Here is a 144,179-nt window from a genome sequence, read left to right on the forward strand (position 1 = left end):
GGAACTCCTGCAGGATTTTAGATCAGTTCAGTTCAGTTTCTCAGTCGTGTCCAACTCTTTGCGATCCCATGAATCGCAGCACGCCAGGCCTCCCTGTCCATCACCAACTCCCGGAGTTCACTCAGACTCACGTCCATCGAGTCAGTGATGCCATCCAGCCATCTCATCTTCTTTCATCCCCTTCTCCTCCTGCCCTCAATCCCTCCCAGCATCAGAGTCTTTTCCAATGAGTCAACTCTTCGCATCAGGTGGCCAAAGTATTGGAGTTTCAGCTTTAGCATCATTTCTGCCAAAGAAATCCCAGGGCTGATCTCCTTCAGAATGGACTGGTTGGATCTCCTTGCAGTCCAAAAGACGCTCAAGAGTCTTCTCCAACACCACAGTTCAAAAGCATCAATTCTTCGGCACTCAGCCTCCTTCACAGTCCAACTCTCACATCCATACATGACCACAGGAAAAACCATGGCCTTGACTAGACGGACCTTTCTTGGCAAAGTAATGTCTCTGCTTTTGAATATGCTATCTAGATTGGTCATAACTTTCCTTCCAAGGAGTAAGCTTTAATTTCATGGCTGCAGTCACCATTTGCAGTGATTTTGGAGCCCCAAAAAATAAAGTTTGACACTGTTTCCACTGTTTCTCCATCTATTTACCATGAAGTGATGGGACTGGATGCCATGATCTTTGTTTTCTGAATGTTGAGCTTTAAGCCAACTTTTTCACTCTCCACTTTCACTTTCATCAAGAGGCTTTTGAGTTCCTCTTCACTTTCTGCCATAAGGGTGGTGTCATCTGCATATCTGAGGTTATTGATATTTCTTCAGGCAATCTTGATTCCAGCTTGTGCTTCTTCCAGCCCAGCGTTTCTCATGATGTACTCTGCATATAAGTTAAATAAGCAGGGTGATAATATACAGCCTTGACGTACTCCTTTTCCTATTTGGAATCAGTCTGTTGTTCCATGTCCAGTTCTAACTGTTGCTTCCTGACTTGCATACAGATTTCTCAAGAGCCAGGTCAAGTGATCTGGTATTCCCATCTCTTTCAGAATTTTCCACAGTTTATTGTGATCCACACAGTCAAAGGCTTTGGCATAGTCAATAAAGTAGAAATAGATGTTTTTCTGGAACTCTCTTGCTTTTTCCATCATCCAGCAGATGTTGACAATTTGATCTCTGGTTCCTCTGCCTTTTCTAAAACCAGCTTGAATCAGGAAGTTCACGGTTCACGTATTGCTGAAGCCTGGCTTGCAGAATTTTGAGCATTACTTTACTAGCGTGTGAGATGAGTGCAATTGTGCGGTAGTTTGAGCATTCTTTGGCATTGCCTTTCTTTGGGATTGGAATGAAAACTGACCTTTTCCAGTCCTGTGGCCACTGCTGAGTTTTCCAAATTTGCTGACATATTGAGTGCAGCACTTTCACAGCATCATCTTTCAGGATTTGAAAGAGCTCAACTGGAATTCCATCACCTCCACTAGCTTTGTTCGTAGTGATGCTTTCTAATAGGGCCCACTTGACTTTTAGATACGTTTGTGTTTTAGATAGTTCACTCTGGAGGCTGAGTGGAGGATGAATTTGTCTGAAGAGATTGTTAGGAGGCTACTGTAATAGTTCAGGTTGGAAAGGATGACTGGAATGTTTGCCAGTGGAAATGGAGGTAGAGATTTGAGGCTTATTAAGGAGGTGAAATAGAAATGACTAGATGATTGGATAAGACAAGGGGCTGAATCAATAATGACTCACACTTGGACTTTTCTAATGGTTCAGTGGGTAAGACTTTGCCTTCCACTGCAGGGGGAAGAAGCAGGATGGGTGGGCAGGTTCCATCCCTGGTCAGGCCACATGCCCTGCTGCAAGGCCAAAATAAAATAAAAACACTCACATTCATTCTCAACTTTCTAATTCTGATGGCTGTGGATGCTGGTGCCAACAGCTGAGGGAAGGGCTGCTTTGAAGGCAGAGGGCAAGTTTAGTTTTGGACAAGCTGAGTTTGAGGCACCCCTATGATATCTAGAGCTTCCTGGCAGGCAGTTGGATATTTGGGTCTAACTCTTGTGGAAGAGGTCTGGGCTGCAACTGCTGATTGGGTAATTGCAACGTGAGGTTGGAGGTGATCTCCTAAAAGTAGAATGAGAAGAACTGTGGGTTTGGAGTCTTGCATATAAGGTGGAGACTCACGATTAGTGGCACTTAAGGATGCCACCCAAGGAGGCAGAGGCCTTATTTACTGAGATGTGAGAACTGGAAGAGTATACTCTTCCGCAAACCAAGAGAATGTTGAGATTCCAGAAGGTGGGGGTCATCTGAATTGTCAAATGTAACAGAGAGACCCAGAAAGAGAATGCCTGCAGAATGCCTACTAAGATTTGGGAGAATGAAACTCAGGGGTTATCTTACCCAAGCAGGATGAGGAAGGGTGTGTGTTGGGGAGAAGAGGGGAAGCTGGAATGCCCAGTGAGGAGAAATGAGGAAGTGGAGACAGCAGAGAGACCACTGTTTAAGAGGTCATGAGAGGGAGTGGAGCCCTTGGAAGCTAACTGGAGAGGGTACTTGGAGCGGAGGTTGGGCGCCATAGTTTTGTTTTTAGGAGCTAAGCTTGTTTAATGGCCGAGGGAAAACAGCGAGGATCCAAGTAGCAGTGAGAGGTGAGGAAGGAAGCTTTATGGGCTCAACCCCACCAAGACAGCTTCTTATAGTTTGCCCAACAACGACCACGCTCCTTATCTCATTTACTCATTTGAGGGAGGAAACAGACAGTGAGACTGATCCCATGGGCTAGAGAGAGGGCTACAGATCCATCTGGGTACAGTGTGCGCCACACGACGCGGTACGAGGAAGTGCGCGTAAACTGTCCCGCTCCAGGTGACATAGAGGCCCAGGAGCGTGTTCCTGGCTCCTGGTGAGGCGACATCGATGTCATGGGTGTGTGCTGTCTCAGATGAGGTGTCACCACGTGTCGTGGATCAAGGGTAGCAACCCCCAACTTGTAGGATCATGTGCCAGGAACCAGAGCCTGACAGCTCCCAAGGGCGGTGCACCAGAGGTCCGGAGCCTCTTCCGTACTTCCGCCCCTGCAGATGGGAGTTCTGTTGGCCGCGAGGTGAATGACACTAACAGTGATGGCGGGGCCTAAAGGGCACGGGCGAGAGTCTTAGGGCGAAAAGATGGCCGGAGCCCGAGGCAGCAGGTGGCTGAGTGCGCTCCTTGTGCGGGTCGCCCAAGGGACGCCGCGAAAATCGAGCCCGAGGCAACAGGTGGCTGAGTGCGCTCCTTGTGCGGGTCGCCCAAGGGACGCCGCGAAAATCGAATTTGCGATTTGCTCACGCGGCCGGAAGATTTGTTCATCTCTGTACCCCGAGATAAATCTTCTGCTAGGGGAAGTATTTAATTTGCATCCAGCGCTGTCGGAAGAAAATCCCTATCACTGGAGGAGGTGTAGTGGGCGCGTGGGAGCTTTCTCTTGGGTACGCCTTCCAGTCCTCCTCGCAAGGCTGGGCACCGCTGAGTCGGTTGTTAAATGCGATCTATAGTTTTTGGTTTCTGCAAGGGGGAGTGTAATGTTAAGGAACCGCGAGCCGAGCCAGGATCTGACCTCCTCTCCATCATTCTTGTACAAGCTACCTCTGTGACCTTGACTCTGGGCAAGTCAGGCTAGGCCCCTCACTACAACTCGGTTTCCCTGTTCATAAAATGAGGATTTGGACTGTAAACTGGTCTTTGCACGGCGGCCAAGATGGCAAATATCACCTCCTCCCGCCAAAAAAAAAAAAAATGCCGTCCTGCGTTAGTAACCTACCCAACACACAGCTCCTCAGCAGCGTTCTTACTCCCTCTTTCTCTTCTGCTCTGGCCTGGGGAAAGGGGACTGAAGGGGAAGATGTGGGCGGGGCCTGGCCATCGCCCCCGCCCACTCCGGCCCCGCCCCTCCCGGCGTACCCTCTGCGCCCCTCCGCCCTCCGCGCTGGATGAGGCAAGCACGTGACCTCACATCCGGCGCGGGAGTCCCGAGCTAGCAGCGCGCGCTCTCCTGTCCGCTCGCTGGCTCTCCCCGCAGCTTGATCCGGGCGCCACCGCTGAGGGGAGGGGGGTTCGCGTCGTCGCTGGCTGCGAGAGGCAGTTTCGGAGTGCAGAACGCCCCCCTCCCCTGCCTATCTCCCCCTGTCGCCCGCCCTTGTTCTCGCCCTGTTGCGGCTGCACGCAGCCGCCGCGGGCGCAGAGGAGGAGAGCGCGGACGCCCCAGCGCCCGGCTTGGCCCGGGCCCCGCCGCGGCGCCTCCCTCCCCTCACCCGGAGCCGCAGCGCGCGGCGGCGGCGGCTCCTCGAGCTCGAGCGACCCGCGGCCGCCGGCGCCGGCCGAGGGCGATGGGGCTGGGCTGAGGTGAAGCGGCGGCGGCTACAGCGGCGAACCCGGCCCCGGCCCCACACGGCTCTTTGGCAGCTCCGGACGGCAGGCCGCCCGGGAGACGGCGCCGGGGCGCCAGGTGAGTGGCTCCAGCTTCCCCGTCACGGCGGAGGGCAGGGTGAACGGGGCGTGGAGCGGGTGGTGGTGGTGATGTGGGAGGTTGGAAGAGGTCAGTGGTATTGTTGGGGGTGGCGGGCACCAGGTCGGCCTTCTCGGGCCGGAATTGGGCATCATTTTTCGGGGAAGGTGTGTGTAGGGTGAGGAGGGGAGCGCTAAGACTGTTGATTGTCTGGGACAGGTGCGGCGAGAAGAAGGGCTTCACGTTGTGGGTGTGAAGGCCTGGATAGGAAACGCCGCTAGTTGGGGAGGCAAGTGTGTTGGGATTTGAGAGTGAGATGGTGAGGTGGTCCAGCGCTTTTAGAAAGTCATGGAGATGGTGAGATCGAAGGTAGCAGTATTGGCAGGGAGCCTGATGGGTTTGCTTGGGTGCTTACTGAGGAATCACGGAGTAATAGCCTTGCCAGTCACCGCATTAAGCCGAGTGAGGCCCAGAGGGGAAAAGTGACTTAACTTGCCAAAGGCCTCTCACTTCGACTCTAGAAACACCTAGGGCCCTTTCCTCCAGTAGTTACGTGACCGCTCTCTTTATAGCTTTTCCTTCTCCCCACGTCTTCCGAAAAGTTAGGTTCTGATGGATGTGTGACCTGGTTTTTTTCTTTTCCTTTTGCGGGCGTGGGGAGCCGAGGGAATCTGATTTTGTTGTTGTTTGGTCATCAAGTCGTGTCCGATTCTTTGCGACCCCATGGACTGTGGCACTCCAGGCCTCCGTGTCCCTCACCGTCTCGGAGTTTGCCCAAATTCATGTCCATTGAACGGGTGATGCCATCCAACCATCTCATCCTCTGTCGCCCTCTTCTTCTGCCTTCTATCCCAGCGTCAGGATCTTTCCCAATGAGTCGGCTCTTCGCATCAGGTGACCAAACTATTGGAGCTTCTTCAGCATCGGTCCTTCCAATGAGTATTCAGGGTTGATTTCTCTTAGGATTGACTGGTTTGATCTCCTTGCTGTCCAAGGGACTTTCAAGAGTCTTCTCCAGCACCACCAGTGATTGGGGATTGACAAAAATTCAGAGCTTCCGAATTTGGAAAGCTTTTGTAACAGGTGTTTATCATTCCTTTTCCCATAGATCTGAAAGAAACATCCTTGGATCTTGGTGTCTGGACATAGGAGGTATGAATCACTCACATAATTAACTACTTTTAATCATCAGTGTTTTAGAGCTATATTTAGTGGTTATATTAGTGCAAAATGAATGGGTATGGGGTTGTAAACCTAGAAACACAAACCTAGGTTTCCTGCACATGATTCCAAACTAAATGAGTAGAACATTTGTGTATGTAATGGCTATTTTGGATCTCTGAGTCAGGAAGTTAGAATTTTTTTAAATCTTTGAGAAATGCAGGAACATTTAAGATTATTGCAAAATGAACACTTTTCTGAAGACTGCTGCTAATCTGATTTGATTGTCTTTTGAAGGGTGATTACCTAGTTAAAAATGCTCTGCCTTTGCTTAAAATTCAGCACACGTATTAATTTTGTTTCACTGGAATATATGTGGTATTCTTAGGATTGTTGCTTTGCAGAATAGGCTATAGTTGCCAAAATAAAAGTTTGTGAGCATCCCATTATGGTTTAGCAACCCCTTTTAAAGGCAGTTGCTTGAAATAGTGGGCCTTTTATTAATCACTGTCATGCAAGTTTACTTTTGCTAGTGTCCTTGTTTTTGCATTACCCACCATTAGATCAGGTGAGGGTGAGACAGCTAAGTGAGATTTTTGAACATTAGAACAACAAAGCCTGTTTTTGATCAGAGAATTGAGTAGGAAAAATGTTGATCCTGGTTACTTTAAATCCTAAGTAGTGCAGTTATAATAAAAATATTAAGTAGCAATTTCTTTTGAAAATAAAGTTGACAGTCGTTGCTTTGACTCCGTGTTCAAATTATGTAGTAAGAGGGCTGAGTTCTTTGTCCAGGAAGCTTTATTTGGGGTAGCTCTGGTTATTAAAATTATCATACTGTTCCTTTGCTTAACTTCCCTGTTCTTCTTTTTCTTTCTTGTTTTATTAACAAAGGAGAATACTAGTACTTACATCACAGTTTTGAGGACCTGCTGAGAGCATATGTAAAGGAAAGAGCACTCTTCCTGGCACGTAGTAAATAGTTTTTTTGCCCCTTCCATTCTATATACTGACTCTGGCTGTGCTTGTTTAGTATGGTGGTTTTGTAACCACTGTAAATATAAAGTTTCAAGATGTGAATATACTTTATTGCTAAAGTTGATGGCAGTCCTAGGAAATGGGCAGTGATGAGTGATATGGGGCATCCTGTGGAATTCTGTCTTTCTTTTGTAACTTTTCCCACTGGTCTAGGTGATGGTGGAAATGGGAACTTCATGCCTGTAAATGACAATGAGGGTTGTAATTTCTAAAATCTTAGGAGACAGAAATACAATTTCGTAATGATATTGATTACTTGGTTCATTTAAAGCTGGTTTCTGTTCACTGGTATACGGAGTAATCTAAGCGGATGACCTTGTGAATGGATCTTAAATTGAATAGGAGTTAGCAGCTTATCACTTACTGAAAACAACATTCTTAAAACAACTGTCAGTGGTATGCTAAAGGAACACAGTCTGATGTCTGAGATCTACTTGGTACATATTCAGGTTTGTTCCAGTGATGGAATGTGTTCTGAATGTGCTAGATAGCTCATCTGGTTCAATCTGGATCTAAGAGTTAGCTGATGAGATTTAGTCTTTGGTTTTGGAACATAGTTTTTCTGTGTGAAATGAAGACCACTGGTTTGTTGGAGACAGTAAATCTGTAGTTATCAAACTGTATTCTAATTGACCCATTTAACTAGTCCAGGTAATGTGCAAGGAAATGATAGGTAGCGTCTTTTTGTGTGTGTGTGTGATAGTGTCTTTAATCTTCATTTGTTGAGAGTAGAGGAATAAGAGAGGATCAGAATTGGGCCACGTATTTTAACATTCAGGTTAAAAAATAAAAGGTTCTAAGCTTTTTAATCTGGAGAAAAGTCAGTATCATTTATAAGGTAGAATATGTTGAATTAATGGTGAAGTAAAAGTCGTTGAGTCATGTCCGACTCTTTGCAACCCCATGGACTATACAGTCCATGGAATTCTCTAGGCCAGAATACTGCAATGGGTAGCCTTTCCCTTCTCCAGGGGGTCTTCCCAACCCAGGGATCGAACCCAGGTCTCCCACATTGCAGGCAGATTCTTTACCAGCTGAGCCACAAGGGAAGCCACAGGGAAATTAATGGTAACTAGTAATTATAAAATTGAGATAAAAACATTTGTATTAGTAAGATTAAACATAGAGATAATATGAAATGTCATGAATAAATGCTAATTGGAAGAAACGATCACTATTACAATGGTGAGTTGAAATTACTTTTTGATCTTCAGTAAGAAAGGAAAAAAGTGGAATGAAGGAAAAGGAGAGTTGGCCAGGTGTCAAATGTCTGAGAGTGAGGAAAGTTAAGGATGAGGAATGCTGAAGAGTTTCCATAGACCAGCTCTCCAGAGAGAACTTTCCTAACACCAGACCTCATGATACTTAAACCCAAAGGCTTGTATTGGGGCCTTTGCTAGGTGAGATGGTAAGTCATTAACTCAAATAACAAACTTAGAGACTGTCCAAATTTAAAAAGGACTTAATGTACCATAAGGTGTCTCCCCAAGGGAAGAGTTCTTGCAGATTTATGAGAATGGAGCTGCCCAGAGGCATGTGTCTTTGAAGTTACAGGTGAAAATGCATCTTTCACCCCTTCTGTCACCAAAGCCACTAAAACTAGGATGAGCTGAGAATGCAGGAAGGAGTAGTACTCTGTTTGAAGTCTCTTTTTTGCATGTGACCTGAAACGCGTGAAGTAAGTTGTAATCAATCTCTTAATCAAAATTTTTGTCCAGTTAACCCTTTCACTTACTTGCTATGGATCTTGCTTTTAAATAATCTGTTGAGGGAATTGCCTGGCAGTCCAGTGGTTAGGACTCTGCTTCCACTGCCAGGGGCCTGGGTTCAGTCCCTGGTTGGGGGACTAAGATCCCACAAGCCACGGCCTCCATAACCCCCCACCTCCCTGGGGAAAAAAAAGCCATTGACAGTCAGATATTAGTTAGGTTAGAAATAAAATTTCCAGGAACAGTGAGTTAGAGTAGAATTTCCTGAGTACATGATGTGAAACTTGCTGATGTCTATATAATCTTTCTCAAAATTTTTAAATAAAAGTATTTCTGACTGTTGTTGATAGCGAAGTGAAGAACTGTTCTACCTTAGCACACTTGATTAATTGACTCATACTTAGTTTTTCTTATTTTTTTCACAAAAGATTTATGAGTTGGACATTGAAATAAGGAGGTATGAGATTGGAAAATAATAATGTTGAACAGTCAAAGGTTATTTAGATTAGTCCCTTCTTTTTATAGAAAAGGAAACTGATGTCTGGAGAGGTAAGTGACCGCATGTTGGTAAAGGACAAGCTTTCTGTTGGTTGGGTATTCTTTTCACCCTGTCTTTAGTTTGAACTGTGTAGTAATGGTACACCTCAAAGCTTGGTGGATGTTTGTGGGTTTGTTTTTTTTCTCCGTTGAGAACCAGCTTTAAAGTATTGCTTTTGATCATTTGACAGACTTCTATTACATTTTTAGTTTATTTTAAAGTAAGTCATGGAACAGCTCTCACATGTGTTTAGTGTGGCTTCTTTACAGCATCCTATTGCTCTCTTTTTCCCACTTGTAAAGTGGGGTGAAAAATAGTAGCTTACTCTGCTATATAAAAGACAAGTGTTTTGGATCCTAATTCTTTCTGATCTGAAGTCCTGAGTAAAGTGAAATCCAGTTTTATGTAGGGGCTTTGGACTTAATTCTCATTTAAGGTAAAATCCTGTGTAGTCAAAATTACCCGTGAAAAAGTGGTTTAGGAAGGCACCAGTTTGAAAACTGGTTAACCAACGTACTGTTTTTCAGTTCTCAAAAGCTAGTGTTTTCCCCAGCTGTTAGTACAGGTGACTTTTTTTCTGGAGTCGTAATCTCCATGGGGACTGGACTTTGGATCGACGGAGGAACAGCAGAGTCAGTCTCCATTGCCTGCGCACTCTGGTACGAGGATGTGAGGGCAAGCATCCTACCACCGTTATTTAGAGTGTTTTTCTTTTTTCTTGCAGCACAGATAATTGGATTGATGTAATTAAATCCATGTGTGATGTGATTCTACAGTGTGAATAATAGAGAAAGAAATTAGGTGTTTAAGAAAATCTATTTCCCTAGGGTTATACTGGGTGTTTTATACCACACACTAGCAGAATTAAGGGCTAAGGAATAAAGTTGGGATTATTGGGGCACTGTTGGTACTTTTTGTAATTTTAGGTGGATATTCAGCTACTTTCAGTGTTTTTAAGAGTGAATGTCACCTTACTGGGAGCAAGATTTGCTTTATCTTGAAACAACTATAAGTTGTTAATATTTTCCATGAAGCTTAAAGTATTTGAACTTAATATCACTGTGGGGGTAGCACAGTAAGAAGACCCCATTCTTTAAAGAAATGTCATGGTCTCTAAAGATTTAACAGTCATATGCCCCAGTAGAGGGCATGGTATATTGGTTAAAATGTGGTCTCAGAACCTTATACATATAAGAGATTTTGAATTCCAGCCTCATCGCTTAACTACCTCTATAGTTAAGTAGTTTTTAGTTTCTTCATTTGCTGAATGGAGATAATAAAACCTAGAGAGTTCTGAGGGTAAGAGGCCCAGTAATTGGTAAATTACTATTGTTAGTTTAATAATATTTAACATAGTCAAAACAAGCCGCCCTGTGTGTGTGTGTGTGTGTGTGTGTGTGTGATGAGAGAGTGTGTGGATTGTGATTGAGGATTTCTTTTTTCAACTAGAGTAGCAGGCCATAATGACATACTGTTTAATTCAGGCTTTTCATAGGAAAAATACCATGATTTTGTGTCTTTGGTAGCAACATCCTAAAAAGTGTTAATTTCATGTGTCTCTTATACATTTGATGTTTATTTTTATCTTGATGTTCCTGGGTGTGTCTTCAGACTCTTCACCCCCCTATCCTCTGTATTACTGTTACCTTTTTTTTTCCTCTCCCTGGCTACATTATAAAATCTAAAAATATGTTTAATTATGTTTTCTTAATAGGACTTTATGTTCCCTTATTTAGAAATTCTGGTTAGTGAAGTATGTCTTCATCTTTTCTTTAAAAAGAGGGCTTGACATTTGTTTCACTTCTGTGGCCTTTGGATTGATTTCGTTAAAATGTGAGTCACTGGTTCTTCTTGGACCAAATATTTTTTCCTTACTATTTTTATTATATCCCCAAGCACCAGAGTTCTTACTTGACTGCTAATTATCATAATATAATTCAGTTTACTAAGTAAAATGTAAAGTACTACAGGCAGGTGGCTTAAGTAGCACTTAAGTACTTGAAAGACTAATCTAGCAAATTCTTAGTTAAAATAGATTTTTATTTTATCTATTTGTTATTTACTTATTTTTATTTATTTGTCATTTACTTATTTTTATTTAATCTATTTTTATCTGAGTTCTTTTGATGTGAAAATATACTTGTTATAATCCACAGGTATTTTCTGTTCAGTTTTTAGTGAGAAGAATAGAAAAACTGCTTAATTTTTTCAGGTTCAAAAGCATCTTAATGTGTTTTTTCCCCAAATCCTTTCTCTGCATCCCATAGCGAGTGACCTTTCTGCGTGTTCTTTTAAAAGTTGTGGCAATTACCACTTACTGTAGTGCATAAGAGTTGTGATTTTATAGGCAGTAAGGAAGGAGGCTGGGTTAGGGCTTCTTAGTTGAGCCCTGAGTTTGTGTTAGCATATCTAACTATTGGATACTTTGTTAGATCCTGTCGGTGCCCAGCACAGGACCGAATGTTGGGTATACACTGATAAGTGAGTTCTGCCTTCTTAGAGGTACACAGTCTAGCAAGGGAACTCAGAACTGCTGCACTGCACCCCGTTCACATTGTATTCTTTGGGAATGTGGGCCCCTCCTCATGGCCTTCGGTCTCTTTCAGTTGAGAGAAGTTCAGAAGCTTCATTACATACAAGTTAATCCATAACTTTATCAAACAAGGTCTTTCATCATAATTTGATTCTGTGCCATCTTTTAAAGCTCCATTTCCAACCATTCCTCAGAGGCCATCCTCTGCTCCAGCTAGTTCAGGCAACGTGTATGCCCTGACGTTTTCTCAGATTTCTTACCTTAGCACTTGTGCATGTGGTAATTCCTCTACTTGGAGTCCATCCCTCTCTCGTTTCCCGTCTTTGTACGGCTTGTTTGCCTGATGAACTTCACCGCTCAGGTCATCAGGTCTTAGATCAAGGGAGAGCTAGTTCTTCTCTGCAGACTTCTCTGTCCCCTTCACGCCTCGTCCTCCCTCCCTGTGCCCCTCCCTTCTCTCAGTGCTCCCGTGATGCATACTTCACTGCAGTATGCAACCGCTTTGTGTGATATGTTTGCTTACTTGTCTAACCTAGATTTGGCTTCTTGAGGTTAGAAATGTAATCTTTGTAATCTCCAGAATGTAGCACGTACTTGGCATGTGTGGACATGACATTCCAACAAATGATTTTTTATGAAATAAGAAGTAGTGATCAACCATAATGATTCTTGCTGGAATGCTAATGTAATATTATTAGATTTATTTTGAAATATTAGAGTACTTTGGCAAAATCTTGGTGTTTTCAATTTGCCTTTCCCTAAATCAAACAATTGGTCTGGGGTTAGATTTCAAGATACTAATACTTGGCTAGGATAAAGGCCCTGTTTTAAGTTCATTGATGAACATGTTGGGAGACTCTCTGTCCATAATAATGAAAAATTGTCTCTAAAACAGAAACAAAGCTTTTCAGTCCAAAAAGAATGAGTGATCCATGGGGTTGCCACAGCGCCAGCTCCATCTACCGCTGCCAGCAGCACCCCTGCTGCTCCTGGGTGGGAGTGGGTGAAATGACGATGGGGAGACCCTTCAGGGAAACTCAGTCAGATGTACTCTCGACTCTTACATGAGCCAGCCTCTTTGCATGCTAGAACCACAATGCCCGCTCCATACTTTATAAGAGAAAAATTTCATTTCTTAGAGATTCATCAGAGCTTCCTAGAGAAGGTAGTTGACCATGGTCTGGAAGGACTAGCAGGAGGTCTTCAGCCAGACTAGGTTAGGTAGGGGAGGGCATTTTTTGCAGAAGGAACAACTTACATAAAGGAATGGAATGAGGAATCAGTAGGGCTCTTAGAGGAACTGCAAGCTGTGTTCTGTATAGACTGGATTAAGGTTTGTAGGAGGTGAATAATAATCACTGTTGACTGGAGGAGGATGTTGACAGCTAGGCAGGCCAGGCTCCGAAGGACTTTGTCTTGGAGCCTGTCGGGCCTCTTCTGCCCATTTCCCATGGAGGGCAAACGCATAGTAGCAGTGTGCTGTAAACTTTCCAAAGACTTGCTAGTAAAAGGCTGCTGCACCTTGTTTAGTTCAGTACTTTTCTTCAATTTATATGAGCAGGCAATGCCTTTAAAATTTTGGAGGGACTTTTATCAATTGGGAAATGCTGCTGCAGACAATAGCAAGCTCTGGAAATTTTAAACAAAGAGAAATGATGCTATCTGGTTCTTCTATTGGTTTGAATGGGGGAGACTGGAGAAGGCTCTGGACCCGAGCTGAGGCATGCCTGTGCAGATAGGGGAGGTGGGTATGAGAAAAGCAGAGATGATAAGACAGAGCCCAGATGGATATAGAAGGTGTGGGATAGGTAGGAGTCTAGGGTGACTTCCAAATTCCTGGCATGGCTTTTGAGGCAAGGGCTATCTTATCTGTTAAAGGGGTAGAGGGGAGCTAGTAGTGATGGCAGCAAGTGGGAGAGCAGGTTTTTGGAAGATGAAACAAGCCTTTTTGGTGTTAGCAAAATGTGGTCAGTAGATGTTTGACTCTGTGGGTCTGGGAGAGAGCAGTGCTGACAGTACTGATTGGTGGTTGCCATGGTTGATGGGACAGTGGTATCACCCTTTGCCCCTGACAGAAGCATAGAGAATATTAATGGCTAAGAAGTGGGCAGAGGAAGTGGAGGCTTGGGAAATATTAATAATTAAGAAGTGGGCAGAGGAAGTAGAGGCTTGGTCACCTGGCTACCTGCCCCATGACCCAGGCTAGTATGATAGGAAGTAGAATTCAGCTGCATTGTGGTAGGTAAAAAGGTCATTTGTGCTCTGTCTTGGGAACTTAGTCACTGTTTTCCATATGAAAGCATGCATTTCAAGTATGTGTTGCTTTCAGATGAATTTTTGGAAAATGGATGGTGCTATCTACATGACATCCCTTAATGTGTTGGTAAGGCTTTTCTATATAAAGTCATTCCATGCTTGGCCTTCTAGGGAAAGTGCAAAATGCTAATCTTAGTTAAGTGAAGATTATTTTTCTTCAGTTTTTAAAAGACAATATTGATTGAAAACTGAAAGTAGATAATGCCAGTTAAAATATTTTGTAAACTAAAAATCCTTCTACAAATGTCAGTCAGTAGTACCCAAACACATTGATTTTTTTCTTTAATCCTGAATAGTGGGTTACAGAATGACCACAGGAAATGAGGAAGTTTAGGTTTCTGTGATAGTTGTGCCTTGAGTAAGGCCGTTATCCTCTCCAACAGAAACTTAAAGTTCCATATTATTGAAGTATTCGTTGAATGCAGATATAAGGGCTTTATACTTGCTTTCCGTGCTGAGTCAACTTGGGTAGGTTTCAAATTGGAGAAAAAAGAGTAAAGTGGGTTTTCTCACATTCACATAATTGAAAAAAGCTGATCCAAGTGCCTGTCAGTTGTAGCTGTAAATTTGCAGGATTGGACTCTTTGTACAGAATGGTTTCCTGGTGATTTTGTGCTTCTTTGTGGTTGAGTCTTTATAATGTTTGGAAGAACGAAATGTGAGCCATACTGTAGTATAGATCATGAGTAAATTTTATATTCTTACAAGCATAATACAGTAATCCTGAAGTGAACTGCTGAGTTAATGAAGAAAAATTATTTGGAGTTTGTTGTTATAAGAAAAATGAACAAATCTGTAGTCCATGTGTGACTCTTTAACATACTGAAGATTTAGAAGTATAATTCTCTGGAAAGTTCTCCTGTTCACCCCTCTTTTTTTTTCTCTCTCTCTACTCTTCTCTGCCCCCGCCCCTTTCTAATCCTAGTCCTTCCTTTCCACCCTGCTTCTCTATTTTGATACTTTTCTGCACAAATGATCACTTTATGTTTTAATATTCAACTACAGTGTAGTCTTTTGGAATACTTTTAATCATCACCTTAAACTGAGCATTGTAGTGCAATAAAGCACTTCACTCAGCTGAAATGACAATGCTATAAACACTGTCCTAGGAGCATGCATTGATGGCTGCATCACTGGGGTCAACTGTCAACTGCAACAGTGACACCTAAGCTATATCCCAGTTGTAACTATGCTAAAATGTGAAAGATGAGTCTTAGAATTAATGTGTCTAGATTTCAAAGACCACCTTTTAAATTGCTGATTGAAATGTCAAACAAGCTATTAGGGATTTGGACTAACAGCATTACAGTTTAGAAGAAATAGTTACTAATTTGCATTAAAATAGAAGAAACATTCATGTATATATTGCTTAATGAAAACCTTTACTGCACCTCTATAAAGTAACTTTTTAAAATTGAAGTATAGTTGATGTACAATATTATGTAAGTTACACGTGTAAAATAATAGTGATTCACATTTTTGAAGATTAGGCTTCATTTATAGTTATCATAAAATATTGGTTGTATTCCCTGTTTTGTACAATGTATCCTTGTAACTCACTCTATACATAATAGTTTGTACCATTTAATCCCTTAACCCTAAAAGTCTAACTTTTAGTTTGGGAATTACTAAACAATTTGATTTAGGCTCAAACAATTTGATTTATTTACATAGTTATTAGAACTCTTGATTTGTCAGTTTCTTTTGTATCAAATGCCCATGCTATACAGTTTCTTCTGTGAGTGTTTAAAATACTCTCATTTGTTTCAACTAGGTTTTTTGTTTGTAAGTACCCAGTCTCACTCCCAAAGGAAAAAAAAAGTGCAAAACTTTTATATTCTGTTTCAGAAGTCTAACAGTGCAGAGAGGAATTTGAAGAAAGGGTTTGTGATAACATACACGTATAGGTACATGTGTGATTTCTTATTGGGATTGTTGGGTCAGAGTATGTAGGAGGTTTAAGTTTTTGTATATCGTCAGTTGATTTCCCAAAAAGCTAGTACAGATTCACTCTTAGCAGCAATGTATAAAGGTGCTTTTGTTGTTGTTGGCAGTTAAGATAAGTAATTTTATCACATAACTTCATACTTTACCTTATCCTGTTCTCCAGTAGGATCATGAGCTTTAACTGTTACTGTTTTCCCTCCTCCCTGGTTCTACAACATTGTACCCTAAATTCTAGTTTCAGATGAGTGTGATTTTGGGAGTCTGTATGAAGGGAATAATATCTGCCTTCCCCTCCCCATTATCATGTGTTTTATGTTTATTGTGATGTCTTATTTTCCATCGAGACACATGCAGCAGAAGTTCTATTATGAGAAGCTCCTACTTTGTCATATTAGTATTTGCATTGGTACTAAAAAAAGTGTATAAAATTTCTTACCTTTAATCATACTTAAATCAGTGATTGCCTTGTCAAAGTTGTGAAACCTGTCAGTCTTTCTTACCAATGTTGGAGCACCACCTAATGGTGAAAGAGTGCAACAGCTGGCTATATACACAGGCAATACTTCAGGAGGTCAAAAACTTTCATGGTTGGAATGAATGGTGATTTATTACAACCGTCTCATTTTAGTGGAGAAATTGAAACCAAGATGGGTGAAGGAACTTGCAAAATAGTTCATGTGGAGTTAGTTGACATTTAAGAACAAGTTAAAGCTGACTCTTGAGTTCTGTACTCTTCTTTCTGTTTTTTTTTTTTTTTTTTTGTATTTTGGGATAATGTATATCTCTTACTGTTCCTAATATAGTAACGAACATGGCATATATGGTCACTTAAGGTTTATAGATGAATTAGTTTGATAAAATAATTCAAAATTTGCTGTTGCTTATGCTGTATCTCTGGTTAGTACTTTTCCTCAGTGGAGCCAAAATATGGAGGAAATAGAAAAATAAAATAATAAAAAAATAAAAAGAGCCAACTGTAGCTTTCTTGAAATATATTTGTTAAGGGAGCCTTCAAATGGCTACTTTACTGTGTCTGGGGTAAAATAACAGTGAGAGTGTGCTGTGCAGGCACAGAGTGGAATGCTTTAATAGAGACCATTGGAGGTTCCCATAGGTTCAGGCCCACAGGTGGCCGTGTGTGGTAGAATTAGAATTCTGTACATATGCTCAGTCTTTCTTCTTTCTCTCCTTATCTATTTAAAAATATTATTGCACATAGATGGTAGGAGCATTCAAAGAGTACTGAAGTCTCCTCCCTTCCCATCCTGACACACTAGCTATGTCACCAGTTTACAGATCTGTTCAGCCTTTTGTTTTAGGGGTGGGTGCCAGTTTTCTTTTGAGGCCTTTTTGGTTCTGCCAGTTTTGAATATTCACAGTTTAGGACTGGTCTTAACCACAGTGAGCCTGTCTACTAGTAAAGTTTTGAAATAAATCTAGCAATTACAGTACTTTGAAAACTCTCCTTGAGTAGGGAGTTTTAGAAAGTTGAATACATGAGGAAGATTTAAGGGGAAGTATAAAAGTGTTAAGATCAGAGTAACTTGAATAAATGAAAAAAATCTCATATTAAGTAAACAAAATTAATTATGCAAACTTAGTTATGATGTATGTAAATGATTAATTTTAGTCATTTCCTTTTTAAATTAAAATAATGAAAATAAAGCATAGATGCCATTTGTCATTTCAAAGGTGCCTTCTCCCAGTTTGTACTGATTAAATGCTATACAGTTGACTGTAATACTCAAAGCCATTATGTTGTGTAATGATAGTCTTACCACATGGAGTTTCTCTGAATAAATGGGTTTCTTTCTTTTTTTAAATAGTGTATATAATAAAAAATTATTAAAATGTATGCACATATGCTGTAGTGCAGGTTAAGTTAGAACTCTTAATGTTCTTTAATTGACCCTAAGACAGAAAATTGCATTACCTTTCCTAATTATAACTTATTTTGTTAAGCTATCACATTGTTTTGTAACTCACAAAAAATAAATTATACAAAGACTGCACTTTGCAAATGTAAATACAGTTTTGGTTTGGTGTATATTGGATACAATGGTCTTCCTTAAGCCTAAACACAGAAACAAAAGCATGTATTATAAGAGAAAGTTCAAGATGGGAAGTGATAAAATGGGTATTGAGTAGAGCTTTGTTAAAATTTAGCTGGTATCCTTGTAAAATTTCCATGTATTCACTAAATTATATTATGTCATTCTTATTGTTAGGAGCTGACTTGAGTGTTAAGTTTTACCCTTTTCACAATTTTGTTACTGCAGTTGGGAGATTGAGATTTTTTTGTTCTTTTTACACAAATATTTGTATAGATATTAAAATTAAGATTGTACAGTGAGTAAAGATTTCATGTTTGTTAGGGCACATTTTATTTCAGTTGACTACTGCACATTTTATTTCAGTAGAACTGTTCTTGAATTGCAGAAGGTCATCTTAATTGCTGAGGATGCTACACATTTGACAATGAAATTATACTCAGAATGCTGGCTGTGCTGTTTATTTTTTAGGATTTTTATGATACCTTTTGCTTTGTGGTCTTGAAAGATGTATTTATCAAATCTTTATTTAACATGAGTAGGTATGTTTAATTCTCCAGAAAAAGAATCTAGAACTACAGAATAAAGTAGGATGATTCATTTTGTTTTTCAACAATACAAGGTAGCCCAAAAGTTTAGTGCAGTTTTAATTTTTAAGACTTCAAAAGTACATGTTTACAAACTTATGAAGCGTATCATTTGAGAACTTTTTAACTCTTAATTTTGTGAACATTAAATAGTATGTTTTTATTTCTTTTAACTCCAGTCTCCCTGAAGTTGGCAAATACCAACTGAAGTAAAAAATTAAAAATATTTATTCAGAATATAGTTTGCTTGAGGTTTTACTTGAGTGGCAGATCATTAATGAAATCACCTTGTAAAATTATCTACTTTGGAATTTTAGGCAGGTACATGTCCTCAAAGAAAACCCGCCACACATACTGTTATAATATTGTTACATACATATCCTCTAGGCACATACATATCCTCAAAGAAAATCCTCCACACATACTCTTATAATATTGTTACAGCTCGTGTGAAACTCAGGTTTGAAGCAAAGATACCTTAAGTTTTGGGATTTCTGTTCTTGTTGAGGCCAACTCATCCTGTTTTAGGAAATGAGATCTGACTCTTATTCTAGATTTAATACTATACAGTAGTAGAAAAAGTTAACTTTCACAAAAATTAGATTTAGTGAGTTTTATTCCTGATAGCTTCATCTTGTCCTGTGCTGCTGTTCTTACTCAACACAAAAAAATCAGGTTCATTGTAAATGCAAGGAAGGGTTTGGTTAAGCACAATAGCCTATAAGCTGCTTGCTGTTTAGATAACATCAAGGCTCGTCATGCACTGTGGAATTGGGACTTCAATACACTAGCTAGATGCGAGTTATTCAAATATTAGGAGCTCTTCAGTGGCGGTCAGATGGCTGAAGGTATATCTTTTGAAAATCCACAAAAATTGGTGCATTAAAAAAATTCTGAATTTTAGTGTCTTAGTCATTTTGAAAACAGTTCAAAAAGAACTCAAACAAGTACGTGGCAGAAAATTCTCATTTGAATGAATTTTTATGTGTAGTTTTATTTTGTTTTTGTTAAGAGCTGGCTTTTGAAAGTTCTGCTAATATCACAGTTGGAAGGAATGATGATATAGTGCTATTGGTAAGAAAAATTTCTTTGTTTTTTATGATCTAGAAATTGACTTGATTAAAAAACACATGCACTCAAACCACCAGAAGTTATACTTCTGTAAGTCAGTGGATTTTAGAAGTTTGATATCAAAGCTTTAAATATTTAATTAGATAATTAGTAGAATAGTGTTTAACATGTATTTTCACCTTTATAAGTAATATATTTTGAAATGCTCATGTAGATTTTTATCTTCATAGATATGTCATAGAAATGATAAGGGATTTCTATTTATGTACATGTTTTTAAAATTTAAATATATATTTTCAGCATGTTTATGTTCAAATGTAAGCTGTTGCAGTTGTCTCACTGGGTTTTACTAAAAGTTTATGTGAAAAGTGAAATCTTGGTAATTTCCTTTGAAGTATAGTATGTCTAAAGAGACTAGTAATTGGTGACTTTTAGAGAAACTTTTAATTTGAATTACTTAAATTATTTTTACTATTTCAACTTTGGTAAAACTTGGTAAGACATAAGAATTTTGCCTTAAAAAGTAAGTTAAATTTCAGAAAAATAACACTTGTAAAATGAGTAATGAGGTAATATGGTCAAGAATTATGTTTAAATAAGTGGGAATTCAGATTGTTCTAAGCAGTGCATCATGTAATAGCTCATTTAAGTATTTTTGCTGTGGTCATATGAGATGAAAATGTAGTTATCTTGGACTAATGTGTATTCTCTCAGATATTTTAAATAGTTATGAGTATATGAAATTAATGAAAACATTGATTTTTAATGGTAATTCTTTTTCTAAAATTATAAAAGCATGCTTATTTATCTACAAATATATTCTGTGTTGAAAAATTAGAACTTATGTAAGTGAGAAAGTGCATCTATATTTGTAGGCAATGGGTAAAAGACGAGAGTGAAGAAGGATTAGATTCAAAACCCAGGAATAAGAGTTTATGGATAATACCTGATACATAATACATTGAGTCAGTAGATTTGGGACTCAGAGGCAGAGTCCTCAGGATCTTATCCCCTCATGCCAGGAATGACTGTTCTCTGAAAATTTTCTTCTGTTTTCACCTCAGATGGGTGGCTTTTTTAAAAAAATTATTTTATTCAAGTATGGTTGATTTACAGTGTTGTGTTAATTTCTGCTGTATAGCAAAGTGATTCAGTTGTTCACACACACACATATACATTCTTTTTCACATTCTTTTCCATTATGGTTTATCACAAGATATTGAATATGGTTCCCTGTGTTATACAGTAGGTCTTTGTTGTTTATCCATTGTATATATAATAGTTTGTATCTTCTAATCCCAAACTCTCAATCCATCTTTTATACATATTAAAAAGTAGGAAGAATAGAATAGTATCATTATTAAAGAGTAGAATAATTAGTATAATGAACTCTAATGGACCATCACTGAGCTTTTAAGTGAGCTTTAGTAGTTACCAACTCATGGCCATTCCCTGGTCCATAATAATTTAAAAGAAAAAAATTTTTTTTGGAAGTAAGTTCAGACCTGCAAAAAAGTTGGTATGTTTGTATAAAGTTGCTTGTTGGTTCCTTGATTCTCCTTCTGATGTCTGCATAATCTAAAGCAGTGTCTCCTGCCATAGTGCTAATATTGATAATTGTACCCCCCACCCCCACGTGCAATCAGAAATGATACTTTTATTGATGTCAAAGAACCAGCTTTTTTTCTTTAATTTCATTTATTTCTTCTCTAAATTTTAGTCTTTCTCTTAATTGCTTACACTGGGTGTTCCTTGCCGTTCTTTTCCTGCTTTCTTAAGAACCTTATGAGAGAGTGCTTTCCTTTCTCAGTGTTCTCTGTGCTGTTGTTGTATATAATTACCCACATAGTTACCATGTCTGGTTTTTTCAGTCCTTTGTAGAGATCTGTATTACCATCAGTTATCTTTTTTACCCCCTGTGTCTGAGGACTTCCTTTAACTTTTTATAGTGTAGGTTTGCTGTTGGTGAATTTTTACCAGCTTTTATATCTGAGAAAGACTTAGTTCAATTTTGATTTTGGAAGATATTTTTTTGCTGGGTATAGAATTCTCATCATAGTTTCATTTTCTTAACACTTGAAAGATCTTGCTCTGTCTTTTTACTGCATTGTTTTTAGCAAAAAATTTAATGTCATTTTAAATTTATTTTCATTACAATTTTGAGCAGTTTGATGGTGATATACCTTGATGTAATTTCTTAATGTTTTTGCTTAGTGTTGGTTGAACTTCTTGGATCTCTGGGTTTATAGCTTTTCATATAATCTGGAAATTTTGGGGCCATTATAGAATTATTTATTTTTTGTTCCTTTCTACCTTATGTGTATATCAGAGTACTTGAGGTTGTTTCACAGCTTATTGATGCTGTTATGCTAGCTTTTTCCCCCCTCCTTAGTCTATTTTTTCCTCTCTTTTTAATTTTCAATATTTCTGTTACTTTGTCTTCAAGTTCATTGATTTTTTTCCCCAGTAATATCTAATTTGCTGTTAATTCCATCTAGTATATTTTTCATCTCAGATATTATACTTTTTATTTTGTGTTCATTTTGGTTATTTTTTATATCTTTCATGTGTCTGCTTCACATGATTAGTCTTTCCTCTTGTTTTTTGAACATGTGGACTACAGTTACAGCAGTTGTTTTAATGGCCTTGTCTACCAATTCTGTTACCTCTGTCAGTTCTAGGTCCTCTTTTGTCCATTGATTTTTCTCATTATGGGATGTCTTTTTTTGGTTCTTTGTAAGACTGTTAAGTTTCAGTTGGATAGCAGACATGGTAACTAGATAGTTTGCATTCCTGTAAATCTCCTTGGACTGGGTTCTGTGAAGCATTTACTTGGAAACAATTTTATTCTTTCAAGTCCTAGAAGTTTTGTTTGGCAGGACCAGAGTAGCTTTTAGTTTGGGGCTAATTTGAACCTACTACTGAAGCAAGGTGAAAGTCGCTCAGTCACGACTTTTTGAGAAAAGTCAGACTCTCAGTCTGACTCTTTGTGATCCCATGGAATTCTCCAGACGAGAAAACTGGAGTGGGTAGCCTTTCTGTTCTCCAGGGGATCTTCCCAGCCAGGTCTCCCGCGTTGCAGGCGGATTCTTTACCAACTGAGCTACCAGGGAAACCCACTGAAGCAAAATCCTCTGGGTCCTCCTGATTCCACGCAACTAATGAGGTTTTCCATTGTGGTTGGTGGGAACAGGTACTCTCCCCCATGTGAACCTGATGCATTCTTCCCTTAAAACCTTTTGAATGGCTTTCTCCTGGTCTTGGTAGTTTTCTCACACAGAAATGCTGATCAGTATTCAATTGAAGACTTGAGAAGAGTCCCCATGTTGCAAATTTTTAGTGTTCATTCTCTGTACACACCTCTTCTCTGGTAATCTGCCTTGCAAACCCAGTCACTTTGGCACTTCCTTAGACTCACAGCTTCATCTCTTCAACTCGGTTGATTGCTGGGCTCCCCCTAGGTTCCCTGTCCTACCTTTTTTTTGTGTGGCATCCTGTAATTACTCAGTTTGTAAACTGGGACAATTATAGAGCTCACCTAGATACTTCCCATTTTTATATCAGTTTCTTGCGTTGAGTGAAACAGTTGTCAACAGTTGAAAGAAATGGTGACACAGTTGAAAGTGACAGCGTTTTCTTCTTGGCTCAAAAATTACTGCAGACAGTGACTGCAGCCATGAAATAAAAGACGTTTGCTCCTTGGAAGAAAAGCTATGACAAACCTAGACAGTGTATTAAAAAGCAGAGACATTACTTTGCTGACAAAGGTCCATCTAGTCAAAGCTATGGTTTTTCCAGTAGTCATGTATGGATGTGACAGTTGGACCATGAAGAAAGCTGAACTCCGAAGAATTGATGCTTTTGAACTGTGGTGTTGGAGAAGACTCTTGAGAGTCCCTTGGACTGCAAGGAGATCCAACCAGTCAATCCTAAAGGAAATCAACCCTGAGTATTCATTGGAAGGACTGATGCTGAAACTGAAGCTCCAGTACTTTGGCCACCTGATGAAAAGAGCTGACTCATTTGAAAAGACCCTGATGCTGGGAAAGATTGAAGGCGGGAGGAGAAGGAAATGACAGAGGATGAGATGGTTGGATGGTATCACTGATTCGATGGACATGAGTTTGAGCAAGGTCCAGGAGATGGTGAAGGACAGGGAAGTCTGGCATGCTGCAGTTCATGGGTTCGCAGAGACTTGGACATGACTGAATGCCTAAACAACAACAAGTTTGGTTGACGTCCAGTTCCTTGAAAACTATATAGTTTTAGATATTTTATTAATTTTGTTATTTTATTGGGTTGGCAAAAAAGTTCATTTGGGTTTTCCATAATATCTTACGGAAAAACCCAAATGAACTTTCTGGCCAACCCAGTAGTTAGGATGGCTAGTCTGGTCTGTCTTTACATCTTGGTTGGAAGCAGAACTCTCTTCCATTTAAGTATTTGAATAAGTTCTTCCCCTCAAGAAGCATATTTTAGGTGGTGATGGGAAATGGGCGTCAGAATTATATGTTTTGGTTGTTAAAAATGACCCTGGGAAATCCTGAGTGATGATCCTGAGATTCAGGCCAGGATTTAAGGAAGGAGCACAGATTAAAGGGTAAGAACCCCAGATTGGATTCTTTAGTGGGGACAGTGTCAGAGCAGAGAGTTCCTTTGCCTTATGCTTTGAAGGTAGGCATGTGTACATTTGAAACCTTGCAGGATTGGACTAAACCTTACAGGCTCAGGCAGCAACAGCTGACCTTTTCTGCACGGAAAGAGGTTGGATTTGCTCATTCTGCATGTAATCTATGGCATCAGGTGTATAGCCCTTGAGAACAACTGCTACCTCAGGTCATATTGATTTGATGGGACAAGCTTACATTGGTGGGATGACTCTAATATTGTACTTTTTTAGGGCTGCAACACACCCTAGTGTGAGAAGAAATTGTCACTAAGTTACCTAAAAGGTTTTGGATGATAATGTGACTTGCTTTCCTCTGAAAAACAGGATAACTCTGAGGCTTCTTTTCTAAGATGGCACCAAGTCCAATGTATATTGTGTGTGTGTATGTGTGTGTGTTTGTCATCAAATTCTTGCATTTTATTTCTGTGGAAAGTCCTGACTCTACTTAACCTCTGGCCCTGTCTTCAGGGCTACCACAAGGTAGAGAAACTTTGAGTGCCCATTCAGGACACATCAGTGTTTTTTATTGGTCATTTTCTTGATGACATAAATCAGGAGATTTCAGTAGTCTGATGTGGGGGATTAAGTTGAAATTCTGCAGTTGGTTTACTTTGCTATTAATTCATATCAGATAAACATTATATAGCTAAATTCTTTATTAGGTCACTCAGGAAGTATTTCTTGAGTACCAGCCATGTGTCAGGATTGTGCTGTCCACCAGGTAGATGAGTGGAGGCATGGCATCTGGAATGAGGGAGGTAACATTTGCACTGTGTTCTGCAGAGGTCAGCCATGTCTAAAGCAGTGGCTCTCAAACTCATCCACCTCAGGGCTCAGACCTTTTTACATTCTTGAAAATTATTGTGAACTCTAAGAAGATTTTGTTTATATGGATTATATCTGTTATTGCCATATAGATCTTTAAGAATATTAACTTACTGAAGCAGTAATAGATAAGTACATTTTCCCAAATAAATATATATTTTTTCCAGAATCCAAAAAAAAAAAGCAAGAAAACCTGCATTGTTTTACATTTTGCAGCTCTCTTTAATGTTTGAATTTAATCTTTTTTTAGTACAGGAGATTTTTTTTGTCAATGAGCTCAATAAAGTTTCTCCTAGAAATGAGCATCATGGGTAGTCAGGAACAATAAGATTACTCAGTGGACTTGGAATCAGGGTGGTCTCCAGTAGGGGTCCACGTGCATTAGAGATTGACCATTGGCCAGGGATTGCCATACATGTGATAGGTGCTCAGTAGATGAGTATGGAGAGTGAAAAAGGAAAATACTGTAATTTCTCTTAGAATTTAAATGACTTAGCAGCAGGGCTAGTGCTAGTATAAATTAATTAGTGAAATATATCAAGTTTTATGATAGTAGTAAGTCATTCAGTTTCAAGAATTGGCACACCATTGAAAATTTTACGAGAATCAGTTAGCACTTTAGTGATTACTTAAATATCAGTTAAACTTTTATCCAAACAAGAAGTCTGATAGTATGCAGTTACTATAAGATACTATAATCTACTAAGATGTTTGTTCCTCTTTCCCTCAGTTATCTTCAATTGTTCTGAAGCACACGACCTTTCCAACCACTGTAGATATGGACAAAGAAGAAAGAAAGATTATCAACCAGGGTCAGGAAGATGAAATGGTAACCAGCTTTTACAATTTACTTGTGAAGTGTGAGTTTATTTTTCTAGGGAAGTAGAAAAGTACATTTAAAAAAACACTAAAATAAAATACAATAAAACAGCAGCTAAGTCAGTGTGATTTTTTTTCCCCTTCTGGCTGTGTTTTTGAATTGGGATTATGTAATACCTCTGGTATTAGTATGTTCTTGTATGGTTCTAGTGTGCTTCGTATTTCACTTGTGAACTGTTAAAACTCAGAGGAAAATGTTTTTTCATTTGATATAACTTAAGAAGTTATGTTAGCTAATGCTTATATATAGTCCTAAATGCAAAATTTCTAATTTTTCCTTTATAAGAAAGTTTAAAATCAGCTTAGTAAAACTCAACTCTTTCTTGGTGGTGTATGTAGGGGAAAGATAGGGTTGTTGTGTTGGAACTCTCATAACATTTGATATGTGATTATTAATCACTGTGTCCATGCAGGAGATTTACGGCTATAATTTGTGTCGCTGGAAGCTTGCCATCATTTCTCTTGGAGTGGTGTGTACCGGTGGCTTTCTTCTCCTGCTCCTCTATTGGATGCCCGAGTGGCGGGTGAAGGTGACCTGTGTGAGAGCTGCAATCAAAGACTGTGAAGTGGTGCTGCTGAGGACTACTGTAAGTCCACAGGATTACTTGTAGTGAATTATTTGTGGGGTAAAATGATGTGTTTATGTGTATTCTGTTCAAAATAAAATATGATGAGAACATCATTGCTAGGATACAATGAGAAATACTAATCCTGGTATTTCTAAAGCATTTGTGTTCCAAGTGACTAATATCCCAGTGATTTGAGTTTAAAGGAATCTTGAAAGTGAAAAAAAAAAGTGAAAGTGTTAGTCACTCAGTCATGTCTGACCCCTCGTGAACCCATGTACTATAGCCCAGTAGGCTGTCCTCTGTCCATGGACTTCTTCAGGCAAGAATACTGGGTGGGTAGCCATTCCCTTTTCCAGGAGATCTTCCCGACCCAGGAATGGAACCCAGCTCTCCAGCATTGCAGGTGGATTCTTTACTGTCTGAGCCACTCAAATCTACCCTTTTTTATAGCTCTTGATGCACTGAGAGATTAGATAGATGGCTGGTCTGTCAAGGTTACCCGAAAGGGCTGTATCCCAGATCTCTTCTACTGTGCAGTGCTGCTGCTCCCCAGGTTTTGTTTTGTAATCCTACTTGGAAGCATTTTATAAGAGGCTTTAATACCCAGTCTCAGTATGTAGGTGGATTAAATCAAGAAATTATGCATAATCTTTTATGAGATCCTCTGTCAGTAAAGAATGACGTATATAAAATGCTAAGCGATCAAGAACACTTTATGTTTGAATTTGTGCATCTTCATGAAATGGTTTAATATTTAGTGAGTAGAAAGTGACGCTTTCTCATTTAGAGATTAGTATTAATAAATAATATATCGTGTAAAGAATGGAAACTGTATATATGATTATATATAATTGACTCTTTACCCTTATTCCTTTCTCTTTGAAGGATGAATTCAGAACGTGGTTTTGTGCAAAAGTTCGCTTCCTTTCTCTAGAAACTCCCCCATTTTCAAGTTCAAAATCTCTGGTTAATAAAGTTTTAAATGGCCATGCAGTTCACTTAACTGAAAATCTGGCTGAAGAGAATAGGCTTGAGATGAATAAATACTCACAGCCTCAGTCACAACAGGTATTGTGATCTTATTCTCAATGTTTCTTTAAAAACTGGAATTGTTACATTTTATGCTACTGTAGATAGTCTATAATTTTGTACTTATTTTTAAGATAAAACTATATGCATATAAAATACCCGTTTATCACTATATGTAAACATTTTAAATATTTACTAGAAGAAATGGATTATGTCACATGTGATTGCTTTAATTTTAATAGTTGTTATATGCTAAATTTGTGTTAGTAAACTTAATTATTAACAAGTGATGATAATGCTTTTTGATGTAACCTTTTTATATGTTCTACAGATTCGCTATTTCACCCACCATAGTATGAAATACTTCTGGAATGATACCCTTCACAATTTTGATTTCTTAAAGTAAGTATTCTTCTTTTGTTTGGATTGTATGAGTGTCTTGATTATGTTTTAGATAGAAAATAATTCATTTTAGTGTTATATAAGATGGAAGATTTCCCTTCACTTAATTTTAATAACTCCCTGGTGGTGTTTGAATACTCAGTAATAACTCAGTAACCAGTTTAGAATAAACCCCATCTGCAAGTTGTATCCTGGCAAAATTGACACAAAAGTTAAAAGCACCATGCTCCCAAAATCCAGTCTGAGTCCTTTTCTTTTTGAGGATTCATCTCAGAGTAAATTTTGAGTATACCTTTTAGCCTGCCAGAGTATCTGAATTATCACCTCTCAATTTGTTGATGGTTTCATCCATTTGTATTCAGTACTTGAGGGATGGAGTAATAGACAAACATTAAATTTAACTTTCATATGTGGATAAAGATGGGACATGGTCAAATGTGTTAAGCCTTGGGTAGGACAAATTGGAATAATTCTTAAAATTTCATTTTTATGGAGACTTCAAGTTACATCAGGACTGAATTTACTAGGATTTTATTTATTTATTTTTGGTTGCACCACACAACTTGTGGGGTCTCACTTCCCTCACCAAGGATTGAACCTGGGCCACTGCAGTGAAAGCCCAAAACTAACCACTAGGAAACCAGGGAATTCCTTTAGGGTTTTATTTTTATTGCTGTTAAAGTGATTATAGTAAATACCCATTAAGTGTTCTTGCTTGAGAGTGGCAAAGGAATTCTTAATATTAGCAGTAAAAAGAGAATCACCTTATGAACATTTAAAATATTCATGCTTGGACTTTTTCCCTTAGACATTTCCTAAAGAATTAGATAATTCCTAAAGAATATTGCTAGTATTCCTGAAGAATTGGAATATTATGGAATGGAGCAGGGGAGTTCCACCTGCCTAGTTGTAAAGACCATTCCTAGTTAAGAACCATTGCTTATTTTTTAGAGAATACTCCCAGTGAACCGTCATTTTGTGCTTAAAAAATTTTTGACTTGGAGTGCCCTGGGGGAAAATAGCAAACATGTTTGCTGTGTAGCCTTTGCCAACCATAGCAACTTGTAGGATTTAAACTTATTCCAATGATAGCAGTTAATTAGGGAGCTTAGTTTTTTCTTTTGGAAAAAGTAGAAAAAGATTGGAGTTAAATGATGTGTTAGATTCTCTATAGAGTTTTTGGGAATAGTATCTCAGTTAAAATAAGCCTTGAGAGGAAAGCAGGTATGTTAGTCGAATCCCAGTTTTAATCATTACAGATTTTAGACATTGTCTGTGACTTAGACGGATTCTGCACTTCTCCTTAATGAGAGAAGAATTCAGATTGATGCTTTTTGTAGAAAGAAAAATAACTGAGTAGGACTTACTAGTGTGAAGCTTCAACATTTAAGAAGGGAAACTTGATAAAAAGTAAAGTTTGAAACACTTGAGTTAGTCATACTTTACCTTTAATTTTTTTGGTTATTAACTGTTACAGCTTTGGCACAGACTTAAAGGATAATAATATTGTTATATAATCTTATCCCGTGATAGATACATTGTGTAGCTTAGAAGTTGCCACATTTGAGATTTAGGCCTTTTATTACTGTTTATCTTAGGAAGTAGAAATTTAAAAATTGTCATCCATTGTCTCAGTTTTTGTTAGGGGTTTCTATTTGTAAGGAAATCACACTTTAAAATCAGAAATATAGAAAAATGAGGCATTAAGAAATTTGGATATTTTAAACTTTGTTTAAAGTAAAAACTTTGGATTTATTTAGGGGACTGGATGAAGGTGTTTCTTGTACGTCAATTTATGAAAAGCATAGTGCAGGACTGACAAAGGGGATGCATGCCTACAGGTAATCTTTATCCAACTAAAGTTAGCTCTATTATCAAAATTCCGAAATAAAGTAGTATATATAGTTTACCCTTTTACCATATAGTTGTAATGTTAACAATTATTTAAATATTATAACATAGTAATTGACAGCTTATTGATATTTTATTTGGGTGAGACTCTTCAGTTTAAGAATTATAAAAGTGTTGAAGCCGATTTTGAAGTGAATATCCCTGAAAATATACTGTATTTCATCATTTCTAAGGTGCACACTTTCCTACATTTTAACATCTCTAAAAGGAGGGTGTGTCATACAGTGGGTGAAGTGTCACCCTTTACTTGACAGCATTTTAATCTTTCTTGATAGTACATAAAATCATGGAATGTCTTACAATTGATAGCATCTTCGATTTACTGAAATATTGGGAATTGTAAGCATGAGCTCAGATGTACTAAAATGAAAATTTGTAAATTGGGAGACAATATCTTTTTTATAGTGTTATTCTTTGCTAAGGTATAAAAGTATACCAGTGTATTATGTATTGTAAAGATAATGCCGTTTTCAAATTAAATTAGGAATTTTCTTGTACTTCTGTAGCATGTTCTTTTAAAGGGTTGCAATATAAATTCATTCATTCAGACTTCTGCTTCATAAAACACGAGAATTAATTTATCATCTAGAAAGTACTATTATAAGGAATTTAAGTGGAAGGTTTTAAGCAACTTTTCTTAAGCATTAAAAAAAAGGCTCCAAATGTATGCTGTTTTGAAATAAACATTTTTAGTGCAGTATTCTTATTAGAAAAATAGTATAGGACACCTCAAATTACTTATGTAGTCTCTTGAAAAAATTAATTGCAGTTCAGAATTGTTGAGCTGTATTGTGTTTATGGGTGGAAAAGAAGATCTTTTGCTGATACGGTTTATTGTAGATTAGTGGGAGAGGTACTTGTCACAAAAAGGATAAAATAATAACAGTGTAGTTATCCAATATTGACTATGTTGATTTAAATACTGTAGATAGAGAATTTAAATTGTAGAAGACAACTGTTTAGAAAAACGAATGTTTAGGTTCCAGAATTTAGGAGCAGTTGGTGTTTTGAGCCTTATCTAATGCAGTGCCTTTGGTAAATTGTACTGTTATAATACAATATAATGTAATATTATTGTTATTATATTTTCCTGTTATAGAAAATTGCTTTATGGAGTAAATGAAATTGCTGTGAAAGTGCCTTCAGTTTTTAAGCTCCTGGTTAAGGAGGTAAGACAACTGTACCTGTCTTAACATTTGTGATCAATAGGTTTGTCAGTTGAAAAGAGTCAGGATTTAAGTAATAAGAAGATATTCTTGTTTTTTCGTTTCCTAACTTCTCTTTGCTTATTTTTTTACTTGGAAGGTCAGAAAGATCTTTCTCCAGTAGATCAGTCATTTGGGGGCATGATTACTGTTTTATTTTGTCTGATTTGTTTGCTTTTCTTGTCGGTAGATTTTTTTCTTATTCTCAGGAGGTTGTGCATCTAAACCGTGCCCTATTTTGCAGATGTGTACCTCTGTCTGCCCCCCCCACCCCCCAATTTTAAAAATAATTTATCATGTTTTCTTCATGTGGTACACTCTTAGTGACTAGGCCTCATGCCAGATGTTTGGAATAAAAACATAACATGATGAGTGACAGTGAGGAACTTGCACTTTAGCCTAGGGGGAATGCATGTCGGTAGTTACTGTAGTGACTTCAGTCTGTAAGAGCCACAGAGGAGGTGTAAGTAAAGGGGTGCGGCATGTAAAGAAAGAGAGTAAGTGGCTTTGCCTGGGAGAGTTAGGCTCTCCAGTCTTCTTTCTGATTTTGGGCTAAAGATCAGAATTAGCTGTACTGGGTCAATACTTTGAGTAGAAGTTAGATTGCCTTCCATCATTTCTTGAGAGTAGCTGTGTAATGGAGCTTTAGAGCACAGCAACATGTAAGGAGTTGGAATTAGAAAGACTGGATTGTAACATGACTCCATCAGTAACTAGCTCTGATCATTAGAAGACTTGCTGCTCTTGTATTGGTAAAATTGTAGTAAATTGTAGTAAATCCTTTAATGGCCTTATTTGATTTTGAAGTAAAATAGGATTATGTATGTAAAAGTGCTTTGAAAAGTACAGAAACATCAATTTTAAGATATTGGAGATTATTAGTGAAATTGATAAAAATACTATAAAATTTGGGTAGTCAAAGTCCTTTAGCAGGACTCCTTTTTTTTTTTTTTTGAAGTAAACCTGCCAATTGGTTTTTTATTGGCCAAATCAGATGCAAACATCTTTTAAATTTTTTTAGATTATGAAAGTATGATAACACCTTTACAGGAGACTTGGAAAATGCAGAAGAAAGTTACATATAGTTCCACTATACATTACAATTATTTTTTTAAGTAAATTAAGGTTTTTAATTGGAGTTTTAATATCAAACTCTCAAAAATTAATAGAATAAATAGACAGAAAAGTAGAAGGATGTAGTAGACCTAAAAAGCAGTATGAACCAATTCAACATAGTAATAATTAAGATTTATATAATTTTCACATAACAGCAGGATACAAATTCTATACAAGTTCCCATAGACTATAAACCAAAAGACACTGGAACATATCCAGGGACATAAAACAAGGTGGAAAAATTTCATGGTCTAAAGGTATTGAAATCACACAGTCTGTTCTCTTTATCACTGTGGAATTATGTTAGAAATCAATATCAAAATATACTTGAAAATAACACACATACTTTCAAGTGCTATGTGATATTTACCGTTAGAGATCTTTGACTAAGCCATTAAAAGCCTCAGTAAAGTTAAAAGACTGAAAAAAATTCAGAAGGTGATTGCAGAGAAGAAAGGATTTAAATGAGAAATTAATATCAAAGATACTTTAAAGGTCTCATGTATTTGGAAATTGAATGTCCATGTTTAAATGATGGGTGTATGTAAGAAGCCATAGCAAGGAAAGTTAGAAAATATTTGTAATAGAATAAAATTGAAAAGAGAATTTATCAGAATTTGTTGCATGCAACTGAAGCTGCTCAATGCAACTGAATGTGGAGTCTTGAATAAGGTATGAAAACAAAAGAATGGACAGTAGCATAAAATTTTGTGAAATTTGAACAAAATCTGTGCTTTTGTTAATAATACTGTATCACATGTTAATTTCCTGGGTTTTTTTTTTTTTTTATATTTCTTTATATTCTCAGAATTGGATTCGAAATTTCAAACCTCTGTCAAATTTTTTTTTTTTAAGTCACTGAAATAATAAGTGTGGAAGTGCACACATGCACATGTTTTCATCCACCCAGCCAGCCTATGTTTTTTGGTTGGTGCATTTAATCCATTTATATTTAAGGTAATTATCACTATGGGTGATTCTGTCACTAATGGTTTTGGGTTTTATTTTTGTAGGTATTTTCTGCTTCTTGTGTTTAGCAGGACGCCTTATCTTTTTTTTTTTTTTTTCATTCAGGTTTTAATCCTTATTTCCTTAGAGAAAGCAAAGCAGTGTAACTTATCTCATATTTGTCTTCTCTTTGGACTTCAGTGAACTTTTGACTTATAACTAAATTAGTGTTTCAGGTTCATAATAGTAAATGTTTGTTCCATTTGGTAAAACATTTTGTACTCTTTTGCAGCACAGTAATTATTGAAAGTAAATGTGCTTTATTCCTAAGGCAAAGTGAAAAACAGCTAAATTCACACATTTTAGCTGTTTCTAGCTGAATCTGTATTTGGGTTTGGTATCAATCTAACGGGATGCTCCCGATTTCAGTTAAGCTTACTTAGTCAAATTCTAGTAATTTAATGATTCTTTTCTAAAAAGGTAGTATCTTGCTCTACTCTTTGGGTAGTTAGTTACATGTTGCCCTAGGGTACTATAGAGCTTATCCTATTAGTATCATGTTAGTTATTTCTTAAATCTGTATGGTTTTAAATATCTCATTCAGTTTGACTTAAAATTTTTGTTTTTTAGGTTCTCAACCCATTTTACATTTTCCAGTTGTTCAGTGTTATACTCTGGAGCACAGATGAATACTATTACTATGCTATAGCCATTGTGATTATGTCTGTAGTATCAATTATAAGCTCCCTGTATGCCATAAGAAAGGTGAGTCCAATTTATTATGGTTTTCACAACTGTATTTGTACTTTGTAATAACACATAAGGTGTGCAGAATGATGTTTGGTATAAAGCACGTTCTTGATACAGTTTTTCTTTTAGTTATGTGAATATGTACTCCTTTGCCCTCTTTTTGAGGTGGGGGAAGGCAGATGCTTTTTCAAGTCGGAGTATCACTTGATTGCTTTGGGACTGTAGGGGTCTCTAGTTGCTTATCTTAGACTGGAATACTGGAGGGCTGAATCTCCTGTTTTTAGGCCTGTCTTGTTAAAATGCTTCTTATTTTGTTTGGGGCTGAAACATGGAATGATCTTTGAATCTTTTGGTCTTGACCTTTTTAAAGGTAGAGTAATATGTGTTTATTATATTAGCTTGTGTGCTAAGTCACTTCAGTCATGTCTGACTCTTTGTGCCCCATGGACTGTAGCCCACCAGACTCCTGTCCATGGGATCATCTAGGCAAGTATACTGGAATGGGTTGCCATTTCTGCCTCCAGGGGCTGTTCCTGACCCAGGTATCGAACCCGAGTCTTGCATCTCCTGCATTGCAGGCGGGTTCTTTACCACTATATATTAGCTTAGCTTATTTTATATTACCCTTGCTTTCTAATAGATTGAGGAGTGAGTTTATGTTAATGAATTCAAAATTTTTTTCCTCTGATTCAGCAATATATTATGTTACATGACATGGTGGCGGCTCACAGTACTGTGAGAGTTTCAGTTTGCAGAGTAAATGAAGGTAAGTACTTCAGTTTACTCTTAGAAAAGTAAATAGAAAAAAATATCCACTGTGCACTAATGTGTGAAGCAAGCCCAGTATATTATGCATATACACGTAGTTCCATAAGAAACAAAAGTGTGTGTTTGGATTTATAGTCATGTCTCTGTATCAAGTTCATTCATTTAGCCACTATACTAGGCTCTCAGGATGGACATAGTCCTTGCATCATTGAACTTCAGTCTAGTTGGAAAGACAGATGAAAAACAGAACAATGAAGTGTGATAAATGATAGGGAGAGTTCAGGGAACTTAGATGTTAGAGCTCATTTAATATAGGTGTCTTCTATATAGACATCCTTCTAATATAGGATGGCTGCTTTGAACAAGTATATATATTTTATTTTATTTATTTTTAATTTTTAATTTAATTTTTTAACTTTACAATATTGTATTGGTTTTGCCATATATCAACATGAATCCGCCACAGGTATACATGTGTTCCCCATCCTGAACCCTCCTCCCTCCTCCCTCCTCCCTCCCTATACCATCCCTCTGGGTCGTAAGTGATTGAATTAGCCAGATAAAGTATAGGTGAGAAAGTGATAAGGCAGGGTTGATGTGAGAGTTGGACTGTGAAGAAAGCTGAGCGCCGAACAATTGATGCTTTTGAACTGTGGTGTCGGAGAAGACTCTTGAGAGTCCTTTGGCCTGCAAGAGGATCCAACCAGTCCATTCTAAAGGAGATCAGCCCTGGGTGTTCTTTGGAAGGAATGATGCTAAAGCTGAAACTCCAGTACTTTGGCCACCTCATGCGAAGAGTTGACTCATTGGAAAAGACTCTGATGCTGGGAGGGATTGGGGGCAGGAGGAAAAGGGGACGACAGAGGATGAGATGGCTGGATGGCATCACCGACTCAATGGACATATGTTTGAGTGAACTCTGGGAGTTGATGATAGATAGGGAGGCCTGGCATGCTGCGATTCATGGGGTCGCAAAGAGTCGGACACGACTGAGCGACTGAACTGAACTGAAAGAGGGAAATAAGAGGATTCTAGTGCCCAAAGGCCTGGAAATTAAAGAGAGTTTGTTCATTGCAATAACTGGAAGAAATTCAGTGTGGCAGATGCAGCATTTAGAGGGTAGACAGTCTTTTAAGGCTTGTGAAGGAATTTGGACTCTCCCAAAAGGCAGTGGAAAGACATTCAAGGGTTTTAAGCAGGAGAGTGATATGATCATATTTGCCTATTTGAAAAAATTCTTCCGATTGCCATGTTCAGACTTACTTAGAAGGAAGTAATATTGAAGGCATGAAATGAATCAGCGTGAGGGTTGTGGAGATGGAGGGTAGAGAGATGGCTTTGAAAGATACTTAAATGTGGGCATTGAACAAGATTTGCTGATAGAGTGGTGTCAGGCTGGTGGGGGATGGATGTTGGTGTCATTTAATTAAATAGGGAACACTGGAGGAGAAGCAAAATTGTAGGGAAGGATAATGTTTTGGACACATTGGTTTGTCTGGCGAGATACGGAAGAGGTTAAGGATACAGGGGAGGCAACTCAGCATCATGGGTCTTGGAGACAGCAGCCTCTTTGATTTATCAGGAAAACCAAATCAGTCTGCATTCTCTTCAACTTGATATCCCTCATCCAAGTGTGAACCCAAGTTAGCCTAGCAGGTTGTTTTCTTCTTTGTGCTTCTTGGTCACTTGCTACTTTAGCTGATAATATCACCTTTCCTAGCTGCAGTCCTAAGATGTGTGGTTTATTGGTGTTCTCCCCTTCCCACTCTGCCACTGCCAAAGATGCTGGGCATCTCTCAATGTATTTCTTCCTTACCCCCTCAGTAGTCCAACAGATTATTGATACTTAGTTTCCCATATACCTAAGGGTTAGAATTTCAAGTGGCAGGAGGGTATTGAGTCAAGTTTTTAAAATAAAGGATCATATTAAGAAATGAAGAGTATTATACTTAATACATGCTAAATAACTTTAGAATTCTTTGCTCTTAGCTTAGTAAACTACTTATACCTTTTTTTTTTTTTTTTTTTTAAGAAAGAAAAGAATATTTGTCCTAAGGGCCAACATCACAAACAGTAGTTTTCTCCTCATCCATCTTTGCTTAAAAACTAGTAGTGTAAGTCTCTTCTAAGCATAGTTTAATAAAATCTAGGGGTAGGGGAAGAAAGAATGCCCAAATATAAGGCCACCTTTTACTTGAGAAGATCTTGGAAAAAGTGTTTAACTAACTTGAATATAATACATAAATTTCTAAGGAAATAATGAACTATATATGATAGTTTTATTTTATACATTTATTTGAAATAATGTCTAAGATATTTGGAACCATTTTAGAAATATTGAGAAGACAATGAAACAATATGGATTATAAATAGTAGCCGTAAGGAAAAGAGTGCTGTTAGAAAAGAAAGTGCTAAAATTTCAGTGCTTTTCTCTGTTTCCAAGGGATTATAGAAATCTGAGGTTATGTACCTGTTGCAGGGGGGTGTCCTGGGTGGACTTACTGCCTGTTTAGCTCACAGGGCTGATAGCTAAGATTGACCATCCACTGTTGAAATGAGTGTTGAAATCCACCCATCTCTTAGCTTAGAGGGGACTTGGCATTAACTGTGTGCGCTTGGCGTACTATCCTGGGACAAACTAGCTGACACGTTATAGACACTGTGCTCTGTTAGCTTAAGGAATAATAATTTTGTCTGTCAGTACTCTTCATCTATTGAAATTTTCTTATTTAACTCCAGTATATTTTTAATGTCTTACTGAGATCAGGTGACCTTTGGATAGATCTTTAGTTTGTTGTATTTTTATTACAAGTTAAAGAATACTCTTTTCAGACCTTTCTTTGTTTTTCTTTCCTTAAATTCAGAAATAGAAGAGATCTTTTCTACAGACCTTGTGCCGGGAGATGTCATGGTCATTCCATTAAATGGGACAGTCATGCCTTGTGATGCAGTGCTTATTAATGGTACTTGTATTGTAAATGAAAGCATGTTAACAGGTAAACTAAATTAAATGAGTAAAAACTAGCTGAGTTGCTTATAATGATATTAGGACTAAGTAGTTACTGATTAAGCTTGTATCAGCATTAACTATGCAGTTTGTATCCTTTACTCACAAATGTCGTGTAATAGATATTGAAGTTTTGTTTTTTTTTTTGAGGGGACCAAATCCTGCATTATACTCAGCTGTAATACTAAAGTATAATGCTGGTGCTTACATCTCTTGTCCAGCTTCTGTTAATTCTTCTGACAGGAGGAAATGCTTTATAAGAAGGGACTAGGAAAAAAGTTCTTTCCCCACAGCATATTTATTGCTGTTCACTTTGATGTGCAAAATGTAGGAATAAAAGAGTTGATATTTTTGTTAAATTGGGGAGAAATAGACTTCAAAATAACTTCCCTTTGGAAATTCAGAATCTAGAGGTAGAGCTTTATACCTTTTTATCATATGACTTTTTTAACTGTCATAGTCAGTCTGGCAAGAAAGTGATTCTTATATAATACATTTTTTAACTATTAAGAGTCTGTCTTAAAACACACTCATGCACATAAACATCCCTGCACACTTGTTGCCCTTGACACAAGAAGTGTAGATGCTACAGAGCATAACATTGTAGCAGTAAAATGATTTGTCTGTTTGTTACTATTAGAGGATTACCGTACTCCTCTTTGCTCAGATGTCTGTTCTCTTCGTTGTGTGTGTGTGTGTGTGTGTGTGTGTGTTGGGAGGTGAGGGCAGATAGGACTGGATCTTCACATGTTGTGTGTTCTTGGGGTTGCAGAGTGCTTCCCAAGTTAGTTCTCAGGGGTGCTGTGGTGATCACAGAACAGGTGCTGAGGTGATGACAACAACCTTGTCTTCTTATGAAACTTGATGTAATTATTTCCAAGTGATTACATTTGAGTCACAGATGACTTTCGAGAAATACTGTGGAAGACAAGATTTGCTATTTCTGGGTAAGGAAATTGGAAGACAAAAGGCTGATTGATTAAGCTGTATTATTCACATTTGAGAACTTTCAATAACTGTTGTCAACAGTATTTAACATTTAGTAAATGTAACAACTCAAGATTTGTATGTTTGATACTGATTTCTATGCTTTAATTTATGAATTTTTTTTTTAAAAGGAGAAAGTGTTCCGGTGACAAAAACTAATTTGCCAAATCCTTCAGTGGACATGAAAGGAACGAGAGATGAATTATATAGTCCAGAAACACATAGACGACATACTTTGTTTTGTGGGACAACTGTTATTCAGACTCGTTTCTACACTGGAGAACTTGTCAAAGCCATAGTAGTTAGAACAGGTAGAAAATACTTAATCTTTTCTTGCATGGTTTAGCACATTTGATGCTTATTGCATGTTTAAAAAGAGATTCTATTTTGAAAGATAATTGTCATTTTCTTATAGAGTTACTATAGAATCATTTTCTTCTTTACTTTTTTTTTTAAAAAAGGATTTAGTACTTCCAAAGGACAGCTTGTTCGCTCCATATTGTATCCCAAACCAACTGATTTTAAACTCTACAGAGATGCCTACTTATTTCTACTGTGTCTAGTGGGTGTGGCTGCAATTGGGTTTATCTACACTATTATCAATAACATTTTAAATGAGGTATGTATGTGGGAAACCCTTAATAGAGTTTGATTCTTAATTATCACGTGGCTATTGAGGATTTGAGATGTATCTAGCGAGACTGGAAAATTGAAATCCTAATTTAAATTAATTTAACTTAGAGCCATATGAGACTTGTAGCTATTATGTTAGAAAGTACAGATGTAGAACATCACCATCATAGCAGAAAGTTTTTATCAGGTTTAGATGGTCTTTTATTTGCTTTCTTGTGACTTAAGAGAGGAGTGATCACATACTCACCAAAAGCTTTCTTCTTTTTTCTTTTTTTAACCTCTGGTATATTCAGCATTAAAATTACCGGTGATTACTGAATTGCAGATATTTCTAAGGGACCTTGTCAGATTTCTTTTTCTATCACTTGTAAAGACTCTGATAGTAGTAAGAGTCAATATCTAAAAATGTTTACTTTGAAGTATGTAGTGTATGAAGTATATGGGGCTATTAAAGTAGGAATTTAAAAAAATAATAGCTCTCATTTCACAGCCCACTGATGATTCATTGAGCTATTTTGCAGCATCTCTAAAGGGGAAAAAAAATTATAAATAATTAATAGATGAATACATATGTGCTTAATAAATATATAAAATTAAAGAAATACTCATTGGATTAATAAATTTTAATATTAGGGGGTCTGACATTTATTTTTATGTTAACTGTAGGTTGAAGTTGGGGATATAATTATCGAGTCTCTTGATATCATTACAATTACTGTGCCGCCTGCACTTCCTGCTGCAATGACCGCTGGCATTGTGTATGCCCAAAGAAGACTGAAGAAAGTGGGTATTTTCTGTATCAGTCCCCAAAGGATCAACATCTGTGGACAACTGAATCTTGTTTGCTTTGACAAGGTTGGTTCAGTTTCATAATCATTCTTAAAGGTCACTTTGTAGTTTTGTAAAGCTAAAGTATTTAGATTAATGGTTTCTGTGTTCTTTATCAACTAATTTGCACACATTTTAAAAGAAATGTTTTTCTAATTTTCCTTTTTTAAAACTTACTTGGCATCTATCATTTTTATATTATTTTTTCATTTTTAAAATTTTTATTACTTTGGATATTGCTTATTTGCCCAAATCTGCAATTAACCAGTTCTTCTAGAATTATACCTTGTAGTAGTAGTTAAATTTATTTGCTCTTTCATGGTTTTAACAGAGTAGACTTCATATAGATAATGTTTTCTGGAATGTTATTGCTATGAAGTATATACATTTAGTGTTTGCTCTATGATTTTATTGAATGTGTTATAAAATTACAAAGGACACTGATTATATAATTTCATGTGAAAATGACAGATTTTTTTACTTGTTTGAAATACAGAGGGTTCTCCTTTCCTCACGTGGGATCAGTTTTTCTGAAAGTTCAAAGAACTAAATCTTGACCAGGTTCTTCTGGGTAACTGATATGATACACATTTGATTTTTGTGTATCATCTTTATTATCAAGAAAAAAAAAAGTGAGGTGTATTTTGTTAAGAAAAAAAGGAAGGTCGTAACTTAATGATTGTTTCATATTAAATTAGTCTGTTCAGAAAATTTTATGTTTGATCTTTTTCGGAAATGTTTAAAAAGTTTTTAAGCAGACCCAGAAGTGGAAAAAAAGATGCAAGTGAAATAAACCCTCATTTACCCATTATCCTACTTAAACAGTTAACCAGCATTTTGTCAGTCTTAACTTTATTGTCCCCTCATTTTGAAGGTGGCAGCATTAGACATTATATTACTTTATCCATATACTTCAGTATGTAGCTCTAGAAGATAAAATAATGTTTTAAAAATACAACACTATTATCACTGCTTACTACTACACTTAACAGAATTAACAGCCTCTGTATTACCTAATATCCAGTACATATTCAGGTTTCCCTGCTTTACAGTCTGTGTTTTCAGTTGTAATCCAAATACAGATCGCAACGATTGCAGTTAATCTGTAACCATTGTTTTTCTTGCCCTTTTTTTCCAGTCATCTTATTGGAGAACCCAGGTTATTTATTTCCTGAATTTGGCTGATTACACTTCTTGATGTCATTTAACCTTGTTCTTCTTCCCTGTTTTGGCTCCATGTGCCCTAATCTCTCCCTCCTGTGTTGGCATCTTTTGTGATAGGTTGAGTGGCGCATTGTTCCACTGTTTAATAACAAAAGCACATAAGTATACATTTCTATACATATCTCCCTCCACCCCACCCACATAGAGGAACTGTACCAAGGGAGTATTCTGCACCCTTTTCCTCAGTTTTGTCCTGAAAGTTATTCTCTGTTAGCACACACACACAGATCTTACTCATCTCCTTCCCCCTTTTATGTCTATATAGCACTCTATTATGTAGACATAGCATAGTTTTTCACGATTTGTAAATGTGTGCTTTTTTTTTTTTTTTTTTTTTAAGACTGGAACCCTTACTGAAGATGGTTTAGATCTTTGGGGAATTCAACGAGTGGAAAATGCACGGTAATTATTGGCTAGACTTGACCATTTATTGTTGTTGTTGAGTCACTCAGTCATGTCTGACTTTTTTTGACCCCATGAACTGCAGCATGCCAGGCTCCCCTGTCCTTCACTGTCTCCCGGAGTTTGCTCAGACTCATGTGCGTTGAGTTAATGATGCCATCCAACCATTTCATCCTCTGTTGTCCCCTTTTCTTCCTCCCCTCAATCTTTCCCAGCATCAGGGTCTTTTATTAGTTTATTTCTAATAAATATATTAATATATGAAACATTCAGACTTATAGAAAGTAATACGACAGACAGCTCTGTACCCACTACTGAGATTAAACAGTTGACATTTTGCCATGTTTGTTTCAGATCTCTGAAGCAAAAAGATTTAAAAAGATTTAAAACATTACAGATACTGCTGAAGTCTTACCTATCCTTTTGTCTATCCTTGCTGCTGTTCTGAAGTTGTGTTGTTATCCTTGCATAGTTTACTTCCTGTGTATCTACCCATAAACAAGATCTGTCCATAAATAAGTATATACGACTGATATGTACTGTATGTGTTTTTGCCGCCTTTTGGCCTCCTAACATTGTTTCCAAGATTCCTCCATGTTGATACGTATAGATCCAAATTATTAATCTTAACTATTGTTTAGTATGCCATTGTGTGACTAAGCCGTAATATTTGTGCTTCAGCCCAAGGGCAGTTTCAATTTTTTTCCAGTTTTCCTTCCATACTCCTAAACAGTATTGCAATTAAAGTTCTTAGGGTTACAACTCCTGTGAGTATGTGGTTGAGTTTGAGTAAACCCATTTCTTCACAGTTTCAGTACTGGATCATACAGCACATGCATGGCCACAGCTCTAGTAGGTACTGTCTGCTTACTCTCTAAGTGATGGTGCAAACTCAGTCTCCCTCAGTGTATGGGTGATCCTGTTGCCCCACATCCTTGCCAAACTTGGTTTTGCCAGACTTCTAATTTTCCCAAATGAATAGCTATGAAATGTTATTTTATTGTGGCTTTGTTCGGAGTTTCTTCATTACTTATAAAGCTGAACATTTTTTCACATTTTTGGAAGGAGGATTATTTGGCATTCTGTGTATTGTCAGTTTATATCCTGATTTTCTTTTTTAATGATGTTGTTTGTCTTTATCTTATTCATTTATTAGAAGTCCTTTGTATTTTCTGGGTGATAATCTTTTTCAGTACTATGCGTTATGAAAATATTTCTCCCGTCTTTTTTTTTTTACTTTATTGCTATCTTTTGATGCTTAGAAGTTTTACTACTATAGTTGTGTTTTTGCTGGTTTTTTCTTTTCCTCTCTTGAAAGTATGGAATTTTGGTTTATACAGTTTGAGAGACTGTTGTTTGGTTCATGGATTGTCAGAATCGGCACATCTTGGTAAATAGCATATCACATTGTGAACTTACTTATCCCTAATGAGGCCTGTTGCTTTTAATTCTGTTTCATCGAATATTTGTGTGCTTACATACCAGCTTGCTCTTGCCTAATATATACCTATGTATCTTTTTTTTCCATCTCTTTTCACTCTTTCTCTGCCATTGTGTTCACATTTATTGTGATTTCAGGTATATTTGAAATTATTTCTACCACCGACTCTCTTACCCCAGTTCCCACACAGTTTTCATATTTCTCTCATTTTTTTCAGAATTTATACATCCTAATCTTTATTACTTGCCTGTAAGTTACTAATATTCATATTTAGAGTCTGTGAAGGTTTTTTTTGGTTGTTTTTTTTTTAAAGATTTTATTGCTTCTGTTCTAAGTTTTGGTTTTTTGGCCCCAAGGCATGTTGGCTCTTAGCTTCCTGAACAGGGATCGAACCTATACCTCCTGCATTGAAAAGTGAAATCTTAACCCTGGACCGCCAGGGAAGACCCTATGGGTGTCTTTATTAGTTTCTAACTCCATAAAACCTATGGACTGTAGACTACTTTTACCTCCCTTTTTGTATGCATTTGTTGTATAGCATTTTATGATTTTTATGATTTTGGTTTTGTATACAATCTACATGCTAAGATGTACCTAGGTTGATGGATGGCTTCGGTAACCAGTTTCTTATATCCCATTCCTGTGGATTAAATTGCCATGTTTGTAGATGTCTTAGTCTTCTTTAGTAATTTTTTTTCTCCTTTGTTGTTTAAAAAATACTTCTCTATGCTTGATTTCTGCAGTTTCACTATGATCTCTTTTTTTGTTTGTGTGGGACTAATTTTGCTTCTTGATTCCAAAGATTCATTCTTTTCATAAATTCTGGAAAAGAGTGCAGCTTCTTTTTATTCCCACTGTGGCTTTCCCCCCATTCTTTCTCTCCATCTGGGAATCCTAACCATATCCTGGATAATAAATTTTATTTGGTTTTTTTTCAAATCTGGCTCTCTCCTTTCCCCACCATGGTGTCTTGTTCTTTTTCGAAGTCTGTAATTTTAAAATGCCTTCTTTGCATTCTTTCAGATCGCCATTCTATTATCTCCAGTTTATGGGATTCTAATTTTGTCTTTGTTGTGTCTGTTGAGTCATGAGAATTATTTCCTGGTTCATTTTTAAATTATGGATTCATCCTTAGCAGAATTTTTTTGTGAGACTCCTTTGTAGCTGTGTTGTGGGAGTGCCTCTCCCTAGAGTTTTGACCTTTCTTGGCCAAAAGTAGTGTCAGTGGTACCAGGCAAACTTTAATGTTACTTTTATAACTTGGGGATTTCTGGACTGGACAGAAGCATATATATTCAAACCCAGATCCCATCCTGAGCAGCTTAATGGTTTAGAGTTCAGGCCCTAACACCAGACCTCTTGTGTTTGAACCCTTGCTTTGCCACCTGTGTGCTGTGGCTTGGCAAGTGGCTTAAACCCTTCGGCTTCAGTTTCCTCATCTATAAAATGGTGATAATAAACACCTTTCTCTGGTATAGGATGAGATGAGGCAAATAAATTTAAAGTTCTTTGAATAGTGCCCAATACATAGTAAATATTACATAGATATTAATTATTTTCTTGAACTTTGGGTGAGGGGAAAGAGATAAGCTTATTCTTACGCATTTGAGTCTATGGGTGAATCTTTTCTTTTTCCAAGGTTGTATTTCTTCAAGAGCGTCTTGGTGAGAGGGATTCTCTCAGTTCCAACTTCCTACTTTGTATGTGGCCAGGGCTTTGTCTCTTGTTCTTGTGTGGTTATTAAAACCCAAGGCCTTAAGGGTACTGAGAGGGCTCCCCTCCCTTCTTCCTTCTCCCCCCGTAGTCACAGCATCTGTTTAAGGTCACACCCTTTTGGTTGTCCTTTCGCTGTTTTTGGCACTTAAAATTTTCCCTTTCTTTCTTACAAGCTCAGTTTTGTATTTGAAAGGTAGTGTGTTACACAGTCATTTTATGTTTTTGCAAGAGAGTTTTTGTGTGTTCTAATTTGCCATATGTCCATAGGCAAGAGTTTTAATTATTATTTAGTATGTAGTATTTTCTGTACTGGTATGTCTGGTCTAGTTATTTAGAATCTAAGATAATACTGTATTTTACTCATGTATAATAATTTTCATGGAAGAAAATGTTTTTGAATGTCAGAATCTATAATGAAATGAATACATGCAATATGTACATAAATGCAAACATTTTATTTCTACTTTTAAAATAATAAAACCTGAAAAGTTCTGTTAAACTACTCTCTTCAGTCTTGGGGTTTATGAGTCTAATTCAGTGCATTTTCTGTATAGTTTTCTTTTGCCAGAAGAAAAGGTTTGCAGTGAGATGTTGGTAAAGTCTCAGTTTGTTGCTTGTATGGCTACTTGTCATTCACTTACAAAAATTGAAGGAGTGCTTTCTGGAGATCCACTTGATTTGAAAATGTTTGAAGCCATCGGATGGGTAAGTTCAATGTTTTAAAGTACAGTTAACTTCAGGAAAATAGTAAAAATTAACTTGCAGAAGAATTATTTCTTCAACTTGTTTTGATTTTGGTCTGTCTCATATAAGGAACTATGTAATTTCTAAAGGTGTGTCACCGGGGAGATAGTTACAGTTGTGTAGAAATTCTGTTTTAGTTTAATTGACTCATTCAAACAACCTTTCATAGAGGAAGACCTTTAATAGAGGACCTGCTCAGGGCCCTGTTTTATGTTTACAGGATAAAGCGGAATCAGTATCTTGAGGCAGTAGGTCTAAGCAGTAAGGTGATCTCAGTGACTCAGTTTGTTGGCCATAGGGAAGAAGTATAGAGTGGTCATGTGTCTTCAGTCCCCACGTTCTACTTCCTGTGTCCTTTCTCTCTCTCTTTCTCAACACACACATGTCCACACACACATGCTCACAGAGGTTTCTGTTTGTTCACTTCTTTGTTTTGTCATTGATTATTTTAATTTCTGAGTGCTTGCTCTGATTGTTAGTGTTTCCAGCATCCAGTTCTTGTTTTACAGGTATTAGTTTGTATTTAAAGTTCCCTTCTTGCTTCTGAATTTTTCATTTTCTCTAGGTTCAGTTTTTTTCCCCCTTCCCTATACTTAATCGTCTCCTTTATACTTTTTTAAAAAATTGAGGTGTCATGGACATCTTCTTGTTGATTTTCAGTATATTTCTTCATCCTACTTTCATATTTGAGAGTGAAGGTTTGATTTGATACTCTGGGTAGGTGCTGCAGCAAGGTTTTTATCCTTGCCCATATGTATGTTGGTCCTGAGAAGTATGTTGGTATGTTGGTTTTCCTGGGAAGGGTCTTCCCTGAATGGGAAGGCTGCCTGGGGGAGCCTGTTGTATTGGGGCCCCATCAGCAGGCCTTGAGTTCAGGAGAGAAGCAGTAGTCTTTTGGTTGCTTTCCCACTCTCTTCCACAGTGCTTGCACAAGCAGTACCCTGGAATACTGCCCCTCATTTTAGCAGCCCTTCCTCCTCTCAGGGATGTAGTTTATCTCTCTATAGGTATGACCTCTGTGACTTTTTTTTGCTTTTGCTTTGATAAGCTATTCTGACTGATAAGTTTGATCCCACCTCTCCTCTATGTCCTTTGTGTTTATCCTGGGCTACTGTTTCCTTATTGCTGTGTCCACCATTGTATTTCAGTTCTACTCTGTTTACTTTTACAGTGTTATTTCTTTTCCTGTGTGTTTGGTTAATATTTTGAAAGGTGGGGGTAGGGGGATGAGTGACAAAGTTCTCTGCCGTCTTCTGAAAGCCCACAGTAAATACTCATCAACTTTAATTCCTTAAAAGAGGCCCACTTCTTTTATAAAGAGTAAAACAAAGTGTAGTTGATTCATCTTGATATTTTCTAAAGCTTTTCTCCAGCTGATTTCAGTAGATTTATTGCTCTGTATGTGACCCTTAAAAAGTGGGCTTAATAAGTCAGTTTGTATAGTAAATAGCATGCTTTTTTGACTCTGAGATGTTTTGATATCTGATCTTAGCACAGAGTATCTATGGAATGTTTTTACATAACTAGGCACTGCTGTTATTTAAAGTGATTAATACCATGTAAGATGCATGACAATTTCAGAGGTGTTAAAATGTTTCTTAAGAATTGTGTAAAATTGGCTAATTCAGCATAGCTCTCTTCCCCATCATTTTCCCACTCATGATTCCTTCACTTACAGAGTGAAATTAGTTTCTTATTCATATATGTGTATTCAATATAAGTTTTTTTATTGAATTTTCCACCAAAAATAGTTTAATATTAAATTTCAAGGAGCTAGGATAATTGTGCTTTAATTAGATGTGTTCAGACTGGGAAAACTGGGCTTCCCTGGTGGCTCAGTGATAAAGAACCCACCTGCCAATGCAGGAGATGCAGGTTCAATCTCTGGGTCAGGAACGTCCCCTGGAGAAGGAAATGGCAACCCACTCCAGTATTCTTGCCTGGGAAATCCCATGACAGGAGCCTGGTGGGCCTACAGTCCATCAGGTTGTGAAAGAGTCGGACATGACTTAGCGACTAAACAATAACAACAAGCTGGAAATCTAAATTTACGATTCCTACCTCAGTGAGGTCCTGACCCAGTGGTTCTACTAAACATATCTGAGCTCTGCATATATTGAATCCTCTCCTGTTAGCAAGGAATCTCTGGATGATAGACTAAAAATTTTTGAAACTGCAGGGACCTTCTGTATTTTACAGAACTAGTCTCTAGACTTAATTAGTTATAGGAACAATATTAGAAGTTTTTCTCTATTTCTTTACTGACCTCTGCCTCCCCTCTCCCACAGGTTACTAGGACTTTAAAACTAGCTTTATTTATATTTTGTTTTACTTAAAAAAAAAAAAAAAACCTTAACTGAAGATAGCCATAATGTTTTATTTTAAAATGGAACCAGTGAGTTGAATTTATGAGTTTCATGTGTTGATTGTTTTCCTTTCAGATTCTGGAAGAAGCAACTGAAGAGGAAACAGCACTTCATAATCGAATTATGCCAACTGTGGTTCGTCCTCCAAAACAGCTGCTTCCTGAATCTGCACCTGCAGGAAGCCAAGAAATGGTATGGAACTGCTTGATAATACTTTCGGTGCTCACATTTTCTCCTCATTTTAAAATACTGCTGGAAGATGGAATCACACGTCCTTTTTAAAACTCTAATGCAGATATGAATATCTTTACTGCATTTATCAGAAACTACGCCTGGCGTGTTGGAGGCATTCCATGTAAAACACTGAGATTTAATTCTCAGTGCTGTTCTTTAATTCCTGCTTACCAAGCAGCTTAGAGCCTTGTGATTTAGATACATGGTGGTGAAGACTTTTAGTTTGCATCTGTATTCCTAGGATTTAATAAAAAGAATATGTGGAAGCCTTTGTTTTTAGGTTAATTTTTGAATATATACCTCTTAGTTCATTTAAGAACTTAATATGTTAATATTCCTAGAATAGCAGAGTGTTTTAAAATACTGAAGAATAAACTTTTCTTTTTTAAGAAATGGGAGCTAGTAGAGAAGCAATCTTAAAACCTGACTTTGAAATATTAAAAATTCTGTGTTGTTTTCCAAATAATTTTTTGAGGATACGCAGTTAATTTTTTTTTTCACTTGAGTGTGTTAATTGACTTAATCTGTACTTTTACTTTATTCTTTTTGTCTTGTTTTTTTTTTTTTTAGGAGCTGTTTGAACTTCCAGTAAGTGAAGAATGTTTACTCATTACCTAAGTATATCTTAAAAAAAAATTCTTTTTAATTGCGGTATAGTAAATATACTGGTATATCTGTTTTAATTCTTTGAAAAGTAATGAATGGTTTGTGCATCTTTTGAAATTCCGTAGGCTGTTTATGAGATAGGAATTGTTCGCCAGTTCCCATTCTCCTCTGCTTTGCAACGAATGTGTGTGGTGGCCAGGGTGCTCGGGGACAGAAAGATGGATGCCTACATGAAAGGGGCACCAGAAGTCATTGCTGGTCTTTGTAAGCCTGAAACAGGTAAGGACGCAGCAAGGCTTTGAGTGAAATTCTGATATTTGTGTAAGCTGGTAATCACAGTTCTAACAATGACCTCCATTTTCTCTTTTTTAAAAGTTCCTGTTGATTTTGAAAAAGTTTTGGAAGATTATACCAAACAGGGCTTCCGTGTGATTGCTCTTGCACACAGAAAATTGGAGTCAAAACTGACATGGCACAAAGTGCAGAATGTTGGCAGGTAAACGTTGATGAATGGTTTTGCCTACAGTTTTTCCAATAAGACATCATTTATGTTTATGAAAGTCTTGTGCAATCATTTATATTCAATTTATTATTTATTAAGTAAATGATTATTGGATATGTGCAAATATATAGCATAATTCAGTGTTTTAGGCAATTGAGATAAAAGTATAACTCCCTGGAACTATTTTTAATTTATTTTTTAAATGTTTATTGAGTGCCTGCTATGTGTTGGGCATGTTCGAGGAACATAATTATGTTTTTGGTAAACATACTTCTACAGAAGTTTATTTTCCAATGATCTACAGTTATTCCTTGGTATCTAAGGGGATTGGGTCCTGGACCTGCCATGCAGATTCAACTGTGGATCTTGTACTGATAGTATTTATTGAAAAAAATCCATGTGGAAGTGGACCCACACAGTTCAAACTTATGTTATTCAAGGGTCAACCGTACTTGCTTTTGCCTAGTAGTTGAAACCAAGTGCTCATTTGACCAGAGTATCATGAGTCACAATAAATACACCTTCCACCCTCACCGCCAAAGGTCAGATGGCCATTACCAACATCACATTTACCTCCAGTTATAGCTGTATTTCACATTCAAGGATTGTCCTGTTATAGTAAAACTAATCTAGCCTGATCTTTTGAAAATAACACTTTTGGTTAGGAATATTTTATGCTGTACCTAGCATTTCAAAGCAGAAGGAAAGATTTATTGGCTCTCCTGCTAATTCTGCCTATCAAATAGACTTTTCTTTTCACATCCCCACCGTCATTGTCTCTAATTCAGGGACTTAGCTTTTTTCTCCACTTTTTCTTTTGTCTAATCTGTGTACCACACTCTGTCCACTGAGAGGTCTTTAACATTCAAATCTTATACCAGTCTTCTACCTGGAATTCTTATAATAAATGGCTCCCCATCACCTTTCAGAGGAGTTCTTGATCAAGAATATAAATCAGGAAAGAAACAACGAAACACTTAATTTTTAAAAAAGGGTAAATGATACAGATAATTATCAGAAGAGGGCATATAAGTGGCCACTGAACACATGAAAATAATGAGACACTTCAGTTTTGGGGGAACTACAGAATTAACCACAACCAGAGTTTTTTCTTAAAGTTTACAAAATTCAAAAGATTGATGATATCAAGTGTTAGCGAAGGCTTGAGAAAAATTTAACAAAAATACTGCTGCTGAACTATTGTAAATTCATAAAGAACTTGCATAATACCTATTAAAATCTAAATTTACTTATGCAGTTTGACCCAGCATGTACAGTCCAAGGAATTCAGCCTAAAGAAATATGTCTATGTTAGATAAGATTCAAGTTAAAATAGTGTAAATATCATAAATATGATAGGGGTTAAATTATGAAGCATTAATACTTCTTTTAATTATTCTGAGCTCGTTAGATGAAAAGCGAAGTGCAGTGTTTATAGTGCAATTCCATTTTTCTGGATGAAAATTAAGGGAGTGGAGTGGATAGCTAAATAATAACTGAAAGGAAAAGCAACTTTAGGAATTCTACCCATTAAAAGAGAATATTAGGGGGGATTTGGCCTAAGAAGGGGCATAAAAAAAGCAGCAGTAATCAAATGGTTTGAGGCATATTTGTGATTAGGAGCCACACATGTAAAATACTGTATCCTAATTCCTACGAAGGGTACATTAGAGTTGCCTTTCTTTATAGCTTTGCCTTTTGCCACTCCTCCTCCCAGACCTTAAAGACTGAGAATTGAGTTGCCTCTAGTTCTTGAGCCTCTCTTTCAGGCAACCTTCCAGCCTTGGACCAACTATTCCGTCTGCCCAGGATACCCTACCCTCCCTATCAACTCTTCTCTCTCTCTGATTCCCTTCCTCATCTTTCAGTCAAGATCGTCTCTGTGTTTCCATTCTACCTGTGGGAACAGGTTTTGGGATTTCTCTTATAGCTTGAACCTGTGTATCTTGAATTGATTATTGTACTCTTCATTAATTAGAGGGCAAGATTTCTATGACTGGTATCATTCATAGAAGAGTTGGGAAACCGACTGCAGGCAGAAACCAGTACCGGAAAATGGTTACAGAGCTTTGACCCAGTAGTTTCACATTGGCACAGCTTTGTGCTTTGAAATGCATTTTCAAGTTTCAAGACTTATTTCTCCTGTTACCTCCAGCAGTATCATTTGTATAAAGTTTTCTAATTATTCTCTTAATATCTTTACCACCCATTGTATAAATTATATAATTTTAAAGGTATTTAGACTTAGTTGCTGTTTACTTAAGCACCCTTATAGTTTAATTTTGTGTAGAAAAATCACTTGGTTAATCCAAGTCTGAAATTTTGGTCCCTAATTTCAAGCCCTGCTTTCTCCATTGAAGAGAGTATTTCTGTAATAGAATCCTATTACTTAGGATTAAACCTATAGGTTTAGTTTAAGAATGCTGCTATCGCTGAACAGACTTCTCCATTACAGTACTGAAGCACATATTATTTTTGTGTGATCTCTTTGCTTGCATGTCTGTTTCCCCACAAAAGGGTCTTGAGAGGAGGAAGAGTAGTAGTGTTAGTCACTCAGTTCTGTCTGTCTCTTTGTGACCCCATGGACTGTAGCCTGCCAGGCTCCTTTGTCCAAGGGATTCTCCAAGCAAGAATACTGGAGTGGGTTGTCATTGCCTTCTCTAGAGGATCCTCCCAATGCAGGGATTGAATCCAGGTCTACATTGCAGGAGGATTCTTTACTGTGTGAGCTACAGGGAAGTTGAGAGTAGAGATCATGGCTTTTCATCTTTGACTTTCCAGTGACTTGTGTAGTACTTGGTGCATAGTAGATAATCACCTCTTTGAAGGAACAGCATCTTGATAACTACTGAAAATTAACATTGTAGAAGACCCATCTCTGGGTCCTGAATAGATCTCATTGTTGGACTGCTAATAGTTTTTGCATCGTACTTCCAAGATTAAGATTTTGATCAAGAGTTTTATAAAATTCCCCAAAGACTTGATAGTGAATTCAGTATAACTGTTGAATGTGCCTGTGGTACAGTTTTTTCCTTTTCTCTTAACATTTAAATTAAGGTATGTTGTGTGGGAGGGCAGTAAGGAATAGATATATTTTATGTTCATTCATTTTGTAGGTAGGATACAAGATGAATATTCCTTAGTACTAGAAGAGTTCTGTGTCTTATTACAAAGATATACATTTCCTAAGAATCTTTATATACCCATGTTTCAAAGGGCAGAATTTAATTTCAAAATGTATTTCTTGGGAATTACTTCTTCAGATTTAAATTTTTTGAGGTTGAACTCACAAACTTATACATTTATTCAGCATATAAAATGTTTTTAATTTATAAGTGATGGCTATTTTAAATTGCATTATCAACAAAGTGAACAAATGCTTGTTCTCTTGACTAAATCATTACGTTAAAATTTCTTTTTCTGCAGAGATGCCATTGAGAACAACATGGATTTTATGGGATTAATAATAATGCAGAACAAATTAAAGCGAGAAACCCCTGCAGTACTTGAAGATTTGCATAAAGCCAACATTCGCACTGTCATGGTCACAGGTTAGACTGTAAAAAAGGACACACAAAAAAATTGAGTGTGATTCTTAGAGTTCACGTTATCCAATATTAAGGAATGATCAGTGCATTATAAAAGCCTACTCGCTACTATAGAATTCCATCTAATACTGCATTATTATCTTATAAGTCAAGTAATTAGATTTATCATAGAGTATCTCCATCCTACGTTGCCCTGTTTCAGCTCTGAATACTTTTCTAAGATAGAGGACAACTTCACAATACACTTTGGAAATCCTTTAGATGTGTTTATAATAAGTATAATAAACTAGTGGAGGACATACTATAAATATTTAGCTGTGCTCTTTTTTGTTATCTCTCTTTAATCATGTTTCTTATAGCATTTATTTTCCTTTGCTTGTGTTAGTTATTTGTAGATTTGTTTTCTCTACTAGAATATAAGATTTTTGAGGATTAAGAATATGATTGACTTATTTTGGGATTGTCTATAATTTTTAGAACTGTGCCACCAGATACATGGGAAATGATTGGTTAGAATTATATTTTTATATATAGAATAGTACATGTATTATTGTTTGAATGTGTAATAGTGAAAAGAGCCATTTTTTGGTTTCTTTCTTGACTACTGCATTCAAAGGATTCTCTTGGTGTTAACACTGTTGATAATATTAGATAATTACCATTTCTTAGCTGTATGAAATTGTGGCAGCTCTAAAGTTTTCTTTCTTAGCAAAGAATCAGATTTAAGGCATTCACTTTATAATGTTTATGTGTTCAGTAAGAGACTTAAAGAGAAGATCTGTGTATGTTTTTATGTTTAGAAACTCTGAGGTCCATCTGATACCAGATAGCTTAAGTAACCAAATTTATTAGCGTCCCAGCAATTCTTGGTTCTAGTGACTTTGCTTCAAAGCTCTTTCTGTCTGTATCGCTTGTCCTTGCTGTCTTGCCATGACAGAATATGGTGTGTCCCAAGAGGATCTGTCAGGTCACAGGAAGACATGCTTGGAAACAGTGGGTAGGATTAAGGGAAGAGGAGACAGTAGTACCTCTGTTCTGGTAGCAGTGGGCTCCCCAAACCTTTGCCTGCTTCTCCTGTACATTTGTATTTTCCTCCTTGATCTTGTCTTTACCAGTGTCTTTAATACTTTCCTCTCATGACTGAGAAGTTGTCTGTCTTGCTTCTCTTTATGTTTTATAAAGATTGTATACTTGTTACTTTGCCTTTTTTTGTTTTTGTTGTTTTTGTGTGTGTATGTGTGTGTGTAATCTTGCCTTTGTAATTGACTTTTTTCTTTATGTTGTGCTCATATTCTTGTATAGATTACCAGTCACTCCTTGGTTATTTCAACAATACTTATTGAGCACTGTGCCAAGCACTGAAGGGGTACCCCTAGTGCATGACTCACAAAGGTTGAGAATGTATTTGACTTTAACAGTTGTGGGTGAGAATGTTCTGACTATTTAGTATCTATCTTCTTTTGATTTGAGGCTTCCTTTGATATATGTATGTCCTGATTAACTTTTAACTCCAAGATAACTTTTAAATTCCAAGAGTAAGGACTATACATTAACTTCATTTTGCCCAGCCCACTCATGGGGGCTATAGTAGATTCTCAGTAAATACTTGTTTAATACATTTATATTTTCATTTTAATGTTAATGTATTTTCAATGTTTTGAAAATTAGGTGACAACATGTTGACTGCCGTCTCTGTAGCCAGAGACTGTGGAATGATACTACCTCAGGATAAAGTTATTATTGCTGAAGCATTACCTCCAAAGGATGGGAAAGTTGCCAAGATAAATTGGCATTATGCAGACACCATAACACAGAGTAATGATTCATCAGCAATTGACCCGGAGGTAATGTCAAGTAGAGTTTTCTTTTTTGAAGCTTGCTTGTTTTAATTTATTCTGAAATAATAAAAAGTGGCGCATTAAAACTCAACAAAACAAAAAATTAACAAAAACAGAAGCCTGAGCCCTCTCCTCAGAGACTTGGATTCACTAGAATGGGGCCAGATGGAGTATCTCAGTGTTTAAATTTTGATGTTTGTAGCCAAAGTTGAAAAGCACAGTTTTATACTATAAGAATCCCAAGTATTTATCTTATTTTAAAAGTAGTAGTAAATGGTGCAGATGGTCCATGATATTTGGCTCATGGATCATTTCAAATTGAAGCTGATATTTAGACTTCCATAAGTGTTATTCTTTAAACAAACAATATAGATGGATTATCTTAAAATTGAATTTTCTTTACCATTCAATAAATGTTTAACACAGCATTTTATATAAAACATCAAATGCAGAAATTTAGTTTTGGGTCAAATATATTCAAAATAGGATTCTTTTACTTGATCTGGCTGCCTAAATACTGTTCTGGATATCTTATACACAGGCTATTCCAATTAAATTGGTCCATGATAACTTAGAGGATCTTCAGGTGACTCGTTATCACTTTGCAATGAATGGAAAATCATTTTCAGTGATTCTGGAGCATTTTCAAGACCTTGTTCCTAAGGTTAGTGATTTGGGTATGTATGTTTTCATATGAATATATGGCAAACAGTATGTTAAAGAAATTCATGTTTTTTCCAGTTGATGCTGCATGGCACTGTGTTTGCTCGTATGGCACCTGATCAGAAGACCCAGTTAGTAGAAGCATTGCAAAATGTAGAGTAAGTATTGGTGGGTCTTGTTTTTGTTTTGTTTTGTTGGCCACACTGCACGGCATGCAAGATCTTAGTTCCGTGACTGGGGATCCAACCCGTGTTCCCTGCAGTGGAAGCTCTGAATCCTAATCACAGAACTTCCAGGGATTTTCCTGTTTTTGTTTTTTAATATTTATGAATTGTAGTTTTGTTTTCAAAACTAGAAAAGTAACTAATATTTCATGTATATAAATGTGTCAACTCTAAGACAGGTAAACCTCTTTAAAAGAGACTTCCTGGTGGCTCAGTGGTAAAGAATCTGCCTCCAAAGCAGAAGACCGAGGTTCTCTCCCTGGGTCGGGAAGATCCCCTGGAGGAGGAAATGGCAACCCACTCTAGTATTCTCTCTTGGACAATTCCATGGACAGAAGAGCCTGGTGGGCTATAGTCCATGGGGTCCCAGAAGAGTTGGACATGACTTAGTGACTAAGCAACCAACAAGTGCTTATTTATTTAAAGTACATATCTACCATTCCTCTTCTAGGTGATATCCATGAGGTAGAGTTCATTTACTCAGCTTGATAGAAGTCATGTTGCAGTTTTAGTAAATAATGATGTTTTCAAGTTTTCAAAGGAGAAATCTTTACTGATAGCCTTAAAAGTAAGTACTAAAGACTAGGCTGGCCTGAGTCCTTTGTGCTAAAGATTAGGCAATTGAGATGTCCATGTGATAGAAATAGAACAGTGACCCAAGTCATTTGAATTGTAGGCTGGTGCTATTTGCAGAGTAACATGCCTGTGGTCATTATAATGAAAAGATTCATTAGTTAGCACTAGGGGAATCTTAGTTTGTTAACTCTTCCTAGTACCATACTGGAGGAAATCGGAAATTAAAAGTTGTGTATTTTAAGAAATTAATAAAAATCTTAACGTAATTTTTGTTTCTTAGTTACTATGTTGGGATGTGCGGTGACGGTGCAAATGATTGTGGTGTAAGTATAGACTTTGTGATTTACAGTTCTTTCTCTGGCTAAGTCAAGTACCCAGGACTCAAAAGAATCTTCTTCTTTAATCCATTAGGCTCTGAAGAGGGCACATGGAGGCATTTCCTTATCAGAGCTCGAGGCTTCAGTGGCATCTCCCTTTACCTCCAAAACTCCTAGTATTTCCTGTGTGCCAAACCTTATCAGGTAGTATACATTAGAAATCTTGCTCTATTAATACAGAAAAAAAGGTCATAGAAAATAATATGAATTTGTTTTAACGGTGTGTTAGTGTACTTGATCTGTAATGCTTTAGCAACAGATTGATTGCTACTCCTCATTTCTTCCAGTTCTGCTTTGGCTTAGTTCTTTTTGGCAAAAAGTGCATTGTTGTAACTTGAATGTTGATTTATCTCTCAAGATATAATTGTGGTTTGGAGGAGGCATTTAGAATACTTCTATTCACATGCCAACATTTGTTTTCACAGGGAAGGCCGTGCAGCTTTAATGACTTCCTTCTGTGTGTTTAAATTTATGGCTTTGTACAGCATTATACAGTACTTCAGTGTTACTCTGCTGTATTCTGTGAGTACTGACATTGCCAACAGAGATGGTACTTAGTGTTAAGACATTTAAATTAAAAATATTGGGCATATATGTTTCAATTTGAATATATTCATTAATTGTGAAACTTAAATAACTTAGCACCTATAAATTTTCCTACAGTTTACTGAATTTTGAGTAGCAAATTGAAAATCTCGTTAATCTGGAACAACATTTTCTTTAAGGCCAGCAGCTGTGGCTTCAGCCTTGTGAATAAAAGATAACTGTATTCTTTTTTTGCCTTTAGCACAGATTGGACATTTTTTTTTTCAGAACTCTTCAAAATGTCAAGCTGTGACATATTTTAGAATTGCAGTTAACTTTGCTATACATTTATAAGAAAAGGCCAGAATGAGAGAAGATGTTTCAGCTGTACTTTTAGGACTTGTGTAAACAAGTGATGTCCCTAGGTACGCCATGGATTTTGTGGTTGAAGTGATCTCACTTTAGATTTTTCTCTGAGTGAACATTGGTGAGATGCCCAGGAGTCTTTGTGAAACTATCCCTTTTTACCATATGTGGAAAATATCAGGAGGGATGGTGTTGGATATTAAGAAAGCTTCAAGATACTAATTTTCAAGAATGTTGAATGGGTAGAAGTCTGTGCTTTCTTTTTGCCAAAAAACTTTTTAAAGGTTTTTATTGAATGGATTTTCAGAAGCTACCTTTTATACTAATATATTAAATTGTAAATATGTTCTATTTCACTAATTTAAAAGCAAATGTGTTTAATTTTTAAGCAGGCCAAGTGTTATTTTGAAGTTGTCATTATTGGGGGGAAAAATTAAAACCAAGGAGGAAAAAGCTAATAAAATCAGGGGGAAAATAGTATAAAAATGGTACTATAAGAATAGTTCCTGAACTCTAACTATTTAAAAAAAAAAATCCCTTCTGTAGATCTTAAGTAACCTGGGAGACTTCCAGTTTCTCTTCATTGATCTGGCAATCATTTTGGTAGTAGTATTTACAAGTAAGTATTTTGTTTTATTACTGTTTTTAAAGCATAGGAAATTCTGATGTGGCTTATTAAACTTTGGTAAATTTACATGAACAATTATAACACAGTGCACATCTTTCCGTTTTCTATGTAAGGTTCTTTTATTTCTGATTGTTTATATTTTGCCACATTTTTTTTATTCTTTCTCCATTTTTTTCTGAAATATTTGAGAATATGTTCACATTATCATGCCCTTTTGCCACTGAATGCTTTAGTATATATTGCCCCAAACTCATTCTCTTATCCAGCTAAACACCGTTATAAAGACCAAGAAATTTAACATTGATACAATATTACCTAACTCATACCTGTGTTCAAGTCTTGTCATGTGTTCCAAAAATAACCCTTATACCCATTTCCCCCCCTAGTCTCTTGGCCCGGGATCTAGTCCAAGCTCACAAACTTCATTTAGTTATCATATCTATTTTATCATCTTTAATTCAGAATACTACGTTCAGCCTTTTGTGGGGGGGAACTTCTTGATGTTGACATTTTTGAAAGAAGATAATCAGTTATATGGGTTTGTCTGATGTATTCTCGTTAGACTCAGGCTATGCATTCTTGGCAGGAATATCAAAGAAGTGATGCTGTGTCCTCCTGAGTACATCATATAAGGAGACAAGGTGTTGGTTTTGTTTCAGTATTGGTGATATTAACATCAAAATAAATAATGATGGTAATGAGATATGGTCTGTTTAACGGTATGAAAATTCACAAGTCCATATACTGGAAATAAATAAGTAATTGTGAGAGAAGGGAAAGCTCTTCCTTATAGTAAAATGCTAACTAACAATATAGAAGGAATGATTGGCTTATGCAGTGGAAAGACCCTGGTCTTATTGACATTTTAGAATAATTTTTCGTTGTGGGGGTACTATTTTGTGTTTCAGGCTGCTTACCAGTATCTCTGACCTCTACTCACTCAATGCCAGTAGCACTCTCCCATTTGTGACATCCAAAAATATCTCCAGACATTGTGGAATGTTCTCTAGGGGTCATACTTTGGTTGTGAACCACTGAATTTGACAGTCTTTAGTGAATGCTAAAACTAGTGAATGGAAGTCAATAAGAAACAGGATATTTTACACAGTCTTTGCATCTTTCTACAAATTACTTATTAATTGCAAAGAGAAAAATAGAAATATTACGGTGGAGAAACTTGGCAGCCACCACCTTAATAAGTGATCAAAGTCTTTTTTTAATGTTATTGTTATGTTTATAGAGTTCCAAACCTTTGTTAATGTCTCCTTAAGAGGAAGAAATATGTATTATTTTAACTGTAGCTTTACAATTAAAGATTCAGAAATAAATTCTTAGTTAAACATATAAGAGTGGTGATGATATGTGCTTCTATTTAGTATGCTTTTTACTTGTACTAGTGTTTCCTTTGAATTTTAGTAGAGTAAAAAGTACTCCTGAGCCATTTCTTGAAAAAGCTTAAATTGTTCACTTTTACAGATTACTTAAACATGTATGGCATCTGGCTTGGTTTTTGGAGATTTTTCATGTTAAAGATTTGTTAGAGAAAAATAGTTTTTCTAAGTTCCTAAATGAATCTGATTATGTGTTTTATAATGACAAATTAATTTAGATACAAACCTTTCCTCTCTTTCTTCTCAATGTAGTGAGTTTAAATCCAGCCTGGAAGGAACTTGTGGCACAAAGACCACCTTCAGGTCTTATATCTGGAGCCCTTCTCTTCTCCGTTTTGTCTCAGATTATCATTTCTATTGGATTTCAGTCTTTGGGTTTCTTTTGGGTCAAGCAACAGACTTGGTATAAAGAATCACATCCATATTCATAGTAAGTTGGTCAATCCATTAAAAAAAAAATGTGTAGAGTGTATGGGGTTGCAAAGAGTCAGACATGACTTAGAACGACTGAACAACAACAGCAATGTATATGCATGTAAAAATATGTTTAAATTTATGTAAAAATTGCATGCAGCTTGATTATACATTTAAATTATTTGAATTGCATTTGACTTTATCTGTAGGAAGATGGTCAGGCCAGGTCCTAATAATCATGACCCAAATGGACCAGTTTCTTAAGTTGCTACTGAGCCTTGCTTTCCTTATGTGTAAAATGAGAAAAGTGAAATTAATTACTAGGGTCTCTTCTAAACTCAGAGTATTTATGTGTCTAACTTCTCTGTCCTCACTTTGGGAAATGACATTTTGAAACTTAAAAAATTTGAGTAAAAGTATTAAGGGGATCTTTTATTTGTTTATGAGCTGAATGTTTTCCAGTTCACAAATTATAACATTTTTAAAATTAATTACACATAGATAAACATAAAGTCTCTTTACCTTTACTATGCTGAAAGTGCATGGTCAGTCACTCAGTTGTGTCCGACTCTTTGGGACCCTGTGGACTGTAGCCTGCAAGCTCTCTGTCCATAAATTCTCCAGGCAAGAATATTGGAGTGGGTTGCCACTTTATCCTCAAGAGGATCTTCCAAACCCAGGGATCAAACCTGCTTCTGCAGTGGCTGGTGGATTCTTCACCACTAGCGCCACTGGGGAAGCCCCGTGCTAGAAGTACTCCGCAAATTAAAAGAGTGGGGAAAGGGTTTATTAAAAATAAGAGGGGCTTATTAATTAATGAAGTTTCTTTCTTCTAATTTTTTTAAATTGACTGGAATGTGACTAGAAAGAAAAATTGGTTTCCTTTGGGACATAGATACTGTGTTTACTAATACAAGGGTTTTTTTGTGTGTTGTAGTGCTTTTAATACAACAGAAAGCCTAGATGGGAATTCTTCGCATGTGGATGATGAAACCAATCCTGATAAACATAACATAGAAAATTATGAAAATACCACAGTATTTTTTATCTCCAGTTTTCAGTACCTCATAGTGGCAATTGCCTTTTCAAAAGGAAAACCCTTCAGGCAACCTTGCTACAAGAATTGTAAGTCTGGCATTTACTGTGATTTCCATCTTGCTTCCCTTCTTCAAAAGTAATGCAGGAGTAGAGTTAAAGCTGTCCTTTCAAAATAAATAGATCTTCACAAATAGTATGAACCTAGTGATTTAGATGTTTACGGTCTTGTTTTATTCTCGTGATAGCTGCCACCCTAGGTTTAAAATTAAAGTCAGCAGTTCTAAACATTCCTGGTTTTCACATCCTATTCCTCTGGCTCCAACTTTTATTTTTACAGCCCATTGGAAAGTTAGAATTAGAAGCAAGAACAGAGGCTCCTCACTTGGAACAGTGGATATTATACTTTCCATCTGGGTGGTCTGCACAGTACCAGCTCTTTTCTCATTTTTGACACCGTTTGAGCCAGTATTCACCTGGAGTTCTCCATTTCTGTCACCTTTACATCTGCCGCAGAAGGGGCCAGTAGAATGGAGGCTTGTGCCTATGAAAACTTGTTTGCCTGTGGCTGTAAAAGACAGCATTTTGATTGATCACAGTTAGGGTTTTGGGGGGGGTGGAATTATTCACCTTATGTAAGTTGCTGGTTTTAAGAAATTGAAACTGCAGTAATTAATATATCAAACAACGTTAATTTTTTTTTTTTCATATAGGATTTTAGACTTTTGCAGTATCTTGGGGTGAATAGTGATTATTCTCTTGCTGTAAGGAAGTCCCAGTGTTCTGGTTGGCACAGTGTTGGGTCGCAGCTTTTGGTGTCTCATAGGAGGGATTACTGTGCACATCTCCGTCTCATATAGCGTTTACAAAGCATATTCACATATGTTGTCTTATTTAGTTTTTACTTCTACCCTCTGGTTCTTAGGGCAGGTTTATTACTTTATATTTTAAGCAGGTAAGACTGTTCAAAAATTTAAATGCCAATAATAATTGAAATTTGTTTTTACTTTTTTCCTTGAAAAATGACCTGATATTTCTTATCTAACAAATGAAGACTGTATTACTGAAAATCATATTAAAACCACTGGGGACAAAAGGCCTTGCATAGAAGGTTTATCATTGTACTTTTTAAGAGAACTTCATAACTAAAGTTACATTGTTATAAGATGAATTTGTCAAACTTAAGGTTGATATATTTTATATTTAGTTGGGTATCTTAAAATTATGGCAGAAAGTGAACAGGAACTAAAAAGCCTCTTGATGAAAGTGAAAGAGGAGAGTGAAAAAGTTGGCTTAAAGCTCAACATTCAGAAAACGAAGATCATGGCATCCGGTCCCATCACTTCATGGGAAATAGATGGGGAAACAGTGGAAACAGTGTCAGACTTTATTTTTCTGGGCTCCAAAATCACTGCAGATGGTGACTGTAGCCATGAAATTAAAAGACGCTTACTCCTTGGAAGGAAAGTTATGACCAACCTAGATAGCATATTCGAAAGCAGAGACATTACTTTGCCAACAAAGGTCTATCTAGTCAAGGCTATGGTTTTTCCTGTGGTCATGTATGGATGTGAGAGTTGGACTGTGAAGAAGGCTGAGCGCCGAAGAATTGATGCCTTTGAACTGTGATATTGGAGAAGACTCTTGAGAGTCCCTTGGACTGCAAGGAGATCCAACCAGTCCATTCTGAAGGAGATCAGCCCTGGGATTTCTTTGGAAGGAATGATGCTAAAGCTGAAACTCCAGTACTTTGGCCACCTCATGCAAAGAGTTGACTCATTATAAAAGACTCTGATGCTGGGAGGGATTGGGGGCAGGAGGAGAAGGGGACAGAGGATGAGATGGCTGGATGGCATCACTGACTCGATGGACGTGAGTCTCAGTGAACTCCGGGAGTTGGTGATGGACAGGGAGGCCTGGCGTGCTGCGATTCATGGGGTCGCACAGAGTCGGACATGACTGAGCGACTGATCTGATCTGATCTGATCTTAAAATTTCAAGGAAATACTGAGCATGCCCAAGGGCAGCTAAAACATCTATCAAAGAGCAAAACTAGTTGGTAATAAGCAAGACAGTCACACCAGGAAAGTTCATTTTAGAGATCTAAGTAAGTCCACCCTATTAGAAATTAGATGCCTATTTTCAAATGCATCTTTTATATTATTATGGGAAATTTCAAAAAAAATTAAAGGCTTAAATATTTTTGTATTCCCATTTAACTTCAAATTGATTTAAATAAACTCAATTGTTGATGGCCATACTTTTTTTTTAAATGTATGTTAAAAATGATATTTTAGTAGAAATATAGACACAAAACCTTTGTCCTTACTGTTACCAGCTTGTGCGTTTCTGTCAGTAGTTATGGAAGTGCATACTGTCATAAAACATGCCTCCTGGAAAATATAATAGAAACAGGAAAGTCAATATATATTAATACATACTCTGCTGATTTTCACATCTTGTCTGTCTGTCTGTGATTGAAGTCCCCTGATCTTGGAATGTAGTTGATACTGGTAAGTAAAGAAAGAAAAGTAGAGAAGAAAGTAAGAAATCACAGAAAAGTATTACTCTATAAAGTGATATACAATGTAAAGTGTAAATATAGATGGAGAAGAGTAAGGGAAAGGTTAAGGCTTTCCTAGAGTGGACATTAGCCTTTCCTTTTCTAGAGTACAGAAAACAGGTCTTCAATGGGGCCTGCTACTTGCTGTTCTAGATATCTAAACAGTATAATATATTCAGTCTATCTTGAGGTGGTTTTTTTTCAAGAATTAACCTCAATCTTAGGCATGTAAGGCTTTATAGAGTGTTTTGCTCACTTGTAGTGGTTCAGTTTGATTCTAAGTAAAACCTAATTTCAGTCTGGTTACCTATTTTTGATGTTAGTTCAGCCTAGTTATATTTTCGTGCTTGACTATGCTGTCATTTCAAGGACCGTGATGACACGGATGTAGTTCTAACACTCTCTCTTAACTAGATGTGATTTCTTGGGATCTGGCTTCAATTTTTGCTACACTTTAAAAAATTGGATCCCTATAATTTACTGTTTGTGAAATCCAGGTTCTTTTTCAGTTTTTGAAGGCATTATTACTGACTTGCCAGTGTCTCTCCTGTTCAGGCCTGTGTGTTTTTTCCTTGCCTGAATTGCTTGGAGCAGATACCTAGAGGCTCTGAAGGATAAGGTGACCTTGTAAAGACAAGTAACTGGGTAAGGAAGGAAGGATTAGGAATAAAAAGACTTGAAGTTTGTGGCTGTAGGTCAGACAATCCTGATTGGTATTTTTGAAGAAGGAGCAAGAGGTATATGTCAGAGCCATAGACAAGTATTTTGGATCTATTTACTCTAAATAGGTTTTTGTTTTTGAGTTACTTACTAAGGTAAATATGAAGGAAATCCTTTATGGTGCCTTATTTTGATGCCATATTCCAAAAAAAGGAACTGGTATTAAGAACAATTCTGTGACGCCAAGGCGGGGACATACAAATAATAAATCTACCCTTTCCTATAGGAGCCTCACCATATCCCCATTTTATAGCTGAAAATTTAACTATGAATGACTTGCTGATGTTCACATAGCCTTGTGGCAGTATCTGAAACAGAATCTAAACCTTTAACTTGTGGAATATTCTCTCAGCCTCCGATCACCACCAATACAGAGTTTGATAGCTGTCTTCTGGTGAAGAGTATTCATTGCACTTTGTAGGATTTACTAAGGAATCACTGACTGTGCCAGAAGATTCCAGGAGCTGAGAGCACAGTCTCCTAGAAACTCCTACCTCTACAAAATGAACACCTGATTTTTCCATTCTTGGTTGAAATTCTTATTCATTTTTCCATTTTTGTTATTATACAGATCTGCCAGCCATCTACCACCCTTGTCAAATTCCTTTGAACAGTGCCTCTTTTTCTCCCCTGGCTAAACAAAGGAAGGATTCAATTATTTATTTTCTCCTTCAGATGGAAATCTTGGCAGATTTTTAGAGGTGTGATCAAAGGTAGTGGTTATAGGAGAAAGACAGATGAGAATTTGAGAATATTGTTGAGGTAAATGTAAGAAGTTTTTCAGCTTGAGTAAAAAAAATTTTTTTTTTCTCCTGGTAATGTGTGAGAACTAGATTGAAAATCTGTTTTTGCTTATCATTGTAAAAATGCAGTAGGATTTGGAAAACATTCAATATAGGTTGTTACTTCATTGAAACAAAACATTTTCTGTCTGTGTCTCTCTGTGGCATTTATATTTGGACCTTTTTTTCCCCCAGTCCTCTTTCTGATTTAGTCTTTGTGTGTTTTTGTGTATGTTCATGTACTCCCAGCTCGCAACTTTCCAAACACTTTTTCTTTAACTAACTATATAAATATTTGAATGGCTGTGTAACATGTATTACTTTTGTTGCTACATTTATTGAATAGAATGTTGTATTTCCTGTTTGCAATTTAGTAGAAGTTTGGTGTAAAAAAAAAAAATCTAGAAAAAATTCCTTCTTTTATCTTAAATGGGTTCCAAATTTTTCACCCTGTTGGTCAGAGGCTTGTAGTGAAAAGATTCCTCACTTATGGCATGATTGGTAACACAACTTTCAGCCTAAGCTGCTAGAACAATAAATGTATATTAATATATATACAGCAACAAATATATATATAAAACAGTATTGTTTCTATAGAATAACAGTTGGCCTATAGTTTTCAACTGACATAGTAACAAATTTCATATTTACAAATGTCTCCCACATTTAGAAATATTGAACCCCCCCCCATTTACAGTCTGTAAATAGGATATTAAACTTCTTTACTCAATCTGAAGGCTTCACAATAAGGTTTTGATTATATGTGGTCATAGTAAAGTTTGAGTTTGAAGCTGACTTCAAATAGGAGCTTAGAAATAAATATTCCAGACCAAGGAAAAACAGAGGAAAAAGTTGGAATCTATCAATATAATTGAGATTATCTCTGAGCCCCCCTCATAGCTTGTTATATAAGGGTGTGCTTTTATGTGCATGTGAAAGTATGTATGTACAGTTAACAAAAGCGTCACGAGCAGAGAGTTTTTTGTTTTTGAGTTAGGAAAGTGATACAGAGTGCTGATGGATGGAATTTACCGTCTCTGCCTACAACAGCAAGCCACAGGGTTAGCCCACCCTTAAAGTAGCAGATCAAGCAATTCCTAGGTTTTGGCTAGTGTTTTCTGTGGAAATAGTTTCATGGAGGAGATTAATGAAAAAGTGGGATTCACTTAAGTATAGAGTATAGAAATGTAAGTATAGATATAGAAATATACTTACATTCAACTTAGAATGCTTCTATTTAGGATTATAACTAATACTGATGATAAATGCTATCAGCATTTTTACAATCAACAATAATTGTCTTTGCATATAGTTTTAAATGATAATCTCATTTTGCCGTAAACAGTCTGGTCTCCTGTTTGTGAATTATAGATTGGCTTGATTATCTTATAAAGCGGCTATCTGTGATAAGTACAAATACATGTCCATAAAGGTCCATCCCTTATTTTTTTTATAAATGCTGATTATTTTCACATTACATAAATAAATCCTTTGGGCCTGTATGATCTATCATATTCTAGGAAATATCATATAGCACACATTTTATATACTTCATCCACCTAAATGCTATGCTATGCTATGCTAAGTCACTTCAGTCATGTCCAACTCTGTGCGACCCCATAGACAGCAGCCCACCAGGCTCCCCCATCCCTGGGATTCTCCAGGCAAGAACACTGGAGTTGGTTGCCATTTCCTTCTCCAGTGCATGAAAGTGAAAAGTGAAAGTGAAGTCGCTCAGTCGTGTCCGACTCTTAGCGACCCCATGAACTGCAGCCTACCAGGCTCCTCCATCCATGGGATTTTCCAGGCAAGAGTACTGGAGTGGGGTGCCATTGCCTTCTCTGAATCCACCTAAATAGAAGTATTCAAGTCAAATTTAGGATTGACACTATACCAGTTGTTAATATATGCCTTTTTACTTGAACTCCCTAATTTAATTGTTTTCCTTTCTTTTCCAGATTTTTTTGTTGTATCTGTGATTATGTTGTATGCTTTCATATTATTCATCATGTTGCATCCAGTTGACTCTATTGACCAGGTTCTTCAGGTAAGGCTTAAGCACATCAGTTATTACTGGTTGTCTGAAAAATGATAGGATCTGGGATAGCAGTGGTTAATAAGATAGTAGGGGAAGATGATACATTATTCTTACACAGATGAGAGTGCTGGGTGATTGCTAGGGCTTAAGATTTATCCCCCTCCGTTGCTCTTATGTTACTGGGGGAAGAGACTAAACTGATTGTGTTTCTTTCTTCTAGTGTGTTCTAGTATAATTTTGAGCATGCCCTCTTCACGTTTCTAAAGTCCCAGTTGTTTTTCAAAGTGTTTGTACCACTGTATGAGAGCTTTTGTTCCACATCATTGCCAACATTTGTCTTAATGGGTACAAAAATGTCACGTGACTTTATAAGTAATTTTGATACACGGATGGGTAGGAGCCGTAGCCTTACCTCACATTGTTGTTTATCATGATCTTTTTGGCTATTCCTGAGCTTTTCCTCCTCCATATAAATTCTAAGTGTAGTTTGTCAAGTACCAGGAAAAGCCCTTTTGGATTTTTTATTAGAATTACACTGGGTTTATCAAAAATTGAGGGGGAGGCTCTCTCTTACTTCTTCAGAATATCTTTTTTTCTAAAGGTTTTTATACAAGTTTTTATTAGATTTATTCCTGTAGTATTAACAGGGTTTGTTCCTCTGATACGTATCTGTTTAAAATTACATTGTGTGATCCTTTTATGCTGGTGAATCAGTGCATTTATTTGGACATTCATCTCACATCTATCAGCTTTGTCAGACTTTGTTCTTGGAGTTTTAGATTCTCTTGGATTTTGTTTTAGACACTTATCATCTATAAATAGTGACTTTTTTTTTTATCACATTTTAATCCTTATGTCTTCTGTATATTTTTCATGTCTGTTAACAACATGAATGTTGGTGTGATAGTAATGTCCTTATCTCTATGGGGAGCGTTTCTAGTATTTCACCATTGGATATATTATGGGCTGTAGGTTTCTGGTATATACAATTTTACCAGGTTGAGGAAGCTTACTTCTATGGTGTTGGTAACATAAATATTTAGTTTTATCTAACGCTTATTCTACAGCTGTTGAAATGATCACATAGTGTTTCTCCCAGGAGAATGTGGTGAATTACAGTTGACTGATATTCAGATGTTGAACCAGTACTGCATTTGTAGAATAACACCAATTTGGTCATGATGCATTCTTTTTTTATATCTGCTCAATTTAGTTTATTAAGATTTTCTTCGGAATTTTTGCTTTTGGTTGCATGAGTGAAATCAGACCTAGTTTTCTTTTCTTGATGTTATTGACAGGTTTGGATATAAAACTTATATGAACTTTATGGAAGAGCTTTATTTCATTAACTTTGCTGTATTTTAACTAATTCCTTTAATGGATATTTAGGTTGTTTCCACTGTTTTGCTATTATAAACAGTGCTGTATTTGCAGATTCTTGCAGACTTCATTAAGAAAGACATATTTAGAAGTTAACGTCAGTAGTAGAATTTCTTGGTCAAAGGATGGCAAGGATATCTAGAATCTGAATTTTTATAAACATTGTATTACTGGACTCTGGAGAATTTGGCAGTTTATAGTCTTACTGACAAAACGTGCTCCACTGGAGAGAGAATGGCAAAACACTTTGGTATTCTTGCCTTGAGAACCCCATGAACAGTATGAAAAGGCAAAAGGATACGATACTGAAAGATGAACTCCCCAGGTCAGTAGGTACCCAGTATGCTACTGGAGAAGAGTGGAGAAATAGCTCCAGAAAGAATTGAAGAGACGGAGCCAAGGCAAAAACAACGTCCAGTTGTGGATGTGACTGGTGATGGAAGTAAAGTCCAGTGCTATAAAGGAACAATATTGCACAGGAACCTGGAATGTTAGGTCCATGAATCAAGGTAAATTGCAAGTGGTTAAACAGGAGATGGCAAGAGTGAACATCGACATTTTAGGAATCAGTGAACTAAAACGGACCAGAATGGGTGAATTTAATTCATTTGACCATTATATCTACTACTGTAGGCAAGAATCCCTTAGAAGAATTGGAGTAGCCCTCATAGTCAACAAAAGAGTCTAAAATTGAGTACTTAGTGCAATCTCAAAAATGACAGAATGATCTCTGTTCATTTCCAAGGCAAACCATTTAGTATCAGAGTAATCCAAGTCCATGCCCCAACTGCCAGTGCTGAAGAAACTGAAGTTAAATGGTTCTTTGAAGACATACAAGACCTTCTAGAACTAACACCAAAAAAAGATGTCCTTTTCATCATAGGGGACTGGAATGCAAAAGAAGGAAGTCAAGAGATACCTGGAGTAACAGATAAGTTTGGCCTTGGAGTACAAAATGAAGTAGGGCAGAGGCTAACAGAGTTTTGCCAAGAGAACAGACTGGTCATTGCAGATACCCTCTTCCAACAACACAAGAGACAACTCTACACATGGACATCAATACTGAAATCAGATTGATTATATTCTTTGCAGCCAAAGATGGAGAAGCTCTATACAGTCAGCAAAAACAAGACAGGGAGCTGACTAAGGTTCAGGTCATGAACTCCTTATTGCCAAATTCAGACCTAAATTGAAGAAAGTAGGGAAAACCACTAGATCATTCAGGTATGACCTAAATCAAATCCCTTACGATTATACATTGGAAGTGACAAATAGATTCAAGGGATTAGATCTGATAGACTGCCTGAAAAACTTCGTGCCACTGTACAGGAGGCAGTGGTCAAAACCATCCCCAAGAAAAAGAAATGCAAAAAGGCAAAACAGTTGTCTGAGGAGGCCTTACAAATAGCTGAGAAAAGAAGAGAAGTGAAAGACAAAAGACAAAAGGAAAGATACATCTATCTGAATGCAGAATTCCAAACAATAGCAAGGAGAGATAAGGAAGCCTTCCTCATCGATCCATGCAAAGAGATAGAGGAAAGCAATAGAATGGAAAAGACTAGAGATATCTTCAAGAAAATTAGAGATACCCAGGGAACATTTCATGCAAAGATGGGCTAATAAAGGACAGAAATGGTATGGACCTAACAGAAGCAGAAGAGATTAAGAAGAGGTGGCAAGAACACACACAAGAACTATACAAAAAAGATCTTGATGACCAAGATAACCACAATGGTGTGATCATTCACCTACAGCCAACATCCTGAAATGTGATGTCAGGTGGGCCTCAGGAAGTATCACTACAAACAAAGCTAGTGGAGGTGATGGAATTCCAGTTGAGCTATTTCAGACCTTAAAAGATGATACTGTGAAAGTGCTGCAGTCAATATGCCAGCAAATTTGGAAAACTCGGCAGTGGCCACAGGACTGGAAAAGATCAATTTTCATTCCAGTCCCAAAGAAAGGCAATGCCAAAGAATGTTCAGACTACCGCATAATTGCACTCATCTCACACGCCAGTAAAGTAATGCTCAAAATTCTCCAAGCCAGGCTTCAACAGTACATGAAACAAGAACTTCCAGATGTTCAAGCTGGATTTAGAAAAGGCAGAGGAACCAGAGGTTAAATTGCCAAATTCTGTTGGAGTATAGAAAAAGCAAGAGAATTCCAGAAAAACATCTGCTTCTGCTTTATTGACAACACCAAAGCCTTAGACTATGGATCACAACAAACTGTGGAAAATTCTTAAAGAGATGGGAATACCATAACACCTTACCTGTCTCCTGAGAAATCTGTATGCAGGTCAAGAAGCAACAGTTAGAACCAGACATGGAACAACAGACTGGTTCCAAATCAGGAAAGGAATATGTCAAGGCTGTATATTGTCACCCTGCTTCTTTAACTTACATGCAGAGTACATCATTTGAAATGCCAGGCTGGATGAAGCACAAGCTGGAATTAAGATTTCAGGGAGAAATATCAATAAGCTCAGGTATGCAGATGACACCACCCTTATGTGAGAAAGCGAAGAGGAACTAAAGAGCCTCTTGATGAAAGTGAAAGAGGAGAGTGAAAAAGCTGACTTAAAACTCAACATTCAAAAACCGAAGATCATGGCATTTGGTCCCATCACTTCATGGCAAATAGATAGGGAAACGATGGAAACAGTGAGAGATTTTATTTTCTTGGGCTCCAAAGTCAGTGCAGATGGTGACTGCAGCCATGAAATTAAAAGACACTTGGAAGAAAATCTATGACAAACGTAGACAGTGTGTTAAAAAGCAGAGATACTACTTGGTTACCGAGAAAGGTCTGTCTAGTCAAAGCTATGGTTTTTCCAGTAGTCATGTATGGATGTCAGAGTTGGATCATAAACAGCTGAGTGCTGAAGAGTTGATGCTTTTGAACTGTGGTGTTGGAGAAGACTCTTGAGAGTCCCTAGGACAGGAAGGAGAGCGAATCAGTCGATCCTAAAGCAAATCAGTCCTGAATATTCATTGGAAGGACTGAAACTGAAGCTCCAATATTTTGGCCACCTGATGTGAAGAACTGACTCCTTAGAAAAGACCCTGATGGTAGGAAGGATTGAAGGCAGGAGGAGAAGGGGATGACAGAGGGTGAGATGGTTGGATGGCATGAGTTTGAGCAAGCTCCTGGAGTTGGTGATGGACAAGGAAGCCTGGTGTGCTGCAGTCCGTGGGGTCACAAAGAGTCAAACATGACTGAGTGACTGAACTGAACTGATAGTTCTTTTTTATGAATTTGCTTTAAACAGTATAGAGTTTGAGTATTACCTCATTGTTAGATCAGTGTCTACTTCATTGTTTAAAGATAGGATTTTTTAAAAACTAGGGACATGTTAGAATTCATAATCTAGTAGAGTATGGGCTTTTGAATTTGAATAGGAATTGTCTCTTTAAGTTCAGCCGTTTAATGTATATTTTAAACATTTAGTTACTGCACTTTACATTTTATCATCTGAAAAGTGGATGTAGTATCTGCCTTGTGGCGTTGTTGAGGATTGAGTAGATAGTATACGTGAAAGTGTTTGGTATATAAGAGGTATTAAATAAATTTGGAAATTATGATATAATGTTATTTTATCAGCTACATTACTATATTAACTTTTGTCTTACAGATAGTGTGTGTACCGTATCAGTGGCGTATAACTATGCTCATCATCGTTCTTGTCAATGCCTTTGTTTCAATTGCAGTAGAGGTAAGTAAGCACTTCACATAATCAAATGGCTGCCTTGCTGCTTTGTGATTTTTGGTGATTTAATGGTAGTGCAGGAAAAGGATAGGTAACATTATGGAGATCCACAGAGAGTTTGTTTCACTCTAGTTAAATTCATTTAGCCTTCTCTTCTCACTTTTTCTGTGAACTAATAATAGTCATATTAAGAGATACGAGGGAATTCCCTAGTGGTCCAGTGATTAGGACTCCATGCCTTTACTGTGGAGGACACAGGTTTGATCCCTAGTCGAGGAACTAGGATCCTGCAAGCCACGCAGTGTGACCCCCAAAAAAGAGAGATATGACTTAGGTACCATCATAAATAAGCAGTTAAAAATAAAAAATTAGTGATTGAGAGAAGATTGGTGCTCTGGTGGCCCATAAACTGGTAAACCGAGGCCGTGAGCTCAGAGTACCACCCGAGTCCTGTGATGTACAGTAAAGCCTCACATTCAAGGGAGGAGAGGGACAGGGCTGTCTCCATGAAGTATAGTAAACATGAATAGTAAGAGAGTTTACTGAAAATATAAAATAATGACTGTTATAAACTTACTCAATTGCTGGAACTTCTCCCTTGGTATTTACTTTTAAGTTTCCCTAGAAGAAAGAGGTCTTAAGTACTCTTTGATCCATTGTATACCATCTGGTTATTCTCTAGGATTGCCGTTAGGTCAGCTTTTCTAAAAGGAGATAGTAAGTTCTCATTTGATGCTTATTAATAAAATTTGGTCTCTTCTCAGAACTACTGTTATAATTCACTCTTAGAGTAGAAGTATATCAAATGAAGAAGGAGATACCGTTGTGATTTTTTAAAAAAATTTATTTGTGGCTCTGCTGGGTCTTGATTGTTGCACATGGGCTTTCTCTGGTCGTGCTGCATTTGCTTCTGATTGTGATAGCTTCTCTTGCTCCAGAGCACAGGTTCTAGAACTTGCAGGCTTCAGTAGTTGAGGCACATGGGCTTACATCTTCCCAGACCAGGGACTGAACTTGTGTCCTCTGCATTGGCAGACAGAGTCTTAACCACTGGACCACCAGGGAAGTTCCAGTTGTGATTTTTTTAAGTTAAGGGTTTCATAGAGTAGGCTTTTGAATTAAAATTAGGTATTTGTGGAAAATATGTATACTTTAGAGATAATAGTTCTAGACTTAGAAATTATGTTTAATTTGTTATCTTTCTAAAAAATGACTTTGTATTAAAATTGGGGCCATAGTGGTGGCCTGGTAATATTATGGTACTAATCTTTTTAGGTTGCCCAGTTTAATGTATTTTTGCTATTTTATGGAAAGCACATCTAAGATAATGTATATTAAAAGCTTTCCTTTTTCTATAGTTTATCTTTTCATGTTAATGTTATTTAAGATAAAATATTTTTAAAAAACAGATTTCTGGGGAATCCTTTCTAATCTCCATTGATTTATTCTTGCTTACTATCAAAAGAATTATTTTTCATCATGCTCACATAGGTATATTTAAATACAAATAATTCATTGTTACAAAAAATAATTCATATTACAAAGCATTATTTTAATATGAGAAGGGCCTGAGGATTCATATAAAAGCCATATTTTGTGGAAAATTTAGAGACCCCATTTTACCAAGAATTTTGTGATGATTTATATTTGTTACAAAAGTCCTGTTGTATTCTTTATCCTTTTTCAGTATTAACTGAAATTCTCTGTGTGAAAACCAAATCATGTTTTTCACTAATGTTTCTGCATTGTGAGAGCTTTTTTAAACGTGTGCATTAATAAAGAATGATGTAGTTGTTTTTAATGCTTAACTCACTGGACTGTCTCTCAGAATTTCTTCCTTGACATGGTCCTTTGGAAAGTTGTGTTCAGTCGAGACAAACAAGGAGAATATCGCTTCACCACCACACAGCCACCACAGGTTGGAAATCAGCCTTACTCAATTCTTCACATCACTTGTGTACTCTGCACTGTGTAGGATGGTATTCTGTTGTGTGTTGCTCAACCTTTCCCTCTGTGCCTGGTATTTCATTTTTTTGTAAAGACATCCTAGAAAATTCATGGCAGGCATTTGTTACAGATGTTTTAGGACTTCAGAAATTTCAAAATCTCTTTTCCATTCCGATCTCTTTCATGTCAGTATGCGAAGGTCTTGTCCTCACTGGTAAGAATTAATTTTCTCATTTCTGTCTGGCTTTAATTTTGTTTCTGGTTTTTATAGAGAGTCCCATTAGAAGCTAAATGAGATGGATGTAAATAAAGTTATGAAATGGAGATTGTTTCTTCATGGATCAGTGTTCAGAAGTCAAAATTTTGAGGAATTATTTCTGATTCTTTGTTAGTTACTATATCTTAATTTTGGGTTTCCCCAATCTCTCATCATTCAGAAAAATTTTCAGAGAGAGTGCTCATTTTTATGCAAACCATGGTTTAGGACTTTTTACTGTTTTTGTGGTAAAAAGGAAAGAGAAACAGAATAGAACCAATTTTTTTTTTGGTATTAGGATGTTGAAATTCTTGACAGAAAATATAGGTTAGTCTTATTTTTTAAACCAGTACCATTGAATCACAGCACTGAGCCAGCTTACTGAGTGCAGAGAACTTGACAACATAAAGCCTCACTCCCTCATTTTGCCCATTGCTATTTTTAGGTACAGTTTATACACATGAGTTCTAAACTTTTCACTCATCCCAAGCCACACAGATGCTTTCCAAATTCAAGAGGATTCCCTGGCGTGGGTCACTCACTTATTTTTAGCCTTCTTTTACCTGAGCAGCTGTGTTCTGAGCTTTGCTGTGGTAATTCATTAGGCTTGATGCCTAGCATAGTATCACAGGATCAGTTTATAAGAGGTCCTGTAGAGCACCATTTCCTCTTCTCATGCTCGATGATGAGTAGGGATAGTTTTGTAATGAAGTGATGAGTCTGGAATCTGCTTTCGCTTCTGTATCTCAATGCCGTGTAGTACCCAGTTGTCCCCAGTAGTGTGACCAGAGCTGTATTAGAGACTCAAGTCCTGAGCAAGACCTCCTCTGTCCTGGTTACCTCACTGCATTACTTCAGAGGGTTAAGTCTGGGTCATATCATCAGTCCTCATGTAAAATGTCTGTACTGTCAAAGCCTTGGCCCAGGAAAACATTTCTGTTGAGTTTTTAGTTTTTCCAAAGAGATCTCCGACAATTAATCTAAACAGGAAATGCAGATTCTGAAGAGGAACTATACCCTGATTAAGTCAAAAGTGGGTATCATAAAGCTCCTTTAAACCATTTGAATTGGAAAGCCCTCCGCACTTTTCAATCAGAATTAAGTGGCAGAAAATTCTATCATTTGTTATATCTGTTTTCTAAAAGTTTATAAGTAAGTATGTGTCCTCATTGTTTTTAGGAGTCTGTGCCTCTCATGTGAAGCTGTACCTCTCAAGTGCTGTGGGGGAGAGTGAAGGCAGAAGAGTGGTCTAGAGCAGGTGGCTCCAGCAGGCCCACATGTTTACCAGTTCTGAGCATCACTGAGTAGACAAGGATTTTGGTCTTCATTATCTATGGTCATGATTTAAGGAAGCATTTTTAAAATTACTGGCTTTAGTAAAGAGAGTTCTTAGAAACTCTTAGCACAGGATGCTGTGCTTTCATCTTCTAACACTTCCGTTTGTAGTTTACTCTCACCGTTCGTATTTGTGACCCTTGGAAACCGATCAGTTAGTCAGATTACTGTAAGACTCAGTCAGGAATAATTACACTCCCCGCCACACACACACACACACAAAACAAATACAAATCCTTCCAATCTTAAGGTATTTCTAACTTTGGTTAATACATAAAGAGCATTCAGTCAGCATGCCATGGTTATGCAGTTTATGAGAGTGGCAGAGCTGGGAGTTGAAGCCAGGGTTTCCAATTTCAAGAGGAATGTCTTTTCCACTATGCCACACTGCCTCGTTTTATGGGGCCATAGAGATGCAAAGTAACATAACAATCAAGTGACAAAATGGAGACAAGCAATAGCTACTGTTTCAATACCTACTTTTTATGGTAGACACTGGGAGGTACTTTGTATAAATTCTCTCTAATTGTTACAATCACCTAAGAGATTAGGATAGAGAGATTAAAGATACCCCTGTCTTCACAGATGAGGAAATGGTGTTAGAACTGGAATTCAAATTCAGTTTTATCTGGGTCCAGGAAAGGCCAGGCTTCAGAGGCTTCAAAATTCTTAAAAAACCAAATAAACTTAGGTGTCATTTTATTTAATAGTAGATGTTTTAGATATGGGGTGTTTTTTTTGGCCCACTGAACATTCATGCAGCTAACCTAATTTAGATACAGGTAATGTTTTTATATAATAGTCATTTATTTCCCATATTTTTTATTATTAATAAAATATTAATGTTTTTTTCTTATTAACGCTCAGTGGCCTCAGTAAATGTCCGTTGAATCAAATTGAATCAAATGGTTAAATAAACCATTTGTAAATAATCAAAGTTAAAACTTTTATGTAACTATTTTTTTTCCTACAATGATCTTTAGTGGCCCCAGATATTAATACTTATTCTCTGACCAAAAAGAAAAAGTAGAGAAAGGAAAAAAGATTGTTGAAATGGCAGTGATTTTCAAGCAAGGACATTCACAAAATGCCTGAGCTGCACCCTTCATCTGCTGAATGAGGAGTGTTCAGTGGAGAACCCCATCACCTGTGGCTTACTATGCAACTTTCCCCGTGTTTGAGATCTGTGCTGCATATTCTCTTTTAAAGAAGCGTTTGTGTGTATCCTGTGTCTGTTAAACCGAGGCTGCTTAGTGTTGGATGTAAAACTAAAGTCATTAATATCAGGTATTTTGATATGCCTGAGAATTTGTCCTGATTTTGTTTTCCTTTTAGAGGGAAAAATCCAGATGTCAGCCATAGTCTTTATGCCACTTAGGATATTATTCAAGCTTATTTAGATAGAATGCTAATTCTGATTGTCTTTGTTTCATATTCAGGATTGGTATGAAAAAAGACATATGAATACCACAGTACCATTACAACATTTTCCCTGTAGCATAACTTTATATTTTACTTTCTACCCCTGAAAACATTTCCTAAAAGACACTGCTAGGAGTAAGCATTGGGGTTCTGTAATGAACAGCTTGGACTGGTCTTCTAAAAAGCAGGAGAATTTTAACTTTTTGAAAGTTCTTTGTGGTTTCTCTGCTGGGCTGCAGTAGCTACTTTCCCTTTCTCTCAGGGATACACTTGGTTATTTAACCGTTCCTTTCAGCAGCAAGTCACAGGATCCTGTTACTGGGGCTCCTGTGTTCTGCTTCAGGGACTTGGCCTTGATGTTTAGGGAGGCCTGGTGCACACTCTTAGCCCTGTGATGCAGCTCTTCCCTCTCCTTGCACAGTGCTTGCCTTTGTCCTCTTGCCACCGTCGTCTCTCCCTTGATTTAGTTCTCATTTTGGCATGCCTGTAGCACCTTTTATTTTCTCTACCAATGAATTCCATTGTTTGAGGATGTTTGCGGTATGCTTGTGTTTGTAAACTAACAAGTCTATGCTTGCTTATGGTGTATTTTTGTGTATAATGTTCAGGGGAGGTGAAGGCTCAAGAACAAAATATGAATCTAATGGGGAGGGGGGATCCCTAGTGTTCCATGGGACTTAATTTATTATAACAAGTGTATGCTGCTTTTAATAGGGACATGGGGATTTTTTTTAAAAAACATACACTTTAAAAAGAATACTATGCAGTTGTGATTCTGTTTGCAATGGAATTTGTTTAAAATGTTATTGCTTGCCTTTCTTTACTGGTGGGGAATGATGGATTTAATTTGTGTGTGTATGTGTGTGTATCTTACATTTGAATACACCTGACTGACTTTCCTTAATTCGGCCTGTTATGCATTACTTTCAGCCTAGCTGGCTTATCTGGGCAACAATGCCTATATGTTTCTGGTCCCCCTCTCTTCTTTTTTTTTAAGTCACCTTCCTTCACCATTCGCCCTTTAACCATGTCATTTGCTATAAAGTAAAAAGTGACAGCTTTCACATTGATTTAGGAACAGTGATTTTTTTTTCTGTAGTTAGATTGAAGAATTTGAACAAATCTTGGGGAAAAGATAGGTCCAAGTGGTGAACCATAATTTTAGATTAAATATTAAGGTATGTCGTGCATGTGCCTGTACTGGAAAGCAATTATTCTTTGATCACCTGAAGAATCCTCTGTCTAGTCTCTTCTGTATTCTAAGGCAGATGTTCTCCTGTGGATTTCCTTTAAGGTGATAACTTTTTAGCTATTATATAGAGGCTACTAGATAAATAACCCTCAAATCTGTATCCCCACTCACCCACCCCACCACAGATTCAGTATAGCTTACTTGTGACAGGTCACAGTTTTTGCCTTTAAACGCTTGGTAATGGTGCAGCTTACTGTGTTTTGTCGACAAGAGTAAACTAGAAGGCCTTTAAAAGCACGTCGTTACGGTGTCTGTACATTTCATGGGGTTGCAAAAAGCCAGACACAACTGAGCGGCATTCACTTCTTTCGTGGTGTCTTACGTTCCTGCACGTGCTCTGCCGCGTGCCCATCCCCAGTTTTGAAGGGAGAGAGAGTAGTAGGTCCTGGAGACCTACCGAGTAAAAGTATGAAGAAATTTAAAAAGGTTTTCATTTTAAAGTATTTTTGCTGTTCTCCATTGGCCAATTGAGAAACCTGTGTTTCAGGATCTGTGTTACATCAAATTTGTCTTTCTCCATCATGAAGGTGTTTTGAGAGTTAACATTAGAATGTCTTTGTCAGTTATTCCATTCCGTGAGATTACAGGTGATCCTTGAATATGTCAAGGATTAGGATCGCTGACCCTCCCTGCAGCTGTAAATCTGCCAAGATTTATATAACTTATAATTAAAGAACCCTCAGATAATGGGGTCCCTCCGTACCTTCAGATTCACCCAATCATGGATCATGTGGTACTGTACTGTTTACTGAAAAAATCCACGTGTAAGTGGACCTGCACAGGTTCAAACCCATGTTGCTCAAGGGTCATCTTTACTGCAGTTGAGATTACACCTGGTTGAAGCCTGGGTTATATGTTGATGGCAAAACAAAACAACCTAGGGTTTAAATTTTCTTTGTAGAAGAAACAGTCAAAGTAATTTAAGGATTGACTGTTCTTCAGAGATGAAAGTAACTACAGATCTCAGTATAGTCATTTGGTTTTATTTCCAGTTTCAATTAAGACAAATTCTGAGGACCTGTATTGAATTTACATTTTTTGTACAGTAACCAGGAACTCTGCTTTCTTGTTCTCCAAGAACTATCTAAGATCACATTCAGTAAAAACATTAGGATTGATCAGAAGGATTTCTGTGACAGCAGAGCTTTTTATAGTGAAGTATTACTAAGAAATAGTACTTACTTTATACCTCTCTTTCCAGTTGTGGAGGACCAAGGGGAAACCATCGTTATAAAATAAATTTGTTTTTTTATGTTAATGAGAATGTGGTTTTAAAAGAAGTGATAGACATTAAACATGATCTAAGCTCTGATTTTGACCTAACAATATTTAAATAATACTTTGAAAGCTGATGCTAACAGTAGCAGTGGTATCTTTATACCATTTTCTTCCAAAAATGATCTGGTGGTTAAGTTGCTAGAAGCAATAGCACCAAAAGATAGTTGGGGCTTTCATATAATATTAACAATTTTTTCTCTTTCTGAATAGTTTAAAGTTATTCTCAATACATTAGATGTTTTATGTAATGGAATCATAGCCTCCAGTTATACAAGTTATTTTTTAAATGTGTATGCGTACAAGAGGAGATAGGAACATAGAACTAAATAAAATGAAGTAAACGACATAGATAATTTTAAAACTGTACTCTTAAAAAAAATAATGTTCCTAATTAATTGAAAGCTGACTTTTTAAAGCATTTTTTTTTCATGATTTCTTGCGCTCAGAAGTCATTTCCTCTTATTTTTCTGTGCTGATGAACTATGCTTTAACAAAACTGTTAAAAACAGCAGCTCTTAATTTACTGGGTGTACCTTTTTTTCCTTATGTTCTTAGGAGTCGATGGATTGGTGGGAGAAATGCTGCTTGTCTTGGGCCCTGAACTGTAGGAAGAAGATGCCAAAGGCCAAGTACATGTATCTGGCTCAGGAGCTCTTGGTTGACCCGGAATGGCCGCCAAAACCTCAAACAACAACAGAAGCTAAAGCTTTAGTAAAGGAGAATGGGTCATGTCAGATCATCACCATAACCTAGCAGTGAATCGGGCTCAGTGGCATTCTAGTAGCAGTATTGAGGAGAGTGTAAATGTAGGACTGTATCTGATCCTGTGTGTCAGAATGGCACCCTTTCAGTTTGTACCCTTCCAATATAGTAGCTGATTGAGAGTTTTTTTTTTTAAACAAAAACAAAAAGAAATTGGCCTGCCAGTTAAATAATTAATTATCTATAAAGTCCTATACCTTCATTCAGTAACTCTAAAATATTATATTTCCAGAACTTGCTTCCTTGTTACCCTCCAGTGATGCTCTATAGGGTAGAGAAGAAAGTTGGTATCTGAAAGGTGTTTAGATATTATTTTCTAAGACTTATTAGTTTATGCCTTTATTTTCACAGCCCCCTTTTTAGAAAAAGTCATCATTTATATACAGTCCCTAAATTTGTGATTGATAAATAAAATGGGTGTTAGTTAGCCTCCAATGAAAATAGGTAAAAAGCCCGTTTTCATTTGATTTCAGTATTTCTCCCAAAGAAAACTTTGTATACATACACCAGTTCCCTTTGATAGCCTAGAGTTAGGAGTGAGTCTAGGATGTTGCTTATAGAACAACTCAGGTAATTTCCATTTATGGTTTTATATTTTCTGTACAGACTGCCTGGGTTTTATTTTTCTATCAGCAAGGTGCTTCACTGCCTTCTTGAGATGTCCCTCAAAGCTATTAAGTGCATCTTGGACTACGTCTGGTGTCAGTAGTGTAATTTGCTTTAGTTATATGTTTAAATATTTTTCAGTAGGAAGAAAGCTTATTTCTTTTGGCAGTAGATGTAGATCTGTCTTTCTAATATCCCTTCATACCTGTTTTTTACCCCCTCTCAGGTTTTATATTATTTTAAATGCCTTTTTATTTTTATTTACGTCTCTTATTACCTAAAGACATAGGATAATTGTCTTTTGGTTTTTTGTGTTTTAGTTTTGGAGTTAGAATTTTCCCTCTTAAAATTTTAAAGGTTTGATGTAGGTCTCTCCTGTCAATAATGAGGCTTAGAAAATGAGCAGCTTTGAATGACTGCTTTTTTTTCAAACCAGTATGAACCTGGTGAGTTTGTTTTATGCCATTAGGTGGCGCCACAGGTCAGAGCGTACCTATTTTGGATTGAGTGTTTGCAAATGAACATACTGGGTTGTGGAAATTTCTGGGAGAAAAAAAATGAAGTTCAAAAAAAAAAAAACATTCATTGAGCCAAAAGAAATGTGGAACATGTATTTCACCTTTCTGTTTTTCCTGGTTAGCGTTTAAATTCTAAACAAAATTAAGGTGATTTAAAAATGTCTTTATAGGTAAGATCCAGTAGTTTGGCAAAGCCGAGTTCTGATAAACAGGAAAACTGATACTGCTGTAAAGTAGCTACTAAACTACTAAGACTGTATGATCTTATCCTTTGTTCTTCCTTGACCAGTAGCATGCTTGTGCTTTCTGCTTCTAGCTGATCATTATCTTCCTGATACATATTTACCAATTTGATCACATGTTACCCAGAACAGTAGAACCACATGGTTCTCATTTTTTGTGCTGCAGAGACCTGATGATGTTTGGTAACTGTAGAAAAATGTAAGTTACACTCAGGATCACTGTTACTGCTATGGCCACTGATGATTCTTACAAAAACATAATCGAAGTTTTCCATCAAAAAGTATGATACTATATTAATACACATTAGATGATAAGAACAGTTGTTCCATGAATGATTCTATGAAGCTATGCATCTTAGACCTCTTGAGCTGTGAATTAGCACTTTTTTCTATAGTTACTCTTTTAATCATTTTATAATTTCCACATTCAATTCACTTTCAATACATATGAGTGTATCCTTTGATTTAAATACTGAAGCATATAATTAATTGCTAAGTAGCAGCTTAAAATCCAATTATTAGATTGTATTTAACATCCTTAAGAGCATGATCATAAAAGAGCTATATTTTTGACACCCTCCCCCCTTTTTTAACTTTTAGATTTTATAAGGGTTTTATATCACATCTTCCCATATTGTTTTCAGAGGAATGAGGTTTTTAGGTAGGTAGACAAAGCATTTGTAGGAGGTTAGATTTGAATATAGACAGGGTGGGTTGTTCAGGTGGTTATTGGATGGCTTCCAGAATGTGATTTGAAGAATGTCTGTGAGTTCAGGTGGGTCCTGTTCAGTGCCATAGATAGAGTCCTCTCTCTGTAGGTCACCATTACATAGTAATTTCGATTCTGAATTTCACATTAAATTATTTGAGTGTATACAGATCTAAATTTTAAAATCTGTACATATATTATTTTGATGTATTAAGATTAATAAATATTGCTGATTTAAATTTTATTTATGCATATACTTAAAGGACAGAAATGTCCAGAAAAGTAATTGTTAAATAATATGTAACTTTTTAACTTTTTAAATAAATAACAAGATTTTTAATGTGTGTCTCCCTCAGGGTTGTTTAAAGTTTTTTTTTTTTTCCCCTCCCTCAAATATAAATAGTGGTAACTATATGTTTTGTAACTTTTAGCACCAACTGCTGTAAAGCGATGCTGCAAATAATGCTTGAATAAAAAGTGGCTAAGCCAACAATAAAATAAAAACTTTTTATATTAGTTTTGTAATCCCTACATTGGAAAGCTTTCCAAATTCTACTTGCATTTAAATAAAACTGTTGCAGTTTTTACTATTTATTTTGTTTCCCATGTTTAAGAAAATAACTGCACAGTTTCAAAGGCATGGAAAATTATATCAGCCTTTATGTACTCTGTTCCCAAAATGGCAGTGTCTAGAGAAGAGCAGAATTCCAGCTTTAGAAAACATTCTAAGATTTCACGCATGCAGTTTTGACATATCTGAAAATAAGACTTTTGTATATTTGTGGTGGGAGGTGGTTGGGAACTTTTAACAAAATGTTAATTTTTGTACAGTCTGTGGGCATTTACACATATTTTTAATGCATTAAGATTTGGTAATTATGTGCACATTAAATTAATAGTTACTTTCTGTTATGATTTGTGAATTCCCTAAGACTTTGGATTTTTTTAAGTAACTTTATATCAGAAATGATACTGCATCTTTATATTTTTAAAATTGTATTGCTGCTCAAGAATGGTACCCTGATGTCAAAAAGGCATACATTCAAATTGTACATTCAGCACTGTAAATAACCTTATGAATTTTTTTTTGATTGAAGCTGATCAAAATAAAGATTTAAATGAATGATACAACATTTCTTTTTTTCTGTGTCTTTATATACATCTGTTTGCTCTTCAGTTACATGAATACTGCCCACTCTGGATTTATTTTCCTGCTTAATATTTCTCCTGTTTCTTTTTTTTACCTTTGAATTTTTCAGGAAAACAATGCAGCTTTCCACATTTCACATGTCTGTGACCAGCCCATGGTAACCCATCAGTCAGATGCATTGTAGAGCCAAATGTTAGTATCAGGAGATCTGAGGGAAATGGTGAAATAGAAGACTAGGGACTCAGAATTTATTGATAGTTAGGAAGATCAAACTAAAAGCTAATGCCATGTACGCCATGGTACACTTGAGGTGAAGTGGCACCCATGAATGTGAAAAGAGCACTCCATGGAGTGGGAAAACTTGGAACTAACTACTGACCATAGGAATCCCAGAGAGGGCAGGCAGTACCTGGCCTTCTGTTTGGGTGGGAGGGCTTTCCTTGTATCATAGGTTCTGCAGGAGCTCTGTGTCTTCTGTGAGCCATGTGGATGGTTGCATGGTGTAAGACCTAGTTTGAGCCCAAGTTCCTTCCATTCAGTGTGGGTTGATCCTGTCCCTTGCACCACAGCCTGCTGGTGGTGGTACAGTTGTGCTTGTCTCTCCATCCTCTTCCCCCTCCATCAATTCCAGGTGTATATTGCAGGAGAGGACAGAGGGAGTCCTAGGAGTTTGAATGAGATTGTCCCCATGCCAAGTTGGGGTTGTGGTTACTCTCCAAGCACAGAGAGATCCCTGCTGTGCCCTGGCCTTGGAATCCTCCCCTCCATGGAGGAAGAAAAGCATATCTCATTCCAGTGGATAACCTGCTTTTGAATGGCCAAACCCTGTAAGCCAGGGTTCTGTGACTTTGATCCGGAAGCTGCCACTTAGGACAGCAGGTTCCTGACTTGTTTCATGGATTCAAAATCCAAAGGACTGGAAACACTGGTGGTGTCATTACTTCAGTGCTCAAAGTTCTCAGTAGCTCATCAGTTTGTCCATTGAATGAACTCAGTGTTCCTCTACTGTCCGCAACTTCTGTGCCCAGTGTTCCCTCCTTGGGTGATTGTAATGTCCTCTCTTCAAAATAAAACTCGGAGGTAATTCTTGGAAATCTTCCTGGGGAAATAGGCCAAGGAAGCTTCTCCTGAGTTTGACTCGAAGTTGTACTTTGATCCACAGCACCTCTTCCAGGGCTGGATCCTGGCATTTGATGGGCAAGGGGCCTCTCACTTGGCGTGGCCATGTATGTGCATGACAGACTTCCTGCTGGGGAGCTGGTTTGAGCTCTGGAGTTGCTTCCCTTGATTTGAGTGGGAAGACAGGCCTCCCACAACACCTGGCATAGGCAGCGGCTTTCCCTGTGGTTTAGGACTATATGCCTTAGAAGGTAATTTCAGTCAGTTTAGCATTTAATGGGCTTTGCCTGCATTTGGCTACATCACAGGCTGAATAGATTTCAGTTCCTTTTCTGTTACACCTGCCAGTGTCGGTTTGGGGGACGTTTTTTTTCCCAACCAGGATAAAAGACCATTTCTGTAGCACCACTCCAGTCAATAATTCCAGAAGTTAATGTTTATTCTTTTGCAGTTCAGCCACTGGCTTTTCCCAGTATTTTAAAATACCTATGTTCTTTCCTTTTTTTCTTAAATAATGCCATTTTCCCTTCCAAATTATATTTGCATTAAAAAAATTTTAACAGTGACATTAAGCACATTTGATAAAATTTCAACCTCACAGGTATGTAAGGAAGTCGCCTTTTCCCTAGTTTCTCTCAAAGGGGGACTACTAAAGTTTCTTGGGTGTATTCTAGAAAATATATATATATGCTCATGTTTTTAAAAATTGTACACATTTGTGTAGAACCCCATTGTTATATGCTACACAGCCCTTGTTTTATGTCATTCAGTGTATTTTAGAAAGTTACATCAGTAGTTGCAGCTCAAATCTGTTCTTTTCAAAGTCTGCAAGGCATCCTGTTGCATGGATGTACTATAATTTAAATGACTACTTCCATATTGATGGCCATTTAGGCTTTTTTTTTTTTTTCTATTCAGTTCAGTTCAGCCACTCAGTCGTGTCCGACTCTTTGTGACCCAATGAATCGCCAGGCCTCCCTGTCCATCACCAACTCCTGGAGTTGACCCAAACTTGTGTCCATTGAGTCGGTGATGCCATCCAGCCATCTTATCCTCTGTTGTACCCTTTCCTCCTGCCCCCAGTCCCTCCCAGCATCAGGGTCTTTTCCAATGAATCAACTCTTCGCATGAGGTGGCCAAAGTATTGGAGTTTCAGCTTCAGCATCAGTCCTTCCAATGAACCCAGGACTGAGCTCCTTTAGGATGGATTGGGTGGATCTCCTTTTTTCTATTACAATCCTGCAAATAAACTTTTGTGTAGATGTCTTAATGAGCATTTCCATAGTGTGTATTTTTAGTAATGGAACTATTGGACAAAGAATATGTATATTTAAAATTTGGCTGATACAATTAAGGTTTCCTCCCCAAAGTTTGCTACTATTTATATTCCCACCAATGTATGAGAATGTCTACTTCTTCACACTTGATAAGACGCTGGATATTTTCAGGCTTTATATTTCAGTGTGGTGTTGGCACAGGGATTATCAAGTAGCCGAGAACACAGACCACACGTTCATCCAGTGGTGATCTGTGACAGTGCTGACATTGTAGCTCTGAGGGAAGAAAGGATATATATATATAGAACAACTGATCTGTTGGAAAAAAACATTGTACTTACATCATACACAAAAATCAATTCTAGATGGAATAAAGACCTAAATGCAAAGGACAATATTCTAAAATGTAGTAAGTTATTATAGGAGAAGTTTTTTGGTTTGCAAGAAGAGGAATTATTTTGATAGACACAAAAAACAAATCATAAATATTAATAACTGCCTATATTAAGACTTCTGTTCAGTAAAAGACATAAAGGAGGTGAAAAGGCAAAGCACATATTAGATGAAGATATCTGCAACAAACACTTATAATCCACAAAGGATTAACATCCAGAATATATAAAGAATGCCTACAATTTACTTTTTAAAAGACATTTTTCCATATAGAAAAATGGTCAGAAAAACCCAAATTTCTCAGAAGATTGGCCCTTAAAAATGTGAAAAATTCTCAAGTTTATCGGTCAGTAGGAAAATGAAAAACTAAAACCACACAATTCTTTCATATGAATGGCAAAAGTTAAAAAAAAATGTCAAGGCATGGGCAGAAATGAAGTACAGGACCTGTCATACGTGGTACATGACAACATATATTGGTACAATTACTTTGCAAAGCAGTTGGACATTCCTATGTTCAATTGAACATGTGGACACCCTCAACCCAGCAAGGCCATTAGGGAACATACTTGAAAATACTTTAAAAAAAATGAGTGGAGCACTTGAGAATGTCCTTAACCTTATTGTTCTTAAGAGGGGCAGAGGGGAACCTGAGTAGAATTGTAGTGAAGTAGCAGATAAAGGAAGGTCCCAAGGAAGTGTAGACCAACCAGGGATATATGGCTGCTACAATGATCCTTCTGTGTGACACTAGACACACATCACCAGGTCATACTGTGCCATTTATGAAGAAACTGCACCCCTCCTGCTCATCTTTCGGCTTTGGCAGCAGGACTTGGTTTACATACAGTCTCTTTCAGAGTTTGAAGACAGTTGTCATTTATTTGTCATTAAAAAACCAGAATATGGCCTCTGCGATAGGGCTCTTTCCATGACTTTTGTTCTGGGAAAGTCTTTATCTTCAGGATGCAAAGATACTCCTCTCTTCCTTTGGAAAGTGCCAAATCGCATGCAAAGCTCTAAACCATTCAGTTGCTTTGGGGTGCAGCACCATTTCAGGTAAGGCCAAATATTCTAAAAATTAAGTGTGGGTAACTGGACGGCTTGGCTAGTCTGTACAAATAAGTAAAATTTAGTACAAGATGCAGTTTATTTGAAATTACACGTGGGAAACATTGTTTTGGCAGATTAGTATTACTGCGTGTATTTCATGGATAATTCAGTGCCTTGAGTATTAATTTTTAATATAGCATGTTAGAAGTAATAGTTCCTTATTTATGGCACAATCAGAAATACTTCCAAATTCTAGCTCTGTGACCCTGGTTAAGTTACTTACCCTTTCTGTGCCTTCAGTTGCATCATCCTTTAACTGCGGATAACCCAACTCACATGGCTCAGACTGCAGTGAGTCCGCCTGCAATGCGGGAGATCTGTGTTGGAGCCCTGGGTCGGGAAGATCCCCTGGAGAAGGGACGGGCTATCCACTCCAGTATTCTTGCTGGGAGAATTCCATGCACAGGGGAGCCTGGCCTGCTAGGTGGCAAAGAGTCAGACATGACTGAGTGACTTTCACAAGGTTACTGTAAGGAGTAAATGCATTAATTTAAATACAGTGCTGAGAGCAGTGTGTGGCATAAAGTGATGAAGTACTGTTAACCTACTTGTCTCAGTGTGGCTGAGACTATTCATTATTTTGAGCGGTCCTGTGTTAGTGGAGTAAGAAGGCACTGCAGATACAGCGTGATAGTGATTAAAAGAATCAGGCAGTGGTTGCTGCTGTTTTAACACACTTTGCTGTTCCCTTCAGGGCTGTAGGTTATAGGCACCCCTGGCTAAATTATAAATAATTAAAAAAAATTTTTAAGTGAATCCAAAAAATTAATAATAACAAAGTCAGGAGCAGCGTTATTTTCACAACGGGCACTGCTCTGTGATACCTCCAAGCTTGATTGTGAGAAAGATTATTTTAGTTCTTGCTATGTAAAGATTTAAAGGTATTATTACCTTTTCCATAGCTTGCAAATGCTTTAATTTTACCGATTTGAATTAAGAGTGGAAAATCAGTGAAACAAGAGGATGAGACCTCGGAGTGCAAAATGAATGTCTTTTCACCACCCAGGAAAAATCAGCACTGCTAAGAGGGAGATGTAGCATATCCGGGTAACATTTAAAGTCAGTGATAATTCGAGTGAAAGGATCATGCAGGATTACGAGCGTTTGCCCTTTTGCTTGTAGCCCACAGATCTGCCGCGGACGCCGTTTCAGACATGCTGAGGAGCGCTCTGCTATGCGCGGCGCTCTGGCTCCTGCGCGCGCAGCCCTTTCCCTGCCCACCCACCTGCAGGTGCGCCTTCCGCGACGCCGCGCAGTGCTCGCGCGGCACGGTGGCCGGCATCGCCGCGCTCGGCCTGCCCACCAACCTCACGCACATCTTGCTCTTCCAAATGGGCCGCGGCACCTTGCAGAACAACAGCTTCAGTGACATGACCGTCCTGCAGCGCCTGTTGCTGTCCGACAGCCACGTTTCCGCCATTGCCCCGGGCACGTTCAACGACCCTATAAAACTTAAAACCCTGAGGTTATCGCGCAACAAGATCACTCATCTCCCAAGCGCACTGTTGGATAACCTGGTGCTCCTGGAACAGTTGTTTCTGGACGGCAATGAACTAAAGAGCCTTGACCAAAACCTGTTTCAGAAACTGGTTCACCTGCAGGAGCTCTTTCTGAACCAAAACCAACTCGCTTTCCTGCCTGCTAGCCTCTTCACACACCTGGGGAACCTGAAATTGTTGGATTTATCGGGAAACAATTTGACCCACCTGCCCGAGGGGTTGTTTGGGGTCCAGGTTAAGCTTCAGAAGCTTCTGCTCCACTCGAACCGGCTGGCCTCTCTGGAGTCGGGGCTGTTGGACAGCCTGCGCGCCCTGACGGAGCTGCAGCTCCACACCAATCACCTCCGTTCCATCGTCCCCGGAGCCTTCGACCGGCTGCGAAGCCTGAGCTCCTTGACCCTTTCCGAAAACCGCCTCGAGTTCCTGCCCTCTGCCCTCTTTCTTCATTCGCACAATCTGACCTTCCTGACCCTGTCTGAGAACCCGCTGGAGGAACTCCCCAAGGTGCTCTTCGGGGAGATAGGCGGCCTGCGGGAGCTGAGGCTGAAAAGCACCCAGCTGCGCACCCTGCCGGCCGCCGCCTTCCGCAACCTCACTGGCCTGCGCGTCCTGGAGGTGTCGCTGAGCCCGAGGCTGAGCGCGCTCCCGGAGGACGCCTTCCGAGGCCTCGGCGAGCTGCAGGTGCTCGCCCTGAGCTCCACAGGCCTGGCCTCCCTCCCCGCCGGCCTGCTCCGCGGCCTCTGCAGGCTGCGCCACGTGTCGCTGCGCAGCAATCGGCTGCGCGCCTTACCCAGCGCTCTCTTCCGCAACCTCAGCAGCCTGGAGGAGGTCCAGCTCGACCACAACCAGCTGGAGACCCTGCCGGGCGACGCGTTTGAAGCTCTGCCCCGGCTGGCGGGGGTCCTGCTGGGACACAATCCCTGGCGCTGCGACTGTGGCCTGGGGCCGTTCCTGGCGTGGCTGCGGCGGCACGCGGGCCTCGTGGGTCGAGCTGAGCCCCCGCGGTGTCACGGGCCCGGGCCGCACGCCGGCCGACTGCTCTGGACCCTGCAGGCCGGCGACCTCGGCTGCCCGCGCCCCGAGTCGTGGACCCGGCTGGTGGCTGAGGGCCAAAGTCAGGACCATAACCTGTTCTGGGGTCTTTATTTTCTGCTTTTAGCTGCTCAGGCCCTAATTACCGGGATCATTGTGTTTGCGATGATTAAACTCTGCAGGCTCTTTCGGAAATTAATCACAGAGCTCTGGTTTGAGGCGGTGAGAAAACCTTGCAATTAATTAAAACGTGACCGGAGTATTTGCGGACGCGGCTCCGGAGAGAGCCCAGACCCGCTGACGCTATCTTCCTCTCCCTTCCTCCTCTGCCATGTCCTTGCCTCCTTCTCTCCTCCCCGTTCAGTGACCCCCCTCCTTCTGAGCCCCCGTACCATTTACAGTGGTAAACCGTGACTGTCTGTTGTGCCTGTCTGCCTACCCACAGTGTGCTCCTGGCCGCGCGGACTGCGAGGCCCCTCCCTGTGCCCACAGTCAGGGGTCGGTGGGTGGGGTGACCACGGCGGTCTCTGAACTGTGAACTGAGGGTTGGGTGCAAAGGAGACAGTCAGCTCCAGGCCAGGGCCTGCTTCCTGCACCTGGTAGATGTCTGGCAAATGTTTGCGAAATGAATAAATAGAATGCATGGGATCCGGCGATGGTGGCTTTTCCTAGGGGAGAAGATGGGTTGCTCTCTTTCCCTTTATCTGAAAAGCAGAACTCTTTCACAGTTCTTTTCGTCCCGTTTTTTCTCACTTTACGTATGTCTGACCTGTCGGATTTGGGGGAAAGTGCTGAACTCCATCCACGCAAGAGTGTGGATAGGCTTGTGTGACTGATGATGGGCTGAGAGAGAGACAACCCAGCCCTCCCTCTAAGAGCTGGGTACCCAGCACGGTGCAGGCTGAGTGCCCAGGAGCTGGAGAAGGGCGGGCATCAGGAAGGGTGGGACGTTCCAGGGGCTCTCAGTGTGCTGCTGGGAGATGCTGTTGATCTCGACTGTCCCCGGCTGCTGCGAGCCGAAGAGCCCTGCTCTGCTTGTTCACGTGATGTGTGAGTTCCTACTGGAGTCCCACAAGGGTGAAGTCTGTCATTTCGACACTGGGTTTCATTTCCTGGAACTAAACGCTACCTCATTTCACAAGCATTTACGGGACACCTGACAGTGACAGGTATTCATGAATGTAATGATAAGCTTGGGTTCTAGTTTATTATGCTCGGATCACGTTCTCATTTATTCCAATTGAAGGCAGTAAAACCCTCCTTTCTTTAATTGGGTGTCTGCTTGGGAGAAGCAGTGGTTAAAGCATGGGCTGGAGAAGAGTCAGAAACTGGTGGTTGGGATCCCAGCTCCACCTACTAACTGCATAGGTCTGTGGGCAACACCCCTGAAATCTTCAAGCCTTGGTTTCCTCATCCCTGGAAAGGGATAAATAGTACCTGCCTCTTAGAGTTGTTGTAAGAACTAAAGACAAGCTTCTGATGACTTAGCCCAGTGCCCTGCATACAGTAAATGCTCAATAAATGGTAGCTCTTATTATTAAAGGGCAAGCAATTATTACTGCTGTCATAATTTTAAAAGAGCTTTGAGCTGGTAGGTTTTTTTTTTTCTTTTTTCCTCTGTTGTATTTAAAGGTGAGACCAAACATCCTGGAATGGGTGCTTACATTCAAGTTAGTCTGTCTTCACTTGTCAGTGGTCTCAGCCCTGTGCGGTCAGGCTCCGTGCTCAGGGTCCAGAGAAATAGATCCTCCAACAACAACCACTGGATACGGAGCAGGAAGAGCTGGGGGTTCCTGGCATTTGTAGGTGCACTTCATTTTCAAGGTCAGGTTCAGATGTCTCCTCCTGGTGAAGTCTTCCTGGCAGACTAAAAGTGTTCCCTTCTGTGTGCCCCCTCTCAGGCTGTCAGGCATTGGGCATGCTCCCCACCCCATCTGGCCCGCTCACCTTGCACTCTAGGGGAATGTGTGTATGTGTGTGCCTCCTTATTTATTTCCACTCCTCCACACTTTGAAACTACCTACAGGATAAAACTCAGACTTTTATTTTTGATGGACTGTGTTCTCCAGTCCTAACTGCCATGCTTTCTTGCAAGGATGAAATAATCCAGGGCACTGCTATATGGGGCTTGATAGAAGTTGGCTATTCGGAGAAGGCCATGGCACCCCACTCCAGTACTCTTGCCTGGAAAATCCCATGGACGGAGGAGCCTGATGGGCTGCAGTCCATGGGGTCACGAAGAGTCGGACGAGACTGAGTGACTTCACTTTCACTTTTCACTTTCATGCATTGGAGAAGGAAATGGCAACTCACTCCAGTGTTCTTGCCTGGAGAATCCCAGGGCCGGGGGAGCCTGGTGGGCTGCCGTCTGTGGGGTCGCACAGAGTCGGACACATCTGAAGCGACTTAGCAGTAGCAGCAGCAGAAGTTGGCTATTACTATGATTTGCTCTCTCAGAACACAGCATGTTCTAACGCAGCTCAATGCCTTTGCGCACATGTGTTTATTCAGCAATTGTTTACTGACAACGTCCTCTGTACTAGGCACTCTTCTAAGCAGAAGGATAAAGAAGCAAATAAAAATAGCAAATAAAACAAAATGTTTACATTTTGGTGTCCCCCTTCAGCTAAAACATCTCCCCCAAACTCCTGGTCATTATCTTCAAACATTCAGAAACGTGTAGAGAATGTCTTTGGACACCTTAACCAGCTGTGTCAAATCTTTATACTTTGCTTTATTTGCTTCAAATATTTTTTTAACCAAATAAAATGCAACAGATAAATTTGAAGGCTCCTGTCTCCGTCTTTCCCCTGTTCCTATTCCTTTCCTTAGAGGTAACCACATTAATAAATTGAATTTTTCACATCCCTAGGTGTCTTTTTATACTCTTACTACATGTGCCCACAACTCTCTAAGCAAATGGAATCCTTTGCCTATTTTCAAGATTGTATATAAATGCTACTTTGCATATAGTATTAAAATTTTTTCCTGGGCTCACATTTTTTAGATTTATCCACACGAAGTATTTGGCTCTAGTTCATTGTAATAGCTACATAATAGTGAATGAATACACCACAACTTACCTGTTCTCTTGTTGAAGGACATTCACTCCCAGTGTTTTTTTTCTTTTCTTTTTATGCCCCATTACTCTACAATTTCACCAACTCTTGATAACATCAAAATTTTAAATTTCTGTCAATCTGAAAAGTATGAAATGATATCTCATAGCTATTTTATATTTCCCTGATAACTTGAACTTATAGTGATAGTGATATTGATAGTGAAGATAAGATAGTGAACTTGAACTTATTTTTAAATGTTTATTGAGTGTTTTGATCCTTCTTTGAATTATCTGTGTATATACATCAACCAGTTCATGATGGGACATTTTGTCTTTTCATTATTACTAATTTGTAAGAACTCTGTACATATTCTGGACACTAATGTTCTGTAAATTATATTCTTTGCAATTATCTTTTTTCACTATCTGACTTTCTTAAAAAATAATTGTATTTATGTGGCTGTTCCAGGTCTTTGTTGCTGTGTGAGCTTTTCCTGAGTTGCAGAGATCAGGGGCTACGTTTTGTTATGTGCTCAGGCTTCTCATTGAAGTGGCTTCTCTTGTCGTGGAGCCTGGGCTCTAGAGCACAGATTCAATAGTTGTGGCTCATGGGCTTAGTTCATCCACGGCATGTGGGATCTTCCTAGACCAGGGATCAAACCTGTGTCTTCTCCACTGGCAGGTGGATTCTCTACCACTGAGCCACCAGGACTGAAGCAATTTAGCACTCATAGACTTTTGTTTTATGGATGCAGTCTCTTGGATTTCTCTTAGGATAATAGAATTTAAAATTTCCTAGTTTTTTTTAAAACTTTTTAAAAAGCCTCTTGATGAAAGTGAAAGTGGAGAGTGAAAAAGTTGGCTTAAAGCTCAACATTCAGAAAACGAAGATCATGGCATTCGGTCCCATCACTTCATGGGAAATAGATGTGGAAACAGTGGAAACAGCGTCAAACTTTATTGTTTTGGGCTCCAAAATCACTGCAGATGGTGACTGCAGCCATGAAATTAAAAGACGCTTACTCCTTGGAAGGAAAGTTATGTCAACCTAGATAGCATATTGAAAAGCAGAGACATTACTTTGCCAACAAAGGTCCGTCTAGTCAAGGCTATGGTTTTTCCTGTGGTCATGTATGAATGTGAGAGTTGCACTGTGAAGAAAGCTGAGCGCCAAAGAATTGATGCTTTTGAACTGTGGTGTTGGAGAAGACTCTTGAGAGTCCCTTGGACTGCAAGGAGATCCAACCAGTCCATTCTGAAGGAGATCAGCCCTGGGATTTCTTTGGAAGGAATGATGCTAAAGCTGAAACTCCAGTACTTTGGCCACCTGATGCAAAGAGTTGACTCATTGGAAAAGTCTCTGATGCTGGGAGGGATTGAGGGCAGGAGGAGAAGTGGATGACAGAGGATGAGATGGCTGGATGGCATCACTGACTCGATGGACGTGAGCCTGAGTGAACTCCAGGAGATGGTGATGGACAGGGAGGCCTGGCATGCTGCGATTCGTGGGGTGGCAAAGAGTCGGACATGACTGAGCTACAGAACTGAGCTGAACTGATTGCCAATTGACAAACAGTTTTGTGATAGTTTCAGGTAAATGGTGAAGCGACTCAGCCATACATATACATGTGTTCATTCCCCCAAACTCCCCCTCCCATCCACATGAACAGAGTTCCACGTGTACAGTAGGTCCTTGTTGGTTATCCAAAATTTTGAGGTTTTAAAGGCTTCCTTTCTCAGCTGTATCTATTTTCTCTGGGATTTGTTGTTGTTGTTTGCTTTCCTTAAGTGCTTGGTTATTGGCTCATACTTGAAAAGTGAGGCAATAAAAATCACCAACTCTGAGAGCTTTGTGTGCATGGGCAAGCTTCATGTTAAGAGTTCTGGAGTAGCAGGCTGAGTATTATCCTGGGGATCTCGACAGGCCAGAATATTTGTGGAGGGTTGTTTTCTCTAGCACAATGTAATTTTAAAAACTAATTTAGTAGCTTTCAAACAGCCCCCTGGATTTTAATCCCATATCTCACACCCACCTGTCCTGCACTGAGTGAGTGAAAGTCACTCAGTCGTGTCCGACTCTTTGTGACCCCATGGACTCTAGTCCATGGAATCGCCAGGCCAGAATACTGGAGTGGGTAGATTTTCCCTTCTCCAGGGGATCTTCCCAACCCAAGGTTTGAACCCAGGTCTCCCACACTGCACAAGAATTCTTTACCAACTGAGCTATCAGGGAAGCCTAAAAACTGTCCTGCATTGTTCCTGGTATAATCAATTTTCAAACCTCTCTGGAGCTCTGTTAGTTCCATAAATGTGCTGAAATCTCTAGTCCATTGATAATCTTTTTCCATTCCCTGTGATGTAGTGGGTTTATCATTTCAGTTCCTTTACTGCTATCTAAGTGGGGTCCCTGGAGGGAGAGGAGATAAATGGGGACAATCAATTTGCATGTGTAACTGCAAGTCCATCCATTTCTTTTCTCCAAGTTTCCAATCCCCTCTCCCCCCAGTGTGTTGTAATTGGCTTCTCTTTCTGGAATGACTGCAAGTTGGACTTTGAATCTCTGCTGACATTGGGATTGACCAAGTCTGTTTTGGGAGAAGTCACTCTGGGCTTCCCAGCTTTTAAAAATCACCATTACTACCAGGGCGTGTCGAAGGCAGGGAGATTCCGAGACTCACTGCCCAGTCATTGCACACACCCTCATTAGGCATCTGGAATGTTACAACACGATTTCCTCACCATCATAAAGAGACAAGCATTAATTGAATTCAGTGGCTGGATCCAGAGTACGGGGAGCCTGAAATGCCCCCAGCAGAGGGAAACAGTAAACAGCCCCTCCCCAATGACACTCTTCCTCCATCCCCTTCCACCTCTCTGTTGATGCTTCCAGGTGCTTCTTGACTTTTATTACCCCAGCACAGATATTGATATTTTCAAGTCCACTGCTTGGGAGGGTTCTGTGTTCCAGCATCTGCCGCATTCAACCAAGCTTTATTAAACATCTAATACATGCTTAGTACCATGAAACCAATTTTCCTAACCCTCAAACTGCCCTGAGAGGTAGTTGTTATTATCCCACTTTATTGATGAGAAAACTGAGGTCCAGAGTGGAGCAGTGGTGTACCTAAGGTTATGATTGGCAGAGCTGTCTGTGAGCTCTAGTCTCCTGGCTTCTGGCCTAGACTATTCCAAGCCCCCAGTGCTTCTCCTGGTATGGACAGGTCACCTGCTCAATCCAGGACATGATGATTATGGGAGGCAAGCATCAGGAGGACATTCTTTTGTGGTTGTAGACATCCTGACCTAGGAGTTCTAGTCCCTTAAGCCTACTGGGGGCTCCCTGAGAGCTGAGAGTTATTTGGGGGGCTTTGGTTGCTGAGAAGGAGGAAAGAAGAGAGATAAAGAGAGAGGAATAGGGAAGAAAAAAGAGTGGGAGAGAGGTAGTTGAGAGGAGAAGGAAACAAGAGAAAGGAAGTTCTGACAGTGGCTGCAAGGGTGGCCTCGACCCAGCAGTCACCATCAAGAGCCCACGGGAGGCACTGTTGTGCGGTGGGCGTGGCAGAGGGTTGGTCTCAGCTGTGGGTCTCAGCAATGCCACCGACTGACTTCCCCCATCCTCTTGGGGGTATTATCAGAGTCAAAGAAAGGGAATTCCCTAACAGTCCACTGGTTAAAGCTCCACTGCTGGGTGAGTAGTTTCGATCCTTGGTTGGGAAACCATGATCCCACATGTCGCATGTAGCCCAAAAAAATCGAGTCTAAGATGATCATGGGTGTAAAAGTGCATTGTAAACCAGAGTTCTGTTCAGCAGGGAATGGTCTCCTTGTTGTCAGCACACCATGAGGGCAGGTGGTTTTTGATCCACGGCCTCCACATTTCAGAGAATAACCCAGAACAGTCCTGCTCAACACAAAGAAGACCCAGCATTGAAAAACACAGCAGAGGATGCAAAGGGACAACAGGGACACAAGCCTTTCTCCCATGGTCCTGGCCTCCCTCCGCAGGCCCTGCAGCCCAGAGCACCCACATTCCCCTCGACCACCATAGCGGGGGCTGCCAGACTGAACCCCAGTAGAACCCCGGAGAGCTGGGGGCTGTCTCTGCCTTGACAGAAGGCAGAAAGCTGGGCCTCTTTCCTGGCTCCAAACTCCTAGCAATTCAGATCCTCAGTGACATCAAAAGAGAAACAGAAAATGTCAGTATTTCCGTGTTTTTGCCCCCTTCAAACTCAAGGTCAAAGTCAGCCTCAGTTTAAATTCTTTTCAGTTAATTTGTAGGGCAGAGGTAGAGGAGAGGATTGCAGTGAAACCCTGAAGCCCACCCAGCTTTGGGAATGCTAGTGTTCTGAGTTACTGGCCTCGAGTCTCCAGCATCGGCAGGCATGTTCTTCACCACTAGCGCCACCTGGGAAGCCTCCTGCATACAACTACAACGCCTTAAAGAATCTATTCCCACAAGCAATTAGTTATTCCCTGTGGAACACAATGGCCAAAATAATGGCCACCAAAGATGTCCAGGTTTTAGTCCCCAAACCTATGAATGTATAAATAGTTTACCTTACAAGGCAAAAGGGGTTTTGCAGAAGTGATTGGGTTTAGGATATTGAGTTGAGAAGATTATCCAGGTGAACCCAATCACAAGGGTTCTCATAAGTGAAGGGAGGCAGAAGCTGGAGAAAGAATTGAAGATGTGACGACAATGCTATTGGCTTTGAAGATGGAGACAGGGGGCCCTGAGTCAAGGCATTCAGGCAGCCTATAGCAGCTGGAAAAGGCAAGGATGTGGATCCTCTTCTGGTACCTCCTGAAGGAGCCCAACCTGGCTGACACCTTTGACCAGGGAGACACATGTTGGGTTGGTGGTCATTCATTATTACAGCAATAGGAAACTAACTTTTCCCATTTCCATGCCTCGATCACAGCATCTAGCAATGTTTACTGTAATTCTACATGTACGGATCTCCTTAACTGGGCTTCTTGGAATAAAAGCTATATATTAAGTAGCCTTCTGCCGTGGTGCTCCTGGGTCTAATAGGTGCTCAGAGCTTGCTCTCCTAAATGAATATTCCTTACCTAATTTGAACTCCAGAATCAGACCTGACAGAGGTCAGCTGCCACACAGATGTCCTGCCTTTTAAAGAATTAAATATTCTTCCTTTTTAAGGTTTTGGAAAATCAGGATTTACCATGCATGTAATTATGAGCATAGGTTCACGTAACTGTTCTCTGAGAAATTGTGGCCTTTGTGTGTGTGCCTCTGAAGCTTGGAGAAGAGATGACAGGAAGGAGAAGGGGCCTGTGGATAAGCTGCCTCCTTAGGTCTCTAGGAGGGTGATTTGAGATGTTGGCCTTCACCTTGAATGTTATGTGGAACCAGGATTAGTAATTAATCTAGTGGAGGCAGTGTAATAGAAAATGATTAGGGCGAAGGGTGGGAAGGGGAGCTGGTGAAAGACTGGAACCCAGGTATATGGAAACTGGTTGAGATAAGCAGGGGTGTTTAGTCTGGAAAGGAGAGGATTTGAGGGGCTGATCTCTGTGTTTAGGGCTTCCCAGGTGGCATTCATGGTAAAGAATCCACTTGCCAATGTAGGAGACACGAGAGACTGGGGTTCGATCCCTGGGTTGGGAAGATCCCCTGGAGGAGGGAATGGCAACCCACTCCAGTATTCTTGCCTGGAGAATCCCATGGACAGAGGAGCCTGGCGGGCTACAGTCCACGGGGTCGCAGAGTCGGACACCACTGAGCACGCATACATCACTGTGTTTAACCAGTTCAGGGTTGCCATGGGGAAGGGAGAGGGACTTGTTCCCTCTCCCCTCTGGTCCCAAGGAACAGAAGGAGGACCACTTGGCAGGGAACACACGGTGGGTGGTGGGGGAGACGCTTGGCCCAAGGATTGGAGTGGCCGTCACGTGGGGGCATAAGCTGTCTCTGTGAGCTGCTCAAGCTGCAGCTGAGCCACCCAGAGATGGAAGGAATTCCAGTGTTTGATGGAGACAGGTGTGAGGCTGGATCATGCCCTTTAAGATCCCTTCTCCCTCACATGGCCTGTGATTACTCTACCTTGCCCCAGGTTGACCTGGGCAAATATGGGTGTAACCCACTGCCCAGACTCTGGCCTCCGGAGACACTGGCCATGGCCTTGTTGAGCTGCTTTGAACAAAAAGGAAGAGCAATTTGCTGACACTGTGTTGGTGTCGGTGCCTAATGCCCTGGAGTCAGTCCCGTCCTCAGACTTAAAGCCAGCTGTCCCAACAGCAGGATTTTTGCAGCTTGCTCCTTTCGGGGAGGAGGCCTGTCACTGGCCAGCAGGGCCTCCCAGGGGTTTATATTCCAGATTGCTTTGGAAAAGCTCAGTCCTAGGTTCCCACAGTCCTTTGAGGGCTGGCCCCTGGCCAAAATGTGTGTTTGCTTTTCTCCTCACTTCCTGTGCCCTTCCTCTAGATACCCACTCCCCCAGCTCCTCCACTCCGCCCCCCAGGGATCAGATCCTCACTCTGATACTGACCAGCTGTATGACTGTGAATGCCTTCTTTCCCTTCCCTGGGCCTTAGTGCCCCCACTGGTAAAGTAGGGGTCTGAATCAGAAGGCCCCTCCCACTCTGATGCTACCGGAGCCCAGAGTCTAGACCATGAAAAAAACACTTCCCTCCTTTGTCCGTCTGCCTCTGTCCTTTCAAAGACAAATCCCTGCCACTTGTCTCCCCACCCTAGGCTGCCCTTGAATAGTTGAGTGTCTCATCTCCTTCCTAATACTTAAGCAACTACAGAGTCTGAGTCTGTCCAAGTGTCTCTGTCCCCATATGCATTCTTACCACCTTTGCAGAAGCGCATTTTAGCGTTGTTCTCATGACTCCTGGTTGGAGGCCACCCGGCGAGGTCCCCTCTGAGCCCTGGGTTCAGTTGGCGCTGTGGCTGGGCCCAGGGCTCCCTGCTAACTGGGAACAGAGCCTGCCTGTCCTGCAGCAGCTGCCTGCTGCCTCATCCCTGCCACCCTCTGGCAGTCCTGGAATCTCACTCATCCTAGCGTAATGGCAAGAGTTCTCTGGGTGATCCTGGCCCTGCTCTCTCCCCGCCACCGATGGCTGGACACAGGTGTTCTTGGAACAATTATGGTGAGACCTGGGTGAGGAAGTGTTTTGTAAGCGGCAGAGTTCTCTGTGAGGAATGACCACATCTGGGAGGTCCACTGGGACAGTAAGGCAGGGCCTCCTGGTGGCTGGGCTCTCCCTGGTAGCATCGGGGGAGGCATGTTAGGTCAACTGGGGCTAGTGGGCTTAGACACGTTGAGTCAGATGCTTCCTGGAAAGAGAGAAAGAGCAAGACAGAGACAGAGACAGAACGAGACGAAGACTGCGTGTGGACTCCATCTTGGCCACGCCCCTCACTGCAGTGCCCTCGGCCAGTTCTCCGTCTCTGTGATCTCAGTCCCCTCAACTGCAAATCGAGAAATTTGTTCTCAGTGTCAGACCACCACAAGCCCCTGCTCTCAGTGAGTTTCAGTGAACTCAAGGCTCTTCTCTGCCTCCCTGGGATGCCTGAGTTGTCACGAAGGCTGAGGCAGCAGGGAACCAGAGTGGTCTGGGCAGAGGAGGGAGCCAGTGGGGCCATGGAGATCCCTGCTCGGGCTCTACCCCCACAGCCCTCCCGTACTGAGGCGTCAGCCTCCTGACGGGCCTGCAGTGCCAGCCTCTTAATCAGAGCCCTGCCCTTTGGACGTGGCTTATAGACCGAGTTATGGGATGTAATTTAAACACCCAGTGGAAAACCAGTTCCCATATCTTTGTTTCTTCCTGAGGAATACCTGCTTCTGCTCAGATTAACCAGGTGGTGAACCAGTTTTTTAAATTCCCACCCATAAACCCATACAGAAAAGTACATGAATCACATGTGTGCCACTGGATGAATGATCAGAAAATGAAGTTTGAAGTGTCCACTTTGAGTCTCCTTCAGAATCTTTTTAGTCCTTCACTTCTGCTTTTCCTCCCTCTTTCCTTCTTCCTTTTAACTTAGGTTTTGTTTATAAATGTTTTGTTACATTTTATTTTGTTGTTCAGTCACTCAGTGGTGTCTGACTCTTTGTGGCCCCGTGGATTGCAACACCTCAGGCTTCCCTGTCCTTCACCATCTCCCAGAGTTTGCTCAAACTCATGTCTATTGAGTCGGTGATGCCATCCAACCATCTCATCCTCTGTCGTCCCCTTCTCCTCCTGCCCTCAATCTTTCCCAGAATCAGGGTCTTTTCCAAAGAGTCAGCTCATCGCATCTAGTGGCCAAAGTATTGGAGCTTCAGCTTCAGCATCAGTCCATTCAGTGAAAATTCAGGGTTGATTTCCTTTAGGATTGGCTGGTTTGATCTCCTTGCTGTCCAATGGACTCTCAAGTCTTCTCCGGCATCACAGTCCAAAAGCATCAATTCTTCGGTGCTCAGCCTTTATGGTCCAACTCTCACATCCATACATGACTACTGGAAAAACCATAGCTTTGACTAGATGGACGTCATGACTATACAGACCTTTTATTTGAGCTACCTCAAATCCTTTCTGGAACTGGAAGGGATGAGAGTAAATATGCAAAAAGATGAATGAGTGTCTGGATAAATACACAGTTCTCAGATGACTGGGAAGCTGGTCCACCCAAAGTCACTAGTCCTGAGGACCACGATTCCATCCTAGACATGAGGAAAGGCTTCCCAGGAGGGGTGGGTGATAAGAGCAGGAGAAAGCCAGGGGGAATCCTTGTTCAGTCCTGACACCAGTTCTGACATCAGCTCTCTCCTCCTTGTCACTTGTCACCTGGGTCTCCACTCAGCCTGTTAACCACTTGCCACTTCCTTCTAGGTTCCAGCTGTAATAAGCTCCATCACTGCACTTCTGTCTTCAAAATCCTCTGCTGTCAGGAGCAAAGCTTAGTCATGTCCCTTAATTTGTCACCAGGGAAATGACTGATGCCAGAGAAGACAGCCTGTCATTCCAAGGATTCAGATGATGGCTCTGATGATGGAACCCAGTTACTACCGTCATTTACCCTTGTTTCCCCCTCCGAGCAGTAACCACAGCTTCATTAATGAAGAGCAACAGCTTGTTCAGTTGCCTTATTTCTAATGCGAAAGCTGACCGGAAGGCAGTTTTTTTTTTTTTTTTTCCTCTATTATTTGTTTGATTTGAGGATTTTTTTTAAATTTTATTTTTTAACTTTACAATATTGTATTGGTTTTGCCATATACCAAAATGAATCCGCCACAAGTATACATGTGTTCCCCATCCTGAACCCTCCTCCCTCATCCCTCCCCATACCATCCCTCTGGGTCATCCCATTGCACCAGCCCCAAGCATCCAGTATCGTGCATCGGACCTGGACTGGCGACTTGTTTCATATATGATATTATACATATTTCAATACCATTCTCCCAAATCATCCCACCCTCTCCCTCTCCCACAGAGTCCAAAAGACTGTTCTATACATCAGTGTCTCTTTTGCTGTCTCATATACAGGGTTATTGTTACCATCTTTCTAAATTCCATATATATGCGTTAGTATATTGTATTGGTGTTTTTCTTTCTGGCTTACTTCACTTTGTATAATAGAAAATGCAGGACTCTAATCTCAATCTCTGACCAAGACTTCTCTAGAATTCAGTTTCCTTTTCTAGAAGAGTGTAGATTTAAACTAGATGAGGTCTAGGGTCCTTTCCAGATCTTGGCTTCCCCCCAACACCTCCCCAAAAGCATATGGTTTGGGTGGGTAGTATTGTGAGGACCCTGACCACTTTTAAGTGACAGAAATGGTTCTGGAGAATAACACATGTATAAGCAATTGTTTGAATGAAAGAAGAAACCCCAATTCTGTCTGATACTGATTTTATTTGGAAAAGTTTATAGATTTATTTCCTTTTTGCACAAGTCCTTAAAAGGAGAAATGGGAACCTTGCTATGAAAATATCTCCGTTTCTGAACAGTAGCTGCCATGACCTTTCAAGGTACAGGATTGAATAGATGGCCTAAAAACACAAGTTGGGAGTTTTTTGAAGCAAACAAGGAGCAGAATTACAGAGGCCTCAGCTCAGGCAAGCCATCTGAAGGGGCTCCAATTTGAAATGCTCTTTTTAAGTCCTACTGTGGAACTGAGTTGCTGAAGGCTCCAAGTGCGATGAAACCTCTGAAGAGCTAACTATTTATGACAGTCTGTTATTCTGTGAAAAAATCTGGGTCTGGGACTTATTCAGACCCAGCCCAGCGGACTCCCATCCTTCAGGAGCCTCCACTTCCCCAGCCAAGTCTAGAAGGAGCCTGGTTCCCTCTATGCACCTGTGGTGAGAGAAGGCCTTCTCTGATCTTGTTTACCATTTATATATAATAAATAACAACAATAATAAATTAAGCTGGAAGCTGTCGAGTCTGGGAACTGATGTATGTGGTGCACAGTATGGAGTTAAAAGGGTCTGAAATTAGTCAAAATTAAGGTGTTAACCACTCAATCATGTCCAGCTCTCTGCAACTCCATGGGTGGTAGCCTGCCAGGCTCCTTTGTCCATGAAATTCTCCGGGCAAGAATACTGCAGTGGGTAGCCAATCCCTTCTCCAGGGGATCTTCCCGACCCAGGGATTGAACCCAGATCTCCTATTTTACAGGCAGATTCTTTATCATCTGCGCCACTAGGGAAGCCTGAAAGGAGTCAAGGCAAATGCAAATATGAACAAAAATTTCCCACCTCCTTCTATCCCTTCTCTCCTCCCTCCCTCCTTTCTTTCTTCTCCTTTATCAGATGGAATTGGATGAAAATTTATTATTTTTTCACAGAAAAACAGACTGTTATAAATAGTTAGCTCACATAATGTCCCCACTTTATGGATGGGAAAACTGATACCCAAAAGGGAACAGGACTTACTAAGGTCCAGATTCTGGGCTCCTGGCTGTCCCTGACTGTCTTAAACATGTTGGTCTAGCTAAAAGCATCTTCTTGCTCCTTTTTGGGTTGTGCACAGAGAGGCATTTGTAGTGGGAGTGATGAGCCAGGCAAGTTTCTCAAGGTGGGAACCAGGAGAATAGAGCTCCTCAGATAGGGCCCACGTGCCCCTGTGTTTTTGTATAAACTTCAGTCATGTAGGGCATTCAAAACAGACCTGTTCATTCGTGTCATAATTAAGGAAAACACAGCTGCCCTCCCCTCGCTCATCTCTGACCTTTAATTAGGTGTGGTGACGCGCTGGAAGCTGTTCTAGCCATGAGGACCAGGAACGTGCTAGAATAATCATTTCAAAGGCTTCTCTGTTCTATTATGGCATAAAATTTGGAAGTCTCACATTAAAATGTGCAATTAAATGTAACTCAAATAAATTGCTTTAGGCCAAAGAGAACTTTTCCCTTCTTCTAGCTCTGTCCCCTTCCCACTCCGGTCTGTTAACTATTTTAAAACTCCCTGAATCGCTTTGAGGGAAATGGAGGATGGGGCTCTTTGAAAAGCAGTGTTTAAAAAGACATTTGGCAGGCTTGCTGGAGTCAGTCTGTAGATTCTGAGACAGCTACTAGTTAGGCTCATACTGTCCTCCTGGCGTGACTTGAGGCTGCCAGGACAACAAAACAGACTCTGAGGCCTCATGGTCCAGGTGGGCTAGTCTCCTGATAAAGTAAATGAAACCATGGCCACCACCAACCACCCTCCTGGTTTGCAGTCAGCTATTGAAGCCCAAATCTCTCAGCTGGACATACAAGGGTTTCATGATTGACAACCAGCACCCTTCAAACAGTACCCTTTCCTGCCTTTGATCACCCCGTGGCCCTTGTCTGGAATGCTTCTTCATCCACCTCAAACCCTTTCAGAACCCCATTCACTCTCTGAAGCCTGCAACCCCCCCGCCATGGCTTCCTTGATTGGTCTTGGCTGGGGAACCTTGCCCTCTTCTGTCCTTTCCGGACACTCCGCTTGCATGAGGTCAGGAGCTGTTTTAGTTTGGGATGCTTTATGGTGGCTGTTTATCTGTCTCAGGCCCCTGAGACTGACCTCTCAGGATGCGGCCTTGAAGGTCACTCCAGTTTGTCTCTGCAGTTTGTCCCTACGAGTGCCTACCAGGAGCTCAGCTGACGGCCACAAAGGTTTGCTGGGACGTCTGCTCGTCTGGACTGTGAGCCTAACCTATCCCTGTGGCCCTACCTGCACGACTCACTTAGCAAAAGAGCGTTTCACTCAAGGTCTGGTCCTGAGCAGTGGAGGCCCCTCCTGAGAAATGCTGAGCCCTCGATCATAGGGGCCGGCATGGAGGATGGGGTCTTTAAAATATGGGGAATTTAAGGAACGTTTTCTTCAATGTAAAAATCATCAAATCAATTACAGAAAATGCGGAAAAATTACAGAAGACAAAAAATTATAGGGGAGGGAAAGATGGCTCATATGCTCGTCACCCAGAGGCAGGCCAGTCTCTCTCAAAGGCTCAGACATGTCTGCTGGGTGAAGTGAGCTGAGTTCCGGCCAGAGCAGAAGGGTGGGTTCTATGACCTGTCCACGTCCATCTGAACCAGGAACCAGCTTCCTTAGTCTCTATATTTATCTTTGATAATGTTTTCAGAAAGGCCTACTTTTCAATTGCATAGAAAAATATCTCACCAGTTAAACAATAATCTTCAATTCTGTCCAGTATAATTCAGTATGAGAATTGTTCACACATATATATTATATACATATATGTATCTCATATATATATCTATATATATATGAGATATATATATAGTTGTTGTTGTTGTTCAGTCACTAAGTCATGTTTGACTCTTTGCAACTCCATGGACTGCACCACGCCAGGCTTCTCTGTCTCTCACCATCTTCCAGAGCTTGTTCAAACTCGTGTACATTGAGTCAATGATGCCATCCAACCATCTCATCCTCTGTTGTCTCTTTCTCCTTCTGCCTTCAATCTTTCCCAGCATCAGGGGCTTTTCCAATGAGTTGGCTCTTTGCATCAGGTGGCCAAAGTATTGGAGCTTCAGCTTCAGCATCAGTCCTTCCAATGAATATTCAGGGTTGATTTCTTTTATAATTGACTGGTTGGATCTCCTAGCAGTCCAAGGGACTCTCAAGAGTCTTCTCCAACACCATGGTTCAAAAGCATCAATTCTTTGGCTTTCAGCCTTCTTTATGGCCCAAATCTCACATCCATACATGACTACTGGAAAAACCATAGCTTTGACTAGATGGACCTTTGTCTAGATGGACCTTTGTCAGAAAAATGATGTCTCTGCTTTTCAATACACTGTCTAGGTCTGTTATAGATTTCTTTCAAGGAGCAAGCGTCTTTTAATTTCATTTCTCAGGTCATCATCTTCATTGATTTTGGAGCTCAAGAAAATAAAGTCTGTCACTGTTTCATTTTTTTCCATCTATTTGCCATGAAGCCATGCCATGATTTTTAGTTTTTTGAATGCTGAGTTAAGAGCCAGCATTTTCACTCTCCTCTTTCACTTTCATCAAGAGGCTCTTTAGTTCCTCTTCACTTTCTGCCATGCGTATCTCTAAATGACTTGAAAGATAAGTGTACACCCATGTTAATTGCAGCATTATTCATAATAACCAAAAGGGAAAAGCAACCCAAATGTCCAAAAGGACAAATGCTGTATGACACAGCTTATATGAAGTGCCTAAGCATTCACATTCATTAAGGTAGAAAGTAGAACAGTGGTTGCCAGGGTTTAAGAGAGGGAGGCATGGGGAGCCAGTGCTTCATGGGTGCAGAGTCTCAGTTTGGGGCAATTCAAAACTTTAGAGATGGATCGTGATGATGGTTGCACAATAATATGAATATGCTTAATGCCACTGAACTGTACCCCTAAAAATGGTTAAAATTCTAAGTTTTATGTTATATGTATTTTACAACACAAAAAAAGCAATTCTCATATCAAATTATGTGGGACAGAGTTGAAGATCCTGTTTAACTGGTAAAATGTTTTCCTATGCAATTAAAAACGAGGCCTTTTTGAAAAAGATAAACACAGAGACCCAGTCTAAATGATCTGGTTCCTGGTTCACCCAATGTGGACAGGTCATAGAACCAACCTTTCAAGTCATTTGGATAAACATATATAGGTTTCCCAGTTCAGTTCAGTTCAGTTCAGTCGCTTAGTCGTGTCTGACTCTGTGCGACCCCATGAATCGCAGCACGCCAGGCCTCCCTGTCCATCACCAACTCCTGGAGTTCACTCAGACTCACGTCCATCGAGTCAGTGATGCCATCCAGCCATCTCATCCTCTGTCATCCCCTTCTCCTGCTCCCAATCCCTCCCAGCATCACAGTCTTTTCCAATGAGTCAACTCTTCGCATCAGGTGGCCAAAGTACTGGAGTTTCAGCTTTAGCATCATTCCTTCCAATGAAATCCCAGGGCTGATCTCCTTCAGAATGGACTGGTTGGATCTCCTTGCAGTCCAAGGGACTCTCAAGAGTCTTCTCCAACACCACAGTTCAAAAGCACCAATTCTTCAGCGCTCAGCCTTCTTCACAGTCCAACTGTCACATCCATACATGACCACAGGAAAAACCATAGCCTTGACTAGATGGACCTTTGTTGGCAAAGTAATGTCTCTGCTTTTCAATATGCTATCTAGGTTGATCATAACTTTTCTTCCAAGGAGTAAGCGTCTTTTAATTTCATGGCTGCAATCACCATCTGCAGTGATTTTGGAGCCCAAAACAATAAAGTCTGCCACTGTTTCCACTGTTTCCCCATCTATTTGCCATGAAGTGATGGGACCGGATGCCATGATCTTCGTTTTCTGAATGTTGAGCTTTAAGCCAACTTTTTCACTCTCCACTTTCACTTTAATCAAGAGGCTTTTTAGTTCCTCTTCACTTTCTGCCATAAGGGTGGTGTCATCTGCATATCTGAGGTTATTGATATTTCTCCCGGCAGTCTTGATTCCAGCTTGTGTTTCTTCCAGCCCAGCATTTCTCATGATGTACTCTGCATATAAGTTAAATAAGCAGGGTGACAATATACAGCCTTGACGAACTCCTTTTCCTATTTAGAACCAGTCTGTTGTTCCATGTCCAGTTCTAACTGTTGCTTCCTGACCTGCATACAGATTTCTCAAGAGGCAGGTCAGGTGGTCTGGTATTCCCAGCTCTTTCAGAATTTCCCACAGTTGATTGTGATCCACACAGTCAAAGGCTTTGGCATAGTCAATAAAGCAGAAATAGATGTTTTTCTGGAACTCTCTTGCTTTTTCCAAGATCCAGCAGATGTTGGCAATTTGATCTCTGCTTCCTCTGCCTTTTTTAAAACCAGCTTGAACATCAGGAAGTTCACGGTTCACATATTGCTGAAGCCTGGCTTGGAGAATTTTGAGCATTACTTTACTAGCATGTGAGATGAGTGCAGTTGTACGGTAGTTTGAGCATTCTTTGGCATTGCCTTTCTTTGGGATCAGAATAACTGACCTTTTCCAGTCCTGTGGCCACTGCTGAGTTTTCCAAATTTGGCTTCCCAGGCTTAGCAGTAAAGAATCTCCCTGTGATACAGGAGACATGCAGCAGACCTGGGTCCGATCCCTGGTTGGGAAGATCCCCCTGGAGAAGGAAATGGCAGCCTACTCCAGTATTCTTACTTGAGAAATCCTGTGGACAGAGGAGCCCGGGCTACAGTTCATGGGGTCACAAAGAGTCGGACACAACTTAGTGACTAAACAACAACATATACGTGTGTGTGTGTGTGTGTGCGTGTGTGTGTGTGAAATTGCTGGGTCATACAATAATGCTGTGTTTAATTTTATTTTATATTGTAGTACAGTTGATTTACAATGTATCAGTTTCTGGTGTTCAGCAAAGTGATTCAGTTATTCAAATAGATATATCTATTCTTTTTCAGATCCTTTTCCTATATTGTTTACTGAGTACTGAGTAGAGGGCCTTGCTTTGTTCAATTTTTGAGAAGCCATCATGTTTTTATATACAACAGTTGGACCATTTTTCATTCCCACCAGAAACACACAAAGGCTCCACATCCTCTTCAACATTTCCTAGGTTCTATTTTGGGGATAGCAGACACCCTAATGAGTGTGAAGTGATACATATGGTTTTGGCTTGCAATTCTCTGATGACTAGTAATGTTGAGCATCTACTCATGTGCTTGTTGGCCAGTTGTGTATCTTCCTGGAGAAATATCTACTCAAGTCCTTTGCCTATGTTTTAATTGGGTTGTTTGTTTTTAAGATTGCTTTTTCACGTGTGAAATCCTCTCTCCTCCACCCACTGCTTCCAGGCTTGACAGCCTCTGACCAAACAGCCTCCTTGGGACACTCATAACTCTAAACACATCATAATCATCAGGAACAGAACGCGAGGATAAAGAACCGTCTCATGACACTTGGAGAACTACCACTAATAACCAGTTATGGATGGAGATGAGTCTGGGAGTTGTCACCAGGATTTTAAGGTAACTTTCAGAACCCTCCTACACTGTTGGTGAGGATGTAAATTGGTGCAGCCACTATGGAGAACAGTATGGAGGGTCCTTTAAAAACTAAAAATAGAGTTACCATATGATCCAGAAATCCCACAGGCATATATCTGGACAAAACTCTGATTGGAAAAGATGCATGTACCCCTAAGTTCACACCTGCATTCTTTACAACAGCCAATATGTGGGAGCAACTTAAATGTCCACCAACAGAGGAATGGATAAAGAAGATGTGTTATATATATAATGGAATATTACTCAGCCAGAAAATAGAATGAAATATGCCATTTGCAGCAACATGAATGGATCTAGAGATTATCATACTAAGTGAAGTAAGTCGGACAGAGAGACAAATACCCTATGATATCACTTACATAGGAATCTTAGAAAATGAAACAAATGAACTGATTTACACAACAGAATCAGACTCACAGAAATAGAAAACAAATTTAGGGTTACCAAAGGGGAAAGAGTGGGGAGAGATAAACTAGGAGTTTGGAATTAACAGATACACACTACTATATATAGAATAGATAAACAGTAAGGACCTACTATGTAGTACAGGGAACTATATTCAAGAACCTGTAATAAACTATGATGGAAGGAAAATAAGGTGACTTTCTGTTTGTTTGTCCCATTAATTTGTTTGTCCTTCTCTGTGTATTTTAAGCATTTCATTCTTCCTTCATGAGGCTGGTGTACAATCCTTTAAATGGCCCAAATCCTGATACTTTGGGATAAGTAGGAAGATTAAAAAGTCATTTTCTTAAAGACTGTCCTTTCCCTGAGAAGTAAAAAGCAGCTGTCCTGTAAGAAGGGGAGGATGGGGAGGAGAGAAGGGCCCTCCCAAGCACTGAGCACCTTCTGTGATCACGATTGAGCTGGGTATTTCACCCATGATTTTTTTTCTCATCTGAGTTCACACACGGAGACAAGGAGGCTTGGAGAGGCGACTAACTTATCAAGGACCCAGTCAGATAAGACAGGCAGAGGTGGAAGACACTCCAGCAGTCTGAGCCCTTTTCTGTGGCAGCAAGAAAAGGATGCATCTGTGGCCCCTGGTGGACCACACCTGAAGCTGGTATCAGGAACTGGTTTCAAGAAGAAGATATAATTTGCCCTCTCTCTCTTCACAATCCCACTCTCTCTGCTGGACATTTGCACTCAACCTCTGGCACATTTAATCCTCTGTCACCCCAAAAGCCCCGTGTCCCCTCCAGGATGGGCCGTTTCTCCCACCCTTCCCTCCGGGACCCTGTCTCCTACATCTGTTCTGGTCCTGTACACTACTGCTATGTCTATAGGCCCCACCCGTCGACTGCCATCCCCATCTTAATTCTCCATCCTGCTGCTCAGCACTACTACCTTCCTTACTGCTTTCTGGTCCCTCTGCCGGGCTCCTCTTCCTCTGCCTGCCTCAATAATATTGGGGAGCCCCAGACTGCCTTTCTGAACCCCTTCTTACCTTCTTACTGTGCACCCAGACCCCTGAGAATCTGATGCCAGCCTCAAGCTGTCTCCCTAGAAAAGTGCTCCTGCACAGCACATGCTTCGACATGCGATCTCAGGGGGTCACAGGTGGCCTCTCCCTCTCGTCCTCTATGTGTAGAGCCTGCTTGAATGGCTGGGGTTCTTGGACTCCACATCCAGCACCTTTTCGGAACAATGTCCTTATTGACAGTTCCCCACATCTCCATCCCCACCCAGACCCTTCCCCTGAGCTCAGACCCTGATCTTGGACTCCGCTAGACAGTCTACACTGTGGTCCCATAGGGCTCAAATACAGTCTGTCCAAGTGACTCTGCCATCTCCCCACATGCTCTTCCCTGTGTTTCCTCCTCTTAACAGAACCCACCACCCACTCAGTCACTCAAGCTGAACACCTGCCTGTTTTCCTTCATGATTTTTTTCTCTTTCATCACCTGTGGCATGGACTGCTGTGAGTTCTTCAGAGGCTGCTCATCCCTACTTCCATAGTTATAAGAGCTTTGCTTTCATACATGGCGGCAGCCATGCAACTAAGTTCTGACTGATGGAATGTGATCAGAAGTGGTATGTATAGCCTCTAGGTCATTTCTGTAAAGAAAAGGACTGAGTCCTTCGCTTCCTCTTTCCTTGCTTTTCCTTTGGCTGGAATATGAATGTGAAGGCTGGAGCTGGAGCAGCTATTTTGGATATGAGATGGCAACCATGGATTGCGATGGGAATTCCATCTCAATCAGACAGATGGGAACCCAGTACCCGAGGCAGCACCATTCCAGCTCTGGATGGAAGATAAGCACTCATTTAAACTCTTGCTTTTTGGGGCTCACTTTGTTGTTATCTTATCCATATAGTAACAGCTCTCACTTAACCACCATAACCAATCCATCACTACGTTTTACCAGTTTAACTCCTAATATAACGTTTGATTCAGGTTTCTTTCTCAGTCCCTGTCTTGTCTTAGCTCAGGCTTTCACCGTCTCCCATCTGAGCTATTGCTGTAATTGTTTTCATGTCTCCATACCCCTACCCCCTCCTCCCATGCAATCCATCTTCTGTACTGCTGCCAGAACTGTCCATCCTTCTGTATCAGTGATTCTCATCCTCAGCACTCTTGACATCTCAGCCCGGATAATTCTTTGTTGTAGGGGTACTGTCCCATATCTGGGAAGATGTTTAGCAACATCTCTGACCTGTACTCACTAGATGCTACTTTCATTCTCCAAGTTGTGACAACCAAAAATGTCTGTAGTCATTGCCAAATGTCCCCTGGGGGGCAGGGTGGCAAAATCACTCTTGGATGAAAACCACTGCTTGACCCCAAGCTGATAAATCTCTCCTTGACTAAACCCTTCCATGGCCCTCCACGGCCTGCAGAATGAGTCCAGCTGGTGGGACCCTTCACACGGCACACTCTGCTTTCTTCCCTAGACGGTGCTGCTACAGAACCCTCACACACACCTTGCCTGTGATTTATTTGCTACAACTTGGATATGCCATGGTCTTTGGTGCCTGTGTGCCTTTGCAAATGCTATTTCTTCTTCTCAGAGTGCCCAAAGGCCAGCCCATCCTACCAGGCTTAGACCAAGAGTCATCTCCCAGGGGAAGCCTTCCTCTTGCAGCTCAGGCAGACTGGGCAGCTCCCTTGTGTGGCCCCATCTCACACAGGCCTTATGCTCAACTGTTCACGTGTGTGAGTCCCTTTCAGACAAATTCATTTCTGTATGCGGGCCCCTGGCTAGACCTGCTTTTCACTGAACACTCAGTTTGCTGAGTGAATGCTGGGGCTCCAAGCTGAGCAACCAGGATGGTGGAGGGAAGTGACTGTGTGATGTGTCCAAAGGGGTAGGAGAGGAGGGGGCTCTGGAAAGGGGTGAGCCTGCTCACGGGCCCCAAGCATCCTAGGGGTTGGCCCATGGGTGACAGTGGGCATGATGGGGCCTGAAGAGGGGGAGAGAACCATTGGTAGAGGGCCCAGGGAGATAGGTCTCAGTGCAATAAAATGAAACATAAAAAAATAGAATTTTATTTTTATCTTTTAAAATAGTCATTCTAATGATCAATTAGATGCAATTCTAGAATGTATGTTTATTTAAAATTTTAAAATTGTAGTATAGTTGATTTACAATATTGTTTAAGTTTCTGATGTACAGTCCTCTGTGCTCTACAGCTGGTCCTTGTTGGTTATCTATTTTACACATATTAGTGTGCATATATTAGTCTCAGCCTCCTAATTTATCCCTCCCTTCACCTCCCTTTCCTCTTTGGTAGTCATAAGTTTGTTTTCTGTGTTTGTGTGTCCTTTCTGTTTTAGAATTAAGTTCATCTGTGTATTTTCTTAAGAGAAACATAAAACAATACACAGTTATAAAAAAATTCTCCTTCATCATTGCTCCCTGCTCCCCACTACTGTAGCAATTTTACATGTATCCTTCTAGATCTTTTTCTATGTGTTTATATAAGAGATATAGACAAAGTATGTATTAACATATGTGTTAATATATATGTATGCATGCATTAATATGTATTAATTTACACACAAATACAGATGTATAGCTGGTTGAAATTTTCTCTCACCTGCACTGTCCTCTGTTGTTTCTCCTTGCATGTGTTGGTTTTTTATAAAACGGAGTAAGTGATCAGAGACAGGTGGTGGCTGCATCCCAGTCCTGTTATGAAAGGCTGTCCAGGTGAGCAAAAGCGATGCCTGTCTTTGGGATCCACTGCTCTGAGGAAAAAACTAAAATTCCTCCTTCAGAGAGAAGCCAGGGCTGTGGGAATGAGCTTGGAACCACAATCATGCATCTGGAACTCAGGGGCCATGGCCTTCTCTGCCTCCAAGACAGCTGGGCCACTGGGAGGGGAAGAACAGGTGAGGGCTGAACAGGGCCACCTGGGAAAGGAGAGAAGTAGGGGGACAGGCCCTGGATGCCCGTGCCAGGCTGACCCCATAGGCACTGAAGAGCCATGCAGTGGGAAGACTGAAGTTTTGTACCATCTGGCTTTTTGAGTGATTGTGATCAACAGAGTGTTTTCCTAAAACCAATTAGTGCAATCATGCACTTCCCTGGTGGCTCAGATGCTGAAGAATCTGCCTGCAATGCAGGAGACCTGGGTTCTATCCCTGGGTTGGGAACATCCACTGAAGTTTGGAATTCTCAGGGAATCCACTGAGAATTCCATGGACAGAATAGCCTGGCAGGGCTATTCCATGGGGTGCAAAGAGTCAGGCATGACTGAGCAACTAACACACTGTATATTAGTCTGCTGAAAACATCATATATTTTTCTTTCTTAGCAAACAGAGATGAATCCCATCTTTTAAATTAGCTGCTTGGTACGACTGAGCAACTTCACTTTCACTTTTCACTTTCATGCATTGGAGAAGGAAATGGCAACCCACTCCAGTGGTCTTGCCTGGAGAATCCCAGGGACGGGGGAGCCTGGTGGGCTGCCATCTATGGGGTCCCACAGAGTCGGACACGACTGAAGCGACTTAGCAGCAGCAGCAGGGGTTTGATGATGCATGGAATCATTGTCTTATGTATGGACATCTGCATCGTTTACAGTGATCTATTATTGACAACAATGCTGCATGGACCCATCTTGAACATGTAGCTTCTTGCCCACACATTTTCCCATCTGTGTATGTAGCATTGATTGATGCTGGTAAATGGATTTACACATTTTGAATTTTGGTACCTACTGCTCTGACAATTTATATTCCCATAAAAGTGCATAAGACCACACACATCTGTCCCACGCCTAAGTGTCTCCATGTTTTTTATTCTGCCCAACTACCAGGAGACTTCAGTGTGTGGTAATGACCTCCCTACCCTGGAAGCAGACCAAGCAGAGTTATAACTTTATCTCTTGAGGTGGAGGTGGAGGGGCTTCCTCCCCAGGGGGGACACTAGTTCACATGGCCCCCAGTTCCCTGGGTTCTGTGCTTGTTCCCCAAATTAGAGAAACATGTGTGAGTGGGAGTGCAGAGTTCCCTGAGACTCTGAGACAACCTGGCCCTTCTGGTTCTCCCAGGGGGGCTGGAGAGTGAGCTCTGGAGTTTACAGGGCCTGCGGGGAGTGAATCAGGCTTTTACTTTCACCAGTAATAGATCTCACTTCTGGGGATTGGCTTGGATCATTTCGCTTTCCCTGTAGCAGAGAATATGCCTCCCCATGAAAAAGATGGGCTCAGTGAGCAGAAACCCAGACGTCCTGTAGCTAGATCCCCACATACACTCTTTTTTTTAGAATTGAAGTATAGTTGATTTACAATATTGTGTTACTTTCAATTGTATAGCAAAGTAATTTGGTTATATGTATGTGAAGTGAAAGTCGCTCGGTCGTGTCCGACTCTTTGCAACCCCATGGATTATATAGTCTGTGGAATTCTCCAGGCTAGAATACTAGAATGGGTAGCAGTTTCCTTCTCCAGGGGCTCTTCCCAACCCAGGGATTGAACCCATGTCTCTCGCACTGCAGGCGGATTCTTTACCAGCTGAGCCGCCATGGAAGCCCAAGAATACTGGAGGTGATAGCCTATCTCTTCTCCAGGGGATCTTACATATTCTTTTTTCTCAATTCTTTTCTATTATAGGTTATTACAAGATACTGAATTTAGTTCCCTGTGCTATACAGTAGGTCCTTGATGTTTCTCTATTTTATATATGGTTGTGTGCAACTGTTGCCCATAGACACTGTTAATGTGGGAAACAGTCCTCCCTGCACAGCCCAGTTACTGTACTGAAACCTAGGGCTGGTCATAAGGACAAAGAAAATGATAGAAGTGCTCTGGAAACTGCTTTCTCTGTGAGCACCCATGGGTCCTCCGTGAAACCTGGGAACCCTGCTGTACTACACCTCCAGCAGTGTGGCTGGGACTGTGCCAGTCCCCTCCTCTGAAACCTTTGGGGGCTCCCTACTGCCTGCAGAGGGGCATCCCACCCCTTGGAAAGGCGCCCAGGCCTCCCCTGTGGGGCCGTCACGCACCTTGGGCTCATGCAGTGTCTGACTGTGAGCTCTCTCTCCTTCTTGCTCTGACTCCAAGATTTTCCTTAATTGTCTCCGCATTTCCAGATACAACTCATCTTTCTATTTTTAATTACAAAATTATTTATCTATTATTTTTGCCCCACTGTGAGGCTTGTGGGATCTTAGTTCCCCAAGAAGGGATTGAACCTGAGCCAAAGCAGTGAAAGCACCAAGTCCTAACCACTGGGCCACCAAGGAATTCCCTCTGCTCATCTTTTTAGGCCACTTTTTACATGAAACTCAAGTCCTATCCCTTCAAATGCACCCAGAGGTACCAACCTTATCCCAGGGAAGCCTCTATCAGTGACCTTCTGTCAGGGGCCTCCCCTTCGAATCCTTACTCTGCACCAATCACCACACAGTCACACTTCTGTCTATAGTATTATGTGTATCCAAGCATACAATGTGGTGGAAATAGCATACAACAAAGAATCTAAGGTTTGAATTTTAGATTTGCCACTTAGTAGGTGGCCTTGGGGAAATCAGTTAACTGCCCAGGGCCTCAGTTTTTCTATCTGTAAAATGCGGGCAATTACTCCCACTCACAGGCTTATTTGGTAATCATTGGTTCTTGGCCATGTCTATGTGTATGCACACGACTGTGTCTGTATTGACTTCCTAGGGGACATTTGGCACTGGGTAGAGACATTTTTGGTTGTCACAACTTGGGAGGGATGTTTCTGGTATCTAGTGGGCAGAGGTCTTGCACGCATGCATGCAATGTTGCTTCAGTCATGTCTGACTCTTTGAGACCCATGGACTGTAACCCACCAGGTTCCTCTGTCCATGGGATTCTCTGGGCAAGAATACTGGAATGGGTGGCCACACCCTACTCCAGGGGATCTTCCTGACCCAGGGAGCAAACCAGAGTTTCCAACAACTCCTGCATTGGCAGGCGGGTTCTTTACCACTAGCACCACCCAGGAAGCCCCAGGTAGAGGTCAGGGATGCCTAAGCATCCTACAATACATAGGACAGCTCCCATGACAAAGAATCCTCTGACCCCAAATGGCAATACTGGTAAAGCTGTGAAACCCAGTGTAGACAAAGTAATGCATAAATGCAATAAGGTGCCTGTGCGCTTTCTGGTTCACAGTAGGGGCTCACTGAATGGCAGGAAATGTTTCTGATTCATCCCTGTGTTGTCCAACAGCTCCCAGGATGGGGCTTAGCACAGGGCAGCTGGGTGTCAGGATTGGGAAGGGAGGAAAGAAAGTAAAGAGGGAATATTCTTATTCTTATAGGTTCTAAGGAAAGGCAGTTGAAGACTCAAATATGGGGCTGTGGAGGTTCCAGGGGAGTAAGGGGTTGGGGGGAGTTCTCCACGTGGACTATTATTTGGAAGGGAGGCTAGTGGCTGAAGAGGACAGCTGGGAGCTGTGTGGGTATCCCCTCCAAGTTCTGCCTGCCTCCCTCTTGGGCCAGTATGACTTATGGACTGGGGACTTTTTGTTTCTGGCTCTGAATCATGGGGCCATGGTGAGGAGGAATGCAGCATGATTCAGGTTGAAGGGCTTGACCATGGCAAGCCACCCAAATGACTATTTCAATAATAACACTACGCACTTTTATGTTTTCCTTTCATCACAGATCTCAAAGCACAGTGCAAACATTAATTAAGACTCTCGGCATCCCATGAGGCACTGTGTGTAAATATCACTCTCCCCACTTGGCTGCGAGGGTAACTTGAGCGGAAGAGGGCAGGTGGCTTAGTCCAGCGTGGCTCATACCTTGTTGAGGCTCCACCTTGGAGAAGCTGGGGCTTAACAGCCTCCCCACCCCTCCAACTATGACTTCTTTCTTCCCTTCCCAGGCCCTCTTGGTGATGCTATGCACAGAAATGGTTTCTTACCCTCCCACTGGGGCAGCAGGTTGATGGCTTCAATGCAGAGGTGCAGGGCATAGGGAGCCCCTCACTCTGACAGGTCCGCTGACTGCCCTGTGTACCCACATCTGCGAGGGGCAGTGAGGGAACAGAGGATGATGTCAGAAGGCAATTGAAACACTGTTTTTAGGAGTGACACCCTGGGGGTAACTTGCCTCAGAATTTTCCCAAAATGTTCGCACAGGGTCAACTGGGTTAAGCAAATAAGAGGGTTCCTTGTATTCTTCTTGAAAATGTTCTGTAAACTTGAAATTACTTCTGAATACAAGGTTTAAACGGAAAAGACAGATGCTTTTTCTAGAGCCACAGCCCTTTCTTAGAACCGCAGCAGCCAATGCCATTGAGAGTCCAAAAGAAACACTGGAGAAAAACAGACAAGAGGAAAACGTGTTCAAAAAAACAAACAACGCTCCCTTCCCACCCCGGTTCCCGGGCCAAAAAAATATCACAAAATCTGGCAGAAGGAAACCCCTTCCCCTGAGCGCTGCAGGCTTGCCTCCCCAGGGGATGCCGCACGGCTGTCCTCGCACGTCGGGCGCTGCAGTGGCGCGCGCCCCTCCCTGCCACCGCGCCGACACTGCCCCTGGCGGTGACTCACGCCAGGCAGCCCTTAAATACGCGGAGGACCCGGGAGCCGCACTCATGCTGCAGCCTTGAGCCGCCCCACGTCCTCCTCTCCGGCTCCCTCTGGTCGACGGCAAGCAGGCGGGCGGGCGCCGAGCTGCTGGTAAGTAGGCGGGTCGGCCTCCTACCTCCTCCTTCCCTCCTACCGGACTGGAAGGACCCGGCTGCCCTCCCCCTCTCTTTCTGCTGACCCCGCTCCCCCGGGGAAGAGAGTCCAGAAGAGGCCGGGCTGGCGCGGTGCCTGAGGATGCTCTCAGAACGCGCCTCCCTGCTGCCCAGGCGCCTGGGGCCACAGCCCGCCTCTCCTGATCCCTGGCCCGCCTCTGGCTCCACTGGTCCTACCCATCCCTGATGTCCACCTGAGATGCTGAGACGATGTTTTAGATTGGCAAGACGCATGGCAAGTTGACTAAATTATCACACCAGTTACCCATCAAGTGTACCTCTTTCAGGATACTAGCTCCATCGGGAGAAGAGTTTTCTCTTTTTTAAGTTTCAGATGATTCAAACCCAGGTCCTCTTCTTCAGCACATACTATGATGGCCACCAGTGGTCCATGGTGAATTTGGGTCTCTCAGGGATTGCTGGGGGCTCCCCAGGCAAGAACTGTCCTCTTTTCATAGACTGACTCACAGTTGCTACAAAAGCAGCTTCAGCAGATGTTCTGATGTCTGGTTTGGATTCCAGTTTGGAATTCCGCTGTGGATTCAGAGTTTTTCCGGATGCTAAGTTTGTGTGTGGCTTAGGCCACTTTCCCCTCTTGCCTTGGCCGCTAATGGCTATGGGTGGAGAGAGTCAGGGCTGAAGATGGATTTGTGATGAGGGTGGTTTGCATTTAAGACTGTGACTCTTGTACCTTTACCAGCTTCTCTGCTCACACACAGAGACAGAAGTGGGGCCAAGGAACCAACTGTGGAAAACCAGAACTTTTCTAGAGTTTCCCGCCATGCTGAGTGTGAGAGTGCCAGTCTACTTCCAGGGCCAAATGCCTGACCTCTGAGCGGGCTGGGACTCTCTCTTGGATGACACATCACTCAGACTGAAGGTGCTAGATGCCCATCTGAAATGCTCTGGCTTCTCCTTTAGGATTATATCACCGTATCTCAACCAGTGTGGGCACCACTGCCTCCATAATTTAGAACTTCTCTAATGGCTGTCACTTCTTACACTCTGCCTCGACTGAACATCTGGGGTACATTCAGGGCCAGACCGTAGTATTTGCCTGTGGTCTTGAGTCAGCCAGGCAGGCTCTGTGGGGAGGAGACAAGTATGTGAGAGAGGTCAGGGCCAGGGGGAAGGGTTCTGAACAGACCCTGCAGAAAGTCAGGACATGGAAGGCTCTCACAGGGCTGGAGACACTACTTGGCTTGCTCAGCAAATGGAAGGGGGGGTGGGGTGTGGGTGGAAGTAGATCCAGATGGGGAGAAGTCAGGAGAGCTGGGGCAGAAGCTGTTCTAACTCTGTCCTGCCAGCGCACGCTCCTGGGGCGGTGATCACACATGGCAATTTGCTTCGCTGAGTCCTGACCACCAAAGACTGACTCCCGCTTCTGGTTTCACTGCCTCCATGGGCTTTGGGAACACGGGATTTAGAAACTTCTTTCAAGATCCTTTGAGGAGGGGCTGATCCATTTTATCAAAGTTGGGCCCCCCAGGTGTTACCCTGAGAAGGGGGCTGTAGCCCAAGGCTTTTAAAATAAAAGCCCCAAGTAGGAGTATCTCTTTGGTCTGCTGGCAAGTTTGTCAGTATCTCCTGCTGCTTCTGCCAACCTAATTACAGCCCTGCTCTGGCCTCTTTAGGAAGCCCTACCTCCCCTAACCCTGGGTCTGGAAAGGACTGGCTTTTTCTTTCTCATTTTCTTCTTTAAACAAATGAACTGTATATTGACTTTGGTGGGCCATGAGAGATGGGGTCAATGATTGAACCAGGTGGGGAATGAGGATGTGGGCACTCTTCCTTTGGGGTTCCAGGATGTGTTTGGGGGTAAAGTCCTGAACGGGGCTGTGTATTGAGATGATGGGATCAATCCCTCTGGTTCCTTCCCTGCACTCCTCCAGGGCACTCAGGTGAAACTGAGTGAACATAAGCATCAGGGCAGACTTGAGGAAGAACATCTCTCAGACCATGCAGCCTGGAATTTGGGAGAGGCACTTGACCTTGAATAATCATGCTGGGCAGCTAGAGGGTGGACTGTAGATAAACCTTAGATCATTTTAGGATGGAGAGAGAGAAGCCACCTCTTTCTGCTTCCAGGTGCTGCCAGACATGTGGTTGATGAGATCCTAAAGCCTCATGTTAAGGTTCAGGGGGTCACCAAGCATTATGGTTAGATAGAGCCCTGATCTGGGTGTCTGGAGTCTTCCATTGATTGTGTGACCTTAGGCAAGACCCCTCATTCCTCTGGGTACCTTAGTTTTCCTCTCTACACATTGACCAGATGGTTAGATCAGATGGGCTCAGAGGACGCTGGTTCCTTTGATGCCCTGCCCTCTAAGTGCTGCTCCTGGAAACAGCCTCCACTGCTGGATTCAACTCAGTTCAGCCCCAGATTTATGACAGGGATGGAGAAAGGACCACTGAAGGAAATAGCGACAGAGGGGGCTGGACCAGGTCTGTGGCCTGACCTTTAGCTCCCCCCATCCAGGGTTCAGTCTCTCTTTACTGCTTGGCAGTAAATGACATACATCAGGAGTGTGGGGTCCCAGCTGACCTAGGTCTCAAGTGGTGGTAAGGGCTGTGGACCCCTGTATCAGGGTCACTTGGGGGATTTGTTAAATGTGCAGGGTCCTGGGCACCCACTCATCCCAGACCTCAGGGTCAGGAGCTCTGTGGGTGGAGCCTCCAGAGATTCGGATTTTACTCAACAGGTGGATGAACAATAATTGTAAGTAACATTTAGTAGGTACTCATTTGGGGCCAAGAGTGAGTCTAAGTGCTTTACATGTAATCCTCATTGATGTGATGCCGTGAGGTTGGTTCTGTTAAACACACTTCCCAGGTACTTCCAGACAGTGTTTGTATACTGATTGGGGTGGGGGGTGGTTACCTCATATCAGTGAGATGGGAGGTTAGGATGCAGTGAGCCTCTTAGTGACTTCAGATCCAGTGGACCATGTACAGAGGAGCAGCTGGACCGAGGCTGACGCTGGCTGAGTGAGGGAGAGACAATACAGCTCCCTTGGTGAATGGGGCACCATTCAGTGCACACGAAGCCACGTTTTGGGAGGCCTCTCTGGGGGAAGGACACAGGCCAGGGAGAGAGATCTCCTGTCTGGGGCTCAGTTTCCCCAGATGGGCTAGGAGGTTGCCTCCCAAAGGCCACCTCTGAGCTCCCCAGTCCATGAAATGGCTATTGGCCATGTGAAAATGCACCAGTTAACGAGTGGGATTACCCTGCCTGGAAAACTTCTGAAACATGGTGGGCCTGAAAAGATGGATATGAGGTCCTCAAGCCTCAGTGAGAAGGTGGCTATGCTGGTGGGTCAATGCAACCTGTAGGGGGCGGTGGGAAAGGCGGGGCTTCAGGCCAAATCTCCATTCTGTGTCCTTGAAGATATCAGAGCTGCCCAGGGGCCTTGGGAGTCTTTACAGGAGGGGAAACTGAGGTCTGGAGAATTCACCTAAACTTACACTCCAGCTTAGAGTCAAGACTGGGTAGCTCATCCATCTCCGAGGCTCTTTCCAAAATCTTTGTTCCGTGGCATTGAAATAAGAAGGCGTCTCCTCCCATGGAAGCTCGTGTTTAGGGAATGTGAATGATGGTATTAAACCCCAAAGTCCCAACCCACCAGCCAACAAAGCCCAGGGCTTCGAGGCTAATTATGTGTTTGCCCATGAGTCATATAGGCAGTTCTTGCTAAGGCGACCCAGAGCCAGAGCTCTGGGTCCGAGCACTTCTCCTGGGGAGGAACCACGTCAGAGTGCCCAGGTGAGCTGTCTGTCCGTCCTTCTGTGTACTGTGGGCTCAGTGAATTCCCCGGACCCGTGGCAGATGCCAGCCTGGGCCCCCTCCAACGACAGGGGCTGGTCGCTGCAGTGACTGAGAATGCGTTTGGCTGCTTGGAGGAGGAAGGTGTAATTACGGTAGCTTTGTGGGACTTTAACTGGCATTTGTCACGGCTACCAAGCAGCGCAGGGCAGCGTGGGCTATTAGGCTGCTGTGTGCTGGGCTCCCGAGCGCCTCAGGCTGCCACAGACGCAGGCCACCCTTACTGGAAATCTAAGGGCCTGCCCGGTGTCCAGCCCTGCTCCTGCGGTCCCTCCCTCCCCGGAAGCTCTGCAGCTGGGTTTGTAGTGGGCTCCCCAGAGGTCCTTTGGAGCAGTGTCAGCTGCAACAAGTGCTGGCAAGTAGGAGCCCACTGCATGTGGTGCTGGGGTGGGCTCTGCAGACGGGAGGGTTTTATGAGGGGGAAAATCTGCAAATTCTTGCAATATTTGTCAAGCTGAGTGTGGTCTGTTTTAAACAACAGTGCCTCTGTTCCTATAAGGAATTATCTTGTGCTTCCTCCTCCCAAATCACAAGGTACCTCCCCTGGCCCTGGGCCCTTCCGGGGCCTGGTTTGATGCCCCTCCCCAGCTGGGGAGTACAAACTCAGAGAGGTCTTAGATGTGTCCTCAGAAGGTACCTTGGCCCACACCCTCATTTATAGATGGGGAAACTTGAGAGGCTGCCCTGGGCTCGCCAGGTTATGGGCACTTTAATTTAATCTTTAATACTTGGGTGACAATACCATTTTGAAGCATTCTGGGCATAGAAGCTGAGTACTGCATGGCTCATAACCAGAAGTGACGCTTTGCCTTTGGTAAGTTAGTCCAGGGAGTGGATCGCTCTCTCACACATATCAAGGGGATGGGCGAACACCCACTGGGAGTGCAGTGCAGAACGCCACTCGCTGGGAGTGCAGACACTATTGTCTTGGTAGATGGCTCTCATGTCCTTGCTCTGACACCCAGCCTTAGAATCCTAACCTCTTGGGGATGAACAGGACACCAGCTGTCATCCAGCTCAATACTCTACCTGGTGTAGGACCCTGTTCTCCAGCATCCTTACCAAGTAGTTGCTCAGTTTCTATTTGAACACTCTCAGTGATGGGGAGCTTACTATCTTATAAGTTTGTCCATTCTGATTCTGACAAGCTGTCTTTGGTGATGAACTGAAATATGTGACCCCATAGCTTCTGCACACTGGTTTGGACCTTGGAGGCCACATGAGTAAGGCTGCTTTCTTTATCCCAAGTTAGCCCTTGACATATATTAAGAAAGTGCTTGCAGATTCTTCACATCTCTTCTTCTGGCTACTTATCCACAGTTCCTTCAGTGGATGCAAGGATGTTCTGGTGTCTGCATCCCTTCACCCTCCTCAAACTCTTCTCCAGAAGTCCTTCAGGAGACCAGTTTATTACTGGTCTTCTTCAAGTTCAGGGTGAAACTGAGAACAGCACTGCTGATGTGGACTGATGAGGGCAGTGTAGAGGAAGACAATTACCTCCTTTGTTCCACACTTAACACTTCTATTAATGCAATCTACAATCACATTAGCTTTTGTGAGCAGCCTTCCTTCTCTGTTACCATCAGTTAAAAAGCCCTAACATCTAAGGGTGGATGTTAATTCACTTTTTTCAGTGCCCTTTATCTAAGCTGTTAATTTTCTGCTCTCAAGTTCTGGATCTGACATTTGCCTATACACGTTCATCCTTTTTTTTTTTTAATTAATTTTATTTTATTTTTAAACTTTACATAATTGTATTAGTTTTGCCAAATATCAAAATGAATCCGCCACAGGTATACATGTGTTCCCCATCCTGAACCCTCCTCCCTCCTCCCTCCCCATACCATCCCTCTGGGTCGTCCCAGTGCACCAGCCCCAAGCATCCAGTATCGTGCATCGAACCTGGACTGGCATCTCGTTTCATACATGATATTTTACATGTTTCAATGCCATTCTCCCAAATCTTCCCATCCTCTCCCTCTCCCACAGAGTCCATAAGACTGTTCTATACTTTTAAATGTGTCCATAGCTTACTCTGGCCCCCTTCCTTTACATCTTGATTTCATTAGTCAAGTTGTTATTTTTCTTTCTTCTCTCTACAGTTTTACATACTTATTTGAGTCTTTGAAGTGAAAGCACAGCAGGTCAAGGCTTGTATGGTTTGTGACTAAGGCAACAATCAAGGTCTGAGGTGGGATGAACTTGGGTTCTGTCCCTAGAGTAAACTTTTTGGGGGACGGGGGAGGGTTGCACTGAGTTCCAGGTAAGGAAGCCTGGACTATTCTGAGTTATGGACCAGGCTCAGGACCCCATGAGTGCAGGGGAGCAAAGAGAGGTCAAAGAAATACCTTTTCTACCCAGTCAGTTTATGGCCTTATAGACCATCATTTGAAATTCTTTCCTCTGACTCAGGGCTTTTGCTCATTAAAAGGAGAGGCAAGGAGAGGCACTGCATTAACACTCAAAGTTCTCATCAGCTATCTGAAGATCTTGGCTTGAGGCTTTAAGCCTCAGTTTCCCTGCTTCCTACATCCCTTAAAATGATGGGAATGTATGATCAGCAGTTCTTAACCCTTTGGGAGTTAAAGACCTCTTTGAACCTCAGATGGAAGTTACAGATGCTCTGCACATACACAGAAATCCTTCATCACTTGACTAAGAATGCCAAGTTTATAAGGGCATATTGTGGGTGAGCTTGGCACATCTCACACATTTTCACAATGCTGTACAGATCACCTCCACAGCCTTTCTCCTATCTGCCCCTCACAATGGCCTCAGGTGGGGACAGTGGTTATCGACATCACTGAGGGCGAGGAAGCTGAGCCTGGAGGCCTCAAACTTCATTCAAGATCTAGCGACCCCATGGACTGTAGCCTACCAGGCTTCTCTGTCCATGGGATTTTCTAGGCAAGAGTACTGGAGTGGGTTGCCATTTCCTTCTCCAGGGGATCTTCCCGACCCAGGGATTGAACCCGAGTCTCCCGCATTGCAGGCAGACGCTTTACCCTCTGAGCCACCAGGGAAGCCCAAACAACTAGTTCAGTTCAGTTCAGTTCAGTCGCTCAGTCGTGTCTGACTCTTTGCAACCCCGTGAATCGCAGCACGCCAGGCCTCCCTGTCCATCACCAACTCCCGGAGTTCACTCAGACTCACATCCATCGAGTCAGTGATGCCATCTAGCCATCTCATCCTCTGTCGTCCCCTTCTCCTCCTGCCCCCAATCCCTCCCAGCATCAGAGTCTTTTCCAATGAGTCAACTCTTCGCATGAAGTGGCCAAAGTACTGGAGTTTCAGCTTTAGCATCATTCCTTCCAAAGAACACCCAGGGCTGATCTCCTTTAGAATGGATTGGTTGGATCTCCTTGCAGTCCAAGGGGCTCTCAAGAGTCTTCTCCAACACCACAGTTCAAAAGCATCAATTCTTCGGCGCTCAGCCTTCTTCACAGTCCAACTCTCACATCCATACATGACCACAAGAAAAACCATAGCCTTGACTAGATGGACCTTTGTTGGCAAAGTAATGTCTCTGCTTTTCAATATGCTATCTAGGTTGGTCATAACTTTTCTTCCAAGGAGTAAGCGTCTTTTAATTTCATGGCTACAGTCACCATCTGCAGTGATTTTGGAGCCCCCAAAAATAAACTAGTTAGTGGTCCTTAAATATTCACATAGGGCCCAACCCCCATGCCCCATTTTCCACTTTCTATACAGTTTATAGGCCTGAACTCAAATACCAAAACTTCCATGACTTTGGATCCATTCTCAGATCAGTACCATGTCTGAGGGAACATTTGGGCCTACCTACCACCTTTCAGTGTGTCCAACTCTTTGTGAGCCCCTGGACTATAACCTGCCAGGCCCCTCTGTCCATGGAATTCTCCAGACAAGAATACTAGAGTGGGTAGCCATTCCCATCTCCAGGGGATCTTCCTGACTCCGGGATCAAACCAGGGTCTCCCACACTGCAAGCAGATTCTTTACTGTCTGAGCCACCAGGGAAGCCCTCTCAGCTCAGAGTACATCCTAAATTTTCTCGGACTTACTTAAGGCCACTCGATGTTTCTTTTGGAAAGTGGTACTGGTACCCAGAAGGCAGACTCCAGATGTCAGCTGACGCACAGCAGTCCTTTCAGCGAGACAGGAAGTGGTGTGGATAATTTCCTTTTATTGGGAAGGTGGTTTGCATTAAACCTTGATGAAGCACCTGTGAAAGGGTTAACACAGGGGCAGGCTGTTGCCGGTGGTGATGGGGCAGGGCGGGGCCCAGGGAGAGCAAAAACTGAGCTTCCCTGCAGTCTTTTCCACCAGATCACTGCATGGTCCCACTCTGTTGGCTGCCGCAGCTCCTCCCAGCAGCCTCCGTGTTCATGGCCTCAGCATCTTCCTCCTGGTTCAGGCCTGGTTTATTTGTTCTCATTTCCTATTGGTTTCTCCTGAGGAAGCCATGTTCAGCCAGCAAGTCCAGGAACTGAGAGGGACACAGAGATGGATAAGATACTGTTCCTGACTTAAGGAACTCGTTGGGATGGGGCACCAGCAGCCCTGCCCTTGTGAAGCCTACTGAGTAGTGAGGAAGCAGACGGGGTCACAGGGGATGCCATATGCGCCTCTGTGGCTGGGCTGGGGAGGAGGCTGGGGAAACCACCGGCATTGGAGGGCGACTAAAGCCGACTCACGGAATCCTAAGGTGGAGGCATGTGAAGTGCGGGAAAGATTTGGATGAGGATGAAGAGCCCTCTAGGTTGCTTGGGCAGCAGCCTGGAAGTAGGAAGGCCAGCGGGGAAGATGAAGAGGCTTGCAGATCAACCTATAGGTAGCATGAGATGGGCACGTGGTCATGGGGTTCAAAGGCAAGCCAGTGTTTGGCACCCAAGGTTGATGCTGGCTTAAAAGTAGTGGCAGTGTCGGTGAGGCAGTCCTGACCCACATGCTCTCTCTCCCCTTGCAGAGGCCATGCTACCGAAGCATTACCTCCTTCTGCTGGTGGGCTGCCAGGCCTGGGCTGCGGGTTTGGCCTTCTATGGCTGCCCGAGCGAGTGCACCTGCTCCAGGGCCTCCCAGGTGGAGTGCACAGGGGCACGCATCGCGGTGGTGCCCACCCCGCTGCCCTGGAACGCCATGAGCCTGCAGATCCTCAACACACACATCACCGAACTCAATGAGTCCCCCTTCCTTAACATCTCGGCCCTGATTGCGCTGCGGATAGAGAAGAACGAGCTGGCCCACATTGCTCCCGGTGCCTTCCGCAGCCTCGGCTCGCTGCGCTACCTCAGCCTTGCCAACAACAAGCTCCAGATCCTGCCTGTTGGCCTCTTCCAGGGCCTGGACAACCTCGAGTCGCTCCTGCTGTCCAGCAACCAATTGGTGCAGATCCAGCCGGCCCACTTTACCCACTTCAGCAACCTCAAGGAGCTGCAGCTGCATGGCAACCACTTGGAGTACATCCCTGATGGGGTCTTTGACCACCTGGTGGGCCTCACCAAGCTCAATCTGGGCAAGAACAGCCTCACCCACCTCTCACCCCGGGTCTTCCAGCGCCTGAGCAACCTTCAGGTCCTCCGGCTGTATGAGAACAGACTCTCAGACATCCCCATGGGCTGTTTTGATGGGCTCAGCAACCTCCAAGAGCTGGCCCTGCAGCAGAACCAGATTGGAATGCTGTCCCCTGGCCTCTTCCACAACAACCGTAACCTCCAGAAGCTCTACTTGTCCAACAACCACATCTCCCAGCTGCCCCCCGGCATCTTCCTGCACCTGCCCCAGCTCAACCGGCTCACGCTCTTTGGGAACTCCCTGAAAGAGCTCTCTCCTGGCATCTTTGGACCCATGCACAACCTGCGGGAGCTGTGGCTCTACGACAACCACATCACCTCCCTCCCGGATAACGTCTTCAGCAGCCTCAGCCAGCTTCAGGTCCTGATCCTCAGCCGCAACCAGATCAGCTACATCTCCCCGGATGCCTTCAACGGGCTGGTGGAGCTGCGGGAGCTGTCCCTCCACACCAATGCACTGCAGGAGCTGGATGGAAGCATCTTCCGCATGTTGGTCAACCTGCAGAACATCTCCCTGCAGAACAACCGCCTTCGGCAGCTCCCCGGAAACCTCTTCGCCAACGTCAATAACCTGTTGACCATCCAGCTGCAGAACAACCAGCTGGAGAACCTGCCCTTGGGCATCTTCGATCACCTGGGGAAGCTGTGTGAGCTGCGGCTCTATGACAACCCCTGGAGGTGTGACTCAGACATCCTTCCGCTCCACAATTGGCTCCTGCTCAACAAGGCCAGGCTGGGGACAGACAGCGTCCCTGTGTGCTTCAGCCCAGCCAGTGTCCGTGGCCAGTCCCTCATCATCATCAATATCAATGTTGTTGTCCCCAGTGTGCAGGGCTCAGTGGTCCCCGAGGTGCCCAGCTACCCAGGGACGCCGACATACCCGGACACGTCCAGCTACCCCGACACCACCTCCATCTCCTCCACCACTGACTTCACCAGCCCCTCACAGGACTACACCGATCTGACCACCATTGAGACCCCCATTAGTCGTGGCCCGGGGGACATGCCCCAGGCCCAGAGAGGGCTGGCCATTGCCGCCATTGTCATCGGCATCATTGCACTGGCCTGCTCCCTGGCTGCCTGCATCTGCTGTTGCTGCTGCAAGAAGAGGAGCCACGCGGTCCTGATGCAGATGAAGGCACCCAATGAGTGTTAGAGAGGAGGGCTGGAGGAAGGGCTAGGGGACGGTGGGACCCCAGAGGACCTGGGATTTCACCGTGCTGCCTTCACCTCTGGGTCCACAGACCATCCCCTGTCCCTCTCTCTCGGGTTCCCTAGAGAAAGGCATCCCTACCTTTTCCTGACCTGCCTGGTTCTCCTGTAGATGAGGTTCTGGCAGAACCTTCTTACTACCAGGGAGATCTAACCTGCCATGGAAAAAATCCTGTGGTGGTCCCAATTCACATGCCTGGGCTTCTTTCCAGAAAGCCCCTCCTCTAAAGCTCACCAGCTCTCCTCCAAAACGTGCCTTCCCTGTGTCTGTGCCCCCACTGGCCTCCATAGACACAGTTATCACACACCTGCCACTTTGTGGAAATAGTTCTCCACCGGGACAGCCCCTCTCCCAAGTATTATGTAAGTTGATTCCCCTTCTTTGCTCGTCTTGTTTGTGGCATGGCTCCACCCTGTCCCCTCAAATGAAAAGTCTCTCTTCATTTCCTGCCCCTGAAGACAAGGTGACTTTTCTCCTCAAAGGAGGCTTCAAACCTTTTAGCTGCTTTTCCAAGAACTGCCAAATGCCCTGGCTTTCAGGATGCTATGATAGAAAGAAAGGGAAAACTGAGGCTGCTCAGTTTCTGAAGACAGAGCCATCATCAGTATCTGTCTTGTGATTTTTATCTGGAAAAAGAAGAAAGGCACCGGTGAAACAAGTTTTGCCTCTTTAGAGAATATTTCTGAACTGCAAACTTTGCTTTGAAAATTTTAGTCCTTTAAGGAATAAAATCATGTAGAAGTTCTGACCTCCCCAAAACATGAAAGTCAGCTTATTGGTATTGGATGGAGAAAGCAGTCTGGTACCTGGGGATCCTTGTGTTCACCTGCAAGGTTTTTCTCTTCTAACTGTTTCTGGAAATGTAACCTACATACAGAAAAGTGGGCGCATGCTAGTGTAAGGTTTGATGGATTTTCACAAACTGTACACACCTGTGTGATTAGTACCCAGTTCAAGAAACGAGACATCACCAGGATCCTCCATCTGGGGCTTTTACTGGAGAAGACTGGGGCTTGTGGAGATGGTATGGACTTACCTGGAAACTGGCTCCCCACAGACCAGGATAGGCCCCTGCCTGCCCTCCCCCTGCAGCCAGTCCTTGCAAAGGCCCAGCTACCAGCAGTGGAGGAGAAGATGTAGGTATACTCTGGCCTGAACAGGAAATTGTATTCAATGCCAGACCTTCAGGCACCCAGACTGGGCAGGTCAGAAGCATCTCAACTAGATAGGCCCATGCAACCACACACCCTACCCTGCCAACAAGCTGTCTGTTGCTCACTGGAGGTTCCTCTGCTTGGGCCTTTTATGGGCATGAGATGCCCTATATCTGTTTTTAATTTTCACTCTGCATCTGGGGAAGTGAAATAGCTTAGGGATGAGATCCTTTAATTGGACAGCCAAGTATAATAGAACCCAGCAATCCTTCTGGTCATGGTAAAATTCTTCATAGACATTACAGTCAGCTAGAAACTGAACTTCAGCATTCTCACACACAGCAGGCAACACGGATACACAGACAGGTCAGACTGGGTCAGGGACCACTCTGGAGCTTCCCCCTGCCTGTAGTCTGGTTACAACAGTTGAGTGCTTTGGTTCAGTGTTGCAGTCACATGAATACCTGCCCTGGCCACCATTCCTGCTGCACACATATTCACAGTGGTAAAGAAAGGACACTCATGACGATGCATGTCTTTCTCTGGACAACTGGTATACCACTTTAGAACTAGAAACAGTGAAATGGAGACTTTCAGGTGTCTGTGTCTTCCCATAAAAGAGCTGAAGCCAATACTGTACAGATTTGGAAATCTGCCATCAATCCTGACTGGCCTTTACTAGTTCCCTCTGCTGCACGAGACAAATAAGAAATCCACTTTGGCCTTAACAGCATTGTGCTGACGGGCCCTGACGAAGAGTCCAGGAGCAGATGTGTGTTAAGAGCTAGTGCATTTTGTAGCTTTTCACTCTGTCACAGGAAATCTGGGAGAGATGTTGTTAGAGGCAAAAGACATTATCTCACCAAGGTAAATCCGGGTCTCCAAAATGTTTGCAAAATATGTATAGTACTTGGCAGACATGTACCAGGGTTTGCCAGGGTCCAAAAAGAAATGAGCCTAGAGCTTGGGGCTTGAGCATCATTCCCAATGGTGACCTGCCTTGTTGATCCTGGGCCCCAAAGGGGAAGCGTGGCCTACTCTCCTCCAGACAGGAAGCATGGTTTGGCACTGCATTCTTCAAAGGACTCCGTGTAAGGCGGGTCATTGTGCAAGGGTACAAGTGGGCCAGAGATATCAGAAAGGTAAGGAAGGAGTCTTCGTCATCCAGTGTGACCTGTCAAGCTGAGCCCAGACCCCTGGGTATTAACAGCATTGGCCACGACCTTGGAATATCTTCCTCTCTGGCCCAAGATACCTCATATGTCTCCAGATCAAAGGCTGGCCTGAGGGCAGCTGTCCTCAGATGACTCCCCAGGGAAGCACCCTAGGTGGGGCTGGTGGACCCTTTTCCTGACCTTCTGAGTGCCCCTGGTCTTTTCTCCATCAGAGACGGGAGGGAACCATTGAGCCTTCTCTTCCTTGGCAGGCCATGTGGTCTCTCTAAACCATGTTGTCTGGTCAGGAAGCTGCCGGAAAAGGTGGGTGGAGTTTCCTTTCCAACAGGCTCTTGGCTCTTGGCATTTGCTCACTTCTTGGGGCTGAAGTGAGCTGCTTGGTTCCCCAGAGTTGAGTTCACTTTTCTCCGTAGCTCTTTGGCTTCTAGTCCTCCTTGTCAGTTCTCCATTTGGAGTGGAGGGTAAATATTGGAGGAAAGATAATAAAAACTGGTTAGAACCACTGTTTTTCAAAAATGTTTACTCTGCATAGATACCCTTCAAAGCACTTAGCAGGCATTTTCTTTTTAACCCTCACAACAGCCCTGTGCAGGAGTGGTACACGTGTGAGGATCTAAAACCTCTTGCTTCTGCAACATTATTTAACAGGCTGTGAGTGTTCCTTCTCTCTTTAAGCTCATACAAGAATTCATGGCCTGTCCTAGGCTTTCATTGCTAAACCAAGGAAAATGGGAGTCACTGTCTTGTTGCTCCCCGTCATCTTAGCTATTCGACCCCACCTGGTACTGTGTGGATCCAAAGCTTTGTAAATACAGGAAAAGTTAAACTCATCCATCCATTAAAGAAAAACTGGCTTTCCTCAAGGGACTGTTGGGCTGAGTGTATATTTTTCCTCCTCGCCAGGATTTAAAGGCACAACGCCGTTCTCAGAACTCTTCATGGGCGGCAACAGCATTGTCACAGATGTCTGTGTAGTGAAGTGTTAGGAATCATTTCCAGACTCAGGAAGTTTATGAAGAGGAGGCAACTACAGATAACAAGATAACTGGAGTTGCTAGAAAGACATGGGCGGTAGCCTGCCTTTAGCTACGAATCACTCAAAGAAATCAACCCACAGATCCCACAGTTGGAATTGAACTGGAGTTGCTGGGGAGGCAGTGGTGATCTTGGGGAGGAGGTCATGGCTGTGGTTCAGAGAGGGGCGGGGTGGGCACTCCTCCAGGCCAAACTCCTCCCCGTCTGAACTTTCTTCTTCACCCAAGGAGGGATTGTTCTCACCAACTCATCGCCTTCATGCTGCCTTCAAAAGTGGATCGATTTTGCCTCACTTAGGGAACCATTGCAAATAGTCCCAGGTGCTTGGTGATGTATTTAGAGCTTTCTAGGCCCCCAGGGTTTTATAGAGTGTGAGCCCTGGTGGGCGAGGTGGGGGGTCCTTCTTTGCTGGATGCTGCTTGTAACAGATTTGGAGTACAGAATCGACAATAAATGGTATACTAAGGACACATGTGTTCCTATGGGCGCCTTGGCTAAGGGATCTCGCTGTTGATTCTATGCTTGTCACACGAATGCAAGGCTGACCCAGACAGCTCTTCACAGACACCAGATATTCAGGGCTGGGAAAGGCTTTTGGAAAGCGAGTGGGATCAAGATGATGTCTTGAGGTCACTATGGCTGGATGGGGCCTTAGGAATAGGCTCAACCCATTTTATAGATGGAGAAAATAAGATCAGGACAGGAAATGAATTTTCATAGTCACCTAGTGAACTAGTGGCTGAGCTTGCAAGACAACCAGGCCTCCACTCCCAACCTGGAGCTTCTTCTATGTCTCAGAAAGGCAGTGAATTTCCCTCAGCATTCATCAAAGTGCACATGCATTCACACTCATGCACACACAGGTGCACACTAGCTTTGATGGGTAGGACTCTCCTGCACACGTCTGGACTCTTACAGTGCCTAGCACCCAGGCTCAGTGAGCCCCAGGCTCTCAGAAGACACATTGTGAGTGAAAGTGACTCTCCAGGTGTCCAGAAGTCCCTGGGACCTTTTCAGGCCTCCAGGTTCGGGGGTTGTCACCGTTGCTGGTGCAAGTCCAGGGTTTATGAGAAGGGTAATCTTTTCTCTGTCCCTTCATCCCACGGCCGTGCCTGGGAAGAGGGCTTCAAACCATATTTCCTAGGCTCTCTTAGCTCTTCAATCCCTTCTGCCGGGTGTAACCCTGTCCCAGGAGGCTGGACCTGGCGAGGGTCAGTAGTGTATTCACTGTCTCACAAAGCAGGACCCTATCAATGACTGGGACAGGGCGTTATGCACCTTCCCTAACCACTGAGCCCATCCACTCAAGATGGGAGCCTGGAATTCCAACAACGGAAGAACAGTGAGCGCCTATCTCCCATCTCCCAAAAGATGCCTGGAGTTCTTAATACAAACCTGCCCTCCACACCTGCACATCTGCCCAGGGTCCTGCCAGCAGCACAGACCCACTGTTTGATTTCACACAAGTGCATACGAATGAACACACACACTCACACGCTCTCCTCATTCTGCTCTGCAGCCCCTGCATGAATACCTTCAAGGCCAGAAAATCACTGCCTCCTCGTGCAACTGCTTTCATCCCTGGATAATCTCAGCGGTGAATGCGTTCCTGTCCATACTGAGCCAAAATTCACCTCCCTATATCACTCCCCCGTTTTAACTCAGAAAGGGTTTAGAAACATAAACATTCAATAAACAGCTACAGAAGGACAGCAAAGCTGCAGACCTCTTAGGATTTCTCCTGGCACTGGGAGTCTGCAGGTGCCTGTGGCTGGCTGCCCAGCTGTGGTCAGCCTGTCTAGCACAGGAAGGGATATAAGTTTTAACCCCTGATCCCAGTGCTCACCCCAGAGCAGCCTACTGGGAACTTTCTAGGGCCTGATGGATTCCCCTGGGGTCCTAAAGATGCCAAACCTGTAACCTTGGATGGATTTTGGCTCCAACAAGGATCTGTCCGTGGTAAGAGTTCAGGGTCGTTTTGTAATCTTCAGAGGCCTGGCCTAGACTCTCTCCTGCTGTCCTGTGACGCTGGTGACATTCCAGGAATGCTCAGGCCACGTGAGGGGAGGAACCTCTGCCTGGAACTTTGATCAGCGCCAGGGCTGCTGGGTTCGTGCTGACCACTGACCACCTCAGAGGCCCTTCTGCTCCAGAGGAAGAGCCAGGGCAGCTGGTCCCCACCTGTCAGCCCCTCACGGTATGGTCACTACAAGACTACAGGGGACATGGGGGCATGGGAGGAATCTGGGGTCCCAGCTCAGGGGCAGGAGATGGGCTGGCCACTTGTCCCAGATTTCAGACCATATGCCCGACTCCAGGCAGGCTGCACCTCTGTGCCAGGGTAGGGGAAGTCCCTGAGGGCTGCTCAGCCCGGGTCGTGCTGCATTGGGGCTGGAGGCAGGTTGTGGCGGGGGAGTTCTGAGATGAGGGTGATCTGGTCCCTGTGCTCAGGCTGCCAGTGAATGGGAAGGATAAGTAGTGTGACACATGTTCCACTTGGCCTGATGCCACCCTTGCTTATGTCTGTCCTTCTGGCATAAAGAGTCAGACACGGCTTAGTGACTGAACAACAACAAAGTCACTAAGTCGTGACTGACTCTTTTGTAACCCCATGGACAGTAGCCTGACAGGCTCCTCTGTCCTTGGGATTTCTCAGGCAAGAATACCGGAGTGGGTCACCATTTCCTTCTCCAGGGGATCTTCCTGACCCAGGGATAGAACTCATGACTCCTGTATCGCAGGTGGATTCTTTACCACTGAGCCATTAGGGAAGCCCATAATTATCAATAGCTCCTCTTTTATTCTCAGAAGTGTCCTGGTTTGGATGATAAAGTTGAAATAAAATGTGCATGTGGCTACCTTTTAGTCAAACATTTATTATATACCCTGCACTGTATTAAGTGCTTTATTATTTACCATCTAATTTAGCATATTGTCATCCAACTGAGTGCTAATTTTAATACCAAGGGATGGGCTATAACCAGGCAGTGGGAAATTGAGGCCTAGAGAAATGGAGTGAACTGCCCAATCCCACGCAGCCAGTAGGGAGTGGTATCAGAATTTGCACACAGGGCGCAGTGTCAATAACGCCCCAATCCCTGAAGCAGGATGAAGACTAAGGCCCTAGATACAGGCTCACGAGAGCCGCAGACACATTCAGTTCCATTTGGCACCCACGGCCTGAGCACCTATCTGTGCTCAACTTTGAGTCAGGTACTGGGGTGCACGGCCAGGTAAGGGATGCTGCGATCTCAAGACCTCTGCCTGTCCACCGCCATCCCAGAGGCTCCTAGTCAGGTGATGCAACTGACTAGAAGGCAGAGAAGAAGGACCCTCATGGTCAATAGAAGACAAGTTCCTGAGGGACCCAAAGGAGATACAGGCAGGGAAGGCTTCCCAGAGGAAGTGTGACTTATGCTGTCCCGCAGGATGGGGAGAGTGGGGACAGGGAGCGACAGGGAAAGGTCAGGGTGCGCCTTCTAAAGTGGAGGGGACTGTGTAATCAAGGACCAGAGGTGGGGCCCATGGGGAGCATTTGTGGAAAGGAAAGTGCCAGGTTCACAACCTGCTCTTACTTCAGAATGTTCGTTCTCTTCAAGAAACTATAATGGAAAAGAATATACAAAAAAGAATGTCTATATATGTCTGACTGAACCACTTTGCTATACAGCAGAGACTGGTACAACATTGTAAATCAACTATACTTCAATTTTTAAAAATTAAAAAAAAAGAAGCTATGACACAGTAGACAGACAAATTTCATTGAGTCTCTGCAATGTAATTGCAAGGAAGGAAAGAATCAAGGAAGCACCTATTGTGTGCTTGGAACCATGCTTCATGTTTTATATGATTTTCTTAATAACGTTCACTCTTATGACAACAGTGATGCCTGTTTATTATTTTTTAAAGTTGAAAATATATGATTAAGCAAAAGGAAAAAATGAGAATCACCTGCAATTAATTCTGTTCGTCAGTGATAACTGCTGCAAATATGTTTGTGTATAATCTGAAGCCATTGAGTCACTTCGTTAACTTAGCCTCCAGTGTGGGTGGAAGGGTCTTATTATGAATAGCAAAGACATTTCTCTCTTATTACTCAGGATATTCCAAAGGTTTCTGGAGCTCTGTGCCAGGAACCAAGAGGAAGACCAAATATATATTTATTATATCAGAGTATCACAAACCCATGGCCAATTATCTCATTTAATTGCCACAATAGCCCTAACAGTATGTAATGTGGGTTTTATTTTCACGACTGTTCTCTATTTACAAGTATGGAAACTGGGACTCTGAGGGATTACTGCACTGTGTGTTTTGGGGGGTGGGGGGCGGGGTTTGTTGGTGGGGAGGGGCCTGAGGCAGGAGCCCAGCCCAGGTCCCCCAGCCTCAGCCACTTGGCTTATTTCTCTGGTTGAGAACAAAGGAGACAGGGGTCCCGGGAACCTGGGTGAGGCAGTCAGGGGCTCCAGATGAGCCTTGGAAGCCCTTTTCCTTGCCCCCAGATGTAGTGGAGCCCAAGGGCAAAATCCAACCGTGTTGGTGAGACAGCCCCTGATGTAGATATCCCAGTCAAGGGGCAAGCCCCTGGGGCTTTTTTTTTTTTTTTTGGACTGGGCTCTGAGCTCCCATCACCCTCTGGAAGGAGTGAGGGTTGGCTTTGTGGTGGATGACACAGAAATGTACCAACACAAAAGCAATTTGAGAAGAGGGAAGAGTCCGTTTGCAGCCAGTTACATCCCCCACCCTCAAAAAGCCAGGCTTCTGTGGCTTGCTGAAAGCATGGAACATTTTTGTGGGTATCTTGCTGCTCTCTGCACAAATGCAGAGGTGGTTTGTCAGGTGACAAGCTAGAATCTTCCGGCTGCTGCCCCACCGTCCCCTCTGGTGCCAGCCTCCGAGGTACCTAGGCAGGGATGTTCCCCGTCTCCTAAGTCCCTGGTGACCTGCTCTCAAGGGTGGTTTGGGGAAGGGGCCCAAGTCCAGGACATCCTGACCAGAGTCATCAGAATCCAAGCTCCACTAAACCAAGCACAAAACAGTGACCCATTTCCGCTGGCTGGGAGGAAAGAGCCAGAAAGTTTTTAAAGGGGCCTCTCTCAGGTCTACCAGTGAGGCGCTCGGATGATCCCATCCGTTTCTCCTTAGCTGACTCCTGTGGCTACTTCAGCCCAGAGCTGGGGCTGGCCTGAGCTCCTGTCACTGGGAGTCCTCTCTGTGCCTAGCTCTGGGTTGGGAGCTTTCAGTGCGTTTTCTTACTCAGTCCTCAGAACCCATGAGGAAGGTAGTGTTGAAGTTTGCTATTTTGAAGATAAAGAAATTGAAGCACAGAGAGTTTAAGTAATTTAGCCAAGGCCACACAGCTAATAAGGGGTGGAGATAAAATTTGAACCCAGACTGTCTGACATTAGAGCACAAACTCTTAGCCATTCTAGAGGGATGTGAGAGTGAGTCTTGGGCTGGGAGTGGATCATCAGTGTTTGGAAACCATCAGTGTTCTCACTGTGACTACTATCCTCCACTTCCTTCTGCCCCAATAGACTGGGGTACAAGGATCTTGCCCTGAAACTTTTGAGGCCCTGTTCTGGCTCTCCTCTTACCATGGCACCCCAAAGAGTGAGAAGTTTGCAAGATCAAAGGGATATGCCCAACCAGAGGTTTCAACCATATTTGAAACCCTGCTGCAGGGACCCAGGACCCAGGGCTTATGTGGGGCACATCCCAGCTTCATCTTCACTAAGCCGACTCTTGTCATGGAAGTGCATGCCCGTAGGCTTGTGGGGTGCTGGGGCAACTATGGGCTCTCTACTTACAGTACCGGAGAGAGTTGGGTGGGAAGAGGAGGGACCAGGCAGTAGGCCAGGTCCCTTGTTTATGTTCACTGTGGGTCTCGGGAATGTGAGGAGGGGTCTGCCTGTTCCAGGAGCCTTGTGGTGTCGCTGCAAGCACCTGGCTGAAAGCTCAGGCCATGGGAATAGATTCTGGCCTGCACTTCTTAACTATAGCTCCCAGTCGCTCTAGCTCTGGAAGCCCTGGTTTCCCTGTTCTGGGAGTGTCTCCATCTGCCAAGGATCATGATGAGAGCTCTAGGAGCTAGCAGGTGGGATTCGCCCCTTAGCTCAGCTCCCTATATCAGAGAGGCTTCCCCCACCTCCCCCAGCCGTGCTTGAGCCTAAGCTGATTTGTTTACACTTGATTTTCTGTGCCTCTGATGCCATAGTTTTGACTCAAGTCTTGAATTCTCTAGTTATGTCTTCTTTTGGAAAATTATAAAGGGTATTATTTCCAAGTTACAGTGGGTTAGAAGTTAGAGGCACAGAGTGGGGTAGGTGGGGCACAGTCTCCCCATGACCCCTCGTTCACGGGCACCTCCTGCTTTGGTCACAGCTCTTCCAGCAGGAGCGATCAGGGAGACCAGATCTCGGTTCTAACCAAGGGCCCACTGTGGACCCCTGGGAGCCTGGCCTTTCTCTCTTGACGAAGCTGGCCAGATGGTCCCTGGGGACTTTGTGTCCATTCTAATGGGATTTCTCCCAGAAACTGCCCTTTGAGAAGCAAAGACTGAAGGGGTTAGCAGGAAGAGGCCCGGCATGTTGATAACATCACAGCATGTTACAGACAAGAATTGCTCCTCTCTTACCCTCTGGTTGGCAGGGGTGTAGGCAGGAGGGCTCAGGACCACGTTCATGCCTGGCTGTGGTCATTCTCTCCAGGCTGGAACCATTCTGGGAGAGGCAGTTCTGCCCTAAACGCTGCTCATCCCAACTGTGGAGGAGTTGGTTCAAGAAACTCTAGCCAAGCCCACCGTGCGTCAACACTGTGCTGGATGCTGAGCATAGAGTGATGACTCTATGCTAGACAGCGATCACTCTATCTTCTCACAAAAAAGACAGCTGTGAGAATCCATTCTTCAGAGGACCATGCTAGGTTGCTAAGATGCAGCCAGGCGCCTCCTTCCTGGGGTCAGGGAAGCCTTCTGTGAGGATCCCCAGGGGTTTGTGTAGGAGTCGAGGGGCAGCCCAGGTGGCAGATATGAGTGGGTGAGTGGAGGCGACCATGGCTACCCCATCCTTCTTTAGCCAGGTCCTGTGCATCCAATCTTGAGAGGATAAGTCTCAGGCTAAAGCTGAGCTCTGTAACTCTGGTCTGGGGGTGGGGGCGATAGGACCAGGAGGCTTGTCCCTTTCCCTAGTGTGTCCTGCGTGGCAGTCTGGTGCCATCACTGTTAGAGACCTTCCTAACCTCTGTATAAAATCCACTTCCTGTGGCTTACATAGGAGCCTCCAGGGAGTTATGTGCTTTCTTAGGGAGAAATTGTTCCTTCTCTATTGATTAGGCAGAAAAATTCCTGGGAAAACTGAGGTTATTGAGTGTCTGAATGGGAAGAGGTCTCAGGCGGCTTTTTGAAAGCACTGTGTTTGCTTGTGGAGCCCTTTGGCCCAAGCTGAATCTTGTGATGGAGAAGGCAGCCAGCAGAGGGCAGCAGAGAGACAGCCAGCAAAGTGTGCTTGGGGCCTGCTGCTGCTGCTGTCGCTTCAGTCGCGTCTGACTCTGTGCGACCCCATAGATGGCAGCCCACTAGGTCCTCTGTCCCTGAGATTCTCCAGGCAAGAATACTGGAGTGGGTTGCCATTTCCTTCTCCAATGCATGAAAGTGAAAAGTGAAAGTGAAGTCGCTCAGTCGTATCCGACTCTTAGCGACCCCATGGACTGGAGCCCACCAGGCTCCTCCATCCCTGGGATTTTCCAGGCAAGAGTACTGGAGTGGGGTACTCTTGCCTTCTCTGGTGCTTGGGGCCAAGGCTCCCCAAAAGGGAGCCAATTGAGCTCTTGGCTGAAGATAGGTAAACTGAAAAAAATTATGATTTATATTGTGTGAGGGTTTTCTCTTTTTTCTGCCTTTCCTTCTTTCTGTCTTTAAATATATTCTATCCAAAGGGCATTTTGTTATTCCTCCTTTTTTTGGTGTTCAAATAATCTTTTCTGTAATGATGGTGGTTTGCACCCTTTAACGATAGTTAACACAGCTTATTAATTACACTTTCAGACACTGTCCTAAAATCTTTACCTATATTTACTCATTTAATCCTCCGATTATTCCAACATGGTTAGCACATGGTTATTGTTCTCATTTTACAGATAAGGAAGTTGCAACACACATCCAAGGCCACATAGCTAGAACACTGGAATGAGCTGGGATTCCAATGAACAGAACTTGAATCACTATGCGCCACCTACATGTTGATGTGGGTGGGAGCAATAGTGACCTGGTGGTGCAAACCCCATAATGAGGCAATTAAGACCCCGTTGGTCTTGTCATGTGAGAATGTGAGCCCAAAGCCCCTAAGTCATCCTGAAATCTGGAAACATTTAATGTGCTATTTCTCAGTGTCAATATGCCAACTAGTGGTTCATACATTAAAAAAAAAAAAAAAATTGAGTGGTAAGGGAAATAGGATTATAAGCTGTATCACCAATTTGTGACCTGTGAATGGATACTGGTATTCAAAAAATTGTATATTTAGTGAACTATAAACTTGGTTGCTTTCCCTTATTTAAAGCAACCCCCCCCCCAAAAAAAATACCTACGGGTCTGTAGAATATGCGCCTCTGGGACCTTCTTGTCCGCATAGTGTTGGAAAGTTTTGTGGGCTCCAAGGTGCTGGTGATGTGAGGGGAGCATTTTGACGGCAGTGCTGAGGAGAACACAGACTCATTTCAAGATAAGAGCCCATCATATCCCGTTGGCTGCTCTCAGCCTCAGCTATGCAAAGAGCTGATGGGAAGAACTCCTCATAATTAGGTTCTGGAATGTGCTGAGGTTTGGAAGCTCAGGAAAAGTTATGGTTTAAAAATTTCCAACTCAGGAATAATCTGCCCATATCTTACGTATTATCTTAAAAATTCTGCAGTACCCATGGTCTCCTTTCATACCCTTCTTCCATGCCTTTTGGTCTTTTTCCTACCTCTTTCCTTTTCACTGGTGGCTCAGATGGTAAAGTATCTGCCTGAAATGCAGGAGACCTGGGTTTGACCACTGGGTCAGGAAGATCCCCTGGAAAAGGAAATGGCAACCCACTCCAGTATTCTTGCCTGGAGAATCCCATGGATGGAGGAGCCTGGTGGGCTACAGTCCACGGGGTCGCAAAGAGTCGGACACGACTGAGTGACTTAATCGACTTCACTTTCACTTTCCACCTCTTCCCTCCAATCTGGAAAGAACACGGCTAGTCCAGGAGACCAGGGTCTAGGTCCTGACAGTAACCCACAGGCGACAGCCTTGCTGTCAGGAGGTTAGAACTGTGGTCTTGCTGATCTTGCAAGGCTGCTGTGAGGCCCTACGAGAACAACTATCAGAAGTATAAGCAGGCTCCTGGCTCTCTGATGGGTGTGCTGGTCACTGGGCTGCCTGCCCTCGATGAAGGTGCTGCTTTTGTTTTTCTTTCCCATTCGGGTGTAGGAGATGCTGCCCGGAGCCTGGCTGTGCTGGGCCTGCCTCCTGCTCCTGGCCAGGCCCACCCTGCCCTGCCCCCAGGGCTGTGACTGCTTCATCCGGGAGGTGTTCTGCTCGGATGAGGGGCTCGCCGCCGTCCCACTGGACATCCCGCCACACGCCACAGACATCATCTTTGTGGAGACCTCGTTCACTGTGGTGGGCTCCAGGGCCTTCAGCAGCAGCCCCAACCTGACCAAGGTGGTCTTCCTCAACACCCGGGTGTGCCACTTCAGGCCGGATGCCTTCGGGGGCCTTCCGGGGCTCCAGGATCTGGAGATCACCGGGGGCAACTTCTCCAACTTCAGCGCCGACATCTTCTCTAACCTGATCTCGCTGAGCAAGTTCACCCTCAATTTCAACATGCTGGAGGCTCTGCCCGAGGGCCTCTTCCAGCACATGGATGGCCTGGAGTCCCTCCAGCTGCAGGGCAACCGGCTCCAGACCCTGCCCCAGAGGCTTTTCCAGCCTCTGAGATGTCTTAAGACCCTCAACCTAGCACAGAACCTCCTGGCCTACCTGCCCGAGGAGCTCTTCCACCCCCTTGGCCGCCTGCAGACCCTGAGGCTGAGCAACAACCAGCTGGCAAGTCTGCCCCGGGGGCTCTTCAGCCGTCTGGGCAGCCTGCAGGAACTCTTCCTAGATGGAAACTCCATCTCCGAGCTGCCCCCAGAAGTGTTCGCTCAGCTCTCCTGCCTGGAGAAGCTGTGGCTGCAGCACAATGCCATCGGTCACCTGCCTGGGTCTGTCTTCTCGGCCTTGCCCAACCTGACCTTCTTGAGCCTACAGGGCAATGCGCTGCAGACACTGCCTGCCGGCCTCTTCACCCAGTCCCCCGGCCTGGTCAGCCTGTCCCTGTCCCACAATCAGCTGGAGACAGTCCCCGAGGCAGCCTTTGCCAACCTGACCAGCCTTGGGTCCCTCATGCTCTCGCACAATGCCCTCACCCATCTGCCGGCCGGTGTGTTCAGAGGCCTCAAGGGGCTGGTCAAGCTCTACCTGAGCAGCAATAACCTGACGGTCCTGCACCCCGCCCTCTTCCAGAACCTGTCCAAGCTCGAGCTGCTCAGCCTCTCCAGGAATCTCCTGACCACGCTCCCTGAGGGCATCTTCGACACCAATGACAACCTGTTCAACCTGGCCCTGTATGGGAACCCCTGGCAGTGTGACTGCCACCTGGCCTATCTCTTTAGCTGGCTGTATCAGTACAGCGACCGGCTCTTCAACATCCAGACCTACTGTGCCGGCCCTGCCTACCTCAAGGGCCAGGTGGTGCCCGCGCTGAAGGAAGAGCAGTTGGTGTGCCCCATCACCCGGGACCACCTGGGCTTCCAGGCTGCTCCAGGGCCACAGGACAGGGAGCCAGGGGGCGCCTGGGATCTGGTTGCAGAGGAAAGGGCGGCCAGGAGCCGGTGCACCTACAGCAATCCCGAGGGAACCGTGGTGCTGGCCTGTGACAAGGCCCGGTGTCGCTGGCTGAACGTCCAGCTGTCCCCCAGGCAGGGCTCGGGCTCCCCAGGACTACCCATCAATGCCAGTCAGGAGTGGGACTTGAAGTCCAGCTGTGGCTCTGTGAGGGTCACTGTGTCCATTGAGGCTCTGGCAGGGGAGCCATAGGTGCAGGGCAGATGGACCAGGACCCTAGGCAGATGGCCTCTGAGCCCAACTGGGCAAGAGATGGTGAGGGGAGCTGAGCGGGTTCTTCAGATGCGAGGGGTGGAGTTGCATCTCCAAGGTGGAGGAGGGGGCGTGGCCGGCTCCACCACCCAGAGCCTCCTTCATTACCCTGGTCTCTGAGAATGATACCTAACAGGACCTTCTGCAAGCTTTGCAAAGCTCCCATCAAAGCTGCGTTGTGGTCTGGAGAATAAAGTAATGCGGCTCCCCTGATGTTTTTCTGTTATTTAATACTCACCCCTGTCTCACCTCCACCCTGAGATACGAAGGCTCTGTTTCCCCAAAACGGGGGCCAACCTCTCTTGACATCCAGTTCAAGGGCCAATGTCTGTTTCTACTCCTCTGCCTCGAAACGTGGTGGGTTTTTTTTTTTAATTGAAGGATAACTGCTTTACAATATAATATCGTAGATTAATGCATATACATGGAATCTAGAAAGATGGTACTGATGAATCTGTTTGCAAGGCAGCAATGGAGATGCAGAC

General features: G+C 41.7%; 4 protein-coding genes across 8 annotated transcripts; all 4 read left to right on the plus strand.

The window, feature by feature from the left end:
* Positions 1–3,998: 3,998 nt before the first annotated feature.
* On the plus strand, positions 3,999–83,434 carry ATP13A3 (ATPase 13A3). 5 transcript variants are annotated; one of them, XM_027538062.1, is made up of 34 exons: positions 4,323–4,482; positions 5,591–5,634; positions 25,658–25,756; positions 26,220–26,393; positions 27,261–27,443; positions 27,736–27,806; positions 29,567–29,647; positions 30,817–30,886; positions 33,617–33,751; positions 34,430–34,502; positions 37,369–37,500; positions 38,630–38,809; positions 38,960–39,117; positions 39,798–39,986; positions 41,524–41,585; positions 45,297–45,447; positions 47,928–48,044; positions 48,657–48,674; positions 48,818–48,971; positions 49,068–49,188; positions 52,621–52,745; positions 54,411–54,586; positions 55,122–55,244; positions 55,322–55,401; positions 56,324–56,366; positions 56,455–56,564; positions 56,846–56,942; positions 57,858–57,930; positions 59,583–59,760; positions 60,682–60,869; positions 66,803–66,891; positions 71,900–71,980; positions 73,803–73,892; positions 80,020–83,434. In XM_027538062.1, the coding sequence occupies exons 3-34, from the start codon at positions 25,706–25,708 to the stop codon at positions 80,215–80,217; spliced, it is 3,771 nt and encodes a 1,256-aa protein (XP_027393863.1). In that variant the 5' UTR covers positions 4,323–4,482; positions 5,591–5,634; positions 25,658–25,705; the 3' UTR covers positions 80,218–83,434. The 5 variants fall into 5 exon arrangements, with proteins under 5 accessions (XP_027393898.1, XP_027393863.1, XP_027393890.1 ...); XM_027538097.1 differs by lacking the exon at positions 73,803–73,892 and having other exon boundaries at positions 3,999–4,482; positions 80,020–80,842; XM_027538089.1 differs by lacking the exon at positions 29,567–29,647.
* A 4,304-nt stretch (positions 83,435–87,738) lies between these two features.
* GP5 (glycoprotein V platelet) lies at positions 87,739–92,101 on the plus strand. The gene has a single exon (XM_027538106.1). The coding sequence runs from the start codon at positions 88,508–88,510 to the stop codon at positions 90,125–90,127; it is 1,620 nt and encodes a 539-aa protein (XP_027393907.1). The 5' UTR covers positions 87,739–88,507; the 3' UTR covers positions 90,128–92,101.
* A 34,346-nt stretch (positions 92,102–126,447) lies between these two features.
* On the plus strand, positions 126,448–132,997 carry LRRC15 (leucine rich repeat containing 15). Its single transcript, XM_027538117.1, has one exon. It carries the CDS (start codon positions 127,352–127,354, stop codon positions 129,104–129,106), a length of 1,755 nt encoding a protein of 584 aa, XP_027393918.1. The 5' UTR covers positions 126,448–127,351; the 3' UTR covers positions 129,107–132,997.
* Positions 132,998–134,614: 1,617 nt separating this feature from the next.
* CPN2 (carboxypeptidase N subunit 2) lies at positions 134,615–143,907 on the plus strand. Its single transcript, XM_027538130.1, has 2 exons — positions 134,615–134,724; positions 141,985–143,907. The coding sequence occupies exon 2, from the start codon at positions 141,988–141,990 to the stop codon at positions 143,632–143,634; it is 1,647 nt and encodes a 548-aa protein (XP_027393931.1). The 5' UTR covers positions 134,615–134,724; positions 141,985–141,987; the 3' UTR covers positions 143,635–143,907.
* The last annotated feature ends 272 nt before the right edge of the window (positions 143,908–144,179 follow it).

The sequence above is a fragment of the Bos indicus x Bos taurus genome, chromosome 1 (genome assembly GCF_003369695.1).
Source record: "Bos indicus x Bos taurus breed Angus x Brahman F1 hybrid chromosome 1, Bos_hybrid_MaternalHap_v2.0, whole genome shotgun sequence".
Classification (NCBI taxonomy): domain Eukaryota; kingdom Metazoa; phylum Chordata; class Mammalia; order Artiodactyla; family Bovidae; genus Bos; species Bos indicus x Bos taurus.

Bases quoted from the DNA above. Each gene is read 5' to 3' on its own strand.
- ATP13A3 (XM_027538062.1), top strand. From the start codon at position 25,706: ATGGACAAAGAAGAAAGAAAGATTATCAACCAGGGTCAGGAAGATGAA. The intron at 39,118-39,797 runs GTATGTATGTGG...TGTTAACTGTAG, and splicing joins TCAATAACATTTTAAATGAG to GTTGAAGTTGGGGATATAAT. The intron at 55,402-56,323 runs GTAAGTATTGGT...TTTGTTTCTTAG, and splicing joins GAAGCATTGCAAAATGTAGA to TTACTATGTTGGGATGTGCG.
- GP5 (XM_027538106.1), top strand. From the start codon at position 88,508: ATGCTGAGGAGCGCTCTGCTATGCGCGGCGCTCTGGCTCCTGCGCGCG.
- LRRC15 (XM_027538117.1), top strand. From the start codon at position 127,352: ATGCTACCGAAGCATTACCTCCTTCTGCTGGTGGGCTGCCAGGCCTGG.
- CPN2 (XM_027538130.1), top strand. From the start codon at position 141,988: ATGCTGCCCGGAGCCTGGCTGTGCTGGGCCTGCCTCCTGCTCCTGGCC.